This window comes from Pantherophis guttatus, chromosome 6 (assembly GCF_059756535.1).
Source record: "Pantherophis guttatus breed Tessera chromosome 6, ASM5975653v1, whole genome shotgun sequence".
Taxonomy (NCBI): domain Eukaryota; kingdom Metazoa; phylum Chordata; class Lepidosauria; order Squamata; family Colubridae; genus Pantherophis; species Pantherophis guttatus.
Window position 1 is genome coordinate 100976090 of NC_142068.1, and position 144179 is coordinate 101120268.

Sequence of the window (144179 nt, forward strand, 5' to 3'; positions counted from 1 at the left end):
CGGTTATGATATGACATCACCGAACCGGTTCTGCCCCCCACCCCCTGCCCCCCACCCACCACTTTATTCTTACCTTTTATTTGGCCCCACGCCCAATCTATTGCTGCCTCCTGAGTCCCAGCTGATGGCTAGAGGGAAAAAAACTATTTAAATTCTTGCCGCAGGGCTTCAAAGGGCTGCCCTACAGCTGATCAGTGTTAAAAGGAAACAAATGAGTAGACCGGTGCCTGCAAAAATAAATGGGTAGATCGGTACAGCTCTGTAAGCAGTTAAAAGCCTGGTAGACCAGTACCTCTGCTAAATCCTAAATAATTGTCACATGACCATCAAGCCACGCCCACAAAATAAGCCACGCCCACAGAACCAGTAGTAAATGTTTTTAGAACCCACCCCTGGTCAGTTTGTCCTCTATCTAGTTTCTCAAGGCTAACCCCCAGATTTAACTATATAGTTAACTAGTTAACTATAACTAGATCTTCCATATGCTCTATGGAGGAGACGTCCAACCTCTTGGCTTCAAGCAGGAGATGACAGATTTAGCCGTAGAGGTGATGTAATCAGTAGAGATGCTGGACACACAGACATAAAGGCAAAGGTTTGGGAGAAAAACAACAACAATTCTGAATAATTAATAGATGTTAAGAGGTACATACAAGAAGCCATCTGCCACAGAGACAAGATTCTATTCTATTCTATAGAATTTTCTACAGAATCTATAGTAAGAAGCAGCCTGCAAAATCGCAGTTAAGATCTGAGAGAATTGCCTATATGTGCTTGAAATATTATTTTAGCAGCTCTGAATTATTGTACAAAGCTTTAGCTATTTGATAATTTCCTATATGATAATTGACATGTGTAGATACATATCATGCCATAAACCCTAAATTTAATGTAAACCTCTCAAATTCTCCAAGTAGTAGATGTACGTTTTTTTTAACCCAGAATGAACTGGCTTGTAGGAAAGGTGCACGTTTATTTATAAATTTTACAGGTGGAGCGTGAGGAAGCAAGGACTCTCACCTCAGATCTCAAACAGCAGCAGTGCAGCTTCTTAATGTCCCTGTATATCAGAATAGAGTAGAATAAAACTTTATTACGGTCATCGACCAGCAATAGACATACAATAAATTAAAAATAATACTTACATTAATCATGAATAATAACATCTCTTATGAAAATACATGATCTCAAACCTAATTTTCATGCGTGTAGGGCTAATAAGTATGTGAATAAATGTATTGTTATAGATATCTCAAAAAAAATTGGCAGCAATTGACATTATAATTCGGTAACCAATTTTTTTCTTGTGGACATTGCCGCGACACAAAATTTTGCCACTATATGCGTGGTAGCTGGATTTGAGTCTTGGAAGAGAAAGCCTACCTAAAAGTCATCTGTCCTCCCTGGCAATCTCTCTAGTAAGGGGAGAATGTACAGTATATTGACCTACATATTCTGTATAATGCACAATACAATAACACATGTGAGTCATCTTTGACGTCTCCCTTTCTACATATGCATACCTGTTCTGCTATTGGTGTTCTCTTGTACCTACCCAGGAGAAGTGCTGAGGGGAGAATATTAAATCTGGCTCTGAAGAAAGCTATTCTTTGTTTTGGGAAGATCAGATCATTTAGATATCCTGCTGATTCCCACACACTCTGCTTGATTCTGTCTCTACTGTGGAGAGGAAACCTATTTAGTTCTTCTTCTTCTTCTTCTTCTTTTTATTTGATTTATATGCTGCCCTTCTCCGGAGACTCAGGGCGGCTTACAATGCGTTAAGCAATAGTCTTCATACTTTTGTATATTTATACAAAGTCATTTTATTGCCCCCATAATCTGGGTCCTCATTTTACCTACCTTAGAAAGGATGGAAGGCTGAGTCAACCTTGAGCCTGGTGAGATTTGAACTTGCAGTAATTGCAGGCAGCAGATGTAAGTGGATGTTAATAACAGTGCTTTAGTCTGCTGAGCCACCAGAGCTCAGTTGGAACTCCATGTCCTTCATTTATCAATTACCACTTGCTTTGCTTTGTCAAAGCCAAGGGACATTAAGAATACCGATGAGAGCCCATAAGAGCCCAGCTTGTGATAAATTGCCTGTTTCCAGGGGGAGGCGAAGTTGTCAGTCAGCACTAGCGAGGACAGTCCCTCTGGAAAGAAATGAATTTTTAGCCAATAAATGATCATCATCTTCCAGGCTCTTACCTGAATTTGAGGCATACCTGTCTCAATTCTTAGCTGGGCATTTGGAGTTCCTTTGGGTGCAGCTAAGATAACTCGCACGAATTTGGTTTGTATAGTTTCTAGCAAGTTTTTCTTTGCAAGGATTCCTGTTTGTGCCCCATAAAGAATTTGTGCCAATGTTTTGGCCTCAAAAAGTTTTAAGGCAGCAGGTACTAATTGTATAAAAGAAGTGTTTAATTGCATTTGAGGACCTATTGGCTGCTTGCAATGTCTGCTCCAGGTGTGCCTTCCATGTCCCTTGCGAGTGGAAGATCACTCCAAGATATCTAAATGTCCTCACCTATTCCAATCTGTGTCTTTCAATTTTCCAGGAGTATTGTCTGGGTCTTTTAGCAAAAACTAAAATTTTTGATTTATCAAAGTTAAGGACCAACTTGCTCTGTCTACAGAAGCCAAGTGTTGCCCTAATTGCTCTCTTCAGTCCTATGGGCGTCTGTGAAATAATAGCAGCATCGTCGGCATATAGGAGAATCGGGATTTTGCGTTGTGCTATGTTAGGAGGATGTAGATCAGGGTTCTGTAAGAGATCAATCAGGGGGTTAATGTAGAAGTTAAAAAGGGAGGGGGACAGGATGCAGCCCTGCCATACTCCTTTTTGAACCCTTACTGGGGCAGTTAAAGTCCCTTGAGGATTACACCTCACTTTCAAGGTGGAATTGGCATACAATTTTTGTATGAAGAAAAGGAGGCGTTTATCGATTGTAGTGCATTTTAATTTCTCCCATAGAGTGTTCCTGGATATTGAATCAAAGGCCTGCTTAAAATCAAGGAAGGCCACGTAGAGAGAGGATTTTTTTTTTGTATGTATATTTTTACACCAGATGGTGAAGTATCAGGATATGATTCACCATAGATCTTCCTTCTCTAAAACCCCCCTGAAATTAGCCAATCCTGGAGTTTATAGTTTAGGTGTTTAGCATACAATTTACTAATAACACTCAAAAGACTAATAGGTCTATAATTTCCTGGATCATTTCTATTACCCTTTTTATAGATTGGTATAATAATTGCTAATCCCCAATCTCTTGGCATACGGCCCATTTTATCTATAAATGTAAACAGCGATGCTAAAAGTGGGGCCCACCAACTGGTGTTCTTTTTGATTATTTCTGGGAGGACATTATCAGCACCAGGTGCCTTATTAGCTTTAAGGGATTCGATCAGCCGGGATACCTCTTCTGGTGTGACAAGGGGCCAGTAAGCAATTTGGTCCAAACTAATTTGGCTCTCCTTAGTTACATAGTCGGGGTCTGTATATAACTCTCTAAAATATTCTTCCCAAGATTCCTTCAAAGCTGCACTTTTCTTTTCTTTTAGGAGGGTCTTATTTGTGCTTTCAACTGTTTTAAGAAGTGAGTGTGATCCTCAGAAGGGTCATTTTTACTTCTTCTGTACTCCTTATTATATATCCTTTTTAATTGCACGCAATCTCTATCAAGCCATTTTTTGTACTTTAAAACTGGCTTTTTGGAGTGAGCTAGTATTCTCTTAGTGAGAACCAATTTCAAATTTGAAATTAAAGTTTCAAACTCCTCTAAGTATGGTCCTTCAAACTTATTTCTTAGTAGAGATGTATGTAATTCTATGGTTTCTGGAACTAACATCCATTTAGTAACTTCCTTTGCATTTTTCTCGGTCCATTTAATTTTTACCTGGGTATTTTGGCTCTCTAATCTGGGTAGGTAGATTGAGCCAACCCTTAGTAATTTCTGGTGTAATGTAAGAGTAAGGATAAGTGAATCATGATCGCTTTCTAGATGCGAGTCTACCTCCACCTTCTGCAAGAACTTCAGGAGGTCGTATGATATTATCCAGTAATCAACTGTGGATTTTCTTCCTGCTCCTCGATAAGTATAGTCTGCTGGGTAGTCACCCCAAGTGGGACCATTCAGGATACAAAGGTACAGTCATCTGTTTTACATACAGTCCTGCCCGATTTACCTTAGTGTCTTTAAATTGTCTGGGATGCAGGGGTTCTCCTGGTACATTCTCATCATAATGGATCTTAAATTGATTAAATAATGCTTGATCTTTTGGGCCCATCTAGCGTTTAAGTCCCCCCCCCCATAAGTATTGCTGCTGTAGGGTATTTATTTAAGCAGCCCAGGATAAAATCTTCTATGCCGTCCCAAATCTTGTTGATCAAATTATTCTTATTGAGTGGGAGAATGTAGATATTGAAAAGCAAAATCTCCACCTGTTTAAATAAGAGTAAGGTAGTCACAACCCATGGCTGCAAAGGTGGCAGTGATACACATTTAAATTGCAAGGATGTATTCACTAATGTCACAATGCCCCCTTTAGCTCTCTCTCCCCCCCCCCCGACCTTACTTGGGACAGCTGGGATAAAGTTAACCCAATAACCATCTAACTATCTCTGCGGAGGCCCAGGTTTCCTGTAAGAAGAGAATGTCAAATTGTGATAGATAGTTAAAAAAAAGTTGGTCTTTTGATGGAACAGTCCAACCCGCTTTATTCCAGGTTATGATGGAGAGGGGATCCTCTTTTGCAGCTCATCAGGAATACAAGGGAAGTTGTATGGTTGTTACAATGACTTGAGGTGTTGTCACGCACGAAATTGGCCTTCTCTAAAAGGAGGGGTGCCCCATCTAAATTCTGTGTCAACTCCTGGTAAAATTGTTCAGGGTAAGAGGATTTAGCACCAGCTAACAAGGCTGCCATTCCGATGCCTCTTCTCTAGGTGTAGAGCAGGGGGTTATTCGGTCATGCTCCATTCGGCTTTGAGCTGATGACACTGATGTGGGTCCTCTCTCGATTTCTTGATGTGGTGCTAAAGGTATCATAGGATCATCACATAAGGATGCTAACATCTCCTTCTCTACTGGGGCCTCTAATGGCTCCTGTGGGTCTTGGTTTCTGTTTTCCATGATCTCATTTTCATGCAAATCCTTGCCCCCTGGGGGAGAAGTAAGTTAAACTTTTTAGACTTTATCTCAGTCTCCATACAGACTGTAGCTGGACTCGTTGTTTGTGAAAACAGCTGGCTGTCATTTTGCTCCCCTCTCCCCAGATCGGGAAAGTCTAGTATCTGCTGTTTTGTCAAATCTCTTTTCCGATCCCGTTCTAACCTGTCCAGATTGTTGGAAATAGAGGGGGGGATATTTTTACTTACAAATCCCTTGTCAGCAAAGTGCTCATCAATTTTTGGTTGTTTTGCATTCTTCATTGGTGGGAGAGCTCCCGGGCTGGTGCCATGGTGCTTCTTTCTTTTCCCCATGCCTTATTAGTCCTCATCAGCCAAAACTTTGTCTGTGTTGTGGTCTATGCTGTTATCATCTCTGAAAAATATTATTTAAATAAAAAGGCTCTAATGGGTATACTAAAAATTGATAAAATAAAATAAAACCAAGATAAAATAAAATAAAATAAAATAAAACCAAGAGGAGCTGCTGCAAACACGCTCCGGCAGCAGCAGCCCCGCCCCACTCCTAGCGATCTCCCTGTATATCAATAAATCATTCTTCAGAAGATTCTGGATTCTAGGCTGAATTTATTTTATTTTTATTTATTTATTTTATTTTATTTCTATACCGCCCTACTCCCGAAGAATTCAGGGCGGTGCACAGCCAAACAATAAAACACATACATACAAAATTTAAAAGTAGAATAAAATCAAATTAAATAATTTTGGCCCCGACAAATTTAAAACCCCAAACTTTTTAAAACCAATTTTAAAATTGAATGTATAAAATACTAAAAGATATTTAAAAATTAAAAATCTTTTATAAAAGAGGGAAAAAAATAGGCCAGGCCCGCCTGGTGAAATAATAAGGTCTTTAAAGCGCGGCGGAAGGTGTGCAGATCTGGGATCCTCCGTATCTCCGGGGGGAGCTCGTTCCAGATAGTAGGTGCCCCCGCAGAGAAGGGTCTCCCCCTGGGGGCCGCCAGTCGGCATTGTTTGGCCAACGGCACCCGGAGAAGCCCCTCTCTATGGGAGCGTACCGGCCGGTGGGAGGCTATTGGTGGTAGTAGGCGGTCCCGCAAGTACCCAGGTCCTAAGCCATGGAGGGCTTTAAGGGTGGTAACCAAACCTTGAATCCTCGGCTCTACCCTCCAAGGGGTCCTCCCGCACTTCCTGATGGAGCAGGGAGCGGGTCACCCTAAAGAGGGCGGCCGGGCGGTTATCTGATGATGCAATAAGAGCAGCAAAATAGCTACATTTCGCTGCTTTTATCGCCACTAGGTAATTCCTAATGTGGGATCTTACTAGTGTCCGGTCAGATTCAGAAAGACTGGCCCTCCAACTACTCTCTAGGCATCTTTTCCGCCGCTTCAACTCCCTCAGCTCTTCGGTAAACCAAGGAGCCAATTGAGATCGGCGCCGGGTCAGAGGCCGCAAAGGCACAACCCGATCCAGAGCTCCAGCAGCCGCCCTATCCCAGGTGGCCACCAGGTCTCCAGTCGAGGCGTGTGCCAGAACCTCAGGAAATGGCCCAAGCTCCGTCTGGAATCTGTCAGATTCCATCAGGCACCTGGGTGGAACCATCTTACCGGCTCCGCCTCCCTGCGGCGGTGTGCAGCGGTTCGAAAGTCAAGATGAAGGAGAGAGTGATCTGACCATGACAAGGGCTCAGTAACTATATCCCCTATCTCAAGATCCCTCGACCACTGTCCAGAGACAAAAACCAGATCAAGCGTGTTTCCCCCTGTGTGGGTAGGGCCATGAATTAACTGGGTCAGGTCCATAGCTGTCATGGAAGCCATGAACTCCCGAGCCATCTCCGACGTCTCACCCACAGGTTGAAATCCCCCATGACCATAAGCCTAGGGGTATCAACCGCCACCGCGGCGATGACGTTGAGTAGCTCGGGCAGGGCTGTTGCCACGTGGCAGGGAGCCAGGTATGTGATCAGCAAACCCATCTGAACCCCATGACCCCATTTCACAAAAAGGGATTCACAGCCAGCCGTCTGAGGAACAGTGGCCTCCCTCGGTCTTAGAACTTCTTTAATGATAACCGCTACCCCCCCGCCCCTCCCCTGTGACCTCGGCTGATGGAATGCTTGGAAACCTGGTGGGCACATTTCAACGAGGGGAACCCCCCCTCCTGGCCCAACCAGGTCTCCATAATACCTGCCAGGTCCGCACCTCCCTCCTGAACAAGATCACAGATGTGAGGGGGGCTTTATTTACTACGGACCTGGCATTGCACAGCATCAGCCGAAGGCCTGGGTCCTGAGGGTCTATGCAACCTGAGGAGCGAGTAGAGCCTTGGGGGCCGGAGCACGCCACCACTCATAGACAGCGAGTGCACACTCCCCTAACACGATATGGCCCCCTGCTCCCGCCATATCTACCCCGCCCACCTACAGTACTGATGTTCAAAAAACTATCCGGACAAGCTCTAACCCCCCCCCCTCGATCCCAGGTCCCCCATCCCCCATGCCACGCTTCACTGCCAGACCCGACCCTCCCCCTTGTGGGTTATCCCCCATACCCACAACCCGAATTCCAATCTGACCCTCCCCCTCCCTGGGACCCCTTAAAAATTTGACTAAAAATTTCGATAGAAAACCCCTCAATCTCCTAGTTTTCACATGCCACCTCTCTGGGTCCCAAAACCCATCCTTGAGGTGGGCCCTCGATAGTGAGGAGGGCCACATCTGCGAGAAGGGGGAATCTCGCAGTGCAAGAAGATCTGCAGTCGTATGCATCTCCAAAATGCAGCGATGGAGGCCCGGAGCTCAGACAGGGGACTTCACAAAAGATGTAACACAGCCATTTGTTCATCGATGTGCTGTTGGTATCTCTACTGTCCTCCCATTATCCTCCCATTATCTCCTCCAATGGGGGCGACCTCCAGCCCGCCATCTCACGGCGGAACCCCCAAGGGGCCGTAGATTGAAAAACTTCTCCCACAGACAAGAGTCATAATGTAATAGAGGACCCCTTGCATCAGTTTGGCTGACCATGGTCGGAGGAAAGATTTATCAGTCTATCAGTCAGTCAATGAGTCACACCAGGAGCGAAGATGGAAAATCCTTGGCAAAGTCTTGTACTCAAGGTCACATTCGAGTAAGTCCCGATGAAAAAGGGAAAGGGAAGGGAAGGGGGAGAAGGAAGAGGGGAAGAAAAGAGGTGGGGGAAGAGAGAAAATCCCCTCAATCAGGGCAAATAATAAGCCCATTTAGGCGGACACAGTAACTGGGAGGGGGAGGGAAAGGGCTGGTATCTATGCGACGGAAAGCTCCTCCGTCGCCCCCCAGCCCTACTTTCCTCAGTTCTTCCAGGATAATGAATCCGAACCCCAGCCTCTATTGGATGTCACAGGGGGCCTCCAGGTCCTCTACAGCCGCCAAGATATCCTGGGAGGGGGTCTCTGTTCTCCAGTCCTAGACCCGTTTATGCTCCTCTCAGTTTTCACCTTCCAGCAAGCCCCCTTCTCCAGCAATAGGGCCTGAAAACAGCTCCAGTACTTCCGTGGGGTGTGCCATGGCCCAGTTTAATGTTAGGGCTGGCCTCACCACCCCCGCTGATATCCACGCCACCATTCCCAGATTCCAGGGGGCCGCTAAGGAAGTTCCTGAGTGGGGTAGATGAAATTTCAATGGACTGCCACCACTCGCTGCCCCACAGCCATACTTCCCCCTTCACCTTTGCCGCTATCGCTGCCAACGACTGCTGCCGAACAAACCACCATAGCTCCACTTTCGGCGGCGTCGGAGCAGCACGGCCAACTTCTCTGCCAGCGCCTCCAGGCATGTCCAGGGGCGAGGGAGATCTCAAAAACCCTCGCCCCGAGCTCCGCTGACTGAACCCGCCGCCGCCAACAAGCCTCATCTCCATATCCCCTCTCTCCGCTCTCAACTCTCCGCTCGGCTCCACTCTCTGCTCTCCCTTCTCCTCCCCAGCAGCGCCGCCACTCTCCACTCTCCACTCGGCTCTCAGCGGTGTCGGCTGGGTCGGAGCGGCACGGCTACACTCTCCCTCGCTGTCTCCGGCTCCGGGGGCATTCAGGGGTGAGGAAGATCTCAAAATCAAGAGCCTTGATAGTACAGTGGTCTATGCACCCTGTTATTAACACAGCTGCCTGCAATTTACTGCTGGTTCGAATCTCTCCAAGGCTCAAGGTTGACTCAGCCTTCCATCCTTTCTAAGGTAGGTGAAATGAGGACCCAGTTTGTGGGGGCAATAAGCTGACTTTGTATAAATATACAAAAAGTATGAAGGCTATTGCTTAATGCATTGTAAGCCGCCCTGAGTCTCCGGAGAAAGGCGGCATATAAATCAAATTAAAAAAAAAAAAAAACCAACCTCGCCCCGAAACCATCCGACACAATCAGGGGTCGCTGGTGGTCGAGCTCCCCTGCAATACCCCCTCAAGCTCCGGAAAGTCCTCCATCCACACGACCGCCATCTTGCGCATGCTCAGAAGAAAATGTTGCTGAATAGATGGAAAAACAGAAAGCAAAACCAGCTCTGTGCCATTGAGAACAGAACGGAATAACAGAGTTGGAAAGGACCTTGGAGGTCTTCTAGTCCAATCCCCTGCTCAAGCAGGAAACCCTATCCCATTTCAGATAAACAATCTCTTCTTAAAGATCTCCAGTGATGAAGCACCCACAACTTCTGGAGGCAAGTTGTTCCACTGGTTAATTGTCCTCGCTGTCAGGAAATTTCTCCTTGGTTGCTTCTGTCCTTGATTAGTTTCCATCCACTACTTCTTGTCCTGCCTTCAGAATTTCCAATTTGGAACAGCCACTGGCTATCCAAGACTCACTAGATCCGGTCACAATGCACAAGTTACAGTCATTTATTTAGAGACCATTCAAAGTTATGACAGCACTGAAAAAAGTGACTTAAGACCAGTCCTTGCAATATATGACCATGGCAGCCTCTCCAAGGTCACCTAATCAAAACCTGAAAGCTTGGCATAGATTTATGATGGCTGAAATATCCAGAGATCATGTGACCGTCACTTGCAACTTTCCCAGATAGATTCTGACAAGCAGAGTCAATGGGGGAAGCTGGATTTGCTGAATGATTCACTTGACAACCATTGCAAAAATGGTCAGAAAAGATGACCTGTGAGAGATATTTTGGTTTGCCCTATAAAAATATGTGAGAGACATATCTTGGACTTGGTGGACTTCAGGAAACTAATATTCATATTCTATTTTGTATATAACATTGTTGTAAAAAAGAAGAGAAGAAGGGTGGAAAAACTATATTTAAAAAGTATTTTTGAATTGATATCTTATAGGCTATTTGGATAGGAGTGGTAAAAAGAGGGATAGAGGAATTTAGTAGTGATAGTTTTGCTATAAAAAGCCCATTGAAGCTGGGAGACAACTGGGAGGGAATAGTGGAATACTGGGGTGTGTGTTGTGTGTTATTGGCACAGCAGAAAAAAAGATGGGTGGCCCTCTTCATCAAAGAATCCATAGAATCAAAACAAATTTATAAAGATGAAGAGGGGATAATTTTGATAGTGGAAGTACTGATGAATCTCAAACAAACATTATTAACAGTAATATATGCAACATATACTAACCAAGAAGTTTTTTATGAACAACTACATTAGAAAAATTACAGAAATAGAATATGATAACATCTGTATTGTGGGGGACTTTAACGCAATTGTTGATGCAAAATTAGACTATAAAAGTAGCAAAACAAACCAAAAAGCTAGGAGAACTTTACCAAAGCCCTTTTTTAAAAAATGATGTAGGAATTAGGTATTAAAGATGCTTGGAGGGAATTAAAACCAGATAAAAAAACAATACACTTTCTATTCAAATTTGTATAAATCATAGTCGAGAATTGACATGACATGGATGTCACAGGAATTGCAAAAGAATATACAAGAAGTAGATGTAGGGTTAAATACCATAACCCAATAAAAGTAAAATGGAAAGGACAAACAAGAAAACCAAGATGGACATTAAAGCAGTCAGTATTGGAAGACAAAGAATTTATACAGAAAATGGAGAATGAAATGGAGTTCTTTTTCAAAAAGAAAAAAAATGGAGAAACGTCCCTGCAAAATGTATGGGATACTGCCAAGGCATAATTCAGGGGATTAGCGATCTCTTATATAGGAAGGAAAAATAAGGAGAAGAAAAAAAAAATGAAAGGAATTAGAAGAAAAATATAAAAGACTTGAATTGGAATTACAGAGAGATCCACAAAAAAAAAAATGGCAAAAATCAAATGGAACTAGTAAAACATGAATTAACTATTTTAGAGAATCAAAAGCAGCCAAAAATCAAAGCAGCCAAACAAAACTTCTGTGAAAAAGCAAACAATCCGGGGAGATAGTTGGCATTCAGACTCAAAAAAGAGAAAGAAAAAAAAAACTGATACAAAAGTTATGAAACGAGATGGATACAATCCAACACAAAAATGAAGGTAAGTTAACAATATATTTCATCTTATTCCATTTTTACATTGAAATCTTTTAACTTAGTTAGTCTTCCACCTCTTTATTTTCCTTACTTCCTAATTTCTTATTCTCACATCAATTACCGTATTTTCCGGCGTATAAGACGACTTTTTAACCCAGGAAAATCATCTCAAAAGTCGGGGGTCGTCTTATACGCCGGGTACCTGAATCTGAGTTGCTGGCGTTGACTGATGACACTTTGGGAGCGCCGGCAACATTGAGGGGAAGCTGTACTCCAAATTAGTTCCAACCTACAAGAGGTGCCAGGCAGTGCGCGGCCCACGAGAAAGGAACGCGTCCCCACTCTACCCCAGAATTCGGGTCACCTTCCTTTCTTTCCCAGCAGTCCACGGTGAAAGCGGCGCCGCGGTCGACCTGGGCCAGCGCCTTGCACACCTGGCTCTGCGTCTCCATTATGAGAAGCTCCATGCGACTTCGCATGTCTCCGCCCCAGTCGCGCAGCTCTCGCAATCCGCTCACCGGAGGAGCCATGAAGTGCTCGCACCACCTTGCCAGATCTTCCTCGTCCTCCTTTCCCCATGGCTTTTCCGATTGTAATTGATGCTGCTGCTGCCGCCGAGGCTGCTCCTTCATCTCCGCCTGCTGCACCAGACCCAGCCCGGCCAGCACCGCCGTGGCTCCTGCAGTCCAAGCGGATCGGCACCCGGGCTCGCAGGCGAAGGGTGGGAGTGCGCAGCGCACTTTCCTGGCTTGGCGCCGATCCGGACGGCTGCAGAAGGAACTGGGCACCGGCTGTCATGTCTTTTCTGCTGTACGGGATTCGGCACCTGGGCTCCAGGGGTTTAAGCCTCCGGCCCGGCCCGTGCTGCTCCAGGATGTTCGCTTCGGGCTCCTTGGAATCGCTGCTGGGTGGTTCTTCCCGTTGGGGCGATGGTGGGTGGCAGTGATCGGTGTCGCTTGGACTGCAGGAGCCACGGCGAACTCCTTCCCCACGAGGTATTGCTCTGCATTTCAACACCTCTTCCAGGCTCGCAGTCACCCACCATCGCCCCAAGGGAAGGAAACCGCCCGGCAGCGATTCCAAGGAGCCCGAAGCGAACATCCTGGAGCAGCGCTAAGTTACCTTCCGGGGTGGAGGGGTGTGTGTGGAAGAATAGGTGAAGCTAAAATGGCTTTCTCGTTCATCCTGGTGTCGGGAGAAGCGGCTTGAGGGGCGCCCGAGCTTTTAAGATTTTAACCTGGGCTAATCGGGCGGGGGAAAGAAGTGCTCTAGTCTGCAAACGAGGCAGGGTCTTGGGTTTAAAGGGTGGGGGGGCAGAGAAACTTTCAAAGCAGTTTTCTCTCAGCCAGAGGTAGAATCTGAATGGGAGAATATGGGCGTCGCTGCGTGGATTGCATTATTTCGCTCATTTCTGGAAATATCCCTGCACCCTTTTTCACCTTCCGGAATTATGTGGCTCCCACCCACCCTACCCCACAACAGATCTGCGCGAGAGGCCAGAAAACTGTGGGTTTCGTGTGTGTGTATGTAACAAAAGGTGCAGATGTCTTTCCCCCCCATTTCTTTCCAGCTGCAGCCTTTCTTCTGAATGGGGTCGGGCTGGATATGCCGCGAAAGAGATCGGCTTGGGAGAAAAAAAACCGGTCTGCCGCCTTTACCACTACCTCCCCTCTCCACAAACACACACTTTTTGTTGTTGTTTGTTGCTGATAACATTCCCCCTCTCCCCCCCCAATTCCACAGGTTCAAAGCTGCCGAGAGAGAGAGAGGGAAAGAAAGAAAAAAAGAGTTTTGATTCTGCCGGCTTATCGCGAAGGCATTGGAACAAGCAGCCTAAAACTAGGAGGCGTGTAAAACTAGGAGGCGTGTAAAGCTTAACGTTGCCGCAACGAGACTTTGGTGCCTGTTTGTGTGGACGGTGTCCATGTTCGCCACGTCCTCTGTATCGAGACCTCTTTTAAAGCTCCTTTTTGATAAACCCCCCTTGTGCCTCTTCTCCGGGTTTCTTGGTAACTGGGATCCACTACACGTGCAAAACGGAGTCCCGAAATGGCTCTCCCGAGGTTGCCTACTCTCACCATTACTGCAGCCGTCTGGATCGGCGCCAAGCCAGGAAAGTGCGCTGCGCACTCCCACCCTTCGCCTGTGAGCCCGGGTGCCGATCCGCTTGGACTGCGGGAGCCACGGTGGTGCTGGCCGGGCTGGGTCTGGTGCGTAGGGTGGAGATGAAGGAGCAGCCTCAGCGGCAGCAGCAGCATCAATTACAACTGGAAAAGCCATGGGGAAAGGAGGACGAGGAAGATCTGGCAAGGCGGTGCGAGCATTTCATGGCCCCTCCGGTGAGCGGATTGCGAGAGCTGCGCGACTGGGGCGGAGACATGCGAAGTCGCATGGAGCTTCTCATAATGGAGACGCAGAGCCAGGTGTGCAAGGTGCTGGCCCAGGTCGACCGCGGCGCCACTTTCACCGTGGACCTCCTTGGAATCGCCTTGGAATGCTGGAACCAGCTGGTTGCTGCGCGGAGCTTCCCCCAGGCATCCAGGGAGATATTACCCGGAAGACCACTGGGAGCCAGTGCAGCTCGCGCAGGAGTGGTGTTACATGGGAGCGCCATGCTGCTCCCATCACTACCCGCGCTGCTGCATTCTGGACCAGTTGGAGCCTCCGGGTGCCCTTCAAGGAGAGCCCCATGTAGAGAGCATTGCAGTAGTGAAGGCGAGAGCTGACGAGGGCATGAGTGACTGTGCACAGGGAATCCCGATCAAGAAAGGGCCGCAACTGGCGAATCAGGCGAACCTGACAAAAGGTCCCCCTGGTTACAGCTGTCAGATGTTCCTCCCAGGACAGCTGCCTATCCAGGAGGACTCCCAGATTGCGAGCCCCTTCTGTGGGGGCCAAAGACTCTCCCCCAATAGTCAGTGATGGAGTCAACTGACTATATCGGGATGCCGGGAGCCACAGCCACTCAGTCTTGGAAGGGTTGAGCTTGAGCCTGTTCCTCCCCATCCAGATCCGCACAGCCTCCAGGCACTGGGACATCACTTCAAGGGCATCATTGGGGTGGCCTGGGGTGGAGATGTACAGCTGGGTGTCATCAGCATACTGGTGGTATCTCACCCCAAAGCCACGGATGATCTCGCCCAGCGGCTTTACATAAATGTTGAACAGAAGGGGCGAGAGGACCGATCCCTGTGGCACTCCACAGATAAGAGGCCTCGAGGTCGACCTCTGCCCCCCTGACAACACAAACTGTGACCGATCAGAGAGAAAGGAGGAGAACCACCGCAACACGGTGCCTCCCACCCCCAACTCTTCCAGCCGGTGCAGCATGATACCATGGTCGATGGTATCAAAAGCCGCTGAGAGATCTAACAGGACCAGAACAGAGGAGCAACCCCTGTCCTGAGCCCTCCAGAGATCATCAACCAACGTGACCAATGCCATTTCCGTGCTGTGCCCAGACCTGAAACCTGACTGGAACGGATCTAGATAAGATGTTTCCTCCAGGAATTGTGGGAACTGTCGCGCGACCACACTCTCAACAAACTTCGCCATAAAGCGAAGGTTGGAGACAGGACGATAGTTGGCCAATATTGCCGGATCCAGGGACGGCTTCTTGAGGAGAGGCCTCACCACCGCCTCTTTCAAGGCAGCGGGAAAGTGGCCCTCACTCAGCGAAGCGTTGATAACACCCTGGAGCCAGCCTTGTGTAACCTCCCGGGAAGCCAGTACCAACCAGGAGGAACACGGGTCCAGTAAACATGTGGCCGCACTAAGTCTCCCCAAAATCCTGTCCACATCATCGGGAGTCACAGCGTCAAACTCCTCCCAGATAACATTCTCAAGACTATTCCTCGTCACTCTGCCCTGATCTACCCAGTCAGAGTCCAAATCCCGCCGGATCTGAGCGATTTTGTCATGCAGGTATTGTCCAAAATCCTCCGCCCTGCCTTCCAAGGGATCCTCCCGCACTCCCGGATGGAGCAGGGAGCGGGTCACCCTAAACAGGGTGGCCGGACGATTTCCTGATGACGCAATAGAGGCGGAAAAGTAATTAAACTTTGCCGTCTTTATCGCCACTAGGTAGGTCTTAATATGCGACCTTACCAGTGTTCGATCAGACTCAGCGAGACTGGCCCTCCAACTGCTCTCCAGGCGTCTTTTCCGGTGCTTCATTTCCCTCAGCTCCTCGGTGAACCAAGGAGCCGCACGGGATCGGCACCGGGTCAGAGGCCGCAAAGGCACGACTCGGTCCAAGGCCCCACCAGCCACCCGATCCCAGGCGGCTACCAGGTCCTCGGCCGAGTCATGTGCTAGAACCTCAGGAAATGGCCCAAGCTCCATCTGGAACCTCTCAGGATCCATCAGGCTTCCTACCTAAGAGGCAAATCAAAAACAATATGCAGATGATTCTGAACACACTGGAATATTATGAGACGCACTCAAGAAAGCAGATGGCTATGATTTTTCTTGATGTGCAGAAAGCTTTTGATAATTTGAGTTGGCAGTTTATGTTTTTACAATTAAAATATATGGACTTCAGAGAGAAATTTACCAACATGGTTAAAACACTATACCATAAACAAACAGCAAAGGTGTTTATAAACAATGATATGACTGAGAATTTCAACATAATGAAAGGCACAAGGCAAGATTGTCCCTTATCCCCACTATTATTTTTATTAACTTTAGAGGTATTAGCCAGAAATGTCAGACAAAATAGTGAAATTAAAGGCATGAGAACTAAGAACGAGGAGTATAAGTTACAGGCCTTTGCTAATGACTTGGTGTTTATTTTAGAAGACCCACAGGAAACAGGACCTAAATTAATTACAAAGATAGAAGAATAAGGGGCAGTTGCAGGTTTGAAAATAAATAAAGAGAAAATGAAAATATTGGTTAAACACTTTACAAATAAACAAAAGAGAGAATTTACAAGAATGATGAACATGCAAATTGTAACGAAAGTTAAATATTTAGGGGTTCAATTAACAGCAAGATGTGTATCTCCCAAAGATGATAACTATGGCAAACTGAAAGCACAAATTAAAATGAATCTGGAAAATTGGCAAAACCTACAATTGTCCCTATTGGGTAGAATAGCTACAATTACTGTAAAATGAATATTCTGCAGAGATTATTGTACCTGTTTTAGATGATCCCAATAAAACTGGGTGGGGAAAATATTTTGAAGACCTAAATAAGATGATATTAAAATTTGCATGGGAAGGAAAAAAAGTTAAAATTAAAAATGCTACAAGATGTTAAAAGTAGAGGAGGTTTTGGTCTTCTGGATTGGGAATCATACCACCAAGCATTGGCGCTTATGTGGGTGAAAGAGTGAGTTAATTTGAGGAATATAAGGCTACTAGCTGAATAACTGTGCTCCGCTATGAAATTATGTGATCGGGCTTGATAAATCGACACTTATAGCTTGAAAATTAATGAGTAGTTACAATTGGCCTCTTTTCTCCCCTTCTCTCCCTCAGGCTTGCCCCACAGAAGCTTATCTTATCCTATCCTCTGCTTGCTGCTGTGAAAGTAAAACTGAAACTGAAACTCCTCTCCTCTGCTTGTGTTTTGCATTTGGAACAGATTTCTTTTCAGGTGGGGTGGGGGAATAGAACTCCTTAGCATCAGGGCATGTTAATAATAATATAGGAAATACTAATACTCTGATGGTCATTTCGAAAAAAATCCTTTCTTAGTGAGGACCTACAATCCAAGAGGAACATACGTGGCAAATTTCAAATTTGCAGGCTTTACAGTTCTGGAGATTTTGTGATAATGCATGTGTAGTATTTCACTTATATATACATAGATTAACAGTGGAAGGCATGATCTGCAATTGGGGTGGCATGCCTTCTTATCAGTGGTGGGTTGCCGCCGGTTCGGACCAGTCCATAAGATCTGGTAGTAAAACCAGCGGGAGGCTCTGCCAACCACCCCGGATGTCATCATAGGCGACCTGTGCATGCGCAGAAGCTCTGCATATGCACAGAAGCTCGGCGCGCATGCACGATCCCATTGCAAACCGGTAGTAAAGGTAAGTAGAACCCACCCCTGCTTCTTATGGTATAAGAAGGGTAAGATACATAGCTATTTCCAGAGGCATTACATTAGAAATGCATTACTGTTAGTATGGACCAAAATCAAAGAATAACACTACTTGAAAGTGCCAGTATAGTTATCTATAATGGAGGCATGGATATATCCTAATGTCATAAATATGGATAAAATTATAAGATATAAGGACATACTAAACAAAAGGGGAGAACTAAAACAAAACAAGAACTAAAAAGATTAGGGATTGACCTATCATGGTGGACACAATTACAGATACAACCCAGATATGAAAACGATAGGAAAGAGTATGGGTTTTTTAATGAATTAAATGAGCTAGACCAGATTCTAATGGGAACATATGAAAAATTAATCAAGAGGCTATACAATTATTTATTAATTATCAAATTGGAGGAAGAACAAGTAAAAGAAACTATGATAATTTGGGCTAAGAATTTTGGCTATACAATAGATTTGGACAGGTGGCAGAAATTATGGAATAGAAATCATAAACTCACAATGTCAACAGCGTATAAAGAAAATCTCTATAAAATGTTTTATAGATGGTATTATTCACCTGCAAGAATAGCGAATAGGTATAAAAATAAATCTGTTAAACGTTGGAAATGCAACCAAATACCAGGTTCATATTATCACTTGTGGTGGACGTGTCCCAAAGCAAAAAAATACTGGAAGCATATACACATATGGCTGGAAAATATGACAAAACAACACATAGATTTGAAACCTGAAACATTCCTGTTGGGCATGCTTCCAGGAAACTATAATAAAGGTAACACATATTTAATTCTACATATTCTTTTTTAAAAAATAATTTTTATTTAACATTTTTTTAAAAAATAAACAAACATACAAACAAATAAACAAACCAACAAAAAACAAACAAACAAAAACATCTTCTTTTCAACATCTTCGCATCAGTAATCTATATTTATACATTTTTTCTTTTTTCTTTTAATCTATCTTTTATACATATATTTCTAATATATCATATATATATATATATTCTCTTAATCTAAATATTTTATTTACATTTAACATAAACGGGTACCTAGTTTCCTTTCCATAATTTATATCTTCCCATTTGTTTCCATATTCCTCCATCTAATTAAACCATTGTTTAGTTTTCTTTTGTCCCCCACTTTTTTTCTTTCTCCCCTTTCTCCTCCAACCATTTATACAATTTCTCCCAGACTAAGTAGTATTCTGTTTCATCTTTTTCTTGTATCTCCTTTGTGAGTTTATCCATTTCCGCACACTCCATAATTTTTTAATTACCTTGTCTTCTGATGGTATGTCAATATTTTTCCAGTTTGGGGCGAAAACTATTTGTGCTGCAGTCATTATGTCATTATGGAAAAGAGCCAAGATGGCACAGTGGTTAGAGTGCAGTACTGCAGCTACTTCAGCTGACTGCTAGGTCAGCAGATCAGCGGATCAAATCTCACCAGCTCAAGGTTGACTCAGCCTTCCATCCTTCCGAGATGGGTAAAATGAGGACCCAGATTGTTAGGGGGCAATATGCTATTTAGTATACTGTTTTTGGTGTAAGCCGCCCAGAGTCCTCAGAGAGTGGGTGGCATAGAAATATGAATAAATAAATAAATAAATAAATAAATAAATAAATAAATAAATAAATAAATAAAGAAAGAAAGAAAGAAAGAAAGAAAGAAAGAAAGAAAGAAAGAAAGAAAGTATTTTATTTCTTTTTCATATGGCCTGGTAATTATTCCCAGTAAGAAAGTTTCTGGCCTCATTTCTATTTGTTGATTTATAATTTTTTCTATTTGTATTTTAATTGTTTGCCAAAATTGTTTTGCCTTCTGGCACATGTGATAATAAGTTCCTTTTTGATGTTTACATTTCCAACAAAGCAGGGAAGTATTTGGAAACATCTTTGCCAATCTGGCAGGTGGGTGATGCCACCTATAAAACATTTTATATATATTTTCTTTATAGGGTACAGACATTGTTAGTTTGCAATTTATATTCCATAATTTCTCCCATTTATCTAATTCAATATTGTACCCAAAATTTTTCGTTCAAATTATCATATTTTCTTTAACTACCTCTTCTTCCAATTTGTATCTTAATAAATAATTATAGGTTTTTTTATCAATTTATCCTCTGTTCCCTGAAGAATTTTATCTAATTCCTATGTTCCCTTTTGAAATCCAAATTGTGCCAAATCTGTCCTGTATCTAGATTTTATTTGCATATAGGGCCACCAATCAATGTCTATACCCAATTCTTTCAATTCCTGTCTTGTTCTTAGTTCCCCTTGATTATTCAGCAAATCTTTGTAGGTTTTCATTTTGCCAATATCTAGAGCAGTGATTCTCAACTTTCCTAATGCCGCGACCCTTTAATACAGTTCCTCATGTTGTGGTGACTCCCAACCAGGGGTGGGTTCTAAATTTTTTTACTACCGGTTCTGTGGGCGTGGCTTATTTTGTGGGTGTGGCTTGGAGGTCACGTGACTGGGAGGGTGTGGCTAGCTGGTCATGTGACTGGGTGGCCATGGCTATGTGTATAGGGACTACTCAGAGGGCTGAAAAAAGTCATTTCTGACAGGTCCTCGCACTTTTGACTGGTCCTCACACTTATGACCATCCTCACATTTATGCCCGTGCAGCATTCTTAACAACCATGTCGCTCATTTCACAACTGCTTCTCTTCACCATGGTGACAAGTTAGGGCAAAAATGTAAAATGTGAGGACAGTCGTAAGTTCGAGGACTGGTCAAAAGTGCGAGGACCAGTCAAAAATAACTTTTTCAGCCCTCTGAATAGTCCATATGCATGAAAGGACTACCCAGAGGGCTGAAAAAAGTGATTTCTGATAGGTCCTCGCACTTTTGACCGGTCTTCGCACTTATGACTGGTCATCATTTATGCCCATTGTAGCATTCTTAACAACCATGTCACTCATTTCACAAATGCTTCTCTTCACCATGGTGACAAGATAGGGCAAAAACCTAAAATGTGAGGACAGTCGTATGTTCGAGGACTGGTCAGAAATAACTTTTTCAGCCCACTAAATAGTCCATATGCATAAAAGGATACAGCAATAGAGAGGGATGAAGGAAGGGAAGGGAAATTAGAGTAGGAGGGAGGGTAAGAGAGGGAGGAAGAGAGGAGGAGAAGGAGAAAGGAAGAGGAAGTAGGGAGGAGAAGAAGAGGGGGAGGAAGAGAAAGTAAGAAGGAAAGAAAAGAGAGAGGTGGTAGGTTTGAGGAGAAAGATTGCTGTACAATAAAAAAGATGAAAGGGAAGAAAGCCAACCCCAAACAAATATAAAGATATTAAGATAAAGAATGAATTGTTAAACTTTAAAGAATAAAAGACAACAAATATGAATAAATAACAATAATTAGAAACACACATACAAACATACAATGTATTTTCTTTGAACAGAGTATTTGGCCGGTTCACAAATTTAAACAGTGTTTAGTCATTTCAATTAAATTTACAATTTCTATATTTCCTTTTTGTCATATTTATTCCTCATCTATTTTTTTAAAAAAAACCAATATTACCCTTCATCCTCATCTCGAATCTTAATCAAATTCAATTTTTCCCTTCTATTCTATATTATACCCCTTCCCATTGTCATCTATTTTTATATCCATCCTCACATTGGTTAATTATGTAATATTACAGTTGTTTAATATAAATTCAACATTTTAATATAAATCAATTAGTTATATAACTACCTTTTTTGTATATTAATCAATATGAACATGAATATTCCAATTATTTCCATGCAATCCAATTTCTTACAAGTCAATTAATTATATTTACCAATAATAATAAACCAAATAATTTCCCCCATATATTCCTCCAAACCACAACTTAACCATTTCTGGTTTCAGAAATATACAGTTAATAGTATCTCAATTATTACAATTCCCTAGTTAAATAGAGCTTTTTTTTCTTTTGTGTTTTAAAATCTTGAACTCTCCTCTTTTTCCCTAAATTTCCCATTGTTTGCACCTACCTTTTTTGGTGAGGAAAAAGAAAAGAAATCTGCCTGCCTAATTGTCCAACGTTGCAGCAACAGCAAAGCAGTTTCAGTTTCGTTTTTCAGCATAGCTAGGGGGAAAAAAATCTGCTCCAGCAAGCAGAATAGCCCTCAGCAAAACAGCTGAGAGCAAATCAGCTGTCAGCGTTCCAAATTATGATCTCCTCCAGTGCTGACATGAATGAGAGAGGGAGAAGCTTTGCTTTAATGCTGAGATGAACTTTTACCTAGTTTCCTGCTCCTTAGTAGATAGTGTTACCTGGGTGAGAGAGGGAGGGGGGATTCCTGTGAAAAGAAAGTGCTTGGGATGGAGAGATGGATCTGCACGATGGCCAATGAGACATTGGGGTTGAAGAACGGAAAGGGAGGGGTTTGGAAGGAGGTGCCAGTTTTGGCTGCACAAAGAGTTCAGGGATGTCGTTCTTTCTATTCTTAAATAAGAAAAAGATTCATTAGAGACCTTGCATTTGAGAATGAAGTTTATTTAAGATAGCAGCGAAACCTGACACCAGCTGAGAGTTGGGAGCCGATCTAATCAAGGGCTAATTAGCCTATGCTGAAACTCCGCGGGCCAATAAAATTACAAAAAAACACCGAACCATTTGTAAAATTGCTGACTCGCCCGCCCCTCGCCCACCACTATTTATTGGCAATAAATAGTGGTGTGGAGGGGTGAGGCAAAGGGCGGGACCAGCAGAATCCCACCACTGGCTATAGGGTGGCCCTTTGAAGCCCCGCGGCAAGAATTTGAACAGTTTTTTTTCCTCTAGCCATCAGCTGGGACTCAGGAGGCAGCAATAGATTGGGAGTGGGCAGGGTAAGCGAACGGCCGGTGATCCAACAGAGCAGAGAGTGAGGGTGAGTGAAGGCGTGGGGGGGGTGAGAGAGGGCTTTGGCAACCCCTGTGAAATGGCCGTTCAACCCCCAAAGGGGTCGCGACCCCCAGGTTGAGAATCGCTGATCTAGAGCATTTGGGTGGATTTGTGCTTCCATAATGGATAGCCATTCCGGAATTTGGTCATAATGTTTCTTTTTTTATCCCCTGCCATGTCTGTAGCAACGCTTTCCTGATCAAATGTTTTTGAAAATATCCGTGCTGTCTACTTTTTCCATCCCACAAGAAAACATGCCATCCTTTTTGTAGATCATATCCCTCTAATGACAATATTCTTTTGTTTTTTAGTTCCATCCAATCTTTAATCCATCTCAATGAAATTGCTTTATAATATGTTTCCCAGTCTGGGAGTGCTAATCCTCTTCTCTCTCTCATGTCTTGTAAATGTTTTATTTTGATCTTTGCTTTCTTCCCCTGCCAAATGTAATTTGCTATAAGTTTGTTAAAATCTTTAAAAAAATTCTTCCCCAATTTTATCGGAATCACTTGGAATAAAAATAACATTCTTGGTAGCACATTCATTTTGATTGAGGCTATCTTCCCAAGAAATGATAACTGTAGTTTGCTCCAAATTTCTAAATCTTTCTTTATCTGTCTTGTTAATTTGTTGTAATTGTCTTCTCTAATTGATGATCCTTTGTTTGTTAGCCATATTCCTAGATATTTTACTTTTTTTGTCATTTGTATACCCATTCTGTCTTCTAGTTCTTTCTCTTGTTCTTTTGTGAGATTCTTCGTTAATCCCTTTGTTTTTTACCTGTTAATTTTGAATCCTGCTACCTTCCCATATTCTTCTATTCGTGATAACAATTTGGGTCCTGTCGATATTGGCTGCTGTATGATGAAAACCAAGTTGTCAGCAAAGGCTTGAAGTTTATATTCCTCTTTTTAAACTGTCAGATGTAAATGCCTTATTCCCTAATGTGTAAATAATGTATATATGGGATATCAGGGGTTAACTTATTCTTTGACTCTTAATGTATTCATAATTCACCACTCCCACTCTTGGCTCCACCCTTTGTATATATAAGGAGCCACCTTCACCATTTTCTTTGCTTCTATCTGTGAATATTCAGTGAATATAGAATGCCTATTATAATTAAAGAGAAATATATTTAAACCTCTAACTCTCATTATTATTATTGAGTCTGATCCTGAAAATATTGCAACAAGCTGGTAGCAGAGGATGGTTAATTGACTCAATAAATACCTAAAAATGTCTAAGAAAGATAGGCCCAACACCAGGGCCTACAGCAAAGAAATAGAAACTGAACAAGAAATAATCAACGAATCCACAAACGCGATTTCGAGAGAATCCGAAGAATACACCACTGAAGAAGAAGAATTAATAAATGAAAATGATGGCCAGGAGGAAATCGAAATAGAAAATAACGAACTCAGGTCAGAGATATTGAAGTTATTAAAAAGCCAGAAGAATGATGAAAGCCTCATCGCGAACCTCCAAGAAATGCTGAAGAACAGCAGAGCAGCGAGAGAGAAAAACATCACTAAAGAGAAACCCAAAGACCAAAAAACTGTGAGTGATATGACTACAGAGAAAGTCGTTATGAAAAAGAAAAAATGTGATCCCGCGCGAAATTTTGAATGGCAGCCATCTTGGTTTCAACAAGCCTCCAAAGTGAGCGAAGCAGAGCCAATCAAAATGCTCAGTTCAAAATTTCTGGCGCGAAAAACGTTATCAGACAACGAAAGTGAAAAGGAGGATTCAAACTCTTCGGAAGAGCCAGAATCAGAAAATGAAGACGACTTAACGAAATCCCAAGTAAAGTCAGCAATGAAGACGCTTTTTGCTGCATTTGGGCCAAAATTAAAAATTTCCAAAGCGCCAACGAAGAAGCAAGCGAACAAGCCGATACTTCAAGACCTGCACGCTCCCATCCTGACTTCGAGAACGACGACGCCCGAGCCCAGAGAGCCATGTCGATTCCGCCCTACACCGCAAACCGAAGCGAGTGCCAACGCACCCAAAAGAAAGAGAAGAACAGTCGCCGCCATCAGAACTCCTAAGACCGAGCCAGAGACCGACTCGTCTGAAGAGGAGCGGAGCGAGCGAGCTACAATGGAGAGAACCTTCCACGACGACGCCAAAGAAGAAATGAACAACGCGCATGTGCGAAACTACGTAGACGGTCCGGAAAGACTTGAACTGGCCAGAGAACCGCGCAGACTCGTTGCGAGCATCCCCATGCCGTTTTGCAATTTCCTACACTTGCGAGACCACGGACTACCTCAGGTTGTAAGTAATGGACAAAATAATGTGGGAAACTTACCCAGTGACTTCCCAAAACTTAGGGTTGATGGCATTAATTTGCAAGAATGGTATCAACAGCTCCAGGTTGTCTTTATGAAAGAAAATTTACTATTTTTTATCACTAGTCCCCCAAGAAGACCTTGGACTTTAAAAATAGATTGTTTACACCATAAGGCATTTTTCTTAATAATATCTAGCGTGTCTCCTGCAATGTATCATAGCATCAAACCAAATCTAACTGTTTCAGAAATAATTCAATGCATGTTTAATTTGTTTCACAGCGATAGTGTAGCTACCACCACAAGAATGTCTAAGGACTTCTTTTCTTCCAGAGTAAAACCAGGGGTTTCCATAAGTGAGCATTTAATATCTTTAAACAAAATAAGAGCTGAACTGCATTTGAGGGGGGAAGTGATTTCAGATCAAACAATGAAAAGTGTTATTATCAACTCACTTGATTCATCATGGGATAGTTTTATGTCACACTTAGACACCATCAATCTAGGATATTTATCAATAGAAAGTCTGTCTAACAAATTGATAGCAGAAGACAATTCAAGAAAAAATCGTTATAGCAATCACACAGAACATAAATCTTTTAGGAAGGTAGCTTTCCAAGAAAAATATAATGAAACTTTTAAATGCCACAATTGTGGGTCCAGGGAACACAATAGAAGAGATTGTCCCAAAATTTCAAAGGAAAGACATAGGTCAGAATATAGGAATAAATACAATTATAGACAGTCTTCCACAGATAGACATAAATATAGAAGCCCACCAAATTACAGAGAAAGTAGAGGGGGCAGAGAAAATTCAAAAGAGAGAAAATCTGGTTCACTGAATGGACTAAATAAACAAGACAGCACTAAAACGCAACAAAATGAGAACAATAATTGGCTTATTGATTCTGGGGCAACTAATCACACCACTAATAACAAAAATATATTGTCTTCATTTACAGAAGATAAGTTTGTAATAAAGGTAGCTAATCAAGAAAAAGTTCAAGTATTAGGCAGAGGGAATGTGACCTTGCCTGGTCTAGGAAAAATAGAGGGGGTATTGTTAATACCAGAAATACCTCATAACATACTAAGTGCCATAAAACTAAGCAGAGATTCTGACATCAATATAGTTTTCTCAAAGGGAAAAGCAACTTTAGAGAAGAATAAAACAAATGTAGGCACTGTGATGATTAAAGGAGGCCTACCCTATCTGATAACAAAAGAAAGATGGTTACATAACATTGATTCAAATATGGAAGATTGTATTGAGGCAGATGATGAAAATATTAGTAACAGTGACAATGATGAATGTAAAATATCTCATGATCACACAGATACACACAATGAGAAGAAACCAAAAATAGGTAAACCAATTCATGACGAGTGTGCTCATATCTTACATAGGAAGTTAGGACATGCAAGTTTTCCTGTAGTACAAAAAATGACTGAACACGCAGAAGGTGTCAAAATAAAAAATTGTGAAAATTATTTGGAATGCTCAGTATGTAAATCTACTAAACTAAAAACTAGTCCCAGGCCAAAAAAATCCACCAGATCAACTAACAAAATTTTTGACTTAGTACACATGGACTTAGTTGGCCCATTAACTCCATCAATCACTTATAGAAAACGTTACTTCCTAACAATAGTAGACGATTACAGTCGCTATGGTTTTGTTTACACATTAAAACACAAGGATGAAACCTTTCAAAAATTTAAGGAATTTTACAAACGCATAGAAACACAACATAATATCAGAATAAAACAAATTATGACAGATAGGGGATGTGAATTCATGTCTAAAGAATTCTCCCAATGGTTAAAGGATAGAGGAATGCTACACGTCTAGTCCATTTTCTGCGTTCCAGAACGGGATTGCAGAGAGAAAGAATTCCACATTACAAACCATGATTAGGTGCACATTAGAGGATGCTGGTTTAGGCAAACAATTTTGGTCAGAAGCCTTACATTATTCAAATTACACTCAAAATAGAACCTGGTCCAGTATTGTGAATAAGACACCATATGAGGTGATGTATAATAGGAAACCAAAATTAGCACACATGCACATATTTGGGGTCACTGCAGACGTACACATACCTAAACAGTTGAGAAGAAAGGGAGAAAACGTATCCAGAAGACTAAGATTTATGGGATATGAAACTGGCACCAAAGGGTACAGATTCATTGATAATAATAACAAATTTATAGTTTCCAGAACAGCTGTGTTCCATGAACAGGCCAACTGGTCTAAATTACATCTTAATGAAATATTTCCAAATAAATGCAAAGATACAAAATCTCGTGAGGAAGGGACAATAGAAAATCAAAATATCAACAAAAATAAAAACAAAACCAAAACATGGACAAATAGTCAACACAAAATAAAGACAGACACATTAACAAAAAAGGAAGCAAGATATTTGCATGACTACCATAGCAAACCTGAAAGAGCTATTAGGAACAACAGAAATCAAATACCAAATAAATACAGAGATTACATAATGCATATGGATGGTGAACAAATAACACCTAATACATATGAGGAAGTATTAAAACTCCCTCGTGAAGAAAAGGAAAAATGGGAACTAGCTATGAAAAAAGAGATGGAAAGTTTGCAAGGATTAAATGTATTCACACCTGCGATTGCACCTAAAGATAAAACAATTATTGGTACCAGGTGGATTTATAAAATTAAGAACCTAGAAGGAGGCAATACCCTATACAAAGCTAGATTGGTTGCACAAGGTTATGCACAAAAATATCCGGAGGACTATACTGACACGTACTCCCCCACAGTAAGAACAGAGAGTGTTAAAACAGCTCTAGTAGTAGCATCCGCACTCAATCTTGATGTATTTCAATATGACATACAGACTGCGTATCTACACGCAAAACTAGATAAGGAAATATATGTAAGAGCACCTCACAGTCAGTACACTAATAAAAATGAAATTTGGCTATTGAACAAGAGTTTATACGGATTAAAGCAATCTGGCAAAAGATGGTACGATTGCTTGGTAAAAGTACTTAAGACCATGGATTTCAACGCTACCACTGCTGATAACTGTTTCTTTGTCAAAAAGAGTGATGATTACATTGAATTTGTATTGATTTATGTAGATGATATTTTATATATAGGAAAACACAAAGAGAGAAGAGAAATCTTTGTAAACAAGCTAAATGAACATTTCTCGTTGAAATCTCTAGGTAAAGTAAACAAATATCTTGGTGTACAAATTAACAAAACTAGAAGGGGATTCAAACTTACTCAGAAAGATAAGATTATTGAACTTCTAAACAAATGCAATTTAAACAATGCCAAACCCTGTGACACTCCTATGCAAACTGATTTCCTTAGAAATACTGATGAATCTTCCCCTGAATTCAAGGATAATACATTTTATAGATCAGTCATAGGTTCACTTCTTTATATATCTAATTGGACTAGGCCAGATATTGCATTACCACTCAATTTATTATCAAGGCACGTTAGCAAACCAACAGTGTATCACTGGGAAGCTGTCAAAAGAATTTTAAGATATCTGAAAAGTACATTAGACTTTTGCCTAGTATTAGAACCTAGTGATAATAAAGAACCAAAACTTACATGTTACGCAGATGCGGATTGGGCTGGAGATATATCATGCAGAAAAAGTACTTCTGGTTATATTTTTCTGTTAAATGACTGTCCAGTTTACTGGTACACTGGTAAACAAGAACTGGTAGCCACTTCAACCACAGAAGCGGAATATGTTTGTTTATCCAAAGCTGCAAATAACCTTGTATGGTTTAATGATTTAATTTCAGATGTTTGGAACAAACCTGCTTTGCCTTTTGTTATGCATGAAGACAATAAAGCAGCCATTGAAATATCTAGATCCGATGCCATTGGACAAAGATCCAGGCATATAGATATAAAATTTAAGCATGTGAGACAATTGTCTCAAGATGGATTTATCAAAGCAGTGCATTGTGATACCTCTGAACAATTAGCTGACATATTGACGAAGCCTTTACCTTCTAAACAGCACAAATACTTAACTTCCAAATTGTATGTCTTATATTGTCCTGAATCTGAATGTAATTGGTGTTGTATAGCGAACCGGCATTTAGAGGGGGATTTGTCAGATGTAAATGCCTTATTCCCTAATGTGTAAATAATGTATATATGGGATATCAGGGGTTAACTTATTCTTTGACTCTTAATGTATTCATAATTCACCACTCCCACTCTTGGCTCCACCCTTTGTATATATAAGGAGCCACCTTCACCATTTTCTTTGCTTCTATCTGTGAATATTCAGTGAATATAGAATGCCTATTATAATTAAAGAGAAATATATTTAAACCTCTAACTCTCATTATTATTATTGAGTCTGATCCTGAAAATATTGCAACATAAACCTTCAGTCCTTTTATTTCCTTCTAATTTCATTTAACAGTATCTTTAAAGATAGTATGAACAATAAAGGGGATAGAGGGCATCCCTGTCTCACTCCTTTTGTTATTATAAATTGTTCAGTCATATCCCCATTTATTGTTATTTTTGCTGTTTGAGATGAGTATATTTTCTTTATCATATTTGCACATTTATTGCCGAATTTCATATTTTCCAATTGTAAAGTAAGAAATTTCCAATTTAAATTGTCGAAGACCTTTTGTGCATCCAAGAATATTAGTGCCATTTGTTTATCCGTATTTGCTTCATAGTATTCCAAAACATCAATTATAATTCTCCTATTATTTTTAATTTGTCTTTTTGGCAGAAAGCCATTCTGATTAGAATGGATATATTTGTTTATTACTTTTTTTAGTCTTTCCGCAATAATCAATGTGAATAATTTGTAATCTACATTTAGTAACGATATTGGTCTATAATTTTTGATTTATGATTGGTCTGTCTCCTCTTTTGGAATAAGTGTGATAATGGCTTCCGTCCAAGAATTGGGTATTTTGGCCTTCAAAAATGCATCATTAAATGTTTCGAGTATAATTTCATCTAGTGGTTGTTGACAAGACTTATAAAATTCTGCCGGGATGCCATCAGGACCTGGAGTTTTATTATTTTTCTGTTTTTTCCTTGCCTCTATTAATTCAGTCATACTAATTGGCCTATTCAATATTTCCCTGTGTGTCTCTTCTAATTCCTTTAAATCTGATATATTTAAATATTGTTTAATATCTTCTTCAAATATCTCCTCTTGCTCATATAGCTTTTGAAAAAAAAAATTGCTATATTTTTTTTATCCTCCTTTCTATAATGCATCTCTCCTTCCTCATCTTGTAATTGGTGTATCGTTCTTTTCTCTTTGTCTTTTTTCAATTTATATGCATCCCATTTTATTCGCACGTTCAAAATGGTTTTACTTTGCTGACTTAATTTTCCGTGCTATCTCTATTTGTGTGATCAAATTAATTTTGTTTTATCAAATTTATTTTTCCTTTAGTTGTTTTATTTTGAGGATCCTTCTGTAGGTCAGATTCACATTCTTTAAGCTCTTTTAACAGGTTGTCTCATTCTTGTTTGTTTTTATTTTTCTTCACCATATACGCAATTGTTAGACCTCTTATGTATGTTTTTGCCATGTTCCCTAAATTTTGAAGAGAAGTTTCCTCTTTTGTGTTTATCCTGAAGAATATGTTCATTTCTTTTTCAATCATCTTAATGTATTCTTTATTCATCATCCATCTTTTTCTTGTCTGTTGTCCTTTCCATATTACTTTTACTGGTTTATGATCTTCCTACATATTTGTCATTATTTCCACTTCTTCTATATCTTTTCTAAATTCTGTCATCATCCATGCCATGTCTATTCTAGACCATGATTGGTGTGGACTAGAATAGAATGTGTATTGTTTTTTCTCTTTATTTACCTCCCTCCATGTATCATGAAGTCATAGTTCCTGTAATATCTCTTTAAATGTATCTGGAAGTGTGTTTTTCTTGGTTTTATTGTTCTTATTACTCTGGTAGTCTTTTTTCACATCCGTAATTGCATTGAAGTCACCTATTATGCACCTATTATGTTTTCATATTCTAATTCTTTTACTTTGTCATGTATCTTTTTAGAATTCATTTTGGTTATTATTTGGTGCATAAATTGAAATCAATAATATTGTTTTTTTGTTCTTTTTGTATTTCAGTCATTAAGATCCTTCCATCCTCATCTGTATTTGTTTTGTTTTCAAATGTTTTTTGATATAAACTGTTATTCCTCACTTTTTTTTGTTCTGCTAATGAAGTATATAGATTTCCTAGTCTTGGGTTCTCTAGCATCTTTCTGTGTTGTTTCTTAATGTGTACTTCCTGCAAATTTATGATATCCATCTCCAATCTTTGTAACTTTGTAAATATTTGCATTCTTTTGGCTGGTGCATTTAAACCATTTATGTTTATTGAAATCATTTTATTTCTTGCTCCATCTTCGTTCTTATTTATTCATTGTCCTTAGTCTTCTTGTGTTTCTTGTTACTATTTGTGTTTTTTCCCTCGCTCCCTTTCTCTCTATTCGTTCTCTTTCCAATCTTCTCTTTTCCACTTGTTCTCCTTCCATAACATATTCTTCCTGGCTTTTACTCTCCGATTCCTCCCTGCTTTCTTGATCTTCCTCCAAGGCAAAATGATGTTCAAAAAATTCCTGGGCCTTTTCCAAGATATCTATCTTAAATTTCTTCTCTTGCCAAGAGATGAGAATGCCCTCTGGTATCAGCCATCAAAACATGACTTTATATTTGTTTAATTGTGATGTGAGAAAATTGTAATTTTTTTCTCTGGTCTCTTACTCATCTTGGAATTTGTTTGAGTGTTTTATCTCCTTTCCTTTATACAATATTGCCTCATCTCTCATTTTTTTTATAGATTTCTTCCTTTATTGTTTTTTTTTTTAGTAAATCTAACGTGCACTTCCTTTGGCAATTTGTGCCTACGTGCATAATTTGTGTGCACTCTATAGACCTCATCAATGTCCCTTCGTATATCCTCCTTATCTCTTTGTGTTGTTTCTGCCAGGATTTCTACCATTATCTTTCCTAAATCTTCGTCCTTATTTTCCGTAATATTCTGGAACCTAAGATAAAATGATGCTTTCTCCATTTCCAGATGCACAATTGATTTTTCTAGTTCCCTACTGGTTGACATCTGTTTTTGTTCCAACGTGTCTATTTTCTTATCTCTTTGTTCCATTTTTGATTCTACTTTTTGGATCTTTACTCATTCCTAGAAATGTTCTGTTTGATTTTTTTTATTTTATCATCCATTTTTTAAATATTGTCTTTTATTTCTCCCACATCAGATTTAAGGTCCTCATGATTTCTTTTTGTTTCCTCGTTATTATTCTCAGTGGATTCTTGTGTCTTGTTCATTGCCTCCTGGATCATTGCCAACACGGATTGAATATTTTGTATACTGGAAATGGAGCCTGTCTTTTCTTTATCTGCTCCCAGCATGCTTTCTATCGACCTTTGCTGTGCTGGGGACACTGTAAGAGATGCCTGATTTGAGGTTGTTTTCTAATTTATTTTGGTTATCGTTGTTGTGCCTGTGGTTGTCATTTTTACTATTTGCTGCAGGTTCTTCCAAATTTTCATACAATGACTTACTTTTAATATCCTTAAATTTGTTACCTATAAGAGTCACTTAAATAGTTTTTAAATTTAACCTAAATAGTGCAATTCCTTAAATGTCAATCTATATTTATAATATTATGACTATAGCTGTATAAATACGTTTATTTTTTTTATTTTTTATTTATTTTATTAGTCATATTTCTATGCCACCCAATCTCCGAGGACTCTGGGCAATTTACATCAAGGACAGTATACTAAATAGCATATTGCCCCCTAACAATCTGGGTCCTCATTTTACCCACCTCGGAAGGATGGAAGGCTGAGTCAACCTTGAGCCAGTGAGATTTGATCCGCTGATCTGCTGAACTAGCAGTCAGCTGAAGTAGCTGCAGTATCACTCTACAAGGCTATATATTTTACTATATATATTCTATGTCCCTCTATGTACTTATTTAGGACTCTATAAATTTTAACACATATATACGTTTATGAAAGAGAAGAAAAATGAGGAAAATGAGGAAAAATTTTTTAAAACTATAAAAATTCATTAATTTGTTAACAGTATAGTTAGTACTATATATGTAATCAAATATGAAGATAGGTAGATATAATTAGCAGTTATTTAAGGTTAATATTCAACATCAATAATCCACCTTATCTCAATCATTAACCACTAATTACCAATTAATAATCAACAATTACTAATAATTAATTCTAATTAGAATAGTCAAATATCATTAATCACTTGGTCTATGTATATATATTTTGATGTTCTTCGTCCATACAGTCCTCTCTCACTCTTGCATCATTCTCTGCTCAGTCCTCTGTCCAGTCCTTTTCCCCCCTCCTTTGTCTGCTGCTTAGCCTCCACCTTGACTCTCTTCAAATATAGTTTTTACTGCCACTCTCCAAAAATGTCCAAATATCCAATTTCAACAATTTTAGATAAAAAATTCCAAATTTGTTATCTTCGTTATTTTCCAACTCTGCTCCATCTATATTTCCATTAGAACTGCCACTTCTCCAATCACCACTCCAGTTCCGCCCCTTGTTATCTCTTTTCCGATCTTTAAAGTCTTCCATCAATCTCACAGTCCTGGTCCAATGCACCATCTTCTAGAAAATCTGTTTATTTTATAGTCAACACCTCTCTCAAGCCTTGAAATATATCCGTTGGACTTTTCTTTCTCCTCTCACCTGTTCTCTCACCTTTCATGCAGTCATTACCTGTCAAAGTTGCTTCTTCTACTCCTCTCCCTTTTCGTCACTGCGTTTATCTGGCTGTAATTCTGCTGCTGATTTTGGAGCCTCGATCTCTCTGCTCTTCTCTTCCACGATATAGTTGTACCTCACTTTTTTTTTTATTTTAGGTCTCTTCTCGTTCCGTTGTGATCTGTTGATTCAATTTTTGCTTCCTACTCCTCGGCTATCAACGCTTCGGGCCAGCCAAAATGGCTGGTTTTTTCCCCACCAGAATTAAGAGGTTTCTCCTGAACCTTCAGGACAATTACTTTTTTCCCCGAGGTCCTTGAAGATTCCTCTTTTTTCTATCAATCTTTCCGGGATCAATAGTGCCTAATTCAGCTTTCTGGCTGGGAATATTGGAGATACAAGAACGGAGCCCCGTTCTCTTGCTCCATGGACTCTGACATCACCGCCGGAAGTCTTAATTCTACATATTCTAACAGCAGCCAGGATTGTATATGCACAATACTGGAAAAATGTAGAAACCCTTAGAGATGATAATATAATCAAAAAAAATTTGGAATGTGCAGAAATGGATACTTTAACCCTAAAAATCAAAGAAAAAGAAGTTTCGGAATATTTTATAACCTGGGAACTATTTTACAAATGGTTAGTTGACAGATACAGTGGTTAGATGAGTGGATTTATGTGAAACATGGACTACATGAGAAAGAAAGAATGATTAGTAAATATTTTAATGATTATATAATTGATACCATAATGGAAGATAGTATACTTTTCAATAACGATTGATATTATCAAATATATGTTTATATGTACATGATTATAATGATTATGATGATGTTTATATTTTAACACTTTGGACACCTAGAAAACACACTGTTCAATATAGAAATGGAATTTGTGATATAAAACAATAAAATATATATTTATAAACACTTAACAACCATTGCAAAAATGGTTGTAAAATCGGGCACAAGTCACTTAACCCTCGCCTTTCTTAGCAACAGAAATTCTGGCCCTGAATGTGGTCGTAAGTCAAAAATTACTTGTATACCACCCAAAATCAGACTTCCCAGGATTTATTTTGGGGGAAAGAATAATCCTTCATTCTTCAGGATTTATTGCTATATTACAATATGTAAATCCCAGCAGCAAATGAAGACACATTGACTTGAACTTTTACAAGCAAAGGGATTAGGTCTATAAAATATGGCTGGCTATATGAATAAATAATAAATTCTATTCTCAGCTAACTGTATTTACTGCTAAAATTGGATAATGAATGAACTTCCAGCCCCCCTGCTCTCCACTTCCACCCCTCACAGTATTTTCACATACTTATGGAATCTGGTTCATTCTAAAATTCCCAGATAGAATTAACATGATTTGAGCATTTATTTGGTTTTTATATATTGCACCTATTCATTCATCAAATTACGTTGGGGGAGGGGTTAGAGTTTCTCTTTTCGTTTGTGTGTGCTCCCAGATTCCTAGCAACTCAGAGGATGCATAATGTCCTCACATTTTCGTAGCAGTTAAAAAGGGATGGGAAACATGCCGGTTAAAAAAAACAACAGGCATTTTCAGAATTGCTGCTCATCTGCTCAACTGCCCATTAAGACCCAGAGCAATAATCATAGTCAGTTCTGCTGCATTTAAGGGCATCAAAACTATTTGTGAACTGAATGGAAGAAGAAAAGGGGAAAAAATGATGGGCTAATAATGAGAGAGAACATTATAAAATATCCAAAAGGCTCTTTTCTTGCCACCTTCTAGAGCAACCAAAAATATCCCTGTGCATTTGGAGGGAGAGAGCTACACACTTGTCTGTATTTATTTACCTCCTCCTTCACTCTATGTATATGTATTTATTTTATATGTGGATTTTTGCCTGGCTATCAATTTTTGTATATACAAAGCATTGTCCCTTAATGGCACTGTATGAAATGAAAACAGTGAAAATAAGATGCTAACAAAGAATGAAGGAAAGTGATAGTTTAAAGAAAAGAAGAATTAGGGGCGACGTGATAGCAGTATTCCAGTATTTGAGGGGATGCCACAAAGAAGAGGGGGGATCAATTTATTTTCCAAAGCACCAGAATCAAACAAGAAACAATGGACGGAAAATAATCAAGGAGAAAAGAAACTTGGAATTAAGACAAAAACTTCCTAACAGTGAGGACAATTAACCAGTGGAACAATTTGCCTGCAGAAATTGTGGGCAATTCATCACTGGAGGTTTTCAAGAAGAGATTGGACAACCATTTTGAGATGGTATAGGTTCTCCTGCTTGAGCAGGGGGCTGGACTAGAAGACCTCCAAGGTCCCTTCCAGCTCTATTCTCTATGGTGATTCTCTATGGTGGTTGATATACATCTCTGAATGATGGAATGGGAGATACTTACAAAAACTATCAAGCACTACAAGAAGAACTAACAGTCAGGGTTAGCCCAAATGTAGGCTAATTGCTCCCTTTTAGCAAAGAGAAATTTATCTAGATCTGAGCATGTGAAGAATCCAGAAAATGGACCAGAGGGGAAAAACAAGATTATGCATTGTACAGTTGAAGAAAGTAGAAGACAGCAGCAGGTGGACTAGATGGAACGGACTGAAACTGCAGTATCTTTGAAAAAGGTCTGGTTCCATGACTTATTTTCCAGTAATAAATAGAAAGCAGAGTGGGAAAGAGTGATATTAAAAACAAGGAGGAGGAGGAGGAGAAGCAGAAGAATCAGAATCAGAATCAGAAGAATCAGAAGAATCAGAAGAATCAGAAGAAGAAGAAGAAGAAGAAGAAGAAGAAGAAGAAGAAGAAGAAGAGGAAGAGGAAGAGGAAGAGGAAGAGGAAGAGGAAGAGGAAGAAGAAGAAGAAGAAGAAGAAGAAGAAGAAGAAGAAGAAGAAGAAGAAGAAGAAGAAGAAGAAGACCTGCTGACACTGGCCACCGTGAGAGGGTGACCAGGTCATTGCCTTCTGGGACAGCTGCCTGAGACTCCTCTCCACTGTCGTGGGAGGACAGTGGAGTCTGGTTTGACCCCCCCGGCCGAAATGGTGGACTCTCTCCCCTGGACCTTTTTTAAATCATCATTAAGAATCCTTGGCCTTTTTCCATCTGCCCCAGACAGATTTTGGAACCTTAAGATGTATTCATTCGCTGATCTCTTCGCACTGCGAGACTCCCCCCTCTCGCAGGCCTGGCCCTCCATGTTATCGAGGGCCTATCTTGATGACGGGTCTTGGAACCCCGAGAGATGGCATGCAGTGAAGAGGGGGTTGAGGGGTTTTCTACATAAATTTTAAATGAAATTTTTAAGGGGTGGGAAAAATGATTTTTTTAAGGGGAACCGGGAGGAAGACCAAGGGGTTTGGGGAGATGAACCCACTAGGGTCAGAGCCGAGCCCGGCACAGGGGGACGGTTTGGAGAGTGCAGGTCGAGAGATTTGGGAGGGGCTGGAACACTATCCGGAGGAGGAATTTTCCATCAGCACGGTGAATGGGAGGGGCAGATATGGCGGGAGCAGGGGACCATATCATGTGTCGGGGGCTCGCACTTGCTATCTGAGAGCAATTGCTTGCCCCGGTCCCCAAGGCTCCGCTCGGACACTAGGTGGCTTAGATACTCAGGATCTGGGCCTTCGGCTGATGCTGTGCAACGCCAGGTCCATGGTAAATAAGGCCCCCCTCATTCACGATCTTATTCAAGAGGGAGGAGCGGACCTGGCGGGTATTACGGAGACCTGGTTGGGCCCGGAGGGCGGCGTCCCTCTGGTCGAAATGTGCCCACCAGGTTTCAGAGCATTCCATCAGCCGAGGGCCCAGGGGAGGGGCAGGGGGGTGGCGGTTATTATTAACGAGGATCTGGGTCCAAGGGAGACCACTGTGCCTCAGATAGCCGGATGTGAGTCCCTCCTTGTGAGGTGGGGTCATGGGGTTCAGATGGGCTTGTTGCTTACGTACCTGGCTCCCTGCCACGTGGCAACAGCCCTACCTGAGCTACTCGACGTGATAGCCACGGTGGCAGTAGATACACCAAGGCTTTTAGTCATGGGTGATTTCAACTTGCCATCCGCTGGTGAAACGTCTGAGGTGGCTCGGGAGTTCATGGCTTCCATGACGGCCATGGACCTGACCCAGTTAGTTCATGGCCCTACTCACAGGGGAGGTCACACTCTGGACCTGATTTTTGTCTCTGGCCAGTGGTTGAGTGGTCTTGTTATTGGGGATATAGATATGGAACCCTTGTCATGGACAGACCACTCACTCCTTCGCCTGGATCTTCGAACCGCTGCCCCCCGCCGCAGGGAGGCGGATCCAATTAGATGGATCCGCCCCAGGCACCTGATGGATCCTGAGAGGTTCCAGATGGAGCTTGGGCCATTTCCTGAGGTTCTAGCACATGACTCGGCTGAGGACCTGGTAACCGCCTGGGATCGGGCGGCTGGTGGGGCCTTGGACCGAGTCGTGCCTTTGCGGCCTCTGACCCCAGTGCTGATCCCGTGCGGCTCCTTGGTTCACCGAGGAGCTGAGGGAAATGAAGCGCCGGAAAAGATGCCTGGAGAGCAGTTGGAGGGCCAGTCTCGCTGAGTCTGATCGAACACTGGTAAGGTGGCATATTAAGACCTACCTAGTGGCGATAAAGACAGCAAAGTTTAATTACTTTTCCGCCTCTATTGCGTCATCAGGGAATCGTCCGGCCACCCTGTTTAGGGTGACCCACTCCCTGCTCCATCCGGGAGTGTGGGAGGATCCCTTGGAAGGCAGGGCGGAGGATTTTGGACAATACCTGTATGACAAAATCGCTCAGATCCGGCGGGATTTGGACTCTGACTAGGTAGATCAGGGCAGAGTGACGAGGAATAGTCTTGAGAATGTTATCTGGGAGGAGTTTGACGCTGTGACTCCCGATGATGTGGACAGGATTTTGGGGAGACTTAGTGCGGCCACATGTTTACTGGACCCGTGTCCCTCCTGGTTGGTACTGGCTTCCCGGGAGGTTACACGAGGCTGGCTCCAGGGTGTTATCAACGCTTCACTGAGTGAGGGCCACTTTCCCGCCGCCTTGAAAGAGGCGGTGGTGAGGCCTCTCCTCAAGAAGCCGTCCCTGGATCCGGCAATATTGGCCAACTATCGTCCTGTCTCCAACCTTCGCTTTATGGTGAAGGTTGTTGAGAGTGTGGTCGCGTGACAGTTCCCACAATTCCTGGAGGAAACATCTTATCTAGATCCATTCCAGTCAGGTTTCAGGTCTGGGCACAGCACGGAAACGGCATTGGTCGTGTTGGTTGATGATCTCTGGAGGGCTCGGGACAGGGGTTGCTCCTCTGTTCTGGTCCTGTTAGATCTCTCAGCGGCTTTTGATACCATCGACCATGGTATCATGCTGCACCGGCTGGAAGAGTTGGGGGTGGGAGGCACCGTGTTGCGGTGGTTCTCCTCCTTTCTCTCTGATCGGTCACAGTTTGTGTTGGCAGGGGGGCAGAGGTCGACCTCGCGGCTTCTTATCTGTGGAGTGCCGCAGGGATCAGTCCTCTCGCCCCTTCTGTTCAACATTTATGTAAAGCCGCTGGGCGAGATCATCCGTGGCTTTGGGGTGAGATACCACCAGTACGCTGATGACACCCAGCTGTACATCTCCACCCCAGGCCACCCCAATGATGCCCTTGAAGTGATGTCCCAGTGCCTGGAGGCTGTGCGGATCTGGATGGGGAGGAACAGGCTAAAGCTCAACCCATCCAAGACTGGGTGGCTGTGGCTCCCGGCATCCCGATATAGTCAGTTGACTCCATCACTGACTATTGGGGGCGAGTCTTTGGCCCCCACAGAAGGGGCTCGCAATCTGGGAGTCCTCCTGGATAGGCAGCTGTCCTTGGAGGAACATCTGACAGCTGTAACCAGGGGGACCTTATGTCAGGTTCGCCTGATTCGCCAGTTGCGGCCCTTTCTTGATCGGGATTCCCTGTGCACAGTCACTCATGCCCTCGTCACCTCTCACCTTGACTACTGCAACGCTCTCTACATGGGGCTCCCCTTGAAGAGCACCCGGAGGCTCCAACTGGTCCAGAATGCAGCAGCACGGGTAGTGATGGGAGCAGCATGGCGCTCCCATGTAACACCGCTCCTGCGCGAGCTGCACTGGCTCCCAGTGGTCTTCCTGGTGCGCTTCAAGGTGCTGGTTATCACCTTTAAAGCGCTCCATGGCATCGGGCCTAGCTATCTTCGAGACCGACTGCTGCTACCAACGACCTCCCATCGTCCTGTGCGCTCCCACAGAGAGGGCCTCCTCAGGGTGCCATCACCCAATCAATGCAGGCTGGTGACCCCCAGGGGGAGGGCCTTCTCTGTGGGGGCACCTACCCTCTGGAATCAGTTGCCCCCAGAGATAAAGAGAATCCAAGACCTTAGCGCCTTCTGCCGTGCCCTTAAAACCCACTTTTTCCAGCAAGCCGGGCTGGCTTAAGAAGAAATTTTAAATGTTTTAATTGGTTTGTATTTTTAATTTTGGGCCAAATTTATATATATTTTAATTGTTTTTAATATTTGTATTTCATGTTTTTTAATTCTGGCTGTACACCGCCCTGAGTCCTCAGGGAGAAGGGCGGTATATAAATTTAAAATAAAATAAAAATAAAATAAAAATAAAAGAAGAATCTGATGTACTCCAATTGCTTGCTAGTAGCTGCAGCCTCAATATAGCTCAATGTCATATAGGTTGAGAAAGATCATCATTTTTATTCCTTTTTTATTTAGCATATTTAAGAATAGCTTCTGAGTTCAGTGAATATTTAGAAGGATATACAAGAACCAGGATTGAACAAGAAACAGGATTGAACAAGAAGCAGGATTGAACCAGGATTGAACATTTTGATACCATCGACCATGGTATCATGCTGCACTAGTTGGAAGAGTTGGGGGTGGGAGGCACCGTACTAAGATAGTTCTCCTCCTTTCTCTCTGACTGGTCGCAGTCTGTGTTGACAGGGGGCAGAGGTCGACCCCAAGGCCCCTTATATGTGGGGTGCCGCAGGGATTGGTCCTCTTGCCCCTTTTGTTCAACATTTATGTAAAGCCGCTGGGCGAGATCATCCGTGGTTTCGGGGTGAAGTACCATCAGTACGCTGACGACACCCAGCTGTACATCTCCACGCCGGACCACCCCAACGATGCCCTTGAAGTGATGTCCCAGTGCCTGGAGGCCGTACGGATCTGGATGGGGAGGAACAGGCTCAGGCTCAACCCATCCAAGACCGAGTGGCTGTGGTTTCCGATGTCCCGATATAGTCAGCTGGTGCCATCGCTGACTATTGGGGGCGAATCATTGGCCCCCACGGATAGGGCACGCAACTTGGGCGTCCTCCTGGATTCACGGCTGTCTTTAGAAGAGCACTTGACGGCCGTGACCGGTTCGCCTGATCCGCCAGTTGCGTCCCTTTCTAGATCGGGACTCCCTATGCACAGTCACTCATGCCCTCGTTACCTCTCATCTGGACTATTGCAATGCTCTCTACATGGGGCTCCCCTTGAGGTGCACTCTGAGGCTCCAATTGGCGCAGAGTGCGGCCACGTGGGTGGTTATGGGAGCGATGTGGAGTTCCCATGTAACACCTCTCCTGCGTGAGCTGCACTGGCTCCCGGTGGTCTTCCGGGTGCGCTTCAAGGTTCTGGTTATCACCTTTAAAGTGCTCCATGGCTTAGGACCTGGTTATTTACGGGACCGCCTGCTACCACCAATAGCCTCCCACCAGCCAGTACGGTCCCATAGAGAGGGGCTCCTCAAAGGGCTGTCGGCCAAACAATGTCGGCTGTCGGCCCCTAGGGGGAGAGCCTTCTCTGTGGGGGCACCTACGATCTGGAACAAGCTCCCCCCGGAGATTCGGAGGATCCTGGATCTGCGCACCTTCCGCCGCGCGCTTAAGACTCTTCTATTTCATCAAGCTGGCCTGGCCTAAATCTTCCCCCTTTTAATGTGAAAAATTTTAAATTTGTTTTAATTATAGGGTTATGGGTAAGGTGTTTTAAATTGGGGAGCCATTTTGGATTTAATTTTGTTTTAAATGTATTTTAATGTTTATATTGTATGTTTTTAATCTTGGCTGTTCACCGCCCTGAGTCCTTCGGGAGAGGGGGCGGAATAAAAATTTAATAAATATATATATAAATATATGTTATAACATGAAAAAAAATCATGTTATAACACAACATAAGTAAAATACCAGCTGTAAGAGTAAGGAGAAAACTCAAAAAAGCAACATACAACACCCAAAGCTAAATGGAACATATCACTTTAATTAGCCAAAAGACAGCACAGCCTCCCTGAAAATCCACATTTGGCAAGATATTGTCCAAAGGGTCCTTTGTTGTGAATCACCTGCAATACCATCTCCCTGGCTTGTGGGACCTTGAACAGGAGCCACCAATAATGGCCAATTCATTCAGTCCTTCTGATTGGCTATTTTAGGCTTCCTATATATTTTTTTGAGCTTGGAACTGGATCAAATATTCACCATCTACAATTATAGCAGCAATGACATCTCCAAGAACCAAGGACTTTTTTTTCACTGCTAAAACTTTCAAGTTGATGGAAACTGGCACCGTTTATTCACCTAGCTGGGGAATTTACTATAATCTCTCCTTCTATAAATAGAAAATGTGGAAAATGTGTTTATGAATAAGCTTTCTTAATCCAATGTTTGTCTACCTTTTTGTGCTTTTTTGTTTTTTGCTGATTGGGCTTGATAGTCTTTGATACGAAATCACTTTGCTAAAATATAAATTCATTTCATCCTGCTCTGAACCGGCACCCAACACAATCATTCCATTACTGCAAATTAAATCACAACCAATCCATGAATGATGACAACTTCATTTATGCATTATTGTGTTGCTTGTATTACTTGGCAATGTTTTTAGACAATGTTTTGTTAAAAAGAATACTTTTCCAGCGGGATCATTAATTTCCGTTTCCCAAGATTCCATGTAAATTGAAAAGGATTCCTAATTCCGATGTTCAGAATACCTGAAGTTTTCAGGAGATGTTTACATAATAGGAAAAGAAATTGAGCACAGATTGAAATCTTTAAAAAATTGTCTGTTTGATACAGGTGGTGCCAGATATCATGTATAGTTGGGGATATGAGATGTTTGATTTCTTATTGGCACCCTGACACCAATTACCGTAAGATATTTTTAGAAAACAAAATCACAACTATAGTACATATTTGCATTGCATCTTTAGATAGGTCCTGTCCTGTTGTGTTGCCATCTGGACTCTCAAAAGGCTTTAAAAAAACTGTGGTTAGATTGGGATGCACCTGTTGAGATGTTTGGTCCAGACAACCAGCCATAACAGCCTCTCACTAGAAAATTCCCCTTCATGCCAGAAGAACAATTGGCACTTTCTTTCTTTTCTGTGGCTAGGCCTTACAGAACACTTATATTTCTACTTGTGTGGATGAACAGTTAAATGTATGCAAACCACATCAAAGCATTACAACGTTCACTGCTACTAAATCACTGGATCCCTGCATGCCATGCAAGGAAGATAAGATAAGATAAGATAAGATAAGATAAGATAAGATAAGATAAGATAAGATAAGATAAGATAAGATAAGATAAGACAAGACAAGACAAGACAAGACAAGACAAGACACTAAAATAAGATGAGATGAGATAAGATAAAATGATAAGGTAAGGTAAGGTAGGGTAGGGTAGGTAGGACAAGACAAGACACACATACATACGCACATATATATTAATCATTGTCCATTTTGAATACATAGCGGAAAGAGGAAACTTGAGAGTTCACAAGGTTGATACTATATGGAACAAAGATGTGACTGAATCTGGATGTTCTGCTTTGGGTACCATGAAGCCTCCTTATAACGACTAGGCTATTGCAACTTCATCGGTAGTCATACAGACAATAAACATTACAGAAGCCCTGGGTGGTAACCATCGATCCAGGGGAAGGTGTATTCTCACTTCTGCACAATAATCAATCAAAGTGTTGGGGCTTACTTAGAAAACAGTAAAGTTCATCAGTCAAAGTGGATAACAATTCTTGAGCTAAATGTCTATGGAGATTCTCAATCATCCAGGTCATGGTTGTCCCAAAGGTGCTTTTTCCAAAAGCAGGTGGTGTCAGCGTTCCAGAAAAAAACCCAACTCCCAGTTTGGCGGACCATCTGCAGCCAGCAACAACTTCCCATCACCCGGTGTATTCTCACAGGGAGGGCCTACTCAGGGTGCCATCGGCCAGACAATGTCGGCTGGTGACCCCCAAGGAGAGAGCTTTCTCTGTAGGCGCACCCACCCTTTGGAATCAACTCCCTCTGGAGCTCCGGGTGGCCCCCGACCTTCGCTCCTTCCGCCGTGGGCTGAAAACATGGCTATTTCACCTAGCCGCCCTAGACTGATGGGGGTTTTAACAGAATTTAATGGGGTTTTATTGGATTTCTTTGTCAATTTTACCATGGACTTTGTTTTTAATGGTCTGTCTGTTTTTGTTTATTGTTGTGAGCCGCCCTGAGTCCTGTGGAGATAGGGCGGCATATAAGTCCAATAAAATAAAATAAAATAAAATAAAATAAAATAAAATAAAATAAAATAAAATAAAATAAAATAAAATAAAATAAAATAAAATAAAATAAAATAAAATAAAATAATAAAATAAAATAAAATAAAATAAAATAAAATAAAATAAAATAAAATAAAATAAAATAAAATAATAAAATAAAATAAAATAATAAAATAAAAAAATAAAATAAAATAAAATAAAATAAAATAAATAAAATAAAATAAAATAAAATAATAAAATAAATAAAATAAAATAAAATAAAATAAAATAATAAAATAAAATAAAATAAAATAATAAAATAAAATAAAATAAAATAAAATAAAATAAAATAAAATAAAATAATTAAATTAAATTAAAATGTGGAAGCAGGCATTTTCCAAAGTTCTCTTTACTAGAATAGGTAAACTGGCACATCTGAGAAATCCCAAATCTGAAAAGACCGGGCTTTCCTTCAGTAATTCAAAGCTCCCAAAACCATCCCCTTTCTCCCCAGTTGATCACATGCTCCAATCAACATCCATTCCACCTCGACCCAGCCCCTGACTACTACTCCTCCAGATGCTGGATCACCCTGACCTTGACCGATAGGAAGAATGCTATTATGTCTACTAATTCCCCTCTCCTAAATCCTCCCTCCTACTTTCCCACACATGAGAAGGTGGCAGCATTGTAGCTTCCAGCCTAATATGGCTTCCAAGGCTGACAGACGTCCCCCCATGCAGAAAGAACCACATCCTAAAAAATAAAACAGACAAAACCTTGAGGACCCAGTTTGTGGGGGCAATAAGCTAACTTTGTATAAATATACAAAAGTATGAAGGCTATTGCTTAACGCATTGTAAGCCGCCCTGAGTCTCTGGAGAAGGGCGGCATATAAATAATAATAATAAAAAAACACAAAAGAAGGGGTTAACGCTTAGTACCAATCCCTTTAACCCCCTCCCCCAGCCCCCAGGAGGAGCTTTCGGTTTGTCAGGAAATTTGTCATGAAACTGTTTCATGAGCGCATCAGCCTTCACATCCCAACTCTTAACCCAAGTAGCTTCAGCCAAAGGGTAGCCTTTCCAGTGCACCAAATATTGTAATCGACCCCTGTAGAGTCCAGGATTTTCTTCATCTCATAATGAGTCTCCCCTTGTATTACTAAAGGAGGGGGCGGAGCAGCTGGCAAAGGTCTGAGGGTAGATTCTCTGACCGGTTTCAATAAGCTACTGTGGAAAACGGGGTGTATTTTCCCTAATATGCGAGGGAGTTGAAGTTGAACAGTCACTGACAGTCACTTTCACTATAGGAAAGGGACCTATGAATTTGGGTCCAAACTTCTTGCTGGGTACTTCAATCTTAGGTACTTGGTTGACAAATACACCTTATCACCTATTCTGAAAGGTGGTTGGAGACCCCGGTGTTTGTTGGTCTGGGTCTTATATTTTTCCACTGACTCTGCTAAAGCTTTTTTAGTATTCTCCCAGCCCTTTTTCAACGAGGTTATCCAGTCCGTTAAGGACACGAAAGTGGGCAGCTCTCTAGGCAACTCAGGCATCGGCACAAATTCCACGCCCGTAGTTATTTGAAAAGGAGTCAACCCAGTACTTTAAAGCACTCCATGGCTTAAGGCCTGGATATTTACAGGACCGCCTGCTGCCACTGACTCCCTCCCACCGACCGATACGCTCCCACAGAGAGGGCCTCCTCAGGGTGCCATTGGCCAAACAATGTCGACTGGCGACTCCCAGGGGGAGAGGCTTCTCTGTGGGGGTTCCTGCCCTATGGAACAAATTGCCCCCGGATATACGAAGGATCGCCGACCTCCGTGCCTTCCATCATGTTATTCCAAGCCGGGGCATGGGACAATAATTTTAATCGGGTTTTAAATATGGGTTTTTAATATGGTTTTATAAGGGTTGTAGAATGGGAATTTTAAATTTGGCCAAAAATTGAATTATTTTAATATGGTTTTTAAATTAGTCTTGTATATTGTTTTCTTATGGCTGTTCACCATCCTGACTCCTTCGGGAGAAGGGCGGTATAAAAATATAATCAAAACAAATCAAATCAAATCAGTACTGCTGTGTACTGCATTATTATAAGCGACTTCTGCAAATGGTAGCAAGTCCGCCCAGTTCTCCTGTTGATAATTGACATAACCCTAATGTACTGTTCCACCATTGAGTTCAATTTTTCAGCCGATCTGTTAGTCGATGGGTGAAAAGCCGAGCTAAGTCCCAATGGATCGTAGAAACTCCCTCCAGAACTTAGTGGTAAACTGGACCCCGCGGTCCGATATTCTTCTTCTTGGGATTCCATGTAGCCTGTAGATATGTTTCACAAACAGCTTTGCCAGTTTTTTGGCTGAGGGTAGTCCGCTGCAGGCAGTGAAGTGAGCTTGCTTGGAGAATAAATCAATGACAGTCCAAATGACTTGGTTGCCCCCACTGTCAGGGAGCTCAACTATGAAGTCCATCGCAATCTCCTCCCAGGGCTTGGTGGGTTCCGCCACAGCCTGGAGAAGTCCAGGGGGCTTCCCTGGTTGGTATTTCATGGTGGTGCAGGTGGCACAGCTCCTCACATAGTCTTCCACATCAGTTTTCATCTTTGGCCACCAGAATTGCTTCCTAGTCAAATGGAGAGTTTTTAAAAACCCAAAGTGGCCCCCTAGGCGAGAATGATGACTTCTCTTCAGTACCAGGAGCTGCAGGCTGCAGGGCATGTAAAGTTTAGTCCCCTTCCATGCCAACCCGTCCCTTAGGGTTAGATCCGCCTGGTTTTCTTTGAACCAGGAGTCATTAGAGAGCGCCGCTTTTAGCTCCGCTGTCAACTTCTCTTTGGGGAGATTAGAACCCTGGTGCATTTGCGCTCTGGTGCGGGCTTGGGCAGCTGGCTGAGTCTCTGAGATCATGGCGTGAACTATCTCTTCCCGTTGGCTGTCAAATTGGGGTTTGCGGGAGAGAGCATCAGCCAGAAGGTTCTTAACCCCCGGGATATATTTCAGGTTAAAGTTAAAGCATTTGAAATATTGAGCCCAACGAACCTGCTTTGGAGAAAGCTTCCTCTGGGTCTTCAGCGCCTCGAGATTCTTGTGGTCAGTCCAAACCTCAAAAGGCTCCTCCATCCCCTCCAGGAAATGTCTCCAGGACAGGAGAGCCCATCGCACCACAAACGCCTCCTTTTCCCATACTGTCCATCTGCGCTCAGTATCTGTTAACTTCCTTGATACATAAGCACATGGCATTAGATTGTTCTGGGGGTCCCTTTGTAGTAGAACAGCTGCCACCACCACATCACTTGTGTCCGCCTGAACCACGAAGGGCTTATTCGGGTCAGGATGCTGTAGGATTGGCTCCACCGCAAATAGGCGTTTTAAGCATTCAAAGGATTTTTGGCAGTCCATTGTCCAAGCTAAGGGCTGGCTAGGTTTTGGCTTGGTGGGAGACGGGCCAGTTTTTAGCAATTCTGTCAAAGGGAGTGCGACCTCAGCAAAGGAAGGGATGAATTGTCTGTAAAACTTTGCAAACCCCAGGAAGCTCTGCAGTTGTTTACGGGTGTGTGGGGGCTGCCAGTCCAGTACTGCTCTCACCTTCTCTGGGTCCATCTCAATCCCTTTATTTGACACCCTGTATCCCAAGTAGTCAAGGGCTTCCTTATGGAACTCGCATTTGGACAATTTTGCATAAAGTTTGGCTGCTAGGAGTTTTTTCAGCACTTATCTGACCAATTTGACGTGGTCTTCCATATTTTCGCAGAATATAAGAATGTCATCGAGATAAACAAGAACCCCCTGATATAAATGCTCATGCAATGTTTTGTTGATCAGTTGCATGAAAACCCCTGGGGCCCCCTGGAGTCCAAAAGGCATGACCCAGAATTGGAAGCTGCCCAAGGGGCAGTTAAAAGCAATCTTCCATTTGTCTCCCTCCTTTATGTGAACTCGGTAGTAAGCTTCTCTTAGATCTAGCTTGGTGAAAATTTTTCTTTTCGATAGGTGGTTCAGTAAGTCCTTCATCAGTAGGAGGGGGTAGGAATTTTGTATGCAAATGGCGTTGACAGAACGAAAATCAATACATAATCTTAAAGTACCATCCTTTTTCTCTTTAAACAATACTGGGGCGGCCATGCTGGATTTCGCAGGCTCGATGAATCCTCTGGCTAGGTTGGTGTCAATGTACTTCCTCATTTCAGTCATCTCAGCAGGTGTCATGGAGTACATTCTAGGTTTTGGCAATTTAACCCCCGGTTGTAATTTGATGGCACAGTCTGTGGGTTGGTGAGGGGGGAGGAGGTTACATTCCTCCTCACTGAAGGCTTCGGCTAAGTCTGCATATACTTTAGGGATTTGGTGTTCGCCTGGAGGCCTGTCTGAACAAGCTGCTGCTGTTTCTGGCTGCTGGCCATTCTGGGTAGGTTGGTGTTTGGGGGGAGGGACGGGGGTGTTGGGCCAACCCTTATTCTGATTTTTTGGTATCCATCTTCCCATGTGATGGTGGGGCCCCATTTGTCCAGCCAAGCCAGGCCCAGTATGATAGATTCTGACATCTTTGGGGTTACTATAAATTGTATAAGTTCATGATGTTTCCCCATCTCTAATTTAATCAGTTCAGTAATATGGGTGGCAGGGATTCCCCCAATCAACGTCCCATCCACCTGGTGAAATTTAATCGGGTGCTTTAAGGGTGTTGTTCTGATCCTCAGCTGTTCTACCACTTTAAGCCCGATTAAACATCTGGTGCAGCCGGTATCTATTATTGCTGGGAGTTCTGCTTGTTTCCCTGTTTCTAGCAGCACTAGTTTTACTTTAATTGAGAAGGGGGAGATGGGTGCACTCACCATCGGGTCTTCATCTCCGCTAGCCCCATCGGGAGGGACTCCTTTTGCCAGAGGGTCCTCGCTCTCTTCAGTGGGGAGGGGAATCTCCATGGCTTGTCTGGCAAATCGGCTGGTGTCTGGGGCTTTCCTTGGAGCCCTCCTGCCTCGTGCAGCTGTGGCGGGTCGTTGTTGTGGAACTGGGGCAGGGGCCAGGCACTCAGAAGCTCAATGTCCTGTCTGTCCACAGCGATAGCACTTAATCGCCCCCCCAGTTGAGGGGGGGTGAGATCTGTAGCTTTTGAAATGGGCTTTCTAGATAATGTTTTTCGAGGCAGCTGCTGTGCTGAGGTTTGGCTAGTTGGGTGGACTTCTCTGTCTAGAGCAATGGACATGGTATACCAGTCATGGAGACGCTCAGGCACCCCCCAGATCCCACAGGCTTTTCTGACTTCTGGGTCAATAGCTTCTTTAAAGTAGTGCAGGAGTATGTGGTCAGGCCAATGGCCTAGATTCCCTGCGACTCATCTAAAGTCCCATACAAAGTCTTTTATAGGTCGATTACCTTGCTTCATGACCTTTAACGTGGCTTCGTTTTCATTTACACAGTCTGGGTCCTCAAATCGAGACCAGAACAGTGTGATAAACCCATCAGCATCATTCAGTTCAACAGCGCCCTCATTGTGCAGCTGGATATTTATCTACACTGCCCATCTCAGCTGGGTGACTCTGGGTGGCTTATGATAAAAACATAAAAAACATATATAAAGGCATACATAAAAAGCAGAGTTAAACGAGAGTGAATGCCAATGATATTATCTTGACTGAAAAAATGTGATTACATTGTGTAGATTCAGGAGACTTCTAGGCTTAATGATAGAGGAAGGCCATAGCAGAGGCCTGCTGTCTCAGTTACTAGAAAATTCATAGTTTGACAGCTCCGGTTGGCCCCTGACCTTCACACTTTCCATCGTGAACTGAAAACATGGCTATTTAAATTGCCCAGCCTGGACTGATGGGGTTTTGATTTTTATTGTATTTTAACATGTGTTTAATCTGTATTTTAACATGTTTTTTACTTGGATTGAGATTGTATATCTTAATTGTTGTGAGCCGCCCTGAGTCCTATGGAGATAGGTCGGCGTATAAATCTAATTAAAATAAATAAATAAAATAAATAATAGCTTTCATTCAATTTGCAGAAAGATGGATTCTGATTTTTCAACTCCTCCTCTCTGTTGCAATACCTTTTCCAAAAGTTTTCTTAATGGAGCTGTTTCTATGCAGGTGGTTCTTGCCACTTAATAACCAAAGAAACAATAAATCAGGTTACCGTGAGTTGTGTTGTGGGTTGACATTTTGCAGGCACTCCAACTAATGGTCTCATTTATGGATCCAATAGATTTTAAAGAAGATCTTTAAGAAAACAATGCATTTCTTTGTGTGCACAGGGTCAAGAATCTTATGGGTAACTTTGATGCTGTGATGCTCTTAGAGTCAATTATATTTCTTTAATGGATCCTGCTTCTTAATTTCAGCAAACCCTGCTATTAATGAATTCTTAATGTGTTGCAATTCTGTTGAGGACTGCTAGAGCAGAGGAGGTGTAGGCAATCACTTTCTTTTTTTATCACCTTTATATGAAATCAGGATGACTTCAGAAACAACTGAATTTCTTTATCAATCTTTCTTCTGTTCGTGTTAGTATTTTATCTAATTCTGTTAATTCTTTATAAAAGCCATGTAATTTAGCATCTTTCTCATATCTAGAATGTATCTGCACTTGTGAATACCATGATATATCTATCGATCCCTTGTTCACTCATTTCTTGTTTGGTTTTGAGTTCCCCCTTTTCTAACAAAATGTCTTTATATCTAACAATATATCCCATGTTAATAACGTTTGGGTGAATCAATGCTTCTATCATTGAAAACCAAACTGGTACCCTCAAATAATGTTGTTCTTTAATTTTCTCCCATACTAATATTAATGCATTCCTTATGTAATGTCTTTGAAAATATCCATGTATCTTATTTTTCATTCAGTTTTACTGTGTCTGGTGTGCTCTGGGCCCATAACCTTAGAGTTTGCAGCAATTCAACCAGCACACAAGGAAAGAATTCAGCAGGATTCATTTATAAAAGAAACTTCTTTATATACAATACCATACAGCAGAAGCCAGAACCAGAACTCAGAATCCAGAAGTATAGAATCAATAATCACAGAAACTATAGAATATATAAAGCCACGCCCAGGCTCCAAGCTGTCTGGGTCACCAAACAGTCCCCAATGGCTGACCTGTCACCATGTCTATTCCAATTCATGAACCCTTATATACTGACAGGGTTGGACTTTCAGGAAGCATACTTCTTCTTTTTTTTTTTTTTATTGCAAAAGTTTTACAATTACATTTTCACCCCTTTTTTCACCCCCCCACCTCCCTCCCCAAACTTCCCATCCTCCCTAACCCTCCCTAACCCTCCCCCCCAGACTTCCCTATTATGTACTCATAACTAATAATGCTGATATATATACCTGAACCCATCCCTCCCCCTATATTATTTTCCCTCTTTATCTCTTTACATTAAGATATTTCTAATACATTGTTTTCAAATAAAAGCTATTTGGTACTTTCTAGTTTGATATTTGTTCTGAACATATTCTATCCACCTTTTCCATTCCCATTCATAAGTCTCTTGTGAACAATCTTTTAAATATGCTGAAATCTTCGCCATCTCTGCAAAACTGGCCATCTTCAAAGTCCATTCCTCGATAGTAGGCAAAGCTTCATTCTTCCAATATTTACCTATCAACAATCTTGCTGCTGTTATCATATACAATATTAATTTTATTTCACCCCGTGTAAAACCCTTAACTATACCCAATAAAAACAATTGTGGAGAAAATTGAATTTTTTTCTTCAAAACATTCTGCATGACCCACCATATTTTTATCCAAAAAGCCTTAACTTTCCTACAGGTCCACCAAACATGATAATACGTAGCATCCAAACATTCGCATCTCCAACATTTTGGCTGAACATTAGGGTACATACATGACAGCTTTTTAGGATCTAAATGCCATCTATAAAACATTTTATAAAAATTTTCCCTCAGATTCTGCGACTGTGTAAATTTAACATTCTGAACCCAAATTTTTTCCCATGTTTCCAACATCACTGGTTCTTCAAAATTTTGTGCCCACTTAATCATACAATCTTTAACTAATTCCATTTCTGAATCCCTTTCTAGCAAAACATTATAAAGCCTTTTAATATGCATTGGACCTTTCTCTCTTATATGTCTAACCAATTCTTCCTCATGCAACATAATACCAGTTTTTTGGTCCTCTTTCCATCTCAATTGTAATTGATTATATTGTAACCAAGTTAAATTAATCCCTTCGTCCAACAGTGTCTGCAAGGTCTTCAGCTGCCATCTACCCGCATCTGTAAAAAGAACCTCTTTGTATAAAAACCCCCCGAGTGACATTATATTTGTATTCCACAAGGTATGACCAAGATCCAGCCATAGCGGTATTTTATAATCCCATTTGAGTCGGTGCTTCTTCCAAACTCTCATCAAAGAGTCTCTAAGTATATGACTTTTAAATACTTTATCAACTTTGTCATCATAAAATAGGTAAGCATGCCATCCAAATTCAAGATCAAAACTTTCTGCATTCAATATTCCAGCCTTTTTACTTCCAAACCAATCACTTGTTAAAGTTAAAGCTGCTGCATCATAATATAACTGTAGGTTTGGAAGTTTAAGGCCTCCTCTTTCTGGAACATCTTGCATAATTTTCAATTTCACTCTCGGCTTTTTGTCGTTCCAGACAAACTTATTAAGTCCAGTTTGCCAAACTTTCAGTTGTTTATCACTTTTAAGCACCGGAATCATTTGAAACAAAAACAGAAATCTTGGCAAAATGTTCATCTTAACTGCTGCTATTCTTCCAAGTAAAGACAGTTGCAGCTTTTTCCAAATCTCCATGTCTTTCTGAACCTCTCGCCACAACACCTCATAGTTATTTTGAAACAATTTCATGTTTGATTCTGCAACCTGAACTCCAAGATATTTTACCTTAGGTACAATTTCAAAACCTGCCCTCCTTTCAAGCTCATGTTTACGATCTTGTGTCATATTTTGGACTATCATTTTAGTCTTTTTTGAATTCACTCTAAAACCTGAAACTCTACCATAGTCTTGTATAATGTCGTTCATCAGGATTGTTGATTCCATTGGTTGTGATAGGGTAACCACCAGATCATCTGCAAATGCCTTTATTCTATAATCCTCTTGCCTTATCATTATGCCTTTCAAAATTTTTGAGTCCCGTATTGTATTTAGCAAGACTTCCAATGTTAAAATAAATAAAAGTGGGGACAACGGACATCCCTGTCTTGTTCCTTTTTCAATTTTAAACTCTGTCGTCAAACTTCCATTAATAATAATCTGTGCTTTTTGCTCTTGATAAATTGCTGAGATCGCCTGTATAAATTGGTCCCCAAAGCCCATCTTTTTTAAAGTCTTTAGTAGAAAATTCCAATCCACTCTATCAAAGGCCTTCTCCGCATCCAAAAAAAACCAGCACTGCAGAAATCTGTTTATTCTTGTCAAGATATTCCAATAAGTCTATTACTTGCCTTACATTGTCCTTCATATATCTGCCCTCAATAAATCCCGCTTGGTCCGCATGAATCACCTTTTGGATTACTGGCATCAACCTGTTGGCTAATACCTTCGCATAAATTTTATAGTCTGTGTTCAAAAGAGATATTGGTCTATAGTTCTCTGGTTTTTTAGGACCAACTTGTTCTTTTGGTATCAAAGATATATAAGCAGTTGTCCAAGATGGGGGTATTTTGCCCCCTTGTTGAATATTGCAAAATAAATCTCTAAGTTGTCCCACCATTTCAGCTTGTAAAGTTTTGTAATACACTGCGGTCAAACCATCCGTGCCAGGAGCTTTGGCTGTTTTTAGCTGTTTAATTGCTGCTGTTATCTCCTCCTCTGTTATAGGATAATTCATTCTTTCCTTTTGTTGATCAGTAATTTTTGTAACTCTCTTATCCTTTAAATATTTTTCTATAAGTCCATTCTGCACCTCTTCTTTGGCATATAGTTTAGTATAATAATCCACAAAAGCTTCTTTAATTAGTTTTTGTTGAAAGATTTCTTTCCCTCCAATATCAATACTATCAATAGTCCGTATACTTTGTTTTTTCCTCAATGTGTAAGCCAACCATCTGCCCGGTTTGTTAGCGTTGCAAAATGTATTATGCTTCGCGTATTGTAAACTTGTTGCAACTTGTTCCGCCATAAGCATTTGAAATTGGTCTTTCAAAAGTTTTATAGCACTTCGTATTCTTTCATCTGTTGGGTTTTTAATAAGTAACTGTTCTTTATTCTTTATTTCCATTTCCAACTCAAATCTTTTCTTTTGTCGGAACAGTCTATGTTTAGAATTCATGTAGATGAGTACCCCTCTCATATAAGCTTTACTTGCATCCCAAACAATTTCAATTGGGGTACCTTTATTCAAATTTATTTCAAAAAATTCTTTCAAATGCTTTTTAAGTTCTATTGTATTTTTTTCATATCTAAACAAGTTCTCATTTAATCTCCAAGAACGTCTCTCAACCTTATCCATCTCAATTTCTATCCATACAGGGCTATGGTCAGTCAGAGTTCTTGGACAAATCTTTGTTCTTTTTGTCTTAACAAGTAGATCATTTGACAACAGGATAAAATCAATCCTAGAAAAAGATCTATGTCTATCCGAAAAAAAAGTGTAGTCCAATTCATTTGGATTATATATTCTCCAAACATCTTTTAATTCCATATCTTCTTTCATATCAAAAAAAGTCTGTGGTAGTCTAATTCTAGACTTTGCCAAGCTCTTTTTATCTAGTTTAGAATCAATTACTCCATTCCAGTCTCCCATAATTAAAATAGATCTATAGTCCCATTGCAATATTTTAGTATGTAACATCTTATAAAAATAATCCTGTTGTTGGTTGGGAGCATAAATTCCAATCAAAAGAATTTGACCATTTGCTGTGAGCAATTCAATTGCTACAAACCTATCATCTTGATCTGCTTCTATAACTTTCGCTGTTAATTTTTTATTTACATAAATAACCACACCATTCTTTTTCTGCGAAGTTGAAGATATATAATGTGCTCCTAGTTTTGAGTTTATCAAATATTTTTGATCTTGAGTTGTGATATGCGTTTCTTGTAAACATATTATATCATTATTAAATTGTTTCAAATATGTAAATAATTTCTTCCTTTTCTGTGCTGAATTCAACCCATTGACATTCCAAGATAGACACTTAAAGGTCATCAGCCTCTTTCTGGAGCACAGAGCAAAATATTTGAAGTTCATCCGAGAGCTTCGATCTCGCTCCTCCCATAGCTCCACTCTCTTGTACGGTACTCTTAACTGCCTTCTTGTCTTGTCTTTCCTGTTGTTGTTGTTGCTTTTGTTTAAGTAGCTTGGATTGGGCTCTAGTTATACGTTGATCTTTAACTTCTGTCAACTGAATCAAATCCAAAATTGGAGAAGAATCCAACAAGGGCTCACTCAGAAAACCTCCTTCTGCACCTTGCACGTTTTCTAATTCCTGCTTAGACTGTTCTTTCAATTGCCTCTCTTCACTCTCCTTAATCTCCAAAACTGTAGATGTACGTGGAGATGGTGTTCTTTCCTTAAGAATAGTACTGTAAAAGTGTTGTGCCTTCTCCACGGTATTCAACCGATATCCTTCTCCCTTATATCTAAAAATTATCCCAGCTGGTGCGTCCCACCGGAAGGGTATCTGTAAATTTCTCAATTCCTTAACAAGAAAACCAAATTCTTTTCTAGCTTTCAGCATTTTAGGAGGTAATTCTTTAAAAATTTCAAGTCATGAGCCCCCCACTTGTACAGAAGTGTGAAAAGATTTTTGCAGGATATCATTTCTAATTTCTCTCTCAGTAAAGTATATGACCACATCTCTAGGCAATTGTCTTTGTCTGGCCACCCAAGAGTTCACTCTGTAAATTTTATCTATTTTATGAAATACCAAATCAGGATTAGCTTGTAAAATCTTAGCCAAGGCTTCAGAGCAAACCTGTCTCAAATCCTGTCTCTCCTCCTCTCGAATTCCCCGAAGCCGTATGGCAAATTCCATCGCCCGGAATTGTATCATAACAATCTCATCTTCAATTCTCTGCATTTTATTGTCAACTTCATCAATTTTATAATCATTGTCTTTCATCTTGACATTAACTTCTGATTTGAATTCTTCAACTTTATAATCAACTTTCCCAATAAATTCTGCCAGGCCAGACGCCACTTCTGATATTTTTTTGGTCACCTTATTTTGATTCTGTTTCACCATGTCTTTAACTTCATTAATTTCCTGCATAAATTCCTGATGTGATTTTTGAAGTTTATCATCTATCTCCTGTTGACATTTTTGAAATTTATCATCCAGAGTTTTAGAAATAAATTCTTTTAAATCTCCCACATCAAATTCTTTTTTCTGAGTTTGTAGCTGTTGAGCAGGGGGAAGCTGCGTTTCATGTTTGTGTGTGGGGGATCCCCCCCCTGTTGCCTTCCCTTCCTGCTTCTTTGAAGCCATCCTGGCTCGTGATCTAGTTTTTCTAGAGAGGGAGGTTCCTTTTCCTTTCCCTCCAGCACAAAGACTTCTAAAAAAGTCCCCCAGATTTGATCAAACAAGGGTTAAAATAAAGCAAAGTCCAATATTGAAAAGGGAAAAAATTTCCCAGTTATTTCTCTTATAACAAGCAAGGCAGCTTAGTAGCAACTTGGAAACTTTGTAGCAAAACAAAATAACTTCACCAATCCACACTCGCTGGCTCGTTAACTCTGAAGCTAGGCGCCATATTTTTTCAAAGCACTTTCACTCATTCGCATTTTCTCAGATTGAAAAGTCAACAAAGTGCTAATACTTGCGTTTCCAAATTTCAGGATTCAGGTAGTTTCGCTATTTATTAAAGCTGGTTCTTTCGCTTTAAGTTTCCTGCAGCCGGCTTGTTCTGCAAAAGCAGAATCGTCCCACGTCGCCCGGAGTTCCAGCAGGTTGGGAGGGAGCCACGCCTGTTCTCTCCCCAGAAACTTCCCTGGGGGGTTACAGGGGCTCAACCTGTGCCCTGCGATCTCTCCTTCTTCAATCCTGTGGATTTAGAAGTTTTCGAGCCGCTTCTTCATCTCGAAGCGGCTCTACAGGCGGCGGGGCTGGCGGAGCTTCAAAGAGCGCCGCCGTCGCCGAAGACAAGGAAACCGGAAACTGCCAGGAAGCATACTTCTAAAACATCTGAATGATGCCAGGCACAAGAAAGCTCTATGAAATTTCCATGCTTTGGGATTAATTAAGAAAAGCCATGATAGAAGCTTAACAAATTTTATAGATGATCCTGAATCAATTTAACATTTTGTGCTTTGGGAATCTTCTCTTGTTTTGTTAGGCATGGTGAAGAATTAGGGGAAAAAATAAATCAAGAGTCACATCTACTTTGAATACCTGGGATCTCAAGAGTAGCGTTTGTTACAAAGCTGTGAGAATGAAGCTAGAAGTTCTAATAAAATCAGATCTAAAATAATAATGTTTTATTCATCTTTCTTCATGGAACAAGATCTGGTGCAACATTAGTCATTTAGTGATAATGAGCATTTACTGATATATTAACTATAGTTTCTGTTATTCATTCATTCAACTTACACCCCACTTTTCTCTCCAAATAGAGACTCGGGGCTGGCTATACTAAGGGAGCTATAAAAGTATAGTAAAACACATAAAAACTGATTGAATCTTCTCATTCCACTCTTCTATATGAGTTTGTGAACATTCAGAAACCTGCCAGAATTAGGCTATTGAAAGGAATTTGCTGCCTTGAGCTATTCTAAGGAACAAGTTGAACTGAATCTGAACTCCTAGAAAAAAAAGGGAAGGGAACAGTGGTGGGTTCCAACCGGTGTTACCACCGGTTCTCTTCGCGCATGTGCTTTGTGCGCGATTGCCATGTTTTTTTAAAAAGTTTTTTTTTAATTTTTTACACAAACAAACAAACAAACAATGTATTTTTTTTTAACAGAGTATTGGCCGGTTCACAAATTAGAGAATTTTTAGTCATTTCAACACAATTTATGTATTCCTTTTTTGCCATAGTATTTATTCTTTCTATTTTTTTTATAGATCAATATTACCCTTCATCCTAACCTCTAATCTTAACCAAATCCAATTTTTCCTTTCATCTCTATATTAAACCCCTTAAATTTAAAAACTCACATAATATAATTCCTAGTATTTCCTAGTATAATCACTAGTATTTTCCATTATCAGCTATTTCAATATCTAATATCTTAATAAAAATCAATTAATTATGTAGTATTACAATTTATTTATTTTATTTTATTTTATTTTATTATTTAAATTTTTATACTGCCCTTCTCCTGAAGGACTCAGGGCGGTGCACAGCCAACACTAAAACACACATATACAAAAAATTTAAAAGCAGTTTAAAAATATATTAAATAATTTGGCCCCGGTATTATTAAAAAACTAAAACAACCATTAAAATTCATGTTTAGACCAGCCCAGCTTGTTGGAACAATAACATTTTGAGGGCACGGTGAAAGGCGCGTAGGTCAGAGAGCATCCGTATCTCCGGGGGCAAGTCATTCCAGAGGGCAGGTGCCCCCACAGAGAAGGCTCTCCCCCAGGGGTCACCAGTCGACATTGTTTGACCGACAGCACCCTGAGGAGTCCCTCTCTGTGGGAGCGAATTGACCTGTGGGAGGCTATCGGTAGCAGAAAGCGATCTCGTAAGTACCCAGGTCCTAAGCCATGGAGCGCTTTAAAGATGGTAACCAACACCTTGAATCGCATCCAGAAGACCACTGGGAGCCAGTGCAGCTCGCTCAGGAGAGGTGCTACATGGGTGTGCCATATCGTTCCCATAATCACCCGCGTGGCCACATTCTTGACCAATTAGAGCCTCCGAGTGCTCTTCAAGGGGAGCCCCATGTAGAGAGCATTACAGTAGTCCAGACGGGAGGTGACGAGGGCATGAGTGACCGTGCGCAAGGAGTCCCGGTCCAGAAAGGGACGCAACTGGTGGATCAGGTGAACCTGATAAAAAGCCCCCCTGGCTTTTTCTAGAGACAGCCGCGCATCCAGGAGGACACCCAAGTTGCGAGCCCTCTCTGAGGGGGCCAAAATCTCACCCCCAATAGTCAGCAATGGAACCAGCTGGCTATACCAGGACATTGGAAACCACAGCCACTCGGTCTTGGAGGGGTTGAGTCTGAGCTTGTTTCTCCCCATCCATATCCACATGGCCTCCAGGCACCGGGACATCACATCAAGGGCATCATTGGGGTGGTCCAGGGTGGAGATATACAGCTGAGTATCATCAGCATACTGTTGGAACTTCACCCCAAAACCACGGATGATCTCACCGAGCAGATGATCTCACATAAATGTTGAACAGAAGGGGCGAGAGGACCAACCCTTGTGGCACCCCACAAACAAGGCACCTTGAGGTCGACCTCTGTCCCCCTGCCAACACAAACTGCATACAGTCAGAGAGGAAAGAGGAGAACGACCGCAACACGGTGCCCCCCACTCTCAACCCCTCCAATTGGCGCAGCATGATACCATGGTCAATGGTATCAAAAGCCGCTGAGAGGTCTAATAGGACCAGGACAGAGGAACAACCCCTGTCCTGAGCCCTCCAAAGATCATCAACCAATGCGACCAATGCCGTTTCCGTGCTGTACCCTGGCCTGAAGCCCGACTAGAACAGGTCTAGATAGACAGCTTCATCCAGGTACAATCATTCATTTCTTATAAAAATAATAAACCAAATTGTTTTATACCGTACATTTCCTTAAATCTTATTCCAAATAATACAATCCAACATCTTAATAAAAATCAGTTAATTATTTAGCAATCTTTTGTCTTTATATAATAATAATAATAAACCAAATTACTTTATACCATATATTTCCTTGAACCTTATCTCTAATTTTCAGTTACTTTGTCAAACATATGTATTTATACCTCTTCAAACAACATCTTAATCATTTCTACTTTCACCACAATCTAATTAGTTCATAATACTATATCATCTCAACTTTTTTCTTTTTTGATTAGGTTCCAGATATGCAGTTAAAAATATTCCAATTGTTACAATTTCCCTAATTAAATTTAAAAATATTCCAACTGTTACCCTCTCATTTGTCAAACTTATTCATATTTCTAAAACTTATTTCAATTCATTCATACATCCATATAGTTTTCCATTATTTTATATTACTTAATTAATATCACAATCTCTTCTTTTTTCTAACATTCATTACATCTATAAATCTTACTTAAATTCATATTTCAATTCTAAATGTATACAACATATTCCTCTTTCATTTCTTTCTCCCTTTCTCCCTTTCTCTTTTTTTATTTTTCTTTCCCCTTCTTTTCTTTTGTGCTTTAAAATCCTGAACTCTCCTGTTTTGCCCTGTATTTCCCATTATTTCCCATCTCCTTCCCTTTTTTCTTATTTTTCCACTGTTAATCCCAGTTAATACCTCATTTTGTATTTTAAAATCATGGACTCTTCTATTTTGCTCTGTATTTCCTGTTGTTTTCCATCCCTTTCCCTCTTTCTTGCTTTTCCACTGTTAATCCCAGTATAATCATTTAAATTTTTTATATTCTTTTGTTCCATCCTTTTTCCCCTCTTTGTCTCTTTCCACCCTTTCTATTTTTTCCATTGTTAATCCCAATATAATCTTTAAAATTCTCCTTTTTATTGTTACTACCCACATAATCCTTTAATTTTCCATAGTCAATCTCTTTGTCTTTGTCCTCCTCTTTGTTTTCAATCTCTCTTTCTTGCTTCTCATTTGTTATTTCCTTGTCAACTTGAGTGTACTCTAACACAATTTTTGGATCATCAGGTTTCGGTTTTCCATGCAACATTATGATTATTTTCCTTACTTCCGTTTTCAGTGATAGATGCATCATTTTCATCATTTCCATAAGTTTCTGCGCCATTTTATTCTTTCTGAATATTGGAATACTCAGATATTATATTATTCCAGTTTAAAGCTGCATTGTAATCTTCCTTTTTTAACCATCAAAGTCAAGCCACTCTGCAATCGAGTTTGAAGCGGTTTACCTTGAGTTTGTATCGATTGTTTGCCCATGTATTATTGTGGTTGAAGCTGAAGAAGTCATTGACAGGCAAAATGTTGTAGCAGACAATTTTGTGTACTATGCTTAGATCAGACCACAGGCAGCGCAGTTCCAGATTGTCCAAGTCCAAAATTTCAAGCCTGGAAACATGGGAAATCCCCCCCCTCTTCCTCACTTCTCTTTCCCCCTTCCCCTCCCCACTGTGTCCTATTACTTGCTTTCATATTTTTGTATTTTATTCTATAATCTAATAAACAATGTTTTAAAACATCTTTTAAACAAGATGTCAACTTAGATATTTGGACATCACCCCCAAGTGCTCTTATTTTAAAGAAAAAACAACTTTAATTTTAGTCATTCACAGTGACAATATTCTGTACTGCTATTGTTCTAATTTTGGAGTGTCCTGTGCATAACTGAATACACATATAATTCCTGTCTCTTAAATGTTCAGTTCTGGTGTTTGTTTCTTTGGCCCTCTGCTTCAAAACCTGTAAGCATATCCAAAGCAATTATTCCTGTAGCTAAGGACTTGCCAAGGGAAGTAAGCAAACTGCTACTAACACCTTACCTGGAATGTTAGTGTTCACGGTAAGAAGCAGGAAATGATTTTATGCTATCCTGAGATTCTTCCCAAATAAAAGAAGGAAGAAAAAAATGTCTTAGATAACTGAAATAAATACATTACATATTTATATATTCAGGAAGTAGTGAAACAACTTGCTGACTCATTGCCTTATTTTAATGATCAAATTCCTAGCAATCTCTACCAATCATTTTGTCTGTCATATGATTCCTCTGCACATGTCCAAGATGCCGGTGTCTGCCTGAATCGCAGCCTGAGGATGATGGCCTATTCGTCCTGTTGGTCCTTTAGGGGGTCAATTTGACAGCTTATGACCCCAGACCCAGCTAGGGGAGCTCTTCGCCAGCCGGGTGGGGTTCCCCCCCCCAGAGCATCGTGACTGGACGAGGGTTGGCGGCGTCGGCGTCAGTGAGGGCTAGGATGGCGGCCAGCAGACCGCTTCATTTGCACCAGCTGGGCGGTGGCGTGGGCGTTTCTGAGTCGGAGGCTTCGGAGGCTGGAGCGGCAGCAGCAAACGGGTCCGCTGGGGGCGTTTGCAACTTGGCGATGCCCCTAGCCTGGGGGGTTCCCCTGGTTGTCTTGGGGACTGCCGGATTCCCTGGTGAGCTCTGGGACGCTGCCAGAACTTTTCGTCTGGCAGTGGGAGTGGCAACGGCAACGGCGGTCTCGGCTGCAGCTGCAATGGCTGAAATGGTGGCCATCTGACGATGGCGAGGAGGAGAGCGCCCGCGGTCAGCACTACTGATGTGGTCAATGGCAGACAAACATCTATTGCCCGGGATTAACTGGGATCTGCATGAGGGCTCCCCAGTTGATGGGTCAGTCCCTTGCAGACTTTGGGAGGCCCCCGCTGTATTTTGGAGGCTGGGGATTGGAGAATATCTCCCCCCCCCTTATTTATCATCATCTTCCCCTTGTCCCATGCCTATCCCAGATTGGCAGCCACTTTTACTGACTTTCTGACACCGAGACCTGGCTTATTTTCATCTGAGCCTCCCCCCTAGCTGTTTTGGGGGGGATTGTCAAATATGTTGGGATCCCATGTGAGCCGGTGTAATTCTTCCATCTCACCAGCAGAGGGGACTGACCATCGGACCAATCCACCGTGAGAGGGTGATTTGGCTTGAGCCCCTTGGGCTGAGTCGTTATGGTTTTGCTCACCATTTGTAATTTGCCAGCAGAGGGGATTGACCATCAGACCAATCCACCGTGAGAGGGTGGTTTGGTCCTTAACCCCTTGGACTGTGTTTGATACTTTGGCATCGGTTCACTACTTCCATCTCACCAGTAGAGGGGACTGTCCATCAGACCAATCACTGTGAGGGAGTGGTTGGATTGTATTCCCCTTGAACTGTGTCGACTGGCAAGAGACTTTGTCCACTGTTGTGAGAGGACAGTGGCCTTGGACCTTACACTTTGGATGCCCCCATCTTATTTGCTCCCCCCTGGACTTTTTTACTTACCATCTGGACCCTTGGGACTTGGTCACTTCATCCTCTTGTAGCAAAATGTATTCGGCAGCTGAGCTTCTTGTTCTGCGAGACTCCCCCCTCTCGCAGGTTTGGCCCTCCACTCTATCGAGGGCCTACCTTGATGACGGGCTTTGGAACCCCGAGAGGTGGCATGGTGCGAGAAGAGGGTTAAGGGGTTTTTTAGCTAAATTTTTAATCAAAATTTTAAGGGGACCCGGGAGGAAGGGAGGGGGTTATAAAAGTGGACCCGGGGGGGGGGGTTCAGATAGCGACTGAGCAGGGTGATGGGTCGATTGGCTGCAACAGAGGGGTCGTGAAAGGAAATTTAACCGGGGAGCAGGGGGACGATAGGAAGGGCAGTGTAATTGAAACAATGAGTGGGAGGGGCAGGTATGACGGGCGCAGGGGGCCATATCATGTGCTGGGGATGCGTACACGCTGTTTACGAGCAATTACGCACTCCGGCCCCCAATGCGCGACTCGTGTCCTGGGTTGTGCAGAGTCTCAGGCCCAGGGTCCGTGGCTGATGTTGTGTAATGCCAGGTCGGTCATTAATAAAGCCCCCCTCATTTATGATCTTATTTTAGAGGGGGGTGCGGACCTGGCAGGTATTACGGAGACCTGGTTGGGCCAAGAGGGGGGGGGTTCCCCTCATTGAAATGTGCCCACCAGGTTTCCGGGCATTTCATCAGCCAAGGGCCCAGGGGAGGGGTGGGGGAGTGGCGGTGATTATTAGGGAGAGTCTTTGTCCGAGGGAGACCACTGTTCCTCAGATAGCCGGATGTGAGTCCCTCTTTGTGAAGTGAGGCCGTGGGGTGCAGATGGGTTTGCTGACTACGTATCTGGCTTCCTGCCACGTGGCAGCGACCCTGCCCAAGCTACTCGACGTCATTGCCGGGGTGGCGGTTGACACCCCCAGACTTATTGTCATGGGGGATTTCAACCTTCCATCTGTGGGTGAGGCGTCAGAGGTGGCTCGGGAGTTCATGGCTTCCATGACGGCCATGGACCTGACCCAGTTAGTTCAAGGCCTAACTCACATAGGGGGACACACTCTGGACCTGATTTTCATCTCTGGTCAGTGGTTGAATGATCTTGGTAGAGGGGACCTAGACATCAAACCCTTGTCATGGACAGATCATTCACTCCTTCACTTAGACTTTCCTACCACTTTCCCCACCGCAGGGAGACGGAACCGATCAAATGGTTCCATCCCAGGTGCCTGATGGACCCCGAAATGTTCCTGACGGAGCTTGGGCCGATTCCTGAGACCCTGGCACACGACTCGACTGAAGAGCTGGTGGCCGCCTGGGAGAGTGTGGCCACCGGAGCTTTGGACCACGTCGTGCCTTTGCGGCCTCTGACCCGATGCCGATCTCAATTGGCTCCTTGGTTCTCTGAGGAGCTGAGAGAGATGAAGCATCGGAAAAGACACCTAGAGAGCATTTGGAGGACTAGTCAATCCGATTCCGACCGGACACAGGTGAGGTCTTATATCAAGACCTACCTAGTGGCGATAAAAGCGGCGAAATCTAACCATTTTTCCGCTCTTATCGCATCTGCAGAGAACCGCCCAGCCGCCCTGTTTAGGGTGACCCACTCCCTTCTTCGGGGGGGAGTGCGGGAAGATCCCTTGCAGGGCCACGCTGAGGATTTTGTGCAATTCCTGCATGATAAAGTCGCTCGGATTCGGGATGGCTTGGACTCCGATTGGATGAGTCCAGGGGAGGAGACAAGGGCAGGTCTTGAGAATATTATCTGGGAGGAGTTTGATCCTGTGGCTCCCGAGGATGGGGACAGGGTTCTGGGTAGGATTAGTGCCACCACATGTTTATTGGACCTGTGTCCCTCCTGGTTGGTACTGGCCTCCCGGGAGGTTACATGAGGCTGGCTCCAGGGGATTATAACTGTTTCTCCGAGTGAGGGTGCCTTTCCCGCCACCTTGAAAGAGGCGGTGGTGAGACCCCTCCTCAAGAAGCCTTCCCTGGACCCAGCTGAATTAGCTACTACCGTCCGGTCTCCAACCTTCGTTTTGTGGCGAAGGTTGTTGAGAGTGTGGTGGCACGACAACTGCCCGGGCACCTGGATGAAGCTATCTATCTAGACCCGTGCCAGTCGGGCTTCAGGCGGGGGCACAGCACAGAAACGGCATTGGTTGCGTTGGTGGATGATCTCTGGAGGGCTCGGGACAGGGGTTGCTCCTCTGTCCTAGTCCTATTAGATCTCTCAGCAGCTTTTGATACCATCGACCATGGTATCATGCTGCAGCGGTTGAGAGGGTTAGGAATAGGGGGCACCGTTCTGCGGTGGTTCTCCTCCTTCCTCTCCGACCGCTCACAGTTCGTGTTGGCAGAGGGGCAGAGGTCGACCTCGAGGCGTCTCGCATGGGGAGTGCCACAAGGGTCGGTCCTCTCGCCCCTTCTGTTCAACATTTATGTGAAGTCGCTGGGTGAGATCATCCGTGGTTTTGGGGTGAAGTGTCATCTGTACGCTGACGACACTCAGCTGTACATCTCCACCCCAGACCACCCCAACAATGCCCTTGATGTGATGTCTCGCTGCCTGGAGGCCGTGCGGGTCTGGATGGGGAGGAATAGGCTCAGACTCAATCCGTCCAAGACCGAGTGGCTGTGGCTGCCAGCGTCCCGATATAGTCAGCAGGTGCCATCGCTGACTATTGGGGGTGAATCTTTGCTCCCCACAGAGAGGGCTCGCAATCTGGGTTTGTTCCTGGACGCACGGCTGTCTTTAGAAGAGCATATGACGGCCGTGGCCAGGGGGGCCTTTTATCAGGTTCACCTGATCCACCAGTTGCAGCCCTTTCTGGACCGGGACGCCTTGCGCACGGTCACTCATGCCCTTGTCACCTCCCGGCTGGACTATTGTAATGCTCTCTACATGGGGCTCCCCTTGAAGAGCACTCAGAGGCTCCAACTGGTCCAGAATGCGGCCGCGCGGGTGGTTATGGGTGCAACTCGTTGTGCCCGTGTGACACCCCTCCTGCGTGAGCTGCACTGGCTCCCAGTGGTTTTCTGAGTCCGATTCAAGGTGCTGGTTACCACCTTTAAAGCGCTCCATGGCATAGGACCCGGGTACCTTCGAGACCGACTTCTGCCACCAATGGCCTCCCACTGGCCAGTTCGCTCCCACAGAGAGGGTCTCCTCAGGGTGCCATCGGCCAAGTTATGTCCAACGCCGCCGAAAGTGGTGCTATGATGGTTTGTTTGTGGGCAGCGATAGCAGCAAGGTGAAAGGGGAAGTATGGCTGTGGGGCAGCGAGTGGTGGCAGCCTGTTGAAATTTCATCTGCCCCACTCAGGAACTTCCTCAGCGGCCCCTGGAAACCGGGAATGGTGGCGTGGATATCAGCGGGGGTGGTGAGGCCGGCCCCAACATTAAACTGGGCCATGGCACACCCCATGGAAGTACTGGAGCTGTTCTCAGGCCCTATTGCCGGAGAAGGGGCCTTGCTAGAGGGTGAAAACTGAGAGGAGCATAACGGACTGGAGAAGAAAGACCCCCTCCCGGGATATCTTGGCAGCTGTAGAGGACCTGGAGGCCCCCTGTGACATCCAATGGAGGCTGGGGTTTGGATTTGTTATCCCGGAAGAACTGAACTATCTGAGGAATGTAGGGCTGGGGGGCGACGGAGGAGTTTTCCGTCACATAGATACCAGCCCTTTTCTCCTCCCCCTCCCAGGTACTGTGTCTGCCTAAATGGGCTTATTATTCGCCCTAATTGAGGGAATCTTCTTTCTCCCCCCCCCTTTTCTTCCCCTCTTCCTTCTTCCCCTTCCCTTCTTCCCTTTTTTCATCGGGACTTACTCGAATATGATCTTGAGTATAAGACTTTGCCAAGGATTTTCCATCTTCACCCCTGGCGTGACTCATAGACTGACTGATAGACTGATAAATCTTTCTTCCGACCATGGTCAGCCAAATTGATGCAACTGTTGAGGGGTCCTCTATTACATCATGGCTCTTGTCTGTGGGAGAACTTTTTCAATCTACGGCCCCGTGGGGTTCCGCTGTGAGAGGGCGGGCCGGAGGTCGCCCCCATTGGAGGAGATAATTTGGACCCTCCTGCTGTTGTGGGAGGACAGTTGAGACACCAACAGCACATCGATGAACAATTGGCTGTGTTACATCTTTTGTGAAGTCCCCTGTCTGAGCTTTGGGCCTCCATCGCTGCATTTTGGAGATGTATACGACTGCAGATCTTCTTGCGCTGCGAGATTCCCCCTTCTCGCAGATGTGGCCCTCCTCACTATCGAGGGCCCACCTCAAGGAAGGGTTTTGGGACCCAGAGAGGTGGCATGTGAAAACGAGGGGATTGAGGGGTTTTTTAACAAAATTTTTAGTCAAATTTTTAAGGGGTCCTAGGGAGGGGGAGGGTCAGATTGGAATTCGGGTTGTGGGTATGGGGGATAACCCACAAGGGGGAGGGTCGGGTCTGGCAGTGAAGCGTGGTGTGGGGGATGGAGGGCCCGGGATCGAGGGGGGGGTTAGAGCTTGTCCGGATAGTTTTTTGAACATCAGTACTGTAGGTGGGAGGGGTAGATATGGCGGGAGCAGGGGGCCATATCGTGTTAGGGGAGTGCGCACTCGCTGTCTACGAGCGGTGGCGTGCTCCGGCCCCCAAGGCTCTACTCGCTCCTCAGGTTGCATAGACCCTCAGGACCCAGGCCTTCGGCTGATGCTGTGCAATGCCAGGTCCGTAGTAAATAAAGCCCCCCTCATCTGTGATCTTGTTCAGGAGGGGGGTGCGGACCTGGCAGGTATTACGGAGACCTGGTTGGGCCAGGAGGGGGGGGTTCCCCTCGTTGAAATGTGCCCGCCAGGTTTCCAAGCATTCCATCAGCCGAGGTCACAGGGGAGGGGCGGGGGGGTAGCGGTTATCATTAAAGAAGGTCTGAGACCGAGGGAGGCCACTGTTCCTCAGACGGCCGGCTGTGAATCCCTTTTTGTGAAATGGGGTCATGGGGTTCAGATGGGTTTGCTGATCACGTACCTGGCTCCCTGCCACGTGGCAACAGCCCTGCCCGAGCTACTCAACGTCATCGCCGCGGTGGCGGTTGATACCCCTAAGCTTATGGTTATGGGGGATTTCAACCTGCCGTCCGTGGGTGAGACGTCAGAGATGGCTCGGGAGTTCATGGCTTCCATGACAGCTATGGACCTGACCCAGTTAATTCATGGCCCTACCCACACAGGGGGAAACACGCTGGATCTGGTTTTTGTCTCTGGACAGTGGTTGAGGGATCTTGATATAGGGGATATAGTTACTGAACCCTTGTCATGGTCAGATCACTCTCTCCTTCGTCTCGACTTTCAAACCGCTGCACCCCGCCGCAGGGAGGCGGAGCCGGTCAGATGGTTCCGCCCCAGGCGCCTGATGGAACCTGACAGATTCCAGACGGAGCTTGGGCCATTTCCTGAGGTTCTGGCACACGCCTCGACTGGAGACCTGGTGGCCGCCTGGGATAGGGCGGCTGCTGGTGCTCTGGATCGGGTCGTGCCTTTGCGGCCTCTGACCCGGCGCCGATCTCAATTGGCTCCTTGGTTTACCGAGGAGCTGAGGGAGTTGAAGCGCCGGAAAAGACGCCTAGAGAGTAGTTCGAGGGCCAGTCTTCTTGAATCTGACCGGACACTAGTAAGATCCCACATTAGGAATTACTTAGTGGCGATAAAAGCAGCGAAATGTAGTTATTTTGCTGCTCTTATTGCGTCATCAGATAATCGCCCGGCCGCCCTCTTTAGGGTGACCCGCTCCCTGCTCCACCAGGAAGCGCGGGAGGACCCCTTGGAGGGTAGAGCCGAGGATTTTGTTCAGTATCTGTATGACAAAATCACTCAGATTCGGGAAGATTTGGACTCCGACTGGGTAGTCTCAGGGGGAGAGACAGGGGAAGGTCTTGAGAATGTTATCTGGGATGAGTTTGATCCTGTGACCCCTGAGGACGTGGACAGGATTCTGGGTAGACTGAACGCGACCACTTGTTTATTGGACCCGTGTCCTTCCTGGTTAGTACTGGCTTCCCGGGAAGTGACACGAGGCTGGCTCCAGGGGATTATAAACGCTTCGCTGAGTGAGGGTGACTTTCCCGCCGCCTTGAAAGAGGCGGTGGTGAGGCCTCTCCTCAAGAAGCCTTCCCTGGACCCGGCAATGTTGGTAAATTATCGTCCGGTCTCCAATCTTCGCTTTGTTGCGAAGGTTGTTGAGAGTGTGGTCGCGCAACAGCTCCCCCAGCACCTGGATGAAACGACGTATCTGGATCCGTTCCAGTCGGGCTTCAGGCCCGGGTACAGCACGGAAACGGCATTGGTCGCGTTGGTTGATGATCTCTGGAGGGCTCGGGACAGGGGGTGCTCCTCTGTCCTGGTCCTGTTAGATCTCTCAGCGGCTTTTGATACCATCGACCATGGTATCATGCTGCACCGGTTGGAAGAGTTGGGGGTGGGAGGCACTGTGTTGCGGTGGTTCTCCTCCTTTCTCTCTGAGCGGTCGCAGTCTGTGTTGACAGGGGGACAGAGGTCGACCCCGAGGCCCCTCATATGTGGGGTGCCGCAAGGGTCGGTCCTCTCGCCTCTCCTGTTCAACATTTATGTGAAGCCGCTGGGCGAGATCATCCGTGGTTTCGGGGTGGAGTACCATCAGTACGCTGACGACACCCAGCTGTACATCTCCACCCCGGATCACCCCAACGATGCCCTTGAAGTGTTGTCCCAGTGCCTGGAGGCCGTACGGATCTGGATGGGGAGGAACAGGCTCAGGCTCAACCCATCCAAGACTGAGTGGCTGTGGTTTCCGACGTCCCGATATAGTCAGTTGACGCCATCACTGACTATTGGGGGCGAATCATTGGCCCCCACGGAGAGGGCTCGCAACTTGGGCGTCCTCCTGGACTCACGGCTGTCTTTAGAAGAGCACTTGACGGCCGTGACCGGGAGGATTTTTCATCAGGTTCGCCTGATTCGCCAGTTGCGTCCCTTTCTGGATCGGGACTCTTTACGCACGGTCACTCATGCCCTTGTCACCTCCCGCCTGGACTATTGCAACGCTCTCTACATGGGGCTCCCCTTGAGGAGCACCCGGAGGCTCCAACTGGCGCAGAGTGCGGCCGCGCGGGTGGTAATGGGAGCGACATGGCGTTCCCATGTAACACCTCTCCTGCGCGAGCTGCACTGGCTCCCGGTGGTCTTCCGGGTGCGCTTCAAGGTTTTGGTTACCACCTTTAAAGCGCTCCATGGCTTAGGACCCGGGTACTTGCGGGACCGCCTACTACCACCAATAGCCTCCCACCGGCCGGTACGCTCCCATAGAGAGGGGCTCCTCCGGGTGCCGTCAGCCAAACAATGCCGACTGGCGGCCCCCAGGGGGAGAGCCTTCTCTGTGGGGGCACCTACTATCTGGAACGAGCTCCCCCCAGAGATACGGAGGATCCCGGATCTGCGCACCTTCCGCCGCGCCTTAAAGACCTTACTATTTCACCAGGCCGGCCTGGCCTAATTTTCCCCCTCTTTTATAAAAGATTTTTAAAATTTTAAATATTTTTTAGTATTTATATATTCAATTTTAAATTGGTTTTAAAAGTTTGGGGTTTTAAATTTGTCGGGGCCAAAATTATTTAATTTGATTTTATTCTATTTTTTAAATTTTGTATTGTATGTGTTTTTATTGTTTGGCTGTGCACCGCCCTGAGTCCTTCGGGAGTAGGGCGGTATAGAAATCTAATAAATAAATAAATAAATAAATAAATGTCAGCTGGCGACACCCAGGGGGAGGGCCTTCTCTGTGGGAGCCCCAGCCCTGTGGAATGAACTGCCCCCGGAAATACGCAAGATCTCCAACCTCCGGGTGTTTCGTTGCGCATTGAAGACCCTGTTGTTCCGCCAGGCCGGGCTATCAACATAATGATTTTAAATTGGGGTATTTTAAATTTTTGGGGTTTTAAACAGGCCAAATCTATTTAATTATTTTAAATTTTAATCATTGTTGTGTCTTGTGTTTTTAAATTGGCTGTACACCGCCCTGAGTCCTCGGGAGAAGGGCGGTATAGAAATAAAATTATTATTATTAATATTATTATTATTATTATTATTATTATTATTATTATTATTATTATTATTATCTGGCTGGCTTGCAAGAACATGAACATCTGATCTGGAACTGGTCTTGTGGTGTCACGAGTTCAGACTCATCTTTATTTTAGAAACCAATTCCTGCCCCCTCCAATACGGACAAGTGGGAATTCTCATCCATGACAAATGGAAGTTTAATGCAGTAATAAGGTGTAATCATTTAGAACTCTTTCTTTTCTTACATTTCAGAAGACAGAAACAGAAATATTTTAACAGAGAAATACATTGTAGCGGGATGTGTGGATGACTGGGGAATGGGGAGAAGAGATGCTGTCTAGGAGATGCTGTCTTAGAGAAGGCACCTGATTAATTGATTAGATGGTTAAAAGTGACAGTGGGAAGTTGGTACTTTCAGACTTGCAAGTTTCTGTCAATGAAGCCTTAGAAGAAGTAGAACTGCATTCTTCTAAGTAGAAGAACAGCCTTGGTGGCGCAGCAGACTAAAATGCTATTAAGTAACACCAGCTGCCTGCAATTACTGCAAGTTCAAATCTCACCAGGCTCAAGGTTGACTCATCCTTCCATCCTTTCGAGGTAGGTAAAATGAGGACCCAGATTGTGGGGGCAATAAGCTGACTTTGTATAAAAAAGAACACCGCTGGGGGGGGCGAAAGCCCTACTAAGCAGGTATATATAAAAGTATGAAGGCTATTGCTTAACGCATTGTAAGCCGCCCTGAGTCTCTTCTGGATTCCCACCCCAGTTTATTTCTTCCAGCTCCCTAACGGTTGTCCCCCTCACTCGGCTCCGAAGCTGATTGATATGTCAGCGCCACAGGCACCCATCCTCAAGCTCCACCCAGTACGAACAGGGACCCGTAACATCTGTAATCTGGGCTGGTACCCATATGGGTTGACCAGTATAATTCCAGGTGTATACTAGATCACCTTGCTCAAAGGTTCTTACCATACTTTCCCAGTCTGTGAAGGTTTCTGTCGAATAATCGGGGTATATTCTGGCGTCCCAGTATAGCCAGCTGGTGCCATCGCTGGCTATTGGGGGTAAGTTACTGCCCCCCACAGAGGGGGCTCGCAACTTGGGTGTCCTCCTGGATTCACGGCTGTCTTTGGAAGGGCATATGACGACCGTGGCCAGGGGGGCCTTCTATCAGGTCCGCCTGATACACCAGTTGCGTCCCTTTCTGGACTGGGATGCCTTGTGCATGGTTACCCATGCCCTCGTCACGTCTCGCGTGGACTACTGTAACGCTCTCTACATGGGGCTCCCCTTGAGGTGCACCCGGAGGCTCCAACTGGTCCAGAATGCAGCCGCGCGGGTGATTATGGGAGCCACAGGGCGCTCCCATGTAACACCTCTCCTGTGTGAGCTGCACTGGCTCCCAGTGGTCTTCCGGGTGTGCTTCAAGGTGTTGGTTCTCACCTTTAAAGCGCTCCATGGCATAGGGCCGGGATACCTGCGAGACCACCTGCTGCTACCGATAACCTCCCACTGGCCAGTATGCTCGCACAGAGAGGGCCTCCTTAGGGTGCCATCAGCCAAGCAATGTTGGCTGGTGGCCCCCAGGGGGAGAGCCTTCTCTGTGGGGGCACCCAACCTGTGGAATGAGCTACCTCCTGGAATACGACTGATCCCGGACCTCTGCGCTTTCTGAAAGGCCCTGAAGACTTATTTATTCCAACAAGTTGGTCTAGTTTAAATGGTTTTAATGGGGTTTTTAAATTTTCGATTTTATTGATTTTGGGTTTTAAATTGGGAACTTTTTGATTTTGCAGATTTGGGATTTTAAATTGGAAATGCCGATGATTTAATTTATTTTAGTTTTTCTTAACTTTTGTACTATATGTGTTTTAAGTTTGGCTGTCCACCGCCCTAAATCCCCCTGGGGAGAAGGGCGGTATATAATTTGAATAAAATAAATAAAATAAAATAAATATTCTATCTAAATTTGTTCTTAGCCAGTGACCCATAAGTAATTTGGCTGGGCTCTTTTCCGGTGGCTACACAGGGAGTGACGTGTTGGTTGAACAAATACTTATCAAATTTCTCCTGATAGTCCCCTGGACCCATTCGAGTCAAGGCCTCTTTCATCGTTCGTACCATTCACTCTGCCTGCCTGTTACTCGTGGGGTGAAATGGCGCAACCAGGGCGTGACGTATTCCTCGGTTTACTAGGAATACCTTGAATGCTATTGCTGTAAGTTGTAGCCTATTGTCTGATACCAACATGTCCGGCAACCCATGTGTCACAAACATTTTGTTTAATATTCTCACAACAGCATCCATCGTGGTTGACCTCATTATGGCCACCTCCAGCCATTTGGAATAAGCATCCACAACAATTAGGAAGGACAGCCCCTTTATCGACCCTGAAAAATCGAGATGTATTCTGGACCAGGGGCCTTTTGGTGTTTCCCAGTCCCGTGGTGGTGCTGCAGGACGTGGTGGTCTCAATTCCTGGCATGCTTGACCCAACACCACCCACTCCGCAATATCTCTATCTATATTTGGCCACCACAGGTAACTACGGGCCAATGCCTTCATCCTTACAATTCTGGGGTGGCCTTCATGTAGAGTCTCTAATAATGATTTCCTTAGCCTTGAGGGTATCACTACCCGATTTCCCCACAATAGGCAACCCTTCTGCACTGAAAGTTCATTTTGCCTTGCCTGGAATGGTTTAAACTCTACACTCCCTGTCGCTAGGCCATCCCCTCCACACCCAGTTTAACATTTGCATGATCGTTTGGTCTTTTCTTGACTGGGTTGCCACTTCCACGGCCGTAACAAGAATGGATGGCATGGTCTCGATCAGCAGTACTGATGCTGCTGGAGCTGGATCCTCCACTAGATTAGGTAGCGGACATCAGCTTAGGCTGTCAGCATGGCCCAGTTCTATGCCGGGTCGATATATAAGTCGATAACTATATGCCGCTAAGAGCCTTGGTGGTGCAGCAGACTAAGTGCTGTTATGTAGCACTTAGCTGCCAGCTGCCTGCAATTAGTGCAAGTTCAAATCTCACGAGGCTCAAGGTTGACTCAGCCTTCCATCCTTCCGATGTAGGTAAATTGAGGACCCGGATTGTGGGGGCAATAAGCTGACTTTGTAGAAACACCACTTATGGGGGGCCAAAAGCCCTAATAAGCAGTTATATACAAAAGAATGAAGGCTATTGCTATAAGTGCATTGTAAGCCGCCCTGAGTCTTCAGAGGAGGGCGGTATATAAATTGAACTAATAAATAAATAAATAAACTCTGTCCAACACATCATTCTTGGGCATAGGACCTGCGGTGTTTGCCGGTCCCCCGCAATTAGTTCCAAAAGTGGCTTATGATCTGTCACTAAATCAAATCTCCTTCCATAAACATATTCATAAAATCTCTTAATTCCAGCCACCACAGCCAATGCCTCTTTATCAAGTTGGCTGTAATTTCTCTCGGCAGATGATAATGTCCTGGAAAAGAATGCTATTGGAGCCTCACGATTGTCTGGAAGGCGATGACTCAAAACTCCCCCAATTCCAAATGGGGATGCATCACACGTCAGGACTAATGGGAGACATTCATTAAACTGAACTAAGACGCTATCCGAGGAAATTAATATTTTACCTCCACAAATGCAACTGCTTCTCTGCGTCCCCATACCCACAGCACCTTTTCCCCCAATAATTGATGTAGTGGTTCAGTGACAGATGCCTTTTGTCACAAAAACACACTATAGAAATTGAGGAGCCCTAAAAAGGCCTGGAGTTCCATCTTATTCCTTGGTATTGGTTTAGCCTGTATTGCTTGTACTTTCTCCTTGGTGGGTGCAATCTGGATGCATCAACCAGGTATCCCAGGAACTCAACTTGATTTACTGCTACTTTACACTTTTCTTCCTTTACCTTTAGTCCAGCCTCTTGAAATCTTTGTAGCCCTAGTCGTAGTTGTTCAAATAATTCTGTTTTATTGGTAGCGGAGATGAGCACATCATCAAATTAGGGCACAACCCCAGGGATGCCATATAACAAATGTTCCATCAGGCTTTGGAACAACCCTGGGGCCACGCTCACCCCAAACTGTAGGCGGTGATAACGGAAAACCCCCCGATGCATTATGATTGTTTGGCCTTCGGCAGTGGCATCATCTACATGGAGCTGCTGATATGCTTGGGCAAGATCTAACTTTGTGAAGATCTTACCCCCCCCCCATGAATGTAACAAGTGCTGCATTATGTTGAAGAGCCCTATTCAACATACATTTATAATCCGCGCAAATTCGGACCGACCCATCTGGTTTCACTGGCGTCACGATAGGGGTCTCCCACTTGGTGTGGTCCACCGGTTCCAGTGCGCCTTGCTGAATCAATTTATCTAGTTGTTCGTCAACTTTGGGCTTTAGTGCAAATGGCACCCTCCTTGGTTTCATTCTTATTGGTGCCACCTTGAAGTCCAAACTGAAGGATATCGGGGTACCCCTATATTCTCCCAACTTTCCATCAAACACATCAGCGAACTCTTTACTCAACTCTCCAATGGTTTCTCCCTGGATTTTATGAACCCCGGTAATCTCTAAACCCAATGCTGCAAACCAATCTGGTCCCAGGAGGTTAGGCAATGCACCTTCAACAACCAATGTAAGTGGCCTGGAGAAGTCTTTATATTCTAAGTGGAATGTTCTGCTACCCATAATGGGGATGTTATTTCTTTGATAATCTCTCAAACGAATATGACTACGCATAAGCTTCCACTCGGCTCCATGTGGCACCAATTTCTGTAGAGTCTGCCAGGATACAATTGTGGCAGGGAGATCCCACAATAAGGACAGTAATGTAAATTTTACTACTTCCCAGACTCCTGGTTTGATTACTCACCCTCTCTGAATGACAAGCATCTGTGTTAATAGTAAAACACTCGTCCTCTGGGGTTCTTAGCCTCGGTGGGCCATGCTTCCCCCCCCCATTTTGAATTGAAGTCTGTCCAGTTGGGGGGGCAAAAAATGCGACACGGCAAACTTGTGCTAGATGACACTTCTTCCCACACCATCTACAAATTGTGTTTTTATGGCGACACATAGCTCTCGGATGGTTTTCGCCACACAACTTTCGATCCTCTGTCCATCTATGCTCCTTGCTAGCCGCTCTCAACTGATGGACATCATCATGATTATTTCCCTCATCTTCAGTGTCCTCCCATAATTCCACCTCTCCTCAATGGACAGTTTCCCCCCTTCTAGCTGCCAGATGGCTGCCCAACTTCTGTATCTTTTCCGTCGATCTATTCAATGATTCGGCGACTTGCGCCTCCTCTACTGCTGTCTGTAGCGTTAATGTTGGTTTCACCAATAATTGTCTGTGTATTTATTTATTTATTTATTTATTTATTTATTTATTTATTTATTTAATAAAATTTGTATGCCGCCCTATCTCTGAAGACTCAGGGCGGCTCACAACGACAATCGACCAAGTGACTGTTAAAACTAACAAATATACATAAAAAATATCAGAAAAGTATTTTAAAAAATTAAAAAAATACTACCCCATCAGTCCAGGCTGGGGGATATAAATAGCCAGGTTTTCAATTCACGGCGGAAGGTTCGAAGGTCAGGGGCCAACCGGAGCCCCAAGGGAAGTTGATTCCAAAGGATGGGGGCGCTCACAGAGAAGGCTCTACCCCGGGATGTCGCCAGCCAACATTGTCTAGCCGACGGCACCCTGAATAGGCCCTCTCTGTGAGAGTGTACTGGGCGATGGGAAGTTGACGCTGGTTGCAGGTGGTCCGACAAATAGCCTGGACCTGAGCCATGAAGGGCTTTATAGGTTAACACCAGCACCTTGAATCTCACCCGAAGGGCAACCAGCAACCAATGCAAGCTGTGCAGGAGTGGTGTAATATGGGAGTATCGGGTCCCTCCCACAACAACCCGCGTGGCCGCATTCTGCACCAGCTGAAGCCTCCGGGTGGTCTTCACGGGCAGCCATAACCACAAACATCCCGAACCCCACAGATCAATCTGTCTTGAAGGGCTTCATCCAAGTTGCTAAATTCACAATAGATAGCTGCTTTCCTGAGGGCTGCCATATAACAACTGATAGTGTCAGCCTCCACTCTTTCAATGCTTGCTTGTCGGCTTCATGGTAGTGGGGGAGGGGGAACTAGGAAGTTGTTAGATGGGGAGGCATGCTGGAGGATGGGAGGACAGGGGAAATGAAAGCGAAACTTAGCTGCAGTCCTGTGCCTTTGAAGCTGCTATCGAGTCAACGGTCCTGACATTCCAGATTGATGACACTGCCAGACGTGAGATTCCACCTGACCTCTGGAGGACCTTTGGATTGGATTTTTTATGCTGGACAGTGGGAGGGGATGCTTTCTATATGTGATTTTCACACCTATTGCCTCAGATCTTGCTTTCCTTGGCTGCATTCAGTTCAATTTTAGTAAAAGTACCTTTATCTATGAAAATGGAGTCAGAGTCATTCTTTCCTGAAATCTGAAAGGAGGCACACCTGACAGATAGACTCACCCTCCGCCAGGTCCCTGTGCTAAAAAACATGTCTTCTAGCAATGCAAGATGGTCGAGGAGCATAATGTTCCCTCAATTTGCTTAATAATATGTCCCAAGGAACTGTCTGCAGGGGTTGGGGTGCAATGAGGGCCCTCACCGTCTCAAACACTTATTTTCCACAAATGCTCAAAAAAAGTGCTTTTTTACGATTGTCTGTGTTATTTGTATAGTCATTAGCTTTCAATATAAAGTCAAAAAGGATTAGATAAGAATCCCATGTCTGTGTTTCAGGATCAAACGGAACAAACTGTGGTGAGTTAGCCATTCTCTTTCCAAAACAAATAGTCTCCACTCACACGTGCCTCTTTTATCTCTATGTTGGTTCAGGGCCCAGCAATCCCACCTTCGTTGCCAATGGAATGTGTGAGAGTAGGAACACAGATGAGAAGCCAAATTTCCAGCAGCAATGTTTATTGCAGATAATGACTCAGTAAAACCAACATGCAATTTCCGGCTGATAGCCCCTTTTATTTTTATTTTTATATTTAAATTTATATACCGCCCTTCTCCCGAAGGACTCAGGGTGGTGAACAGCCAAAGGTAAAAAACATAGAATAAAGGAAAACTATCAGCCTTTAACCAATAACATTAAAATATGTCCCGCACTTGCATGGCAGAAGAAAAGTCTCTGCTCATGCCTGCGTGGACATAACACCACTAGCACATATGTGCGAGGGGAACCTTTACCTTTACCTTTATTCTATAGTAGCCAAGAAGATTGTATGGACATACCTCTGAAGTCACCAGTAGTCCAAGTCAACTTGAAGGAATCTTCACGTTTTAAGAAGCATTTCTATCTGGAACTGAATCTCAGCTTCATTTTAGGTAGTGTAATGATACAGAACTCACTGGAGAAGAGCCTAATGCTAGGAATGATTGGGGGCAAAAGAAGAACGAGACGGCAGAGAATGAGGTGGCTGGATGGAGTCACTGAAGCAGTCAGCATGAGCTTAAATGGTCTCCGGGGAATGCCAGAAGACAGGAAGACCTGGAAGAAAGTTGTACATGGGGTCACGATGGGTCGGACACGACTTCGCAACTAACAACAAAAGATACCATTTGATGTTTAGGAACGTCTTTACTCTTCTACCCCTCTTCTACCCCTTCTTTGCCTTCCCCAAATGTTGTGATTTTGGGAGCATTTGAAACTTTAGTGAATTCTGGTTGAAAGAATAAACCAGAAAAATTTAATAAGCACTTGAAGAGTTCTTTGGCCTGAGTACTTGCTTGTCCCCTTCTACAGTTCCTCTTCTGCTACCTTTGAACTTTTCTATTCCTTTGTTAAAAATCAATGAAGAACTATGACAGCAGAATACAGTAAACTATTTCTTTTCTTTCTGCAGATTTCTTTCTCATTAAATGCTGAATCTTTTGTTGTTGCTAGCTTGGTTTGAAATCCATCAAAAAGTTGATAGGGCACACAGCTATTTCTTTGGAAAGGAAGAGAATTGTTTGACAGGTGAATAATGTGTGGGAAAAGGTTAGATCTGCAAAACTTTATCTTGTTTGTGGAGTCCTTGGTGGTCTCTGAGCTTGGTTGTTTGCTTGCAGATATTTCATTATATCTGGCTTCAGATATCATCGGGCTTCAGGCAGGGGTACAGCAAAGAAATGGCATTGGTCGCATTGGTGGATGATTTCTGGAGGGCTCGGGACAGGGGTTGCTCCTCTGTCCTGGTCCTATTAGATCTCTCAGCGGCTTTTGATATTATCGACCATGGTATCATGCTGCAACGGTTGAGGAGGTTAGGAATAGGGGGCACCATCCTGTGGTGGTTCTCCTCCTTCCTCTCCGACCGTTCGCAGTTTGTGTTGGCAGGGGGGCAGAGGTCGACCTCGAGGTGCCTCACATGGGAAGTGCCGCAAGGGTCGGTCCTCTCGCCCCTTCTGTTCAACATTTATGTGAAGCCGCTGGGTGAGATCATCCATGGTTTTGGGGTGAGAGTCCATCAGTATGCTGATGACACTCAGCTGTACATCTCCACCCCAGACCACCCCAACGATGCCCTTGATGTGATGTCTCACTGCCTGGAGGCTGTGCAGGTCTGGATGGGGAGAAATAGGCTCAGACTCAACCCTTCCAAGACTGAGTGGCTGTGGCTTCCAGCGTCCCGATATAGTCAGCAGGTGCCATCGCTGACTATTGGGAGTGAAACTCTACCCCCTACAGAGAGGGCTCGTAATCTGGGTGTCCTCCTGGACGCATGGCTATCTTTAGAAGAGCGTATGACGGCCATGGCCAGGGGGGCTTTTTATCAGGTTCGCCTGATACGCCAGTTGCAGCCCTTTCTGAACCGGTACGCCTTGCGCACGGTCACTCACGCCCTTGTCACCTCTCGGCTGGACTATTGTAATGCTCTCTACATGGGGCTCCCCTTGAAGAGCACTTGGAGGCTCCAACTGGTCCAGAATGCAGCCGCACGGGTGGTTATGGGCGCAACTCATTGTGCCCACGTGACACCCCTCCTGCGCAAGCTGCACTGGCTCCCAGTGGTCTTCCAGGTGCGATTCAAGGTGCTGGTCACCACCTTTAAAGCACTCCATGGCATAGGACCCGGGTACCTTCGAGACCGACTTCTGCCACCAATAGCCTCCCACCGGTCAGTCCGCTCCCACAGAGAGGGTCTCCTCAGGGTGCCATCTGCCAAGTTATGTCGGCTGGCAACACCCAGGGGGAGGGCCTTCTTTGTGGGAGCCCCTGCCCTGTGGAATGAACTGCCCCTGGAAATGCATAAGATCTCCAACCTCCGTGTATTCCGCTGTGCCCTCAAGACCCTTCTGTTCCACCAGGCCGGGCTATCAATGTAATGATTTTAAATTGGGTGTTTTAAATTTGGGGTTTTAAATCTGAGCCAAAATTATTTAATAATTTTAATTATTTTAAATTGATGTCTGTCGTTGTGCTTTTAATAGGCTGTACACTGCCCTGAGTCCTTCGGGAGAAGGGCGGTATAGAAATAAAATTATGATGATGATGATGATGATGATGATGATGATGATGATGATGATGATGATGATGATGCTAGGTCACATCAATGAATCATTATGGCAATTCAAATGCAATAGATTATGCATTATTGTGCTTCCAACACAACAAATTAGGAAGGAAGAACAAGGAAAGTCAAAGAAATCACATTAAACAGTGAAATTTTGATTCTGAGCCCTTCTGAAGTCTTGCCTCAATTCTGAGAAAATATTTAGCCATATCATCACTGTGTAGAATCTTCTGCATATTGATTTCCTGTTGTCTATTATGACTTTAATAATTAAAGCCTATCTCTTTTAGTTCTTTTATCCTCACATTGAGGCAAAATTAGGTCCCTACAGTACAGAGAAAAAAACCTATTTTAATACAAATTGTGATTTATCGGCTTGCTTGTGACTCCACTTTTGAACATGACTTGAACAAGTAAGTCAATTGCATGATAAGAAGCCATGTTGAGAGTTATATTATTTTCATGGAGAAACCAAAAGAAATCAGGCAACTGGACTTTCTTTAAAAACTTTCTTCTTCTCATCCAAGAAGCTCCTTCTGGTCTAACTTAGAAAGTCCAGTTGCTTTTTGGAGAAAACACCTTTGGGATCTGGTGTAGCCTTCTTACACTTCTCTTTTCTTCTAGGAAGATCAGAAAAGATATTGCTCTTATGAAGGTTGATGCCCACATTAACTTGCGATAAGATTAACTTCTGCTTTGGTGCAGTAAATGAAACAGGCTGCTTAGCCTCAGTGTTGAACAAAGCAAGGAATGTGGGCTGAAATTCTCATAAAGCTTCCTGCTTCTCCAAGTCCACTTGCCAAAAATGTAATTCTCACCTTTGTGGAAATGTGCCTGAAAAACAGATTTTTGAGAAAGCAAGTACACAGAAGAAGGCATATAATCTCCTTCCTATAAAGTTGTTGAGGGAATTGCACTGTCACACTCTCTTTTCTTTGCTTCTTGAGTGCTTGCTGTATTTTTCATTATCGGAGAGAACTCCTTGCTTAGCAGATGAAGGAAACAAGGTTTATGATTTAAAAGGGAGTCACAGAGGCAGAGGCGATGTAGACATGAAATGGCTTAATCTGGTTTATCATCCTGATTCTCAGTCTGCCCTGTGGATTTCCATCTTGATCTTGTGCTTTACGAAGGACAAAAGAGAAAGAACAATCAGGAAGCTTTTTAAAAAGGGGATGTCCATGGAGCTACCATTAACTTTAGATGATGATGCTTGCAATGGGTTTTGCTTTGTCATCCATTCAGTCATGTCCAACTCTTGGCAATTCTCCAGGTCTTTCCACCTCTTCTGATCTTGCACTGCTTCTTTGAGTTGTTCTATGCTCTGGCCGGTGTCAGATTTGATGGTGTCCAGCCATCATGTTCTTTGGCTGCCTGGTTTCCTTTTACTGCTAACTCTTCCCAACATAATTGCTATATTTTTTCAGTGAATTTCCCCAGCATGACATGGCCAAAATAAGTGACACTTGCTCTAGATATTTAATTCCAACAAACAACTGACACTGCTTACAGCCAGCTGAGGTTTCTTATTCAAAAAAGGTTGAAAATTATGTCTTAAAGCAGAACTAGGCAAATTTTGTTTTAACATTTGGCATTTTGGGTGTCAGGTCTGGAAGCCATCTTTTTCTTTGGATCTTCAGGCCTGCCACATTTACTACTGTGGGAAACTGGGAGGGGGGAATTGTGTGGACCCAGGGTCTTATATTGTTGGGGGAGTTACTTGAAACCCTGACATTGGGAGCATGTTGTGAATGTCCTTTAAAAGTAGCTGTTGAAAAGGCCCCGACTCATTCCCAAATGCATATTTATTAATTAGGTTTAAAAGACTGTCCAACTCAACCAGGATGATTCAGCATTCACACCGTTCTGCACAAAAGCAATAAATCAAGGAAGGAAAAAACCCACAACACAAGAAACGATTTAATATATAAATGCCAAATATGAAACAGTCAAAAGGGATCTCCCATTTAAATGCTCCCTAACACTTCCCGTGGCATCATCTGTGACTGCTGCCCTTTCCATGCCCTTTGGTTGTTGTCCTGAGTCCCTTCGGATGTTGAGATTTTCCAAAGTTTCCATCACCAATTGGGTTATATGCCTCTTCAGATAATCCTCCGTCGGTGGTGCTTTGGTCAGTCCTCCCTGGTCAGCAAGGGCTTCTAGTTCCAGTTTCCACCCTGGTTTTTGGTTGCCACGGCTGAGGGTGACTCCTCTGGTTCTCTCATCCCAGCTATCTTTCTTCCTGATGCCAATTGACCAGCGGGGCTTTTCAGGATTCTCCAGGGTTACCTCATCCTCTCCGATAGGGTGTATGAAGCAGGCATCCGACTGGGTGGCGGTTGCTGTCTCCCCCCAGCAATTGGTTTCTCCCAGCTCTCTGCTTCATTCAGACATGGTTTGCAAGGTCCCCTCAGTTGATCGAAGATTGCTTCTCTGGGTTGACCATTTTGCAGATCGTGCTTTGTGTAAGGATTGCCTCTCCTTCCAACTTAAGAAAGTAAAAACTCTTGAAACATGGTTGTTCAGAAGGATTCTTTTATTAAGCAGAAGTGAAAGCCATCCAGTTAAACCATGATCTAAATACCCTTAGGCAAAACAAGCAGGATTAAAGCAATAGAGACCCCTCTATTGCTTCAATAGAGAATGCAGATTTTAGCCAATACACAAGTGTGAAGATGCTTTCTTTCCCAGTTTCCCTGAGAACCCGAACAATCATGCATTCCCACTGTTATCCTTTAAAGTGAAACAACCCACATGGCTATCATAAAAATTCCTCCAGGTAAAGAGGATCTCAGGGCTCTTTGGTACCAGGATATAGGTTGTAAAATATCTGTTGACACAGGCAATGCTCGTAAATTGAATCCAAGTCTCCCCCTTCCTCCAATTGAATGGCAGTATCACTTTTAGGGATCTAACACACAGAGAGAGAGACAGAAAGAGAGGGAGAGAGAAACAGAGAGGGAGAGAGAGACAGAAAGAGAGGGAGGGAGGGAGAGAAGGAAAGGGAGAGGAAAGAGAAAGAAAGAGTGGGAGAGAGAAACAGAGAGGGAGAGAGAGACAGAAAGAGAGAAAGAATGAAAGAGAGAGAAAGGGGAGAGAGAGAGAGAGAGAGAGAGAGAGAGAGAGAGAGAGAAGGAGAGTGTCAGCCTCCGCCTTTACTGCTTTGTCTGCCATAGTAATGGGAGGGGGGAGAGCTAGGTAGCATGGGGGGGAAGCGTGCTGGAGGAATCTGGAGGAATCGAAAGCGATACTTAAGCCACCGGACTCTATCTTTGAAGCTGCTGTCGGGTCAACGGTCGTGGCATTCCTGATTGATGACTCTGCCAGACGTGTGCTTCCACCTGACCCCTGAGAGACCTTTGGATTGGATGATTTACGGTGGACTGTGGGAGGGGATGCTTTCTATATGCAATTTTCGTGCTTGTTGCCTTAGATTCTGCTTTCCTTTGGTTGCATTCACTTCATTTTCTAGTAAAAGTACCTTTCTCTATAAACAATGGAGTTTGGGTCATTCTTTCCTGGACTTTGAAGGAAGCACACCTGACAGAGAGAGAGAGAGAGAGAGAGAAAAGAAAAAGAGGGGGAGAGAGAGAAGGAAAGAGAGAGAGAGAGAGAGAGAGAGAGAGAGAGAGAGAGAGACAGAGACAGAGACAGAGACAGAGACAGAGACAGAGACAGAGACAGAGACAGAGACAGAGACAGAGAGAGATTTCTCAAGCTCTTTGGGGCTGAGAAGAATTGCAGCAAAACTGAGTTTCCTGAAGTGGACCGCTAGACTCCTAAACAACTGAAAAAACGATCTAGTAAAAAGAAAAGGCAACCAAAAGAGCAACATGACCACCTGGCCACACCCTCCCAGCCGATCCGGCCCCCCAACAGTTTGAGGGACTGTGAATTGGCCCCCTGTTTAAAAAGTTTGAGGACTCCTGAGATAGAGTCTCCTGCTTGAGCAGGGGGCTGGACTAGGGGTGAAATGCTCCCGGCTCCGGCGAGTAGGTAGCAATGGCGGCGGCCAGCTCGGAGAACCGGTAGCAAAAATCCCTTCCCCCCAGCCTCCAGCTTGCTTACCTTCGCTGTTTGGACTGAATCCTGAGCTGCTGGTTGCAATGCCTGCCTTGCTTCACTTGCTGTAATCCCTGCAATCCATTGCATCAGCAAACAACTGAATCTCCCTGCCTGCAATCAAACTCATCGGTGAGCAGCTCTATCTGCCTGCCTGCCTGCCTGCCTTGTCCCTTCAATTGGGTAAGTTTTTTTCCCCTTTGGGAGCTTTAAAAAAAATAGCTAATTGGGGGGTTTTTTTGTTCTTTTTTTAGACCTAGCCATTTAAAGTTTAGGAAGTTTTAAATTTAGCTGCTTTTATATAAAAATAAAAATAAAATAAAATAATATTTGTGCAGCTTTCTGAGATTTTGTGTGTTTCTGTAACTACACAAACACACAAAATCTCACAAAGCTGTATGTGGAATTTTGTGTCTGTAAAGAGTGAAACTTGTTTTTTTGGGCTTTTTGTGGCTGTGTGAGGTTCCTGCTTGTTGCAGGGGCCATTTTGGGTCTAGCACAGCTGCTTTTACATTGTGGGTGAGCCAGTTGTATTGTGTTGTATGTGGGTGGGTAAAGTGTGAAGGTTGGTTTTTTGGGCTTTTTGTGGCTGTGTGAGGTTCCTGCTTGTTGCAGGGGCCATTTTGGGTCTAGCACAGCTGCTTTTACATTATGGGTGAGCCAGTTGTGAGGTGTTGTGTTTTGTAGGTTAAAAAAGGGCAAAGAAGTGACGTCGACTTGGCCACACCCACCTGACCAACAAGCCACGCCCACCCAGTCACCTGACCAACAAGCCCTGCCCACTAATTAAGCCACGCTCACAGAACCAGTAGCGAAAATTTTTAGATTTCACCCCTGGGTTGGACTACATGACCTACAAGGTCTCTTCCAACTCTATTATTCTGTAAGATTCTGTAATAAACTGATTTGCCAAAAAGCTCTAATGTTATGAGAATCATTGACAGGGCATCAATCCAAGATTGATGTAAGTGCAACCAGAGTTCGTCATCGTATATGGGCATGCATTAAAGAAAATTAAAATATAAATGTGAAAAGGTGGACGTTTCTCATGAATCTTTTCTCTTTGCAGGGTAGCGCTTTGTGATGACAGGCTAATATATGTTTGCAAGATGTAGAAACTTGTTTAGTTGCAAAAGAGCTTTCACTTCCTTTAGAGTTGTGTGTGGGAAAGTGAGGGAGAGCAGCCTGGTACCTTTCTTCTCTGTTTGAGTGTGGAGGAAAAGAGGCAGAACAAGGGCAATCTGATTTTGGTTAATGTGATTTTGTTTAAAATGTTTGCACACATTTCAGCTAAAGATTGCAGCGCCATTACAAATAAGAGGAATAGGTTGCAGAAAAATGGCTGAAATTGTTCCTTGTCTCATTTAACTAACATCCTGATCGGAAGCTCTCTGACTTACCATTTTAAAGTCATGACACATAAAGGAAAAGAAGTTTGAGAGAGGAGATGCGGGGGGGGGGAGTTAGGATTGAGTTTTCTAAAAATCAAGGTAAGTTGACAGAAAGGTTGCTAATCAGGGCATCTTCAGTACTGAATGCTCTGTGTTCACAATGGATTTCTATTTTCTACCAAAGTATTAAAAATAGAAATTGTGGATCTTAAAAACTGTTGAGCAAGTTGAATGAATTTAATAGGATCCTATTAAATTAATGCCAGGAAGGAAGGGCTATCAAGGCAGGATGGTACCCCACTGGAAAGATTTCCTATCTCATACTTCCTCCTATCTAGATGGAAAGAGGCCATGATGCTTGATGCAACTTGATGCTAAAATGCAGAAACTTGGGATTTAACTCTCTTAAATAAAGGCAGAATTGACTAAGGTTACTAAAGTCCCTAACCTGTCCTGTTGTACATTTTCCTTAGCTACTAATATCCTCATATTATTGCATGACTCCCTGGGTGATCTGTGAGTCGGGAGGCACCTGATTAAATTAATCTGAGTTTTAATTAATGTCTTTCTTTTCCCAACAACCTATGATCACTTTGCAATTGGCTGAGGTATTGCCACAGATACCTGCTGATTAAGACATGACAGATCTTGCTGCACTTCTCTTTTGGAAGCATGTGCCAATTTATGGTGCAAGCCCAATTCTGGAGCAGTGTGACTTCAAAGAAACATTACTGTCCTTCAACTGGATGTGAAAGTTAAAAATTCCAGTGTAAATTATTTTTTCTCCTTCTCCTTCTCCTTCTCCTTCTCCTTCTCCTTCTCCTTCTCCTTCTCCTTCTCCTTCTCCTTCTCCTTCTCCTTCTCCTTCTCCTTCTCCTTCTCCTCCTTCCTCCTCCTCCTCCTCCACCTCCATTCTCAAATTGGGATTATGACGAAATGAGCCAAACTGGTTGCCAATTCAGTTCTAACCTACTGAATGTGAGATCAACATTTGATCCATTCCTGGATTCACAGTGCTTTCTGTTCCACCCTGAACTCTGAAATTCAAAGATTTTTGTACGACCTCAAAACAGAAATCTCTATGGGGCTGATAAATTACCTATTTATGACAAATGCAGATATCTCCGCTCGGGCAGAATCTCTATCAAAAGTTAGGAGGACTTGCCTAAATCCACTTGAGTTATAGGATTATAAAGGATATTCCTGAAGGTATTTAGCAAAATTGGATAATGGTTAAAAGATTTAAGCTAATTTCTTAAGTACCCAGATATTCATGCTATTTTGACTTTTGGTGGGCATCCAGATGAATGCATGTAGCCTTACGTTTGGATTACAACAGTAATTCCTGACAAGGTTAAGGGGTTCCATCCCCACCAGTGGGAAATTTAATTCTTCACTGCTGCAATTTTGTTGTTGTTCTATGAAATCTGTAAACATATTGCAAAGCTTCAAGGAATGAATTTCCATAATCCAATCGGTATATAACAGAAACCAAGCTGGATGGAACAAAACTTGTTTTCCATATCCTCTGGAGCCAGAACAAGATTTTAATCCTTGCTATTGTTGTAAGAGGATACAACACTTTATTAAAAGAAAAATTTGAACCAATGGCTTTAGCAGCTTGGACTGCTGAAATCTTTATTTTTTTAAACTGACGGTCATGTGGGGGAAACTGAAAGCTTCACTCTACTCTACAGTACTAGTCATTAAATGCTTTTGGGATTGGTGATAGCAGAACATTAATTTTCTTTTGCATAGCTTTGGATGCGTTGGATGACCTTAATTAAGAAAGTAACATTCAATTACAATTTTGCCAATTCCATTTCCTAGAATGAAAATTAGGCCTTATAATTTTATTCTAGGAAACTAGTCTTGCAGAAGCCTCTGTTTTCTTGACCGCATAATCTTATTTGCAGAAATGGTGCCTAAATAGTCTTTGGTTGACATGAATAATATTTTTATTACACAGGAATTCCTCTACATGAACATCAACTGAAGAGTCTATGTAAGTGCTTTCTGCCATTCTACCTCATGTTGATATCCTTTCACTTATGATAGGTTACCTTTTGATGGCTATTTCTGAAAAATGTATGAATAACAGAATAACAAAGTTGGAAGGTACCTTGGAGGCAGTGGTGAAATGTAAAATTTGTTATTACCAGTTCTGTGGGCATGGCTTGGTGTGTGTGTGTGTAATGTGACTGGGTGGGCGTGGACAACTTTTTTTTTTTTTTTACTTTTAAAAGCATTTTTTCTACAACCTCTTCGGCCTCTTTAAAAGGCTCTGATGATCCCAGTTGAGTTGCCTGATCGTCAGAGGCTTTTTTTTCTTTTAAAAGCATTTTTTTTACAACCTCTTCGGCCAAAGAGGTTGTAAAAAAATGCTTTTAAAAGCCTCTGACAATCAGGCAACTTAGCTGGGATCGTCAGAGGCTTTTAAAAGTATTTTTTTCTACAACCTCTTTGGCTGAAGAGGTTGTAGAAAAAATGCTTTTAAAAGCCTCTGACGATCCCAGCTGAGCCATGCGATTATCAGAGACTTTTTTTTTACTTTTAAAAGTATTTTTTCGGCCGAAGAGGTTATAGAAAAAATGCTTTTAAAAGTAAAAAAAAAAAACCTCTCTGATAATCACGCAGCTCAGCTGGGCATGGGGGGGGCGCAGGGACTTTTGCTACCGGTTCTCCAAACCACCCGCCACCATCACTACCGGATCGGGCGATCCGGTCTGAACTGGGAGCATTTCATGCCTGCTTGGAGATCTTCTACTCCAACTCAGTTGATTCAGCAGCAATGATAATAATGCAGAAACTCAATCCTGTCATTTTCTATAAGAGTTGTTAGTGATGACCTTTGTAATTCTAAGTTTGCCTTAGTCTAGGATAACAAAGTGTTATGTCTAGCAGGGTTTAGTTATAGTTGTAGTGTTGTTATTGGATGAAACCGATGACGTCATCAGCACAGAAGATTCTTTTGTTAGCCATTGGCTAGAGCAGTTGAGCTATTCATATATAAGAGCTGTCAACTGCCATTTTCTAGCTGAGCAGTTACAGTTACAGTTACAGTTACAGTTACATGGTGAAGCAATAAAGAGTTACAGTTACAATCATGAGTGCCTCAATATATATTGCAACAATATAACACTGGCGACGAAGGTGGGATGTTCCTGAGGTGAATTGAGAGCAGAAGCAGCATTAAAAGAGTGTGAGTCACCTAATACACAAACCACCAATCCACGAAATGGCTCCTCCAACTTTCGCCCCATACAATGCTGCTGCTGAGACGTGGGATGCGTACGAAGAGAGGTTTGAATGTTTTTTAGAAGCCAACGATTTTACTGACCTCTCAAGCAGTAAGAAAAGGGCTCATTTTTTAAATGCTTGTGGCCCTGAGGTATTTGCTACTGCCCGAGCGTTACTTGCTCCCCAGCCTGTGCATACTACTTCCTGGGAAGTTTTGAGGCAGAAATTGAGGGCTCACTACGCTCCAACTCCGTCTTGTATAGCCCGTAGGTTTAATTTAAGGCAAATACTACAAGAGGAAGGGGAGCCTGTCAACCATTATGTCACCCGTCTGCGTACAGCCGCCATCGACTGCGAGTTCCGGGATTTAGAGGACACTTTGGTCGAACAGTTGGTTTGTGGGGTACGCGACATAAACTTACAGAAGCGTTTGTTAGCGAAAAAAACCCTAGATCTTCAAATGGCCATGGAAGAGGCTCAGGCGGCGGAGATGTCAGATAAATCCGCCGCGGACATCCGTAAGTGCCATCCCTCTGCTAATCAAGCCACGGCTGTCCATAGTGAGGAGGTTGTTTCTGAAGACGATGAAGAAGAGCCGGAAGTCAGTCGTATTAAGACGTTTACTGAAAAAGGTGGGCGGCCAACCGGGAAAAAACCTCCTCCATCCTCCTGCCTCAGCTGCGGTGATCAGCACCCCCAAACAACTTGCCGGTTCCGTTCAGTGACATGTCGACGTTGCGGCAAACTTGGCCACCTCGCACGTGTCTGCCGCTTGGGTCGCCAGAGGCAATCTACGTTTCGACCAAAAGGTGCTGCAGTCATCAGTGAAGACTGTTTTGCGATATTCCGCGGCCGGCGGGTCACTGAACTAATGACCCACCGTGACTCCACTACACGTTCAAACAAGCTTTTCCTGACTGTGAAGATTGAAGGTGTTCCTTGCAGGATGGAAGTCGACACCGGCTCATCTAAATCCATTGTCTCCTGGACCACCATCAAAGAAATGATGCCTAGCCTGCAGAAAAATCAGCTTCACCCCAGCCCTGTTAAGCTTAGAGATTATCAGGGAAACCGGATTCCAATTATTGGGCACGGTCGTTTCCTAGTTGAATATGATAGTTTCACTGGCCGCCTCCCCTTAATCGTGGTGGATGGCTCCCTTCCTAGTCTGTTAGGCTTAGATTGGTTTGGATCCTTTGGCCTTGCCATCACAGGCATCCACTCAACATCATCAGAGAGCGATTTTGATATGTTGGCTAGCGAATTCAAAGATGTGTTCAACGATGCTCTGGGTAAATATGTGGGTTCCCCAATTTCACTGAACTTAGACCCGAACGTTGCCCCTATTAGGCTCAAACCCCGGAGAGTACCTTTGGCCCTTCGTCCAAAAGTAGAAGCCGAGTTAGATAAGTTGATTGCCCAGGGAGTTTTAGAACCCACTGACCATTCCCAGTGGGAAACCCCAATAGTCATTCCTATCAAGCCGGACGGGTCGGTCCGCATCTGCGCAGATTTTAAAAGTACGTTGAACTGGGCATTACAAGCTAACCCCTATCCTGTTCCAGTAGTCCAACACTTGCTCCACTCCCTGGGTTCAGGCTCCATTTTTGCTAAGCTTGATCTAGCTCAAGCATATCAGCAGCTTCCGGTGGATGAGGCCTCAGCTGAAGCCCAAACGATTGTAACCCACCGGGGAGCTTTTAAGTGCAAACGGCTTCAATTCGGTATTAGCATAGCCCCGGGGATATTTCAAAATTTAATGGAGCGCCTCCTACAAGGACTTCCCGGGGTAGTCCCATATTTTGATGACGTGCTCATCTCCGCGTCTTCGCGGGATGAGCTCATTGGCCGTGTTAGGGCTGTCCTTCTACGCTTAAGGAAGGCCGGCCTAAAATTGAAGAAATCTAAATGTTTTATTGGTGTGCCACAGGTTGAATTTTTGGGGTATTTAATTGACGCCACAGGTATCCACCCTACTCCCTCAAAGGTGGCAGCTATAAAAAACGCTGCTGTTCCAACGTGCAAAGCTGACCTGCAAGCTTTTCTGGGGCTCCTCAATTTTTATAGCGTATTTTTACCCCATAAAGCCACCTTGGCGGAGCCTCTTCACCGTTTATTGGACAAAAATACGCCATGGTCCTGGGGCGAGGCTGAAAACCGTTCTTTCCGGGCTGTCCAAGACCTACTAACATCCTCTGCTGTCCTGGTACAATATAGTTCTCACCTTCCTCTGGTAATAACAGCGGATGCATCCCCTTTTGGCATCGGTGCCGTCCTTAGCCATAGGTTTCCAAATGGAATAGAAGCACCTATTGCCTATTATTCCCGTACTCTTTCCTCCACGGAACGCAAGTATAGTCAATTAGACAGGGAGGCCCTAGCCGCAGTGGCTTCTGTAAAGAAGTTCCATGATTATATTTATGGCCGCCATTTTGATTTGGTCACTGACCATAAGCCTCTTCTGGGGCTCTTAGCTGGGGACCGTCAGACTCCTTTGATACTTTCCCCCAGGATGTCCCGTTGGACTGAGTTTTTAGCGGCTTATAATTACACCTTAAGATACCGCCCGGGTAAGGAGATCGCGCATGCTGATGCGTTGAGCCGCTGTCCGTTGCCCTTGCCCGTGGAGGACCCTGCACCGACCTCTTCTGTCCTCCTTGTAGAGGAGCTGCCCATTCCATTATCTGCAACCGATGTTGCCGCCCACTCGGCAGTTGACCCTTTGTTAGCACAGGTGCTCGACTGGGTGGCAAGGGGGTGGCCATTAGGACAAGTGGCCGAGCAGTTCAAGCCGTTCCAGCTCAGGCAACACGAACTTTCTGTCCTCCGGGGTTGCCTGTTGTGGGGTCATAGGGTCGTTATTCCCCCAAAATTGCGTAACTCTATTTTGGAGTGTTTACACGAAGCCCACCCTGGTATAATCAGGATGAAGGGGCTTAGCCGAAGTTATGTGTGGTGGCCAGGGATCGACCAGGATATAACAGATTGGGTAGCCAAATGCCAAACTTGTCAGCTGTTGAGGCCAGCAGCACCATCTGTCCCTCCCAGGGAGTGGGAATTCCCGAGGGCTCCATGGTCACGGGTCCATCTGGATTTTGCTGGCCCCTTTATGGGCCGCCAGTTCCTTATTGTGGTGGACGCATATTCAAGGTGGGTCGAGGTAGAAATAATGCCATCCATCACATCAGAGGCCGTCATACGTGTTTTAAATAAATTATTTGCTACACATGGCCTTCCGGATGTTCTAGTGTCCGATAATGGCCCACAACTGACATCCGCCCCATTTCAAATGTTCCTGGCCAGTTTAGGAATCCGCCATGCCCAGATTGCCCCTTATTGTCCCTCCAGTAATGGTTTGGCAGAAAGGGCTGTGAGGTCAACTAAAGAAGCGCTGGCAAGACTAGGACCAAGGGGGTGGCAAGAAAGGGTTTCCACATATTTGCTTTCTCAGCATACAACACCTTGTTCAAGCACTAATCGAAGTCCTGCTGAGATGCTGATGGGCCGCCGATTACGAACAACACTTGACCGTCTGCATCCTTTATACAACTCAGACCGGCCTACAACAGGCTATTTGCCACCTAGGGTGTTTAAAGAGGGGGACCAGGTTTTTGCGCGAAACTATGGGGGTGATCCCCGTTGGTTGCCAGGACAGATTATACAAGTAACGGGTCCCTGTTCTTACAGGGTCCTGCTCGTTGATGGCAGAACCTGGCGGAGACATGTGGACCAGTTACGGAAACGTGTGTTCGAAAAAAACCCGGCAGAGGCTGTGAGTCCGTCACCTACAACAACGCTAAGTTCCATGCCAGGTCCAACGTTAAGTTCACAAGCAAATGAAAACTTAACGCGGGGCGCCGCAAGGAGCCAGCAGTGGCTCAACTTACCTGAGATAGAGTCCGAGGCTGGGAAGTCTGTTACAGGGAACAATCCGTCAATTGTACCGTTATCTTCTCCATCCATGCCGGAATCAGCTGCACCTGTTATCGAACCTGAACTACGACGGTCCGGACGAACACGCAGGCGCCCGGCGTACCTTAACGATTACACTTGCGTGATCCAGGAGGGGAGGGGTGTTATGTCTAGCAGGGTTTAGTTATAGTTGTAGTGTTGTTATTGGATGAAACCGATGACGTCATCAGCACGGAAGATTCTTTTGTTAGCCATTGGCTAGAGCAGTTGAGCTATTCATATATAAGAGCTGTCAACTGCCATTTTCTAGCTGAGCAGTTACAGTTACAGTTACAGTTACAGTTACAGTTACAGTTACAGTTACAGTTACATGGTGAAGCAATAAAGAGTTACAGTTACAATCGTGAGTGCCTCAATATATATTGCAACAATATAACACAAAGAATTAACTTTCTCCATACCTGCTTATTTCAATTATGTTTTGTTGATAGATCACACCTGGAACACTGCATCCAATTTTGTTCACCACATTACAAAAGACATAGAAAATTGAGACTTTGGAAAAAGTGCAGAGAAGAGCCACTAAGATGATTAAAACTCTGGAGACTAAAACATATGAAGAATGATTACAGGATTTAGGTATGGCCAGTCTAGAGAAAAGAAGGACTAGGGGGGGATATAATAGCAGTCTTCCAGTATTTGAAGGGCTGCCACAGCCACCTGAAGGCAGGACAAGAAGCAATGAAAGGGAAACTGATCATGGAGAGAAGCAACCTGTAATTAAGGAGAAACTTCCTAACATTGAGGACAATTAACCAGTGGAACAGCTTACCACCAGAAGTTGTGGGTGCTTCATTGCTGGAGTTTTAAAGAAGAAGATTTGGTGTGAAAATTTGTCTTAAATGTAATTGGATTGGATTGGCCTTTCAATTCAATTTGAATGCCAAACTGGTTCACCTAATAAAATCAAGCACTTTCAAACCGATTTAAAGACCCTATGGCAGTGATGGCTAACCTTTTTGCCAAAAGCTGGGGGAGTGTGGGGTGGTCACGCGCGTGTGTGCTCACGCCCATAATTCTATGCGCCCTGCCCCCCCATGCATGTGTGCGCGACCCCCCCATGCTCCCCCTGCTTTTGGCATGTGATGGCATGGTGGGCCCAGGTAGGCCCGTTTTTTGCCCTCCCCAGGGTCCAGAGGCTTTCTAGGAGCCTGGGGAGGGCAAAAACAGCTTTCCCCACCTCCCCAGAGGCCTTTTGGAGGCCGGAAACAGCCCGTTTGCCGACTTCTGTTGGGCCCAGAAGGCCCAAAAATCAACTGGCCAGCACACACATGCATGCTGGAGCTGAGCTAGGGCAACGCTCACGTGCCCACCAATATGGCTCCGTGTGCCACCTGTGGCACACATGCCATAGGTTCGCCATCACGGCCCCATGGAGTTGGTCTGGTGATTTTGTGATATATTAGGATTCTACTCTCTTTAAAATTTTAACACAGCAAATGTATTGTTTTTTGAGATTTGCATGCCAGGCATATCACATTTTGAGTACTGGATCTAATTTTTTCAAGAAAGGCTAGCTTTCAAAAATGAGCCAAATTTTGGAAATAGAAAAAAAGATTCCCCCATGCCTCAGATGTAAACATTTAAATACCATGTCAAAACTCAGATAATAAAGCAAAATTTAGGCAACAGGGATCTCAACAGGCAGATGCACCTGGCCAATCTTTTCTAGATTCAAAAGATAAGCAAACATTGGATATGTTTGTTTGTAAATCATCTTCAAAGGAAAAAAACAGTTTGCAACGCAGATTCAGCAACTGAATCATGTTGAAATACCTTCATCAATGCTAGAACATTTGGAAAGAGAAAATGGGATTCTGTTTATCCAACAATGTATTTATCCTTAAATAATAACTGATGATTACTTATTTTAAAAAGTGAAGCTACAATATGATCAAGTTGGGGATTTATGGATTTAATTCATCTCATGAGTAGAGAATGATGACCACCAATATAAAAATGGCAAAAACAATGTCAAGAACATTATAGAATGGGCGTTGACTTACCTGAACGCCTCTTCTGGTTGATCTGGATCCAGTGGTCAGGATTGGGTAATGCCATGATCCAGTTATTGATTGAGTCTGCATAGCTGAAAAGCTCCTCCCCTTTGTCTTGCTTCCCAGCTTTCTGATGAAAGACGACAACGCAGACAGGCACTTTGAGCTGTAAGATAAAAGAAAGAGAGATCCACAGAACCGTCCCCACCAGCGAGGGCCCAAACAGGGTGGGGCTGACCACTGGATCCAGATCAACCAGAAGAGGCATTCAGGTAAGTCAACGCCCATTCCCGTTGATCCTGGCTCCAGTGGTCAGGATTGGGACATGCCCAAGCAGAACCCTATAGGGAGGGATCCGCCCGAGCTGGTGGGGAAGTTCCCAGATGAACCCGTTGGAGCACCCTGCGCCCGAAGGCTGCCTCAGCAGAGGCGAACTGATCGAGACGATAGTGTCTAATAAAGGGAGTGGGAGACGCCCAGGCGGTGGCCCTGCAGACCTCCTCTAAGGACGCCTGAGTGGCCCATGCCACCGAAGTGGCCGCACTACGTGTGGAGTGAGCCGTGATATGGCGAGGCACCAGGAGGGAGAGGACCTCGTATGCCTTGGTGATGGTAGCCCAAATCCAACGACCCAGAGTGGCCGCTGAAACCTTCCTGCCTAGGGAAGATGGCTGAAAGGAAACCAGGAGGGCTTCCATCTGGCGCAGAGAAGAGGTCCGTCACAGGAAGATGCGAAGGGCCTGCCTGACGTCCAGGGTGTGCCACGCCCTTTCGAGAGCGTGGGCAGGATTTGGGCAGAAGTCGGGAAGGACTAATTCCAGGGCCCTATGGTAAGGGGAATTAATCTTGGGTAGAAAGGTAGGGTCCAATCTGAGAACCACCCTGTCAGGATGGAAGATACATAGGTCATCCCGAGCTGAAAGGGAAGCCAAGTCAGAGACCCTCCTGGCCGACGTAATGGCCAGGAGGAAGGCCACCTTATATGAGAGGAACCGCAAACCAACCTCCCTAAGGGGCTCAAACGGGGCTCTAGTAAGGGTATCTAGAACCCGGGGTAGATCCCAAGTGGGATATCTATGAAGGGGAGCCGGGCGAAGGTTGGAGGCCCCTCTGAGAAATTGCCGAATAAGTGGACGGGAGGAGAGGGAACCCTATGATCCACAGCAAAGGATAGAAGAAAGAGCCGCTACTTGCCTGCGGAGTGTGTTGGGGGCCAAACCTGAGTCGAGGCGATCCTGAAGATAGATGAGCACCTGCTCCGTAGAGGCTGACGTAGAGACAATGGAATGTCTGTCGCACCAAGACGAAAATGTCCTCCACGTGGAGTCGTAGATGCGAGTGGTTGAAGGTCTACGTGCTGCCTGGATGGTCGCAACGACTCTGGGCGGAAGACGACGGGAGCTCAGCAGACGCCGCTCAATCGCCAGGCAGTTAGTTGTAGCCATGCGGCGTCCGGATGGAGAAGAGACCCCTAACAAAGGACGATCCTGTCCAGAGGGAGATGCCATGGAGGCCGAATCGAGAGAGCCCTCAGGTCTGCGAACCAAGGCCGGCGAGGCCAATGCGGGGCGATGAGCAGCAGTTCCGCTTTCTCCTGTAGCATCTTCCTGATGACTTTGGCAATGATGGGGAGCGGAGGGAAGGCGTACAGGAGGCTGGGAGGCCAGTCTCTGTGCAGAGCGTCCACAGCCTCCGTTCCTGGTTCCAGAAACCGTGAGAAAAACCTCTGGGTCTGCCGATTGTTCCGTGTGGCGAAAAGGTCCAAGACTGGAACTCCCATCCGAGATGTGATCTCCCCGAAGAGTGCAGGGTCCAGGGCCCACTCCCCGGGGTCCACTGTGGCTCTGCTTAGCCAATCCGCCTGAGAGTTCTCCACCCCTGAGATGTGTGCTGCCCTCAAAGATCTGAGGTGTCTCTGCTCAGGCGCCCAATCTCTCGGCCTCCTCCATGAGGTGTCGAGAGCGGGTCCCTCCTAGGCGGTTCACGTGGGCCTTGGCGGCCACATTGTCCGTCCTGACCAAGACATGCCTGTCCTGTACCTTGTGGGCAAAGACTCGAAGGGCCAGGTGGATGGCCCGGAGCTCCAACCAGTTTCTGTTGTGCTCTAAATCTGCCCGAGTCCAGTGACCTTGAGCGAGGGAAGAGGAAAGGTGGGCTCCCCAGCTGTGAAGGCTGGCATCTGTAGTCAGGATCAGACACTGAGGCTCCCTGAACTCCCTTCCCTGGTGAAGGGCCCCCAAGTTCCACCAATCGAAGGACCTGAGCACTTTGGGTGGAAGATGGACAAATCGGTGGGAGGACCCCAGCCCTCGTTTCTGGTAAGGGAGGAGGAACCACTGTAGATGCCTGCAGTGGAGCCGGGCCCAGGGGACTATACCGATGCAAGAGACCATCTTTCCCAGGAGTTGGGAGAGTGACGCCAGGGAGGAGCCCCTCCCTGCCTTCACTGCCCTGACCAGAGACCGCAGACTGGACAGGCGATCCTGGGATAGATAGACCTTGCATTGTCTCGTGTCGATGACAGCACCCAGATGCTGGAGACGCGTAGTCGGGACCAGATGACTCTTGGTCCGATTGATAGAGAATCCATGGCTCTCCAGGACCCGGAGAGTCGTTGTGAGATCTTGAAGAGCCAAATGCTCCAAGACCGACTGGACCAGAAGGTCGTCCAGGTAGAACTGCATCCGGATAGGTAGGGCTCTGAGGTGGCCCGCGATGGCGGCCATCAATTTCGTGAATACCCTGGGGGCCGATGAAAGGCCGAATGGGAGAGCCCTGTACTGGTAATACTGGTTCAAGAAGCAGAATCGGAGGAACCTGCGGTGAGCACGGAGGATGGGGACATGGAGATACGCCTCCATCAGGTCTATTGACGAGAGGTAATCTCTGACCCTGATGCCCTCCAAGATGGTCTGGAGGGACTGCATCTTGAACTGCCAGTAGACTATCCGGCGGTTCGGGGATTTGAGGTCCAGAATCGCTCTCCACCCCCCCAAAGACTTCCGAATAACGAACAAGCGTGAATAGAAGCCGTGTCCGTGCTGCTCCTGGGGCACCGGCTCGATGGCCCAAATGTCTAATAGGTGATGGATGGCCGATGTCACCAAGAGCCGGGAGGAACTGTTCCGCGAGAGGGGACAGCGAAGAAATCTCTCTGGAGGGGTGGAGAGAAATTCGAGAGAGAGGCCAGAGCTGATAGTCTCCCTGACCCAGGCGTCTGACGAGGTAGCTGCCCACTGGCTGGCGAAGGATGCCAGGCAGCCTCCAATGGGAAGCTGGGCCAAGCCATCAGCATGACCTACGGAACCCCCGCCCCCTGCTCCCTCGAAAGGGCCATCTGGATTGACCTCTAGGAGAAGGACCTTGTCGTTCCTGGGTTCGAAAATGCCTAGGCGGGGGAAACCGTTGGCGACGGCTCCCCGAGAAACCCCCATCTGAAGACCTGAATGGACGGAAATTAGATTGAGACCTGAAGTCAGAACGCCGGGACAAGCTGGGTAGGATACGGCATTTGTCCTTGGACTCTACTAGGAGAGGTTCCAGAGGAGCTCCAAAGAGCTTGGGCCCCTCAAATGGGGAAGAGGCTAGACGCCATTTAGATTTGGCATCGGCTTGCCACTGGTGAAGCCAGAGCAAGCGCCAGGCAGCTATAGAGGAGCCGATGGCCTTAGCAGCGAAGCGAGAAGAATTTAAAGTAGCGTCCGCTGAAAAGTCTAGGGCCACAATAATTTTGCTTATGTCCTGTTGGGCCCTCAAGTCGGAGACAGGGAGCCTGGCCTGGAGTTGGCAGAGCCATAAGATTGAGGCCCGGTTAAAAAGGAGGTGGCCAAGGAAGCCTTGACTGACCAGGCAGTAGCCTGGTGAGATCTAACAAGGGAATGTTCCAGGCGCCTATCTTCCGGGCATAGACCTTCATCAGGGGGCCCCGTCAAATTAGTGGGGGCTGACAATTCCGCCACAGGCTGATCTACTGAAGGGACCTGCAGGAGAGAAGACAGTTCAGGTGCCAAATTATATAGACGTCTATCTGTAGCATTGGGGCTGGGGCCAGAAGCCAGAGCCGCCCATTGGCATTGTAGAACATCCCGAAATATCTTAGGGCCAGGGATTTCTTCGGATTCAATGGCAGGTTCCTCAAAGAGAGGTATGGAAGAGGAAGGACCCTCCCCCGCATTAACAGATGAGGTATGAGAAGAGCCCAAACCTGTAATGGCCTTGGCCTTGTGGAGCAGGGAACGAAACAGCTGGGGCTTAAAGAGTCCCACAAATGCTGGTTGGTCCGGGCCCAAATCTTCATCATCAGACAAATCTTGATCCAGAGGATCAGGAGCGGCTAAGGATTCCCTATCAGAATGCTCAGGGGACTCTGCATGGGCTAGAGACCCAGAACCCTGAGGAGCTGCATCGCAGTAGAGATAATGGAACCTTCGACATCCACCTGTGAGAAAGAATGGCTGGACACCCATGAGGAGGTCCTTTGCAGTTCTTCCCTAACACCCATTTTAATGGCTTCTCGAATAAAAGAGGCGAGATCTGCAGAGATCTGAGGCTCAGAAGCCAGAGGGGGGGGGAGCCAAAGGAGTGGATACCTGTACAGGATTCCCCTGGGATTGTAACGGAGCAGGAGTAACCTCAGATTGGGGCCCAAATAATGCCACATTAACCTCCTTCAGACCTTCAGTTAATGGAATGTCCCTATCAGGAGATAAGGTAGGGGATGGAACCTGACCCAGATTATCCCCCCCCCCCATGCTGGACAGGAGGGTCAGTAGCTACTGGGCCTGAGGAAGGAGGCACAGGGGCAGATACAGAGCTTGAAGATGGAACCACAACAGTAGAAGGTTGGGGGCTAAGGGAGACCTTCTCCTGCAAAGAAGCCACCTGGATGGCCTTCTGGATGGCCTTTTCAATTGCTTTGTGGCGTTTGAGCTCTTCCTTAGATAAAGCAGCAGATTGGGAAGGCTTGAACCCTCTGGTAGTATGATGGGTCTTTTTGCTTTTCTTGGCAGGCACAGGGTCAGAGGATCTTAATTCCTCCTGCTGCAAGGAGTGTTTGGACGTTCTGGAAGGCCTTTGAGACGCCATTTGAAATCTCTGCAATTCTCCTAAGGGAAGAACAGGCCTCCGAGGGGGAGCTGTAAAGGAAGGGCAAGGCAGATAGTTAAAGCAGGCCTGTTGCCCTTACAAGGCCTCTAATTGCCACGAGGCCATCCCAAAATGGCCACTGGGACTCTAAAATGGCCGCCGGGCATACAAAATGGCCACCGGGAGTCAGTAATGGTAGCCAGAGGCAACGGCTACCCATTAAAAGGGAACATTCTCCCCCCCCCACTTACTAAACGAATCCAGGCATCTGGGAGATGATCAGGCAAGCCGATCCACCCATGGAGCTGGGGCTGCAGAATAAAGCCGCTCCACCACTGCGCTGCCCCAATAGAGCCGCTCGTAACGCTCCGATGTCAATCAAGCCTTTCCAACCTCGTGGGCTGCTTCCGAAGCGGCTCCAATGTCTCCAACCGCAGCAGCTTCTAGGCTATCGGATCCCCGATAGCTAGCTCCAATACCTCTGCCTGGCCAGGCAAGAGGTTTTAGCCACGTAGTCTTGCAGCGGTTGAGGGTTTTAGCCCTCCACGCAAACGTGAGGACCAGGCTCAACCAGCCGGGAACCTGCAGTCCTCACAAGCCAAATTTGGCCTCCAGCGGTCTCGGGTACGAACCCCTTCGCACTGGGAGCTCAACCAAGGAAACTGGGAGCTGGAGATGAAATCTGGTGGCAAAAGGGAAACTTTTGCCAGAGCAAGGCTCAAACGTGCCTTTCTCAACCGGATTGAGTCAGAAAGCTGGGAAGCAAGACAAAGGGGAGGAGCTTCTCAGCTATGCAGACTCAATCAATAACTGGATCATGGCATTACCCAATCCTGACCACTGGAGCCAGGATCAACGAGAATTATAGATCTGGAAGGGACTTTGGAGGTCTTCTAATTCTACCCCCTGTCCAAGGCAGAAGTCCGTACACAATCCCAGACAAATGGTTGTCCAATCTTTTCTAGAAAACCTCTGTCATGGAGCAGCCACAACTCCAGGAGGCAAGCTGTTGCATTGATTGATCTTTCTCGCTATCAGGAAAGTCCTCCTTATTTTTTTAGGTTGGATCTCCTTCTGACGAGCTTCCACCCATTTGCTTCTTGTCCTACCCTCAGATGCTATGGAGAATAAATCAACACCCTCTTCCCTGTGACAGCCCTTCAAGTATCGGAAGATGGCTATCACTGCCTAACTAATTTTGCTCTGACTGATACAGTTGCTTGGATGAGCAACGAAAGGTCTCAGATTAACAAAGTTTGGTCCAGTTGCCATGATTCAATCTTTAGACACTTTTGGCCTGGATGACTGAGTCTTTATTAACACAATGATGGCTATCATGCCATCCATAAGCCTTCACTTCATGTACTATAATATCCTAATGTACTTAAAATGTTTTACATTAGAATTAGTAGCTTTGGATGGTGCACTATTTTTCTGAAAAAGGTGAGCCGATACCCAGATTTGACGTCTGTAGAATGGTAATTGACCTTAGGGGGGAAAAGGTAATAATTATCACAAATAATTGTGATAAAGAGTGTTTAAATATAGAAACTATTTCTGGTTTGCAGGTAGGCAGGAAATTTTATATTTCAAATCATTTACTTCTGAAATACATTTTGGTTGCAATGAAAAAATTGTATGCAGTGAAAAATTAGCTCAAATGGTCTAGGATTTGAATTCAAAAGAAGAACAAGCAAAAACATCAAAACATCATTGCACTAACTTTATTAGTACTCAAAGTACTAATAATTGTGAACAGAGACCATGTAAACAAGCCCAGCAGTAGCTATTGAGAGTGTTATGGGAGCATGGCAGGGTGCAAATTTGATAAGAGACAAACAAACAAACAAATGTGATACAAAAGGAAATTTATTTTACTGAGAGGGGAAACTGTCAAAAGGGACAGAGAATATCTAAACTTATTAAGCAAGGGTGTTTCCCTCCCCCCCCTGAAGTTGCAGGGTAGCGGATACTGTAAATCAGATGCCTACATTTCAAGACAGAAAACCAACTTTCATAGTGAGATAATCAACAGCTGGGAAAGACTATCAGTCCTCCACAAACTTGAATATCAAATGGTACCTATTGCAGTCTTGGGAACATCAGGCCAGCTATCAAATGTTATTGATAGTTTTTGAAAAAGAGACCAACCAGCATTAGTGTGCCTTGAAAGTAGAGCTGCTGAGTGAGATTTTCTTAAATAAAATCTTAACTGAGTTAAATAATATTATTTGAGAGTTTGTCAGTGGGAACATTTTTATAATTAGTAATAGTAAAAAGGTCTTATTTTACTCTACTTTTTCTGATGATTATTCTATTCTATTCTATTCTATTCTATTCTATTCTATTCTATTCTATTCTATTCTATTCTATTCTATTCTATTCTATTCTATTCCATTCCATTCCATTCCATTCCATTCCACTCCACTCCACTCCACTCCACTCCACTCCACTCCACTCCACTCTACGCTATCATACTCTACTTACCTTACTCTATTCTCTCTATGTATTTATAATACACATAGAGAGAGATATAAAAATTGACCATGTTACTAATCAAAATCGCTTTAGCCTTATATAAATATTCATTCTTCCTACCCAAGATATTTTCTTTAAAAATTATTTGTTTAATGATAATACCGACTTCATATTAAGCATAAAGGACACTGTCAGGGTTCTGACCAATGCCCTAATAAAATCAGGAGCCTCAAACCATTATGCAAGAAAAAATCCAATTGTTTATTAGGAGCGCCATGTTGGTATGACCTAAGTGAAGCCAGCTCTGACTTCACTTAGTTCGCGCCTTGCCTCTGACCCTGTTTCCCCCACTCCCCCCCCAAGGTGTATCATCAGTCACATTCCCCAACGAAGCAATTTTAGAAGTCACTCCCTCTGGCCATTGCGGGTGTCCATGGAGATGGCCTTGACTTTGGGCAGCTAGGATGTGTTTTGTTTTGACTGAGGTGTGAATTCCTCGGTGCAGCTGTGAGGCACTATTTCCCATCCCCCTGCCTATGGCAATTTGGGAGCAGGTCAGGAAAGCTTCACAAGTTAACAGACACAATGCCTTAAGAAAGCACATGGAAATATGACAAGGAGCTGCATTTCTAAAATATATGCCTTCAAGTAATGGTGGCCAGAGAAAGAGATATTGGCAAAACATTGAAGGTGAAGCAGAAAATACTTAAAAAGGATTTTAGTAAATGACATCCATGACAATGATAGTGTCTTTGATTCTGGCCTATGGAAGCTAAAGTTAAAAACCACAATTTTGTCAGTCTTTTGGTCTGCTCCCATTTCCAATGTTCTTCAGGCTGTGAAGTGTAGTGATCATAAACTTCCTGTAAGAGAAGAGTAGACAGGGCTGGGGGGAGAGGAGGAGTTAAGCACATCATCAGCTAAGAATCATTACGTTCCCACATGGAACATAATGGCTTAGGAATTGGGTATGTACGAGACCGCCTTCTGCCACCGATAGCCTCCCACCAGCCAATACGCTTCCACAGAGAGGGACTCCTCAGGGTGCCGTCGGCCAAACAATGTCGACTGGCAACACCCAGGGGGAGACCTTTCTCTGTGGGGGCATCTGCCCTCTGGAATGAACTGCCCCCGGAGATTCGCATGATCCCCAACCTATGTACCTTTCGCCGTGCCCTTAAGACTCTCTTGTTCCAACAGGCCAGGCTGGCCTAGAAAATGAATTTTAATTTAATTGGGTGTTTGTAATTTTTAATATATTTTAAATTGTTTTTTAAATTTTGTGGGTATATGTTGTTTTAATATGGCTGTACACCGCCCTGAGTCCTTCGGGAGAAGGGCGGTATAAAAATTTAATAAATAAATAAATAAATAAAATAAAATGGTCCAAGTCCAACCCCTCTTGAATTCCATTGACTCTTAGCTGGTGCCAATTCAGTGTTGAACTTTAGTTGACTAGATTCTTGTGTGCTGCAACTTAATGGATGTTCTTGGTCCTTTTGCACCTGATGCTTCTTTAGGAAATACAGATCTAGAATTTGTTGGAGTCCGATCATTGAGTAGCTCCCAAACCATTATATCAGACATGAAAAATGAGGAGAGGCACCTGAAATACAATGATTTGGTCTAGATGACATGAATTGATCCTCTGTAAATCAGGCACCTTCCAATTGAAACTCTGCACCAAATGTTCACAAAAATTAACATGGTTTGACCTGTATGTTTTCTCTATAGCTAGCTCTTCTATTTTCTTTTACCATTTGTTTCTATGAAATCAAAATAGCTGCTTCCTCATAATAAACTATACCTACAGTGTAGTTTTTTTTTTAAAAAAAATAAATTTGATTAGTGCTCGGCCACCTGAGAACAATCACAGATCTGCTGTTAGACCCAGTGGTGGGATTCTGCTGGTTCTAGGCGGTTCGGCCGAACCGTTTGCTAAATTGCTGGCTTGCCCCGCCCCTTGCCCCACCCCTCTTCACCACTGGTTGAGGGGTGGGCAAGCCAGCAATTTAACAAACGGTTCGGTGTTTTTTTATAATTTTACTGGCCCCGCAGTTGCCGCGGGGCTTCAAAGGGCCACCCTAGAGCTGATCAGTGTTAAAAGAAAACAAATGAGTAGACCAACGCCTGCAAAAATAAATGGGTAGACCCAGTGGTGGGATTCTACTTCGGTAGAACCGGTTGTTAAGTAGTTAAGTAGTTAAGCCAGTGGTTGCCAAAGTGGGCGGTACCGCCCCCTGGGGGGCGGTGGAATGCCTTAAGGGGCGGTAAGAGGCAAGGGGGTGGCAGGAAGGGCTAAGTGGCAAGGAGGGGGGCCCCCACCCTTTGGCCTGTGCCTCACAGCACTTACCTCCTTGCAAGCAAACAGCAAGAAAAAACAGCCCCTTCAGTTTCAGCATCGGTTAATTAGCACAAGTTGATTAGATCGGCCTCCTGACTCTCAGCTGATTTGCTCTCAGCTGTTTTGCTAGGGGTCTGTTGCTAGCTGCAAAGAGTGCTGGAGCAGATTTTTTTCCCCTTAGCTATGCTGAAAAAGCAAAACTGAAAGTAAAGCAGGGTCTTTGCTGCAATGTGACAAAATGAGGCAGAGAGAGGTTTCTTTTTCTTTTTCCTCACCAAAAAAGGTAGATGCAAAACTGCAAACAATGGGATATTTAAGGCAAAAGAGGAGAGTTCAAGATTTTAAAACACAAAAGAAAAAAAGCTCTATTTAACTAGGGAATTGTAATAATTGAGATACTATTAATTGTATATTGTATTGAAAGCAGAAATGGTTTTGTAGTTTGGAGGAATATATGGGGGAAATTATTTGGTTTATTATTATTGGTAAATATAATTAATTGATTTGTAAGAAATTGGATTGCATGGAAATAATTGGAATATTCATGTTCATATTGATTAATATACAAAAAAGATAGTTATATAACTAATTGATTTATATTAAAATGTTGAATTTATATTAAACAACTGTAATATTACATAATTAACCAATGTGAGGATGGATATAAAAATAGATGACAATAGGAAGGGGTATAATATAGAATAAAAGGGAAAAATTGAATTTGATTAAGATTAGAGATGAGGATGAAGGATAATATTGTTTTTTTAAAAAAAAATAGATGAGGAATAAATATGGCAAAAAGGAAATATAGAAATTGTAAATTTAATTGAAATGACTAAACACTGTTTAAATTTGTGAACTGGCCAAATATTCTGTTCAAAGAAAATACATTGTATGTTTGTATGTGTGTTTCTAATTATTGCTATTTATTCATATTTGTTCTCTTTTATTCTTTAAAGTTTAACAATTCATTCTTTTTTTTTATTGCAAAAGTTTTACAATTACATTTTCACCCCATTTCCCCCCCAACCCACCCCAGATTCCTCAACTTAACCCTCCCTAACCCCCCCTAACCCTCCCCTCCCCCCAGACTTCCACAGAATATACTCCCATCAAAATCCCCTTTATATAAAACTTGAACCCCTCCACCCCCCATATAATTTTTCATCTTCACAAAATTCAAATAATTCTATCTTAATATAATACTATCAGTGAAAAGCTATTTGATACTTCCCAGTTTGATATTTGTTCTGCACATAATCTATCCACTTTTTCCATTCCCATTCATAAGTCTCTTGTGAGCGATCTTTAGGTATGCTGAAATCTTCGCCATCTCTGCAAAACTGGCCATCTTCAAAGTCCATTCCTCGATACAATTCATTCTTTATCTTAATATCTTTATATTTGTCTGGGGTTGCCTTTCATCTTTTTTATTGTACAGCAATCTTTCTCCTCAAACCTACCACCTCTCTCTTTTCTTTCCTTCTTACTTTCTCTTCCCCTGTCTCTCCTCCTCCTCCCCACTTCCTCTTCCTTTCTCCTTCTCCTCCTCTCTTCCTCCCTCTCTTACCCTCACTCCTACTCTAATTTCCCTTCCCTTCCTTCACCCCTCTCTGTTGCTGTATCCTTTTGTGCATATGGACTACTCAGAGGGCTGAAAAAGTTATTTTTGACTGGTCCTCGCACTTTTGACCAGTCCTCGAACTTACGACTGTCCTCACATTTTACATTTTTGCCCTATCTTGTCACCATGATGAAGAGAAGCAGTTGTGAAATGAGTGACACGGTTGTTAAGAATGCCGCAATGGGCATAAATGTGAGGATGGTCATAAGTGCGAGGACTGGTCAAAAGTGCGAGGACCAGTCAGAAATGACTTTTTTCAGCCCTCTGAGTAGTCCCTATGCAGATAGCCACACCTACCCTGTCACATGACCAGCTAGCCACACCCACCCGGTCACATGACCACCAAGCCACACCCCCAACTAAGCCACGCCCACAGAACCGGTTGTTAAAAAAATTGAATCCCACCACTGGTTAGACCCCTTGCAATTTGCCTACCGAGCAAATAGATCGACAGATGATGCTGTTAATATGACTCTGCACTACATCCTACAACATCTTGAATCTACAAAGATCTATGCAAAGGTCCTCTTTGTAGACTTCAGCTCATCATTCAATACCAACATTCCAGATATTCTTCTAACTAAACTAAATCAGCTAGCTGTATCTGACCACACTTGTAAATGGATCATAAGCTTCCTAACAGACAGGAAGCAGCAGGTGAAGCTAGGCAAAATCACATCACATACCTGCACAATTAGCACAGGAGCTCCCCAGGGTTGTATGCTCTCTTCACTTCTCTTCTCTCTATATACCAATGACTGCATCTCAAAAGATCCCTCTGTTAAAACACTGAAGTTTGCAGAGGACACAACAGTGATTGGTCTCATTCAAGACAACGATGAATCTGCATACAGATGGGAGTTTGAACAACTAGCCTTGTGGTGTAACCAGAACAATCTTGAACTATATACACTCAAAGCCATAGAAATGATGGTGGATTTTAGAAGAAAACCTCCTATACTACCACCTCTTACAATACTAAACAACACAATATCAATAGTAGAGACCTTCAAGTTTCTAGGTTCTATCATTCTGTATTTCAAGATCTAAAATGGACACCTAACATCTAAAACGTCATCAAAAATGTTCAACAAAGAATGTTCTTTCTGCGCCAACTCAGAAAGCTGAAACTGCCCAAAGAGCTAATGATCCAGTTCTACAGAGGAATTATTGAGTCTGTCATCTGCACCTCCATAACTGTATGGTTTGGCTCTTCAACCAAACAAGACACCTAAAAGTGATACTGCCATTCAATTGGAAGAAGGGGGAGACTTGGATTCGATTTACTAGCATGACCTGTATCAACAGATATTTTACAATCTATATCCTGGTGCCAAAGAGCCCTGAGATCCTTTTTACGTGGAGGAATTTTTATGATAGCCATGTGGGTTATTTCACTTTAAAGGATAACGGTGTGAATGCATGGCTGTTCGGGTTCTCAGGGAAACTAGTAAAAAAAGCATCTTCACACTTGTGTATTGGTTAAAATCTACATTCTGACTTAAAGGGAGGGGTCTCTCAACTGCTTTAATCCTACTTGTTTTGCCTAAGGGTATTCAGATCTTGCTTTAACTGGGTGACTATCACTTCTGCTTAATAAAAGGATCCTTTTGAACTACCACGTTTCAAGAGTTTTTACTTTCTTAAATTGGAAGGAGAGGCAATCCTTACACAAGACAAACATAGACTTCAATGGATAATTAGAACTGCAGAAAAAACAATTGCTACCAACCTGCCTTCCATTGAGTATATGTATATTGCACCAGTCAAAAAGAGTGCTGTGAAAATATCTACAGACCCCTTGCATCTTGCAAATAAACTTCTACCCTCAAAATGATGCTATAGGGCACTGCACACCAGAACAACTAGACACAAGGACAGTTTTTTCCTGAATGCTATCACTCTGCTTAACATCTAATTCCCACAACACTGTCAAATAATTTGCTAAGACTGTATTACTATTATTCTTCTCTTCTTTACTAGTATCTATCTCTTTCCACTTATTACTATAACCATGTTGCTTGTATCTTTCAATTTATATTGTTTTTATTTGTTTCCTAATACGATTTGATAGCTTATTAGTAACCTTGACTATCACTAATGTTGTATCTTTTTATTCTTGATGAATGTATTTTATTCTCCTTATGTACACTGAGAGCATACACACCAAAGACAAATTCCTTGCGTGTCCAATCACACTTGGCCAATAAAGAATTCTATTCTATTCTATTCTATTCTATTCTATTCTATTCTATTCTATTCTATTCTATTCTATTCTATTCTACTCTATTCTACTCTACTCTACTCTACTCTACTCTACTCTACTCTACTCTACTCTACTCTACTCTATTCTATTCTATTCTATTCTATTCTAAATTCAGCAACAAAAGTAAGAACTTGGGAACAGTTTTGTATTTTCCATTTCCAGCTGCTAATCTCAAGAAGCTAACCAACACAGAAATGTCTGTAGGAAGTCTCCCAGATGAAAAAGCAGAATGATTCATCCATGCAGTCTTACTAATGTGTAGTTGAGGTCTTATTGTGCCGCGGGCAGAGAACAGATGGGATACGTGAAGAAGCTTACAGATAAGTAGCCCCCTGCAATTCATATGAGCCATCTAAATGACTTACTCTATGTAAGACAAAACTGCTGAACTAAAAATAACCTCTCCTTACACCACACATAGATGATGATAGTGAGAAGGCTAAATGAAAATAATGATGTCAAGCTGCACACATCCAAAGTATGAAAGAAATGAAATATATCTCTTCCTCTCCCCAACATCTCCCATTCCATTTATAATTAGAAATTCACTTTTCTCTTTTGCATATTCTTGGCCTGTGAGTTTTCTTTAATTATAGAAAGAAAAAAACCCAACATAAATTGTGCAACTGGGTGCACAATTTATCATCACTATATCAACAACAACAACAGAGTTGGAAGGGACCTTGGAGGTCTTCTGGTCCTGCTCAGGCTGGAAACCCTACACCATTTCAGACAAATGGTTGTCCAATCTCTTCTGAAAAACTTCCAATGTTGGATCATCCACAGCTTCTGAAGGCAAGCCATTCCACTGATTAATTCTTCTAACTGTCAGGAAATTTCCCCTTAGTTCTAGGTTGCTTCTTATCCTGCAGCCCTATTATTCTATGTTCTTCTCATGAATCATATGAAAGTATAAGACACCATATGACAATATGCTAGCAAACACATAGGTTACTGCCCCACTCACCATATCTAAGTATACTTTGGTCAATCTCATCAACTGGCTGACTTATGATGGAGCTACATGTTCATCTTGAGGTAAGTAATCAGAATCACTTTCAGACTGCAGACAGACATGTGAATGATGATGGGCTGAGGCAAGACAGGACAAGTCCACACAGACATACACATGGGGAGGAGGAGAATGGTACGAAAATATCCCCAAGGAGCAAATCTTTACTATTAGATTGACTATGTTGGTAGTTAGAACCAATCTAAATTGAAAATGTAGCAAGGAATATTCAGATATGTAAAGATGTCATGCTAGAGGAGAGGGTTGGATTAGAAGACCTCCAAGGTCCCTTCCAACTCTGATGATGATCTGTGTTCTATGTGCATGTCCTTTGAGCTTCTGCAAAGAAAGGCAGCTAAGAGATAAAAGAAATTCAGGAATTAAATGCACTTTTGTTTCCAGATTTAGCTGAACTTGTTACAGCTTACTCAAGATTTAAGACAGCCAATATTTGGGTGCTGTCTATTTATTTTCCTTTGAAATTCAGATTTTGGTGGTGGAGAGTAGAAGAATGGAACCCTTTTAATTGCATTTCTCTAAAGGTAACAAGAGAGAGAAAGGAAGAACACAAACATCCATAGCCAAGAGAACACCTCCAATATTAAAAGTAGGTTCTGAAGTTTGGAAACTTACTCATTCCACCTTAAATATCTGAGTTTGATGGGTTCATATTTTTGATCTGAATGTAATTCTGCTCAACCTTTAATTCAATTATTCATGTGCTCAGCTCAACTCACCATGCACTCCTGGTTGCCTTATCTTAATGAGGATACAGGAGAAGGGCAAATTGCTGAAGAAAAAGCAATGACATGATTATGTTCATGTCATGGCATGTGTGCCAAAGCTATTATACATTCCATGAACTGCCAAAATAACAAACAAAGAACATCCTAGACCAAACTTCACTAAAAATATCACTTGAAGCCAAGAATGCCGAACAGGGGCTGTAACACTTTAATCATGTCACAAGAGCTGACTCACTCGAAAAGTTAATAATGCTGGGAGTGACCACTGGAAAAAGGAGAAGGGGTCACCCTAGCACTTGCTAGCTGGACACTATAAAGGATGACACTGGGATGACCAGGTCTGATTTAAAAGAGGCAGTGCAAAATAGAGGGGCATGGAGAGTTCTGATCCATAGAGTGGCCAAGGGTTGGACATGATCCATAGAGTGGCCAAGGGCTGTTTTAGAATATTCATCTTCAAAAGAAGGGAGCTTATTGTGTGTGCACGCAGACAATATGGTAAACCTTTCAAATTGTTTCCTGCTCTTAGCTTTGAAGTAGTGACTAAGAAAAAACCAGAGAACTGTGAAATAATCTTAAAAAGCTTTTTTAAACTCTTGGAGCTGGACTTTGTGGTTTTCAGCTCTCTTTCCTCAATCCAAAGGGTGAACTGGAATTCTGTTGAAGCAAAACAGGGAGATAATTGTTCTGACCCAGCTCCCAAAGACGACAAACCCTCTCTAGTTAAATCAACTATTCCTTTATTAGGAGTGCCAGCAGCCTCCTAAAGAGGAGTAGAACCCCTCCACTCCTATTGCTTACTTAAGTTTCCTGGTGCCTTGGGCTGCTTGTAGAAGTGACCACCTTAAGTTCCAAAAGAAGACAAAGCTTAACTCCCTGTGGGACACAGGGAGTTGGGTGAGGGACAGATTTAATAAATTATTTTTCTACTTGTTCCAAAGGTCCTTTTTCAAGAGGCAACTAGACTTTCTGGTTTTTCTTTGAAGATATTTCACTTCTCATCCAAGAAGCTTCTTGGATGAGAAGCAAAACATCTTCAAAGAAAAACCAGAAAGTCCAGCAGCCTCTTGAAAAAACACCTTTGGCCCAACCGTACCTGGATGACTGAGAATCTCCATAGCTATTGCTCTACTTCTTTTTCTTTGCATTCTGTAGCAGACATTGCTAAAAAGCCCAGTCCCTAATCTGGACAAGAAGCAGCAGAAAAAGATAAATTAAAGAATATTAGGAGGCTGTTCTAAATCCCTAAGCTTCCCACTTGCCATTCTGAATCTAAACTGAGCCCTGCGCATGTGACCGCTTTGCCTTCTTGTTTATCATCTCAGGAACTACCAACTTTCCAGTTCAAACATTTCCGTGTTGACAATTGATTTGCCTTTTTGAAAAGTGCATGTCCTTGACTAATAAAATTGGCAGTCGAGAAGCTGGGCAGGGGGCATTCTCCAGGGTTCAATTAGGCATTTCAATTGCACATTGATGAAATTTGGGCCCCTTAGAGGAACTTCTCTTCAATGCGACTCTTTGGATGGAAATTTTAAGTTAAGTTTTTGGAAGAGAAAGCATATAGGGAAATTCCTTTAGTTTTGTTTTTGTTTAAGCCTATGTGGGATGCCTTTATTATTCAGCATTATACAACTTCTTAGACTGAGGATAAGCATCTCCGCATCTTGCAGGATAATTAACTCTTCTGTGTTATTTTTGTTTTCTTTCCTTGAAATGGAAAGCATCATCTCATAAGCCTTGTGGAATTCACACCAAGAAAGAAAGAAAAAAAGTTACAGGAATTTGCAAGAGTTCGTTGAATTTTGTCCAAAGTTTAGTTGTGTCTATTCTGTTTTGGTTTAGATTGCTATTTTTCAGATGTGTTGAAAATATTAGAATTTCTTATTTTTTTCATTTCCCAAATAACAAGAGTTGAGATATAATGCATGGATTGATTAGACAGAATCTGACAATAATTTATCTTAATAAAATCTATTATAGTCTTATAGTCAAATTGTGTTTTCAGTTAGTAGTTGTGGTACTTTGCATTTGCATTTTTTAAAATCTTGATTTTACTATTTATCACTCCTTTTTAGTGACTTGGATAGACTTGTTTTCATTATGAATAAGAACGAAGAATAGAATAACTAACTTTATTGTCACTTTGAATGTAGACTAATTGGCATATATTAAAATGAAATTTCATTGCATTCAGCTCTCAAAGGGTCATCACCTCCAATATACACTACATAAACATGACAAAATAAATAAATACAAAATTATGCATATAGCCACATATATTATATGACACGGAGAAACAACACAGTCTAGTTGGGATGTACATGGTGAGAAAAACGAATCCTGTGAGTTTGCCAGACAGATGGCATAGGGAACAAAGCTGTTGCAGAAATGGTAGTCCTGCTAGAAATACTTCGAAACCTCATCCCAGAGGGGAGCACTATGAAATGCTCCTTATGTTTTTATGAAATTTATGTTGACACAAAGGTACAGTTATATAAGTTTCAGGCTTGTTATGAGATCTAAATAGAAAGGGAGCTAAAGAGATGAAATGTTACTTTTTAAAAATTTGATTCAGAACTGTAGAATTTGTAGTCGCAAGATATGTGAAGAACACCAGATTAGGAAAAACTAGGACTGAAGCTTTCTGTAACTCGCACCAATTTCACTTGCATGCAGTCTCTGAAACTAATCAGTCTGCTTTAAGAAGGAACTTAAGGGGTAAAGGATTACCCCACTTTAGCAAACAATGAAAAATAGACAGGCATTGTGGGTAAATGGACCAAGGATCATGGAAAATGTTTGGAAATGAATAATAATCGGAAATGGGGACTTCCAGTTGATGATTCGTGGCGGCATGGCACTGTGAGAGCAAACGCTGCCCTCCAACGCCACTTTTTCGCCACGTTTTGGGGACCCTTCGAGGCGTGGACGCTTGGACAGTAGTGGGATTTCGGCAGGCAGAGTGGTGAGAAGCAAACACTTTCTGCTGGACCATTAACCACTGTCGAACCAACGTGGCGCGTCTACCCTTTAATGGCGGACCCAAAGCTGCGATAATCAACAAAGATGGGAAGCAAGAAATTCCGGTGAAGCTGGTGCCAGAAAGCACTCATACCTATTTCCCCTTGAACATGCTCCGAACGAAATCGGTAAAACTGTGTCGGCTGGGTCAGACAGAAAGGATCCACAAAGGGAATAAGCGACGATCGTGAGAGAAGGAGTGGACTGTATTCGAGTGAGATCGCAGACAAGCCGATGAGAGATTAGTGAGGAGAGATTCGTGAAGCGGGGTGGCAGTGCTGCTAGAAAACGGGGAGTAATACGACTTTTGGAATAAACGAGGAGCTTCTGGAGATCGACAACGCAGACTGGACGAACTGATTGGATAGAGGAGAGGAGAGAGACTGGAGATCGGATACTGGAAGCGCAGCCATTGTGTAAACCAACAACAAGACCGCCGAGCGAGCAGAGAGGGAGGAAGGAGTACCAGGGGAAGACAAACGGAACAGTTTTTGAAACCAGAACTATAATACTTTGACAGCTCAAGAAACCAGGAGCTGCGAGGAGCTGACCATAGGAAAGATTTCCTCGGACTATACAGAAAGTAACTTATTTCCTTGAAACTTGGCTATATTCGAACATTTATTTATAGTCCTTCACATGTGAAGATATCGAAGATATCAAGATTAAGATTAATTAATTAATTATTTTGATACAAATTACTATCTACACTAGTACACTTATATATCTATATTATATATTTTTATACCTAGACTCATATTTTATATTGGAATAATTTATGCATATGATTGGCTATATTAAGTATTTATTTAGTATATAACATTTATTTATATTTTGGGATATATCTCTTTTATAAATTAATTCCTCTTTACTAACTAAATGTTTATTATTATTACTAACTAATATTTGATACTGTGATTGATTGATTGATTGATTGATTGATTATCCATAGATATTTACTATAAATAAGAATATATTTGAATGGTTTTAGAGACCTATACAGATTAACTGCCAAAGAGGGATACTGCTTATACAGATTAATTATCTGTATAACTGTAGTTGCATTAATTGATTGTGGAATATATATATTATTATATATAATATATATATTAGTTAGAACTTATAAACTTTGGTAAGTGATTAATAATAGAATAGATCTGAATAATAGATAATAGAATACCAATTAATTTTGCAAAAGTAATAGGGCAACAGGATAAACAACGCAAGTTTTGAAAACTTGATTTAAGCACCACTGAAGAAAACAGAATAGAATAAACTGAACCATTGGGGTATCAAATCCTATATTAAATTGGGGAGGGAATAGTTTTTTGTTTTTTTTTTAAATTTGATTTATATGCTGCCCTTCTCCGGAGACTCAGGGCGGCTTACAATGTGCTAAGCAATAGTGATTGATAAGATAAAATAAAAGGCACTTAGTATCCCCAGCAGTACAAAAGAAGATACATCAAACAAAAAAAAAAAGATAACTAGTGGATGATAATTTGGAGAAATATCGAAAAGATCGTGAGAGATCAGAAAAAGGTGCTGAAGGAGATGACAAGCCTCTCATCCACTGTGATTAAAACGGGAAAGAAAACAACCTCCAACCCCACGATCACAATGACATCACCTGCAATACAGAAGTCAACAGAAGGCCTGTCCAAGATAGAAAAATCATCTATGATCCCTACCATGCAAGCAATGCAGTCAACGCTGACAGCAATACAAGAGACAATGCTTATGATGCAGGAAAAGATCTCCAGCAATCATATAGAGTTGAAGATGGATATCAGAGTCATTGACCAAAAAATGAATGACATACAAAAGTCAATACAAATAAATGAACAAAAGATAAAAAAGATGGAATCTAAAATTGAGCAACATGGAAAAACCTTAGACACAGTAGACCAGAAGTTAATGGCACAGAACAGGGAGCTGGAGGATTCAATCACCCAATTAGAAATGGACAGAGCCTCCTTCTTTATTTATTTATTAATTTATTAATCAAATTTCTATACCGCCCTACTCCCGAAGGACTTAGGGCGGTGAACAGCCAAGATAAAATACAGATAATACAAATATTAAAAAATCCCTTAAAATTATTAAATATTTCGGCCGAAACACAGATTAAAACACCCAATTTGTAAAATCACGAATTAAAAAATTTAAAAATTTCGAAGATGGGAGTTCTATTTACGTTTCCAGAATATCGCTGAAGATAAGGATGAAGATCTGGGCCAGGTGATGGCGGAATTAATAGCTGAGGTTTTGCAACAAGATAAATATGATATAATGAAGGAATTAGATGAGGTATATAGGATGCAAACCAATTATGCCAGAAGAAATAAATTGCCCCGGGAAGTGCATATTAGATTTGCATGAAAAAAGTTAAGGAAATCTTTTACAGTATGGTGAGAGAAGAACCAGTGAGATATAAAGGAAAGGAGGTGATTGTATTAAAACAAGTCCCAAGGAGGGTGAGGGAATCAAGAAGAGACTACAGATTCCTGGCCATTCAATTGAACAAGAGGAACATTCCATTTAGATGGATATTGCCTGAAGGCATGCTGATAACATGGCAGGGAAAGAAAATTAAAATAGACAGTCTGGTAGTAGCTCAAGAGTTCTTAGACCAACTGAGAGGGACAGAAGAAGACCAAAGCAGTAAAGAGGAACTGGAAGCAACAACACCAGAAGAGGAAACTATCCAGCAGAGGAGACCTAAAGAAGGGACCCCGGAGGAGAAAGAGACGGAGGACAAGGAAAGCAAGGAGGTAAAGAAGGAGCAAAGACCACAAAGAGCTACTCGCGCAAACAAGAACTAAAACAACACAAAGGATATAAGAGATGGAAGATTGGAAATTAATATCGATTAATATCAATGGTCTGAATGATAATAAAAAGAGGAATTTTTTTTCCACAAAATTAGCTAAACAAAATGCGGATATAATATGCCTCCAAGAGGTACATGTAAAAAAAGAAAATGAAAAATACCTCGAGTACAATAAACTTGGAAATCTTTTTACTTCCTTAGCTGAGAAAAAAAAGAGAGGTGTGGCATTGTATATTAAGAAGGAAATAAAAGCAGAATTATGCTGACCCAAAGGGTAGGATATTAGTAGTGGAAACAAAGAGAGGTAATTCCCCAATATTGTTAATAGTTATATTTAATTTAATTTAATTTAATTTCGAATTTATATACCGCCCTTCTCCCTGAGGACTCAGGGCGGTGTACAGCCAAGATAAAAAACATAGAATACAAATATTAAAACATTTAAAAATATATATAAAATTTGGCCCAAAAAATTAAAAATCGCAGACTAATTAAAAGGATTTAAAAATTTTAAAATTTCTTCTTAAGCCAACCCGGCTTGCTGAAAAAGATAGGTTTTCAGGGAACGACGGAAGGCATTGAGGTCCTGGATTCTTCTTATCTCCGGGGGCAACTGATTCCAGAGGGTGGGAGCCCACACAGAGAAAGCCCTCCCCCTGGGGGCCACCAGCCTACATTGTTTGGCTGATGGCACCCTGAGGAGGCCCTCTCTGTGGGAGCGCACGGGTCGATGGGAGGTCATCGGTAGCAGCAGGCGGTCTCGGAGATAGCTAGGCCCTATGCCATGGAGCGCTTTAAAGGTGATAACCAACACCTTGAAGCGCACCCGGAAGACCACCGGGAGCCAGTGCAGCTCGCGCAGGAGTGGTGTTACATGGGAGTGCCATGTTGCTCCCATCACTACCCGCGCTGCTGCATTCTGGACCAGCTGGAGCCTCCGGGTGCTCTTCAAGGGGAGCCCCATGTAGAGAGCGTTACAGTAGTCAAGGCGAGAGGTGACGAGGGCATGAGTGACTGTGCACAGGGAATCCCGATCAAGAAAGGGCCGCAACTGGCGAATCAGGCGAACCTGATAAAAGGTCCCCCTGGTAACAGCCGTCAGATGTTCCTCCAAAGACAGCTGCCTATCCAGGAGGACTCCCAGATTGCGAGCCCTTTCAGTGGGGGCCAAAGACTCGCCCCCAATAGTCAGTGATGGAGTCAACTGACTATATCGGGATGCCGGGAGCCACAGCCACTCAGTCTTGGAAGGGTTGAGCCTGAGCCTGTTCCTCCCCATCCAGATCCGCACAGCCTCCAGGCACTGGGACATCACTTCAAGGGCATCGTTGGGGTGGCCTGGGGTGGAGATGTACAGCTGGGTGTCATCAGCGTACTGGTGGTATCTCACCCCAAAGCCACGGATGATCTCGCCCAGCGGCTTCACATAAATGTTGAACAGAAGGGGCGAGAGGACCGATCCCTGCGGCACTCCACAAATGAGAGGCCTCGAGGTCGACTTCTGCCCCCCTGCCAACACAAACTGCGACCGGTCGGAGAGAAAGGAGGAGAACCACCGTAACACGGTGCCTCCCACCCCCAACTCTTCCAGCCGGTGCAGCATGATACCATGGTCGATGGTATCAAAAGCCGCTGAGAGATCTAATAGGACCAGAACAGAGGAATAACCCCTGTCCCGAGCCCTCCAGAGATCATCAACCAGCGTGACCAATGCCGTTTCCGTGCTGTGCCCAGACCTGAAACCTGACTGGAACGGATCCAGATAGGATGTTTCCTCCAGGAATTGTGGAAACTGTTGCGCGACCACACTCTCAACAACCTTCGCAATGAAGCGAAGGTTGGAGACAGGACAATAGTTAGCCAATATTGCTGGGTCCAGGGACGGCTTCTTGAGGAGAGGCCTCACCACCGCCTCTTTCAGGGCAGCGGGGAAGTGACCCTCACTCAAGGAAGCATTAATAACGCCCTGGAGCCAGCCTCGTGTAACCTCCCGGGAAGCCAGTACCAACCAGGAGGGACACGGGTCCAGTAAACATGTGGCCGCACTAAGTCTCCCCAAAATCCTGTCCACATCATCGGGAGTCACAGCATCAAACTCCTCCCAGATAACATTCTCAAGACTGTTCCTCGTCACCCTGCCCTGATCTACCCAGTCAGAGTCCAAATCCCCCCGGATCTGAGCGATTTTGTCATACAGGTATTGTCCGAAATCCTCCGCCCTGCCTTCTAAGGGATCCTCCCGCACTCCCAGATGGAGCAGGGCGCGGGTCACCCTAAACAGGGCGGCCGGACGATTCCCTGATGACGCAATAGAGGCGGAAAAGTAGTTAGACTTTGCCGTCTTTATCGCCACTAGGTAGGCCTTAATATGCGACCTTACCAGTGTTCGATCAGATTCAGTGAGACTGGCCCTCCAACCGCTCTCCAGGCGTCTTTTCCGGCGCTTCATTTCCCTCAGCTCCTCAGTAAACCAAGGAGCCACCCGGGATCTGCATCGGGTCAGAGGCCGCAAAGGCACAACTCGGTCCAAGGCCCCACCAGCCGCCCGATCCCAGGCGGCTACCAGGTCCTCGGCCGAGTCATGTGCTAGATCCTCAGGAAATGGCCCAAGCTCCGTCTGGAACCTATCAGGATCCATCAGGCGCCTGGGGCGGATCCATCTAATTGGGTCCGCCTCCCTGCGGCGAGGGGTCGCGGTTCGAAGATCTAGGCGAAGGAGTGAGTGGTCAGTCCATGACAAGGGTTCCATGTCTATATCCCCTATAACAAGACCACTCAACCACTGGCCAGAGACAAAAATCAGATCCAGAGTGTGACCTCCCCTGTGAGTAGGGCCATGAACTAACTGGGTCAGGTCCATGGCCGTCATGGAAGCCATGAACTCCCGAGCCACCTCAGACGTTTCACCGACAGATGGCAAGTTGAAATCACCCATGACTAAAAGCCTGGGTGTATCTACTGCCACCGTGGCTATCACGTCGAGTAGCTCAGGAAGGGCTGTTGCCACGCGGCAGGGAGCCAGGTACGTAAGCAACAAGCCCATCTGAACCCCACGGCCCCACCTCACAAGGAGGGACTCACATCCGGCTATCTGAGGCACAGTGGTCTCCCTCGGATCCAGATCCTCGTTAATAATAACCGCCACCCCCCCTCCCCTCCCCTGGGCCCTCGGCTGATGGAATGCTCTGAAGCCTGGTGGGCACATTTCAACCAGAGGGACGCCACCCTCCGGGCCCAACCAGGTCTCCGTAATACCCGCCAGGTCCGCTCCTCCCTCTTGTATAAGATCGTGAATGAGGGGGGCCTTATTAACCACGGACCTGGCATTGCATAACATCAGCCGAAGGCCCAGATCCTGAGTATCTAAGCCACCTAGTCTCCAAGAGGAGCCATGGGGACCGGGGCAAGCAATTGCTCTCAAACAGCGAGTGCGAGCCCCCAACACATGATATGGTCCCCTGCTCCCGCCATATCTGCCCCTCCCATCTACCGTGCTGATGGTACAAACCTCATAGGTATCGTCCCCCATCCCTTTCCCAGTCCCTCGACCAACACCTCCCAAATCGTTACCCTGTGCCGGGCTCGGCTCTGACCCTGGTGGATTTCCCCCCCCATCCCCCAGAGTCTTCTTCCCAATTTCTCTAGAAAGATCATTACAAACCCCCCTCCCAGAACCCCTTAAAATCTTAAAAAATTTCCCTAAAAAACCCCACAAATTCTTCCTTGCTCCATGCCATCTCTCTGAATAAAAATTTGGGAGATTTCTATAAAAAAGTACATGAAAAAATAAGTAATATTGATAATAATATGGGAGGCAAAGTTACTCACATCCGTGGCAATCCTTAAGTCACACATGCCTCCTGGGTGGTGCTAAATGAGTAACAGATGGACTGGTAGCCAGACATCCGTGAGGATCTCCTGGCTTCACACACAACCCCACGGTCCTTTTATGGACCTTTTAAGCTCCAAAAAACTAGCAGAAACAGCAGAAATAACAGAAATAACAAATACCAATGCTAAAATGACTCGGAATATTGGAAGTTCAATATGCATATGCCAACTTAACATCGAAGGCAGTAGTAGATCAAAATGTGAACATCTCTCTAAACTACTACTTGAAAACTGTGTTGATTTGGCTGTGATCCAGGAAACACACATTGAGAATGAACAGCAGCTTAAAAGCAGAGGAAGAATACCTGGATATGACGTCTTAGGCACTATTTTTCATCAAATTTATGGCCTGATAATATATGTGTGTAATAACATTGAAAATGCATATCTATTAGAAGCAAGCAGTGAGGATAACATCTACACTATCACAACTAAGATTGGAGATACCCAAGTCATGAACACCTATAAACCCCCTACTATCTCCTGGCCTAACTCAGTTCTCCCAAGGATTCCACATCGAGGCATCTACATAGGAGATTTTAATAGCCACCATACTCAATGGAGATATACGCTTAACAATACTAACGGCGAGACCCTCTGCGAATGGGCAGAGCAGAACAATCTATACTTAGTTTTTGATGCTAAAGATTGAGGCACTTTTAAATCAGCTGCATGGAAGAAAGAGTACAACCCAGACCTATGTTTTGTTACACAAGATAATACCAAACCTATACCTGCCTCCCGACAAGTGCTACCAATGTTCCCCCATAGCCAACATAGACCTGTCATCATTAAAACAGGAATAAAGATACCTATCGTTAGATCTATACCAAGGTGGAACTTGAAGAAGGCTAACTGGGAAAAGTACATGATGGATCTTGATAACACAATAGGACGTATTCCAGCAATTAGTAACAGCTACTATCGCTTTGTTGGAGCAATTATGTCATCGGCTAAAAAATACATTCCACGTGGCTTCCGCAAGGAATATATCCCAGGATGGAATAAAACTTGTGAAAACCTGTACCAAAAACTTTTAGAGGATGATGATGCTGAGATAGCTGATGAACTTCTTCATAATCTTGACGTGGCGCGTAGGCAAAAATGGGAGCACACTACGTCTGGATTAGATTTTAAACACTCAAGCAGGAAGGCATGGAGCCTACTGAGAAAACTGGGAGGAGACCAACCAGCTCAACGTAAACAACAAGATGTTACTCCAGATCAAGTAGCAACTCGCATTGTCAACTTAACTAGAGTACCCCATGATAAGAAACATACTACACTAGTGAAAAGAGAACTAAAGCATCTAAAAACTCTGGGATTGCCTTACCAGGAGTACGCTCGACCCTTCCAAGCAACTGAATTAGACACTGCCCTGAAGAATGTCAAAGCTGGAAAATCTCCTGGTTTTGATGGAGTAATGCCAGAATTTATCATCCATTCTGGACCTCGCACAAGAGAATGGATGGCAAAATTCTATAGGCTCCCTCCAGAATTTAAAAGAACCAAGATAATCGGCATATTAAAACCCGGAAAAGAAAGCAATAAGCCAGAAAACTATCACCCCATTGCTCTGTTAAGTGTCTGTTATAAACTACTTGAAAGATTGATACTTAACAGAATTGGACAGAAAATTAACGAACAAATACCGATTGAACAGGCTGGGTTTAGATTTTATCGGAGCTGTGTTGATCAGGTACTTAGTCGTACAAGCCATATTGAAAGCAGCTATCAGAATAAATTGAAAACATCGGTTGTATTTGTGGATCTCACAGCAGCATACGATACAGTATGGAGGGAAGGCCTATTAAAGAAATTCCTCCACGCTGTCCCCTGTAGGACTATGGGCTGCCTAATAAATAACATGCTTTCAGCAAGGACCTTTCAAGTCATCATGGGTGACAAAATCAGTAAGCAAAGACACCTGAATAACAGACTCCCTCAGGGCTCCGTGCTGGCTCCATCTCTATTTAATCTATACATTTCTGATATACCACCCACGATATCAAAAAAGTTCTCTTATGCTGATGACCTGGCATTAGCATATAGCCACAAGGACATTGAAGCTACAGAAGGCATACTTACAGCCGACCTTACAACTTTGAGCACATACTTCCACCAATGGAGGTTAATCCCAAGTGTAAGTAAAACAGTTACATCATGTTTTCATCTCAACAACAAATTGGCAAAAAGAGAACTCAATGTATACCTAAATAACAAACTGATCCCATACGAGGCAACACCAAAATACCTAGGGGTCACCTTAGACAGGACCCTGTCCTTTAAGAAACATATCCAGAATATGGCTGCCAAGGTTAACAGCAGAAATAACATCCTACAAAAGCTATGCGGAACAACTTGGGGAGCTTCAGCCCCAACTCTCCGATGTGCAGCCCTCGGGCTTTGCTACTTTGCAGCGGAATACTGGGCACCTGTATGGATAAACAGCTCACATACAGGACTTATTGATGTTCAACTTAACCATATGATGAGGCTAATTACTGGGTGCATAAAATCTACACCTAGTTACTGGTTACCAGTTCTTAGTCACATACTCCCCCCGCACTTACGACGACAAGAAGCTCTCATTCAGGAGTATAGTAAGATCCTATTAAATTCCTCTCTACCCATACATGGATAAATTCCTGATCTCTTAAGATGCCGATTAAAGTCAAGAAATCCACCAATCTTGACAGCGCGTAAATTGATGACCGATCATCAGAACACCACACAAAAGTGGATGGAGGCGTGGAATAGCTGTTCCCCCCAAGATGTCTCCGAGCATATCAGTCCTAGTAGTATACCTTCAGGATTTAGCCTACCCCGACACATATGGGTGACATATAATAGAATTAGAACAACTCATGGGGTGTGTGCTGACTCCCTGTATAAATGGGGAAAGACACCTTCAGCACAATGTGATTGCGGGGGCCCTCGACAGACTATCCAGCATATAGTGAGGGAATGCCCTAACAGAAGGTATCCAGGAGATTCTAGGGACTTCCTTTGCATAACAACGACAGCTACTGATGGATCTCCAAACTCGACATTAAACTTTGAAATGTTATTTCTGTTTTCCTTTTAGGTTTTCTTACTGCTTTTTTTATTGCTTTAATTGTTTTTAACCTGTAAAAATGAAGTGTTTTAATACTGTGTGTGACCAACCATACGCTAAATAAATAAATAAATAAAAGCACTAAAGGCCAAAAGAAAAAAAGGAAAAATCTGCCAAAACCATTCTTCGATTTAGTAGACAAATTTAATCTAGTAGACATTTGGAGAGCCCTGCACCCATATAAGAGGCAATATATGTTCTACTCCAACCCTAAAAGATCATGGTCAAGAATTGATATGATGTGGGTAAGCAGAAATATTGGGATGGATATTATGTCAGCTGAAATTACACCTAATATATGGGCGGACCACAACCCGCTAGAGCAGTGTTTCTCAACCTTCCTAATGCCGCGACCCTTTAATACAGTTCCTCATGTTTTGGTGACCCCCAAATAGGGGTGGGTTCTAAATATTTTTACTACCAGTTCTGTGGGCGTGGCTTATTTTGTGGGCGTGGCTTGGAGGTCATGTGACTGGATGGGCATGGCTAGCTGGTCATGTGACTGGGTGGCCATGGCTATGTGTATAGGGGCTATTCAGAGGGCTGAAAAAAGTCATGTCTGACAGGTCCTTGCACTTTTGACTGGTCCTCACACTTATGACCATCCTCACATTTATGCCTGTGCAGCATTCTTAACAACCATGTCGCTCATTTCACAACTGCTTCTCTTCACCATGGTGACAAGATAGGGCAAAAACGTAAAATGTGAGGACAGTCATAAGTTCAAGGACTGGTCAAAAGTGCGAGGACCAGTCAAAAATAACTTTTTCAGCCCTCTGAGTAGTCCATATGCACAAAAGGACTACCCAGAGGGCTGAAAAAAGTGATTTCTGACAGGTCTTCACACTTTTGACCGGTCTTTGCACTTATGACTGGTCATCATTTATGCCCATTGTAGCATTCTTAACAACCGTGTCACTCATTTCACAACTGCTTCTCTTCACCATGGTGACAAGATAGGGCAAAAACGTAAAATGTGAGGACAGTCGTAAGTTCGAGGACTGGTCAAAAGTGCCAGGACCAGTCAGAAATAACTTTTTCAACCCTCTGAATAGTCCATATGCATAAAAGGATACAGCAATAGAGAGGGATGAAGGAAGGGAAGGGAAATTAGAGTAGGAATGAGGGTAAGAGAGGGAGGAAGAGAGGAGGAGAAAGAGAAAGGAAGAGGAAGTAGGGAGGAGAAGAAGAGGGGGAGGAAGAGAAAGTAAGAAGGAAAGAAAAGAGAGAGGTGGTAGGTTTGAGGAGAAAGATTGCTGTACAATAAAAAAGATGAAAGGGAAGAAAGCCAATCCCAAACAAATATAAAGATATTAAGATAAAGAATGAATTGTTAAACTTTAAAGAATAAAAGGGAACAAATATGAATAAATAACAATAATTAGAAACACACATACAAACATACAATGTATTTTCTTTGAACAGAGTATTTGGCTGGTTCACAAATTTAAACAGTGTTTAGTCATTTCAATTAAATTTACAATTTCTATATTTCCTTTTTGCCATATTTATTCCTCGTCTATTTTTGTAAAAAACCAATATTACCCTTCATCCTCATCTCTAATCTTAATCAAATTCAATTTTTCCCTTCTATTCTATATTATACCCCTTCCTATTGTCATCTATTTTTATATCCATCCTCACATTGGTTAATTATGTAATTATGTAATACAGTTGTTTAATATAAATTCAACATTTTAATATAAATCAATTAGTTATATAACTACCTTTTTTGTATATTAATCAATATGAACATGAATATTCCAATTATTTCCATGCAATCCAATTTCTTACAAATCAATTAATTATATTTACCAATAATAATAAACCAAATAATTTCCCCCATGTATTCCTCCAAACCAACAACTTAACCATTTCTGCTTTCAGAAATATACAATTAATAGTATCTCAATTATTACAATTCCCTAGTTAAATAGAGCTTTTTTTCTTTTGTGTTTTAAAATCTTGAACTCTCCTCTTTTCCCCTGAATTTCCCATTGCTTGTACCTACCTTTTTTGGTGAGGAAAAAGAAAAGAAATCTGCCTGCCTAATTTTCCAACGTTGCAGCAACAGCAAAGCCAACAGCCTGCTTTACTTTCAGTTTCGTTTTTCAGCATAGCTAGGGAAAAAAAATGTGCTCCAGCAAGCAGCCGAGCCCTGAGCAAAACAGCTGAGAGCAAATCAGCTGAGAGTCGGGAGCCGGTCTAATCAAGGGCTAATTAGCCTATGCTGAAGCTCTGCGGGCCAATAAAATTACAAAAAAACACCGAACCATTTGTTAAATTGCTGGCTCGCCCGCCCCTCGCCCACCACTATTTTTTTTTTATTAGATTTCTATACCGCCCTACTCCCGAAGGACTCAGGGCGGTGCACAGCCAAACAATAAAAACACATACAATACAAAATTTAAAAAATAGAATAAAATCAAATTAAATAATTTTGGCCCCGACAAATTTAAAACCCCAGACTTTTAAAACCAATTTAAAATTGAATATATAAATACTAAAAGATGTTTAAAAATTTAAAAATCTTTTATAAAAGAGGGGGAAAATTAGGCCAGGCCGGCCTGGTGAAATAGTAAGGTCTTTAAGGCACGGCGGAAGGTGTGCAGATCCGGGATCCTCCGTATCTCTGGGGGGAGCTCGTTCCAGATAGTAGGTGCCCCCACAGAGAAGGCTCTCCCCCTGGGGGCCGCCAGTCAGCATTGTTTGGCTGACGGCACCTGGAGGAGCCCCTCTCTATGGGAGCGTTCCGGCCGGTGGGAGGCTATTGGTGGTAGTAGGCGGTCCCGCAAGTACCCGGGTCCTAAGCCATGGAGCGCTTTAAAGGTGGTAACCAAAACCTTGAAGTGCACCCGGAAGACCACCGGGAGCCAGTGCAGCTTGCGCAGGAAAGGTGTTACATGGGAACGCCATGTCGCTCCCATTACCAACCGCGCAGCTGCACTCTGCGCCAGTTGGAGCCTCCGGGTGCTCCTCAAGGGGAGCCCCATGTAGAGAGCATTGCAATAGTCCAGGCGGGAGGTGACAAGGGCATGAGTGACCGTGCGTAAAGAGTCCCGATCCAGAAAGGGACGCAACTGGCGAATCAGGCGAACCTGATGAAAAATCCTCCCGGTCACGGCCGTCAAGTGCTCTTCTAAAGACAGCCGTGAATCCAGGAGGACGCCCAAGTTGCGAGCCCTCTCCGTGGGGGCCAATGATTCGCCCCCAATAGTCAGTGATGGAGTCAACTGACTATATCGGGACGTCGGAAACCACAGCCACTCAGTCTTGGATGGGTTGAGCCTGAGCCTGTTCCTCCCCATCCAGATCCGTACAGCCTCCAGGCACCGGGACATCACTTCAAGGGCATCGTTGGGGTGATCCGGGGTGGAGATGTACAGCTGGGTGTCGTCAGCGTACTGATGGTACTCCACCCCGAAACCACGGATGATCTCGCCCAGCGGCTTCACATAAATGTTGAACAGGAGAGGCGAGTGGACCGACCCTTGCGGCACCCCACATATGAGGGGCCTCGGGGTCGACCTCTGTCCCCCTGTCAACGCAGACTGCGACCGGTCAGAGAGAAAGGAGGAGAACCACCGCAACACAGTGCCTCCCACCCCCAACTCTTCCAACCGGTGCAGCATGATACCATGGTCGATGGTATCAAAAGCCGCTGAGAGATCTAACAGGACCAGGACAGAGGAGTACCCCCTGTCCCGAGCCCTCCAGAGATCATCAACCAACGCGACCAATGCCGTTTCCATGCTGTACCCGGGCCTGAAGCCCGACTGGAACGGATCCAGATACGTCGTTTCATCCAGGTGCTGGGGGAGCTGTTGCACGACCACACTCTCAACAACCTTCGCAACAAAGCGAAGATTGGAGACCGGACGATAATTTACCAACATTGACGGGTCCAGGGAAGGCTTCTTGAGGAGAGGCCTCACCACCGCCTCTTTCAAGGCGGCGGGAAAGTCACCCTCACTCAGCGAAGCGTTTATAATCCCCTGGAGCCAGCCTCGTGTCACTTCCCGGGAAGCCAGTACTAACCAGGAAGGACACGGGTCCAATAAACAAGTGGTCGCATTCAGTCTACCCAGAATCCTGTCCACGTCCTCAGGGGTCACAGGATCAAACTCATCCCAGATAACATTCTCAAGACCTGCCCCTGTCTCTCCCCCTGAGACTATCCAGTCGGAGTCCAAATCTTCCCGAATCTGAGTGATTTTGTCATACAGATACTGAACAAAATCCTCGGCTCTACCCTCCAAGGGGTCCTCCCGCGCTTCCTGGTGGAGCAGGGAGCGGGTCACCCTAAAGAGGGCAGCCGGGCGATTATCTGATGACGCAATAAGAGCAGCAAAATAACTACATTTCGCTGCTTTTATCGCCACTAAGTAATTCCTAATGTGGGATCTTACTAGTGTCCGGTCAGATTCAAGAAGACTGGCCCTCCAACTACTCTCTAGGCGTCTTTTCCGGCGCTTCAACTCCCTCAGCTCCTCGGTAAACCAAGGAGCCAATTGAGATTGGCGCCGGGTCAGAGGCCGCAAAGGCACGACCCGATCCAGAGCACCAGCAGCCGCCCTATCCCAGGCGGCCACCAGGTCTCCAGTCGAGGCGTGTGCCAGAACCTCAGGAAATGGCCCAAGCTCCGTCTGGAATCTGTCAGATTCCATCAGGCGCCTGGGGCGGAACCATCTTACCGGCTCCGCCTCCCTGCAGCGGGGTGCAGTGGTTCGAAAGTCGAGACGAAGGAGAGAGTGATCTGACCATGACAAGGGTTCAGTAACTATATCCCCTATATCAAGATCCCTCGACCACTGTCCAGAGACAAAAACCAGATCCAGCGTGTTTCCCCCTGTGTGGGTAGGGCCATGAATTAACTGGGTCAGGTCCATAGCTGTCATGGAAGCCATGAACTCCCGAGCCATCTCTGACGTCTCACCCACAGGTTGAAATCCCCCATGACCATAAGCTTAGGGGTATCAACCGCCACCGCGGCGATGATGTTGAGTAGCTCGGGCAGGGCTGTTGCCACGTGGCAGGGAGCCAGGTACGTGATCAGCAAACCCATCTGAACCCCATGACCCCATTTCACAAAAAGGGATTCACAGCCGGCCGTCTGAGGAACAGTGGCCTCCCTCGGTCTCAGACCTTCTTTAATGATAACCGCTACCCCCCCGCCTCTCCCCTGTGACCTCGGCTGATGGAATGCTTGGAAACCTGGCGGGCACATTTCAACGAGGGGAACCCCCCCTCCTGGCCCAACCAGGTCTCCGTAATACCTGCCAGGTCCGCACCCCCCTCCTGAACAAGATCACAGATGAGGGGGGCTTTATTTACTACGGACCTGGCATTGCACAGCATCAGCCGAAGGCCTGGGTCCTGAGGATCTATGCAACCTGAGGAGCGAGTAGAGCCTTGGGGGCCGGAGCACGCCACCGCTCGTAGACAGCGAGTGCGCACTCCCCTAACACGATATGGCCCCCTGCTCCCGCCATATCTACCCCTCCCACCTACAGTACTGATGTTCAAAAAACTATCTGGACAAGCTCTAACCCCCCCTCGATCCCGGGTCCCCCATCCCCCATGCCACGCTTCACTGCCAGACCCGACCCTCCCCCTTGTGGGTTATCCCCCATACCCACAGCCCGAATTCCAATCTGACCCTCCCCCTCCCTAGGACCCCTTAAAAATTTGACTAAAACTTTTGTTAGAAAACCCCTCAATCCCCTCGTTTTCACATGCCACCTCTCTGGGTCCCAAAACCCTTCCTTGAGGTGGGGCCTCGATAGTGAGGAGGGCCACATCTGCGAGAAGGGGGAATCTCGCAGCGCAAGAAGATCTGCAGTCGTATACATCCCCAAAATGCAGCGATGGAGGCCCAAAGCTCAGACAGGGGACTTCACAAAAGATGTAACACAGCCAATTGTTCATCGATGTGCTGTTGGTATCTCAACTGTCCTCCCACAACAGCAGGAGAGTCCTAAATTATCTCCTCCAATGGGGGCGACCTCCAGCCCGCCCTCTCACGGCGGAACCCCACGGGACCGTAGATTCAAAAAGTTCTCCCACAGACAAGAGTCATGATGTAATAGAGGACCCCTCAACAGTTGCATCAGTTTGGCTGACCATGGTCGGAAGAAAGATTTATCAGTCTATCAGTCAGTCTATGAGTCACGCCAGGGGCGAAGATGGAAAATCCTTGGCAAAGTCTTATACTCAAGATCATATTCGAGTAAGTCCCGATGAAAAAGGGAAAGAAGGGAAGGGGAAGAAGGAAGAGGGGAAGAAAAAAAGGGGGGGAGAGAGAAAATTCCCTCAATTAGGGCGAATAATAAGCCCATTTAGGCAGTCACAGTACCTGGGAGGGGAAGGAGAAAAGGGCTGGTATCTATGTGACGGAAAACTCCTCCGTCGCCCCCCAGCCCTACATTCCTCAGATAGTTCAGTTCTTCCGGGATAACAAATCCAAACCCCAGCCTCCATTGGATGTCACAGGGGGCCTCCAGGTCCTCTACAGCTGCCAAGATATCCCGGGAGGGGGTCTTTCTTCTCCGGTCCGTTATGCTCCTCTCAGTTTTCACCCTCTAGCAAGCCCCCCTTCTCCGGCAATAGGGCCTGAGAACAGCTCCAGTACTTCCATGGGGTGTGCCATGGCCCGGTTTAATGTTGGGGCTGGCCTCACCACCCCCGTTGATATCTACGCCACCATTCCCGGATTCCAGGGGCCGCTGAGGAAGTTCCTGAGTGGGGCAGATGAAATTTCAACAGGCTGCCACCACTTGCTGCCCCAAAGCCATACTTCCCCTTTCACCTTGCTGCTATCGCTGCCAACGAACAAACCACCATAGCACCTCTTTCGGCGGCGTTGGAGCAGCGCGGCCAACTTCTTCGCCAGCGCCTCTAGGCATGTCCAGGGGCGAGGGAGATCTCAAAAACCCTCGTCCCCTCCGCTGACTGACCCCCCCGCCGCCAATTTGTGAAAGTGCTGGCTCGCCCGCCCCTCGCCCACCACTATTTATTGGCAATAAATAGTGCTGTGGAGGGGCGGGGCAAGGGGCGGGGCGGAACCGGCAGAATCCCACCACTGGCTATAGGGCGGACCTTTGAAGCCGTGCGGCAAGAATTTAAACAGTTTTTTTCCTCTAGCCATCAGCTGGGACTCAGGAGGCAGCAATAGATTGGGAGTGGGCGGGGTAAGCAAACGGCCGGCAATGCAACAGAGCAGAGAGTGAGGGTGAGTGAAGGTGTGGGGGGGCCGCCGTCATCGCAAGACGGTCCTTTTAAGACCGCCAGCCCCGCCGCCCGTAAAGAGCCGCCTCTACAGCTGAGAGGCGGCTTGAAAAACTCCACAATCCAGAGGAATTGGGAGGAGAGCTGGCAAGACAAGGTAGAGCCCCCTGCGAAGTCCCCAGACTGTTTTTTTTTTTTTGCTTCTGGGGAGGAAGCAGGGCGAGGCTCCCTATCCAGCTCGCCGAGGCTCCAGACTCCGGGAGCAACTCTGCATTTAGCAGAGCCAGACGACGCAACCAACATAACGAGCGAAAACTAAGAGAACTTCTAAAAACAAGCAGGGTGGAATCTGGACTCGAAATTTAAACTGCAAGTACTTTGATTAGCCCTGTGAATGAATTTAATAACTGAGAGAAAGTAAAAGCTTGTTAAAATGGTGTCCGGCTTTAGCAATAAGGAAAGCTGAAAGTGAAAGTGGATTTGCTTCAGTGTCTAATGCTTTACAAAGTAACGAAAAGTAACAGCACTGGCCAAAAGAAAAGAGGAAAGTTCTTTTAAAAGTGATTTGATTCGTTCCTCTCCTTTGGGACTTGACTAAAGCTGGGGAAATCTTTGAAAGGATTTTGTGGTGGAAAGGGAGGGAGGACCTCTTTCTTACAAAGAATCAGTCTGCGTGGAAGAATGGCTTCAAAGCAGACAAAGCCAGCTAAAGCTGCAGGGGGGGGGGCTCCCCCACTCATAAGCCACAAGAGCAGCCTTTAAGCATGCAGACACAGAGCCAAACACAAGAGATTGGGTTTAAAGACTTGAAGGAATTTATTGCTGTGGCTCTGAGGGAACAGAATGAAGTTTTGGACCAGAAATTTGAAAAATCTCAGCAGGAATTTAACAAGGTGGTTCAAGAAAAGTATGACAAGATGAAACGGGACATATTGACAGTTATGACTGGATTGTCAGAAGTAGTGGTCCAGATTGATAAAAAAGTGGAACAACTTAGCTCAGAAGTAGAATCCAAAATGAAGGAAGCTGATCATAAAATTTCTGATGTTGACAATAAAATGCAAAGGATTGAAAATGAAGTGACAATGATGCAATTTAAATTTATGGAGTTTGCTGTAAGACTCAGAGGCATAAAAGAAAACAACAGAGAGGACTTGTGCTGATGCTCTTGCTGTAATGTTAAAGGTTGATCCTGAGGAGATTTTATGCAAAATTGATAAGGTCTATAGAGTGAATTCTTGGGTGGCAAAGCAAAGGCAATTGCCTAGAGATGTGGTGATCTATTTTACAGATAGAAAAATAAGAAATGATATTTTACAAAAGTCTTTTGTTTCTACTATTCAAGTGGATGGAAGAGAGATTGGGATCTACAAAGAATTGCCACCTAAGATGCTAAGAGATAGAAAAGATTTTGGTTTTTTGGTGACTGAATTAAAGAAACAACAAATTCCATTTAGATGGGATGCTCCAGTTGGCATAATATTGAGGTACCAAGGAGAGAGATACTGTTGAAAAAGCAGAAGAATTTTACTTTAATGTTTTTAAAGCTGGCACAACATCTCCACGCACATCTTCAGTGTTACGTATAGAGGAGGGTGAGAAAGAGAAGCAACTAGAACAAGAGTTTGAAGAGCAGCGGAAACAGATGGAGATGGAGGCAATAGAAACTCAAGGAGCAACAGGGGTTTTTTTTAGATCAACCGCTGCTGGATCTTCCCTTAGGGCCTATAGGTGAACCACCTAAAAATACAAGAGAAGTGGCAGCGGACCTTGATTTGATGTTGCACAATGCTAAAGACCAGCGTATAACTCGAGCAGCTTACAAACAATTTCTAGAGAAACAACAACACCAGAGTTCTAAGCTACCACAAGACAAACAGGGAGTCAATGGTAAAGCACAAAAATCCAAAGCCATGGGGGGAGCTAAGCCAAAGACTACTAGTTTGGAACAGAAGCTTCAGCAAATGCTCTTAACGCTTCAAGACACTACAAATGACAATTAAGTTTTTATCTTGGAATGTGAACGGACTGAACTCACCACAGAAAAGAAGAAAGATATTTCATTATCTGAGACAATTTAATAATGATGTTATTTGCTTACAAGAAACTCATATTAGAACACAAGATCAAAAATACTTGATAAATTCTAGATTAGGAGCACATTTTATAGCCTCAAATTTGGAGAAAAAGAATGGCGTAGTGATTTATATAAATAAAAGATTGCCAGCAAAAATCATAGAAGCAGATGATTGTGGAAGATATATAGCAATTGAACTTTTTACAGATAATGGGCCAACTTTGGTGATTGGAATTTATGCTCCTAATCAGCAACAAGAAAATTTTTATAAAATATTATACTCTAAAATATTACAATGGGATTATAGATCTATTTTACTTATGGGAGACTGGAATGGAGTAATAGATTCTATAAAAGATAAAAAGAGTTTGGCAAAGTCATGTGTTAAACTACCACAGATTTTTTTTTATATGAAAGAAGATTTGGAACTGAAAGATATATGGAGAGTGCATAACCCAAAAGAACTGGACTTTACTTTTTTTTCAGATAGACATAGATCCTTCTCTAGGATCGACTTTATTCTACTTACGGCTGACTTACTTTTAAAAACAAAGAAACAAAGATATTTCCGAGGACTTTATCTGACCATAGCCCGGTATGGATAGAAATAGAAATGGGAAAGAATGAGAGAAGATCGTGGAGAGTAAATGAAAACTTGTTTAGATATGAAAAAAATGTAAATGAACTTAAAAAACAAATGAAGGAATTTTTTGAAATGAACTTGAACAAGGGTACTCCTATTGAAATTGTTTGGGATGCGAGTAAGGCGTATATGCGGGGGGTACTGATTTAAATGAATTCTAAGCATAAATCAAATCGACAAAGAAAAAGATTAGAACTGAAAGGGGAGATAAAGAAAAAAGAGCAGCTGCTTATAAAAAATCCAACAGATGAAAAATTACAAGGAATTATAAAACTTTTGAAAGATCAATTTCAAATGCTTACAGCGGAACAAGCAGCAACTAATTTACAATTTGTGAAACATAATACATTTTGCAACGCTAACAAACCGGGCAGGTGGTTGGCTTGTACGTTGAGGAAGCAGCAGAGTACTCGGACTATTGGTAGTATTGAGTATGGAGGGAAGGAAGTATTTCAACAAAGATTAATCAAAGAAGCCTTCTTAGATTATTATACTAAACTATATGCTAAAGATGACATACAGAATGAACTTATAAATAAATATCTAGAAGAAAAGAGAGTTATAAAAATTTCTAGTGTTCAAAAGGAAAGAACGAGTCTACCAATAACAGCTGAGGAGATTATTGTTGCTATTAAACAACTGAAAACAGCTAAAGCTCCAGGAACAGATGGTTTAACTGCAGTGTATTATAAAACTTTACAAGCAGAAATGATTGAACATCTTAAAGATTTATTTTGTAGTATACAACAAGGGGGAAAAATACCCCCATCATGGAAAGCAGCTTTTGTCTCTTTGATACCGAAAGAGGAAGCAGGTTCTACAAAACTGGAAAATTTTAGACCAATATCTCTCTTGAATACGGACTATAAAATTTTTGCGAAAGTATTAGCCAACAGATTAATGCCAGTTATTCAAGAGGTGATTCATCATGATCAAGCAGGATTTATAGAAGGCAGATACATGAAGGATAATGTGAGGCAAATTATAGATTTATTGGAATATCTTGAGAAGAATAAACAGATCTCTGCAGTGCTGGTGTTTTTGGATGCGGAGAAGGCCTTTGATCGAGTGAATTGGAACTTTCTATTAAAGACTTTTAAAAAAATGGACTTTGGGGACCAGTTTGTATGGGCAGTTTCAGCAATCTATCAAGAGCAAACAGCACAAATTATCATTAATGGAAGCTTAACTACAAATTTCAGTATAGAAAAAGGTACAAGACAAGGATGTCCGTTATCCCCGTTGTTGTTTATTTTAACTCTAGAAGTCTTGTTGAATACAATACGGGACTCGAGTACGTTGAAGGGAATAGTGATAAGGCAAGAGGATTACAGAACAATGGCATTTGCAGATGATCTGGTTGTTACCCTAACACGGCCGATGGAATCAATAATTCAGATGAAAGACATTATAGAAGAATATGGTATGGTATCAGGATTCAGACTGAATCAGAAAAAAACTAAGATGATAGTTAAAAAATTTGACAATTGATCAAAAGAAGGAATTGGAAATGAAGGCAGGCTTTGAAATAGTACCAAAGGTGAGATATCTAGGAGTTCAAGTTGCAGATTCAAATATAAAACTGTTCCAAAACAATTATGAGGTGTTGTGGCAAAAGGTACAAAAGGATATGGAAACTTGGAAAAAACTGCAGCTGTCTCTACTTGGAAGAATAGCAGCAGTTAAAATGAATGTTCTACCTAGAACACCTATTTTTGTTTCAAATGATTCCGGTGCTTAAAAGTGATAAAACAGTTGACGGAATGGCAAAAAGGAGTGAATAAGTTTGTTTGGAACGAGAAAAAGCCAAGAGTGAAACTGAAAATTATGCAAGATGTTCGTGAAAGGGGAGGCCTTAAACTTCCAAACTTGCGACTGTATTATGAAGCAGCAGCGTTGACACAAGCAAGTGACTGGTTTGGAAGAACAAAGACTGGAAAATTGAATATAGAGAGCCTTGAATTTGGCTGGCATGCATACCTATTTTATGAGAACAAGGTGGAAAAAGTATTTAACAGCCATATGCTTAGAAACTCTTGGATGAGAGTATGGAAGAAGCACTGGCTCAAATGGGATTATAAAATACCGTTGTGGTTGGATCTTGATCATATCGTACGGAATATAAATATAAAGTCACTCGGGGGGGGGGGGTTATATAAAGAAGTACTTTTTTGTGATGGGGCAGATTGCAATTAAAGACATTAAACCTACTGTTGGAAGAAGGGATTAATTTAACTTGGTTACAGTATAATCAACTTCAACTGAGATGGAGAGAAGATCAAAAAATTGGATTAATGTTACATGAAGAAGAATTGGTTAGACAGATAAAAGAGAAAGGCCCAATGCATATTAAGAGGGTTTATAATGTTTTGTTAGAAAGAGATTCAGAAAATGAATTGGTTAAAGATTGTATGATAAAATGGGCGCAAAATTTTGCAGAACCAGTTATGATGGAAACATGGGAAAAAATATGGGTTCAGAATGTTAAATTTACACAGTCACAGAATTTGAGGGAAAATTTCTATAAAATGTTTTATAGGTGGCATTTAGATCCTAAGAAATTGTCATGCATGTATCCTAATGTTCAACCAAAATGTTGGAGATGTGATTGCTTAGATGCTACATATTATCATATATGGTGGACCTGCAAGAAAGTAAAGGCTTTCTGGATAAAAATTTGGTGGGTTATGCAAAATGTTCTGAAGAAAAAAATCCAATTTTCTCCTCAATTGTTTTTACTGGGTATAGTTAAGGGCTTTTCAGTGGGTGAAACAAAATTGATATTGTATATGGTGACAGCAGCTAGGTTATTGATTGGTCAATATTGGAAAAGGGATGTTATGCCTACAATTCAAGAATGGACTTTGAACGTGGCCAGTTTTGCAGAAATGGCGAAGATATCAGCATACTTAAAAGCCCGGACTCAAGAGACCTATGTATGGGAGTGGAAGAAATGGATAGATTATGTGCAGAATAAATACCAAACTAGGAAGTACCAGATAGCTTTTAGCTGAATGTTGTGTAGAAATGTATAGGATGTAGGGGGTACAATAGCTTAATATTATGAATAAAATGTATAGTACACAGGGGGGAGAATAGAAGGGTGGTAAAGTATGATATAATATAATGTGGACGGATTTCACCTTGGGGAAGTCATGGGAGGAGGGGAGGGTTGGGGAGGGTTAGGGAGGGAAGGGGGGGGAAATGGGGGGGAAAATTTGTATTTGTAAAACTTTTTCAATAAAAAAAAAGAATTGTGTATGATTATATGTAATATTTTTCAAACCAAATATAATACAAGGAAGCAATATCATGTAAATAATAATAAGTAAATAACATGTATATATGTATTAACACCACGGAACCGGAAATGTTTGAATTGTATTATCATATTTCACAATAAAAAACTTAAAAAATAATAATAATAATCGGAAATGGGATGGAAAATGTCAAGTTTAACAAAGAGAATGATGGCGGGTGGTGGTGGTAATATGATAGCACTTGAGGTACTTGAGGGGTTCTCACAGAGAAGAGAAGGTCAACTTATTCTCCAAAGCACTTGAAGGCAAGACAAGAAGTAATGGATGAAAACTTATCAAAGAGAGATCTAACCTAGAAATAAGGAGAAATGTCTTGAGGTCGAGAACAATTAAACAGTGGAACAGCTTGCCTCCAGAAGTTGTGGGTGCCCCATCACTGGAGACTTTTAAGAAGAGATTAGACAGCCATTTGTCCGGAATAGTATAAGGTCTTCTGCTCGATCAGGAGTTTGGTCTAGAAGACTTTCAAGCCCCCTTCCAACCCTATTATTCCCTGTTCTTTCAATGCTATGTTCTATGAACATCCCAATCCTCCTTGAAGATATATGAACTTTATATGATCAACTTTGTTTTAGTCTGATCTTGTCTTTGGTTCCTTAATTATTTTCATGGGGAGACGGCATTTGCTCTGATGTGCAGCATCAAAATGGCTCTCTCATCCTAAGAGACAGAATTGAACGAATGATTGGAAGATCTTTTTCTTATAAAGTTAAAGCCTAGTGAAAATATTGTTTGTTTGCTGAAACCCCTTTAATAGCAGCCAGCCTGATCTTTGGAAAAATACTGAATAGCAAGATTATTATTTTTTCTTTTCCAGATGGCATTTACAACCAATCGGTGGCTGATCAATGGTGCAGTCATTTTGCTACTGAAGACCCTTTGACACAAGGAATGTTTGCTACTCTAAATATATGTATATTTGTGTCTCTTTTGAATTAGGAACAGAACAGAGTTGAAGATTTTTGCTTATCTTTTGCTTTTGTCTTTATGTAAACTGATTCAGATTATTATAAAAAAATAAATGCCAAAAAGGATTACAGATAATGGAAATTGGGCCACAAGAGTTCCCTTTGATGATCTTAAGAATCTCAGCTATTTATTTCATAATACAGTATAATTTTTAAAAAAATTCTCCAAGGACTGTATAATAATAATCACATTCAGGGCTCATCAAAGACTTTAGAAAGAAGATAACTGATATTCAAAGAATCATAGGACTGGAAGGGACCTTGCATGTCTTCTAGTTCAACCCTCTCCAGGAGACCTTATACCATCCCAGAAAAATGGTTGTCCAATATGTTCTTGAAGCACCCACACCTCTGGGAGGCAAGCTGTGCTGTTAATTAATTGTTCTCACTGTCAAGAAATTCCTCCTTTTTTCCAGGTTAGACCTCCCTCTCATGAGCTTCCACCCATTATTCCTTGTTGTGGCCTCAGGTGCTTTAGAGAATAAGTCAAGCCCTTCTTCTCCATGACAGCTTCCATGCCACTTTTTTTCCTGTTAATGTAAAATCACCCTTATGATAAACAACAACAATATTACTAAAGGCAAAACAATCAAACATGGTGAAACATGGTGAAACATGTCAATTGAACATTACTCAGCGCAATCAATGATCTGTGAATGCTCAATGCTCAATGATTGGAAGCACATTCAGAGGGAGATCCAACCTGGAAATTAGGAGGAATTTCCTGACAGTGATAACAATTAATCAATGGCAGTTTGCCTTCTGGAATTGTGGGTGCTTCATTACCAGAGGTCTTCATAAAAAGATTGGACAACCTTTGTGATGCTTTAATTTAAGGTTGGACATGGCCCATGGAAGTACATGTAGTCCTGGACTTACAATCACAATTGGTGCCAAGATTTCCATTGTTAAGATAGGCAGTTGTGGAGTTGCACCCAATTTTGTGACTTCTTTTGCCATAGTTAAGTGAATCACTGCTATTGCTGCATGAATTATGCAATTGTAATGTGAATTCATCTTCCTTTTGACTTTGCTTGTCAAAAGCCAGCTAGGAAGATTGCGAAAAGCAATCCTATGAATTCATGCTGGTTGCCAAGCCCCAGAATTTTGATCATGTGACTGCAGGGAGACTGCAACTGTCATAAATGCGAGGCCTGATGGTAAGTCACTTTTCCAGTGTCATTGTAACTTTGAATGCTCAGTAAATGAACGATTGCAAATTGGGGAGTAATTGTACATATAGAAGAAAGCTAAGGAAATGTTGAACATCAATGCAACCCCTTTGTTTTTGCTAAAGTAGAATTGACTGATGTATATGTTCTTGAAGTGATCGTTTCATATATTGTATGAAGCAGAATTACTGAGTATAGGCTGAGGAACTAGGTAAAGTATTGTCCCAAAGGTGCTTTTTCAAGAGGCAACTGGACTTTTTGGTTTTTCTTTGAAGACGTTTCGCTTCTCACCCAAGAAGCTTCTTCAGCTCTGAAGAAGCTTCTTTTGAAGAAGAAGCTTCTTGGATGAAAAACGAAACGTCTTCAAAGAAAAACCAGAAAGTCCAGTTGCTTCTTGAAAAAGCACCTTTGGGACAACCGTGACCTGGATGACTGACAATCTCCATAGACATTTAGGTAAACTCTAGGTTTCTAGATTGTAATGAAGGGATAGCATAGTACTTGAATAATGAAGGATTGACTTCACAAATTAACTCTTTTTCCATTTTAATACTGTTACAAAGCACTAATTTACCAGCTTTTGAGGAAGAATAATAATAAAAAAAACCTTCTTAGGATTTTCCAAGATCAGAAGATTGAATGAGCTGCACCATTTACCCTTATATGGTGCAAATTAATTTATTGGAGCATGCTTTGGTGAGGAAAGGATTTCCTCCTGTTTTTATAATGTGTTTTCTTAACCCATCAACTGGAGTGATTACAAATTAAATTATTTCCTTGCTTATTTAGATGCCTCTTGGAACTCAGCAAGGATGCCCTTGATTGTTCCTCATCTTTATTTCCTTATTTATTCCTTGGTCTGCTCTATTATACAATCAAAGGACACTTTGTGCTCAAATATGGCTGGTATGAAAAGAAAATTGCTACATTTTGCCAAGATTTCTGTTTTTGTTTCAAATGATTCCGGTGCTTAAAAGTGATAAACAACTGAAAGTTTGGCAAACTGGACTTAATAAGTTCGTCTGGAACGAGAAAAAGCCGAGAGTGAAATTGAAAATTATGCAAGATGTTCCAGAAAGAGGAGGCCTTAAACTTCCAAACCTACAGTTATATTATGATGCAGCAGCTTTAACTTTAACAAGTGATTGGTTTGGGGGTAAAAAGGCTGGAATATTGAATGCAGAAAGTTTTCATCTTGAATTTGGATGGCATGCTTACCTATTTTATGATGACAAAGTTGATAAAGTATTTAAAAGTCATATACTTAGAGACTCTTTGATGAGAGTTTGGAAGAAGCACCGACTCAAATGGGATTATAAAATACCGGTATGGCTGGATCTTGGTCATACCTTGTGGAATACAAATATAATGTCACTCGGGGGGTTTTTATACAAAGAGGTTCTTTTTACAGATGCGGGCAGATGGCAGCTGAAGACATTGCAGACACTGTTGGATGAAGGGATTAATTTAACCTGGTTACAATATAATCAATTACAATTGAGATGGAAAGAGGACCAAAAAACTGGTATTATGTTGCATGAGGAAGAATTGGTTAGACATATAAGAGAGAAAGGTCCAATGCATATTAAAAGGCTTTATAATGTTTTGCTAGAAAGGGATTCAGAAACGGAATTAGTTAAAGATTGCATGATTAAGTGGGCACAAAATTTTGAAGAACCAGTGATGTTGGAAACATGGGAAAAAATTTGGGTTCAGAATGTTAAATTTACACAGTCGCAGAATTTGAGGGAAAATTTTTATAAAATGTTTTATAGATGGCATTTAGATCCTAAAAAGTTGTCATGTATGTACCCTAATGTTCAGCCAAAATGTTGGAGATGTGAATGTTTGGATGCTACGTATTATCATGTTTGGTGGACCTGTAGGAAAGTTAAGGCTTTTTGGATAAAAATATGGTGGGTCATGCAGAATGTTTTGAAGAAAAAAATTCAATTTTCTCCACAATTGTTTTTATTGGGCATAGTTAAGGGTTTTACACGGGATGAAACAAAATTAATATTGTATATGATAACAGCAGCAAGATTGTTGATAGGTAAATATTGGAAGAATGAAGCTTTGCCTACTATCGAGGAATGGACTTCGAAGATGGCTAGTTTTGCAGAGATGGCGAAGATTTCAGCATATTTAAAAGATTGTTCACAAGAGACTTATGAATGGGAATGGAAAAGGTGGATAGAATATGTTCAGAACAAATACCAAATTAGAAAGTATCAAATAGCTTTTATTTGAAAACAATGTATTAGAAATATTTTAATATAAAGAGACAAAGAGGGAAAATTATGTAGGGGGAGGGATGGGTTCAGGTATATATATCAGTGTTATTAGTTATGAGTACATAATAGGGAAGTCTGGGGGGGGAGGGTTAGGGAGGGTTAGGGAGGACGGGAAGTTTGGGGAGGGAGGTGGGGGGGTGAAAAAAGGGGTGAAAATGTAATTGTAAAACTTTTGCAATAAAAAAAAAAAAAGAAAATTGCTATTTTACATTGTTGACATTCTGGTTCATACTTTAATTGTCATATAAGAATATAATACCTATTTTTTTTGTCTGTTATTGAATAAATTAATCCACTCAACTGAAATAAATTGACCCAGCTGCTGTGGCCTAGAGGTGGAGCTCTTGCCTCACAATCAGGAGGTTGTGAGTTCAATCCTAGGTAGAAGCAGATATAGGGTCTCCTGCTTGGACAGGGGGTTGGACTAGATGACCTGCAAGCTCCCTTCCAACTTTGTTAATCTGTTATCTGTTATATCTAAGATAATTCCAGTCCCAAAGTACATGAGAAAATCTGTAAGAAGGTCTTGTTGTTACTCTACATCAGGGGTCCTCAAACTTTTTAAACAGGGGGCCAATTCACGGTCCCTCAAATTGTTGGGGGGTTGGACCGGCTGGGAGGGTGTGGCTAGGTGGTCATGTGGCTAGGTGGGTGTGGCTAGGTCATGTGACGGGGTGGGCATGGCCAATTTAACAGTCCAATTTAACTCTCTCTCTCTCTTTCTCCCTCTGTCTGTCTGTCTCTCTTTCTTTGTCTCTCTCCCACTCTCTCTCTCTCTCCCTCTTTCTCTCCTTCTCTCTCCCTCTCTCTCCCCCCTCTTTCTCTCTCTTTCATTCTTTTTCTCTCTATTTCTGTCTCCCGCTCTTTCTTTCTCTTTCCCTCTCTCTTTCCTTCTCTCCCTCCCTCCCTCTCTTTTTCTGTCTCTCTCTCTCTCTCTCTCTCTCTCTCGTGGAGGCAGTGAAGTTGAAAAATGGACCGTTTTTGCCTGTTTTTTTGCCTTTTCACACACACCCCCACCTCCACAAGCATTCTGCAGGCTAAAACCAGGCAAAGATGGCTCGTTTTATGGCCAAAATTGGGCCATTTTTGCCTGGTTTTTTGCCTCTTCTACCCCCCCCCACCTCCACTGTCAGATGGTAATCTGAAACAGTGCCACTGAACCACACTGTCTATACTGGAAGGATGGTTTTGTGTTTATACTTTCCCTCCATTTTGTCTAAGGGACTGAAGGGGGAGTGGCTTAGCCACTCTATAAATATAACCCTCTTTACCCACACACACTTGGGAGACACTGAGGAGACACACAGGAGAAAAAAGAGAAGAAGGGATTATGCTCTAGGCTAAGGTGACCAGATTTTAACATTGGTAAAGAGGGACACCATTGTGGGCGAGGCTTATTGTGTGGGCGTGGCTTGGAGGCCATGTGACTGGGTGGGCGTGGCTAGCTGGTCATGTGACCAGGTGGCCATGGCTATGTGTATAGGGACTACTCAGAGGGCTGGAAAGTCATTTCTGACAGGTCCTCACACTTTTGACTGGTCCTCACACTTATGACCATCCTCACATTTATGCCCGTGCAGCATTCTTAACAACCATGTCACTCATTTCACAACTGCTTCTCTTCACCATGGTGACAAGATAGGGCAAAAACGTAAAATGTGAGGACAGTCGTAAGTTCGAGGACTGGTCAAAAGTGCGAGGACCAGTCAAAAATAACTTTTTCAGCCCTCTGAGTAGTCCATATGCATAAAAGGATACAGCAATAGAGAGGGATGAAGGAAGGGAAGGGAAATTAGAGTAGGAATGAGGGTAAGAGAGGGAGGAAGAGAGGAGGAGAAGGAGAAAGGAAGAGGAAGTAGGGAGGAGAAGAAGAGGGGGAGGAAGAGAAAGTAAGAAGGAAAGAAAAGAGAGAGGTGGTAGGTTTGAGGAGAAAGATTGCTGTACAATAAAAAAGATGAAAGGGAAGAAAGCCAACCCCAAACAAATATAAAGATATTAAGATAAAGAATGAATTGTTAAACTTTAAAGAATAAAAGAGAACAAATATGAATAAATAGCAATAATTAGAAACACACATACAAACATACAATGTATTTTCTTTGAACAGAATATTTGGCTGGTTCACAAATTTAAACAGTGTTTAGTCATTTCAATTAAATTTACAATTTCTGTATTTCCTTTTTGCCATATTTATTCCTCATCTATTTTTTAAAAAAAACAATATTACCCTTCATCCTCATCTCTAATCTTAATCAAATTCAATTTTTCCCTTCTATATTATACCCCTTCCCATTGTCATCTATTTTTATATCCATCCTCACATTGGTTAATTATATAATTATGTAATACAGTTGTTTAATACAAATTCAACATTTTAATATAAATCAATTAGTTATATAACTATCTTTTTTGTATATTAATCAATATGAACATGAATATTC

At 43.3% G+C, this 144179-nt stretch overlaps 1 long non-coding RNA gene across 1 annotated transcript; it reads right to left on the reverse strand.

The window, feature by feature from the left end:
- Positions 1–4644: 4644 nt before the first annotated feature.
- On the reverse strand, positions 4645–93885 carry LOC148113214 (uncharacterized). Its single transcript, XR_015728484.1, has 3 exons — positions 93535–93885; positions 5384–5549; positions 4645–5167 (listed from the first exon to the last, which is right to left on the reverse strand). It is a non-coding gene; the product is annotated as an uncharacterized LOC148113214 (long non-coding RNA).
- Positions 93886–144179: the final 50294 nt, after the last annotated feature.